Below are 144,179 nucleotides of genomic sequence, written 5' to 3'. Positions count from 1 at the left end.
CTTAGTTAATCCACATGAGTAACATACAAATTCCACAATAACTTAATGTAAATGCCCATAATACCCCTACATATTTGTGTTATGGAAAAAACAAAAATACCAATACCTATGTAAGTTAATCTAAAATGGCATATACTAACTTACCATACCATAAAACAACATAACATACATTATTTTGTTTATTGCAACACACATTCAATATAAATACCAAACCATTATCTAATCCAAATCCATGGCCGTTGCAGGACTGCTACCTTCACCTCCTACGTTTTTAGCAAGCTTCATTTTAATGATTCTCTCCAACTTCTTCCTTTTTGTTAGGTGGTCTTAAATGTTGAACTTGAAGAAAACGAGCATTGACCTTGACCCCTTCCACACGCCCACTGACTCCGACCATTTGCTCTTCCTGACCAGTCGTCTCTAATGTATCCCCTGCATCAACCATTACCTCATCATCCCCACCCCCTTTCGTAACGTTCACAGACTCCTGCGTAGGTATAATATTTTGTTTCTTTGTCCCATTTTGTTTGGATGGACCTGTAAATTGACTACAAGTAGCCTTGTTGTGACCTTTCTCTTTGCATATGCTACAAGAAACTTTCTTCCCTGATTTTGAAATGGTGTGTTTCCCATCCGTTCAGAAGCATCACTTCTTCTTTTTATGGTTGGCCTGCCTAGCATACGTCTTTTCAAGGAGGCAAAGGGGGTGTCAAGTCAGTAGAAGGCCACATGTTTTTTTCATTCATCCCATGGATTGGCTGTTTGTAAGTATTATGGAAGAATGCAACCAAGTACATTGGATCTAAATATGACCCATCAAGTGTAATATTTAAATATGCTAAGGTGACAACCAAATGTACTCAACCATATCCATTAAGTTGCAATAGCCTGCAACTGCATTCCTTTTTTTGAACATGAACAATAATATATGCCTCATCCATTTTCCTTGCCTCAAACTTCATTCCCCCACAAGATACGACTTTCCAATGCCTACATAGATGAAAACCCAAAATATTATGAGATGTGACCATTAAGGTATGGATGTTATTGGATAAGTGTACAAACCTTTGCTCAGTCTGAAGCATATTCAACCGTGTTCTAATATTTGGACAAACAGAATAACGATTCCATCCTTGTCCGGTTAGTTTCATAGTCACCATCCTTTGCATCACATATATACGAATGTCCTCTAACATGCTTATAATTGGTTTCTTCCGAGCATTGAAAAGCACACTATTAAAGCTCTCCGAACAACCATTCTCTACTGACTCACAAGAAGAATTGTGAACTCTGAAAAAAGCTAAAGACCAAGTCTTTGGATCTCTATCCATAAGATGCACAACTGCGGCCGGATTTAACTTTCAATCTCTTTCATAACTCCATTAAAATGTGATTCAGTTGTTTCCTTGCTCACTTTCCAAAACAAATTTTCAAACTTGGCTCCACTAAATCTCTTTCTAAAATTTGCATAGATATGTCTAGCACACTGCCTATGTTAAACTGCTGGAAATACTTCTTTTTATTGACTCAATCAAACTCTACATAAGTCACATGAATGATTGAAATTAGAATTGTAATTACTAATTTTAAAACATGAAATATTTATATACGATACCTTGTTTTGATCCGAAATTAGAACCAAACATTGTCCTTCATTCCAACATTGCAAATCTTCTGAAACAGTTTCTATGAGCCATTTCTAATTCTCCTTGTTTTCCACATAAACAATCGCCCAAGCAATCGTGAATATTCCATTGTTAGGATCCCTACCAACAACACAAAGCAACTCCCCTTGGCAATATTTTTTTTTCAGAAAACAACCATCTAGGTTAATGATCCTCCTACATCCTCCTCTCCATCCCTCTTTTACTGAAGAAAAACATATGTACATCTTGCTGAAGTAATTCTTACCATCATGCATTGCATCAACGTAAATTTTAACTGTGGATCCAGGATTTAATCTTCTAATCTCCTCACCATATGACCATATTCTTACATAATTTTCAGCTACTGTGCCTTCAGCTAGAGTCAATGCATACTCCGTGGATCTCTTACAGTGACTCATACTCACATCAATGCCAAAAGTGGTTTTTACCTCCATACGCCGGTGTAGCATATGGAGTTTCTGGTGAACATTCCTTTGAAGTGCACATCTACTTGTAAGAATACAGGTTCCATGTTTTGAGGTTTCTGAGGCAAAAAACAAGAAAGATCTTATCGATGAAGTGATGAATAATGGAGGTAAAAAGGCTCTTTTATAAAGCATATACCGACAGTAAGAAGGAAGCGACAAATTAATGACATGACATTACACGAAAGACACAGTCAACATCCGATGTGGTGTTACTAGAGGGAGGTGGACTAAAAATGACCGGCTGACCCCTTCACAAATGAAATAATGACTTAATCGACCCGACAATGTGTACTTCGTTTCCTTATAAAGCCAAAAAAATATGTTAAGTGACTAAATTGGTAAACCCTAATAACATAATAGGACATATATGTCATTTTCCCTTTATTTTTCTATTATATGCTCTTCAAATTAAATTTTAAATCATCATCAAAAAGTTGTTTGAATGATAAAATGTCATAACTCGTTATTAGTTGTGTGGTGATAATTAAAATTTCTTTGCACAACTTCTTTTAGTAATTTAAAATATATATTGTTTGATAGCTTTGATAAAAAATTTATAATTTAATTTATAAAAGAAAATCATATAGATGTTTACTCATTTATTTATTTAATGACATACATAATACATAAGGACAAACAAACTCTTCCATATAAAGTCAAACAATACATGTTGATAGGGTAGCTAGGTATTTGCTCCCATGTTATTCTAAAAGTTGCATTTACACTTAATGGTCTTCACTTTTCACAACCATCTCACTCTCTTACCTAATTAAGATTGTCATTATGGATGTTGATTCCCCATGCCCATTATATTGTTGGTAGTGTTGATTATGAACTTGACACTTTTGTTCATGTTGGTGCTACTATTATCAACATTCATGTTGTCTATATCGATAGTACAATCGTTGGGGTAACCACTGTTGTTGTTGGTGGCTCCATCGCCACGATTATTTATATTGTTTATGCTAGTGTAATTGCTAGAGCAATTGATAATGCAATTGTTATTGGAGTTATCGTTGCCTTCTCCATGGTTTGAGCGGTTGTCAATAGGATTATCATCACCAAGAATAATACCTCTCATGAGCATTTCTTTATGATTTTCCACGAGTGATTTTTTTATATAATCCCCTTTCTCTCTTCTCATATCACCCGTTAGAGTAGCCGCACGATGATTGTCTATATGTCCTCCTCGACGTGTTGCGTCAATAATACCCTGTACATGTCCATGTCCAGGGGATGTCTTTTCCACTCCAAGTTGCTTTATACTATAAACGGTGTCAATTGTGAATATCAAAAATTCCAAAATATACAACAAAAAAAGGTTAGGAACCATCACATAGTCTTTTCTTAATGTTCTACCGATGAATTACAATAAGTGATGAAAAATCATATGTATATATAGCTAGGGATTTAATTTGTGAATTGTCAATGTTGCGTCTAACATTATGCATATATATTAGTATTTCATATAATATACAACCTTTATGATTCGACAAAACCATCAAAAGTTTTTCCTTTTGTTTTAAATTTATAAAATGTTAAGTATACTTATTTTTTTTTTATAACAATAATTACATAATATAAAAAATCATGAAAAACTATACCATATTTTTGTTTTCACTACAAGAAATTATGTATTTTCGGGCGACACCTTTAACCGCAACAAAGACTTTTAGCGGCATCTCAAGCTTGAGTAGTAGCTAAAAGTCTTTATCACCGCTAAAGGGTTGCCGGTAATTTCTTGGGGACTAAATCCGTTTGAATCCTTTCTGGTAAACCCCAATCGTCCGCTTGAGTGTCTAATCTAATGGTTGGGGCCTCCTTTTCGCACAAACCCAATACCGACGACAAAAAGTTACCGCTAAAGGTCGAAAAAATGACGCGACATATGTTAAATGTTGGGAAATTCAGGGTTTGTAGTGGAGATCTGGATACCAACTTGGATCATGATATCACTTTCCGAACTGATATTTCTATCCTATGCATGAGTTACAGTAAATTCAGCCTAGGATAATCCAAGTGGACACTTGCAATTCTAGGCACAAAAATCGTAAGCCAATATGCTAGAGGATTCTGTGAAAATATGATCAAACGAGAGCTTAAGATCGTAACCTTCTTCTGAAAAGAAGAGTCGTTTATATAATAAACGATATTAGGGTTTTATTAGGTTGGGTCGTCATTAGTTGCTTTGGAAGCAAGTAATGTTAATCCGGATTTAATGAGGATTTTAGGGTTTTAGGGTTGGGCTGATATTAGAGTTTATCCAGCAAGGGGCTCTGCCCTTTGGACCCCGCTAGGGGAGCTGCCCCTTTGGAAACCCCTGACCCGAGGGCATTGCCCTCGGACCCCCAACTAGTCGTCGAACCGACTTCTAATTCGATCTTATACATGCATGCACTCCGCACAACCCCGTACATATATTAGAGTACAAACTATGAAACCCCTTAGCTCACATGTTAGTTCCAGTTACTTAAAATGACATGGTGATACTAAAATCACCAACATTCCATCCATAGTTGTCGCCACTATTGGTTATTTTCGTCGGTATTGGTTGTGTGTCGCCGCTATTGTTCTACGAACTTATACCCTTTTCCATCATAATTTTCTTTCCTGTTGTTTCCTCCTTTTCCAATCTTCCTTTTCTCGAGGCTGACGACATCGATGATCGACGAATGACCGTCCGTTTCTTTCTTCCTTCGCCTTCAACCACCGGCCAGCCACCTAAAATATCGGTTACCACTGGATTTCTTCGACAATTTGGTTGTTAACACTAACGACATTTGGAGCTTCACCGGTGACGGTTTGCATCTCCTTCCTCATCTCTCTCTCTCTCTCTCTCTCTCTCTCTCTCTCTCTTGTGTTGCCTTCATTTAAGGGATGTAGAGTTGACTAATCAGAGACCGTGAGTTAACTGCTGAAAACAATCAAGTATGATTCAGGTCACAATTCGTCTAGTATTACGTTTTGAATATTATTAGTATGGATATTATGTGAGTATATGACTACAGCAAGTTGTGTAAGTCACAGCCTACTTTTAAATTCTAGAATCAATTACAGTAGTTAACTTTTTTATATTTTCTTCTATTTCAGTCAACGAGGTCACAAAAATCATGGATGACTATTTTGTCAACACAAGTTAATTATTAACAAGAGTGGAAAGTATTATTAATTGTTGCATTCTTCTATAGGCTATGCAGTCACGTTTTGTCCATATACAAGTGGTGTAGTGGTTAAATATGAGAATCTATAAGAAACGGAAATGTCTGATATTATAAAAGTTAGGACATCACTTTCATTTTTAAACCCGAGAAAACAATATGGATGGTATTTTATTTTATAACCATCTATCTCAAAAAGAAGGATCTTAAGAACCATTCCACATGCTCCATTGCAGTTTGCTTATTTATTTATTGTGTTCAAGGAAAGATGTTGTAGTTTGTTTCTTTTAAAATGGATAGTAATAAAAAGATAGGTGGTGGTGGTGGAGGCGGGGGCGGGTGGGGGTTCGGTGGTAGTGATAGATGTTGGTGGTGGTCGTATGATGTAAAAAGAAACATCACATTAAAGTTAGAATTTATAGAAGATGTCTTAATTAACTACATAATAGATCTCAACACACAATTCACTTCACAAGTTGACATCATATATATATATATATTATCAATCAACATGGAGAAATGACACAAATGCCTTACAAAGTTTAAAGGGTTGGTCGATTCAGTTCCTAAAATTTTTGTCGGGTTTTATAGGGGTATAAACTATGATACGATATGCTTTTTTAGTCCCTTTTAACATGTAATAGCTTAGCCGGTTCACAATGTGACACTAGCCATTTAGACAAAAAAAAACTCACATTGGGTCCCTATAAAACCAAAAAAAATAAGTCCGGGGATCAAATGTTTATGCCACAATATCGAAGTGATTTGGGAGAAGAAGAAACTTGATATTTGATTGAGCCCTTATATAAAATATAAAACTATCACTTACATATATTATGCATAACATTATAACGATTAATGTTCATCTTGTATTGGAATTAGATACATCTATCTCTTCGTATCACTGTTAATAAAACATATATTATGTAAACTGAGTTGCTAGGGACCTAGCTAAGGTTACATGTTTCTGTTTGTAAACTGAGTTTTCTCGATGATAATGACAGTGAGTTTCCTCGTGTTCTTTAGGCAGGAAGGGATTCGTAAGTGTAAAGATACAAAACCACATTTTATAAGTAGTGGATTTTCTTGGTTCTTATTTGTGACCCACTAAGCAATTATCAATTACAACAATCGTTTTTCTTGCTGTGATAGCGGGAACCTTATTGTCAATATTGATAATGATCCTCCAATGGTGGCTGGTAGTCACCCGAAGAACACACAAAAAAAAAAAAAAAAAACATAAAAAAAATCCACCATATTACTTACTTACCTACTGTGGCTATGAAGGAGAAGTTAGAAAGAGGCCGGATACGTCGGTGGGAGGCTGAGGGTGGTGGAAGACGGTTGTGGAAGACGGTGGTGAAGCAAAACCTCTTCACCACCAATTGAAAGCTATAACACCAAAAAAAACCCCAAATTGAGGATAAAAATCTTTACAACACAACAATAAACAATAAATTATGAGTAGAAACGACGTTACCCGGAGCAAATCGTCGGTTGTGGAAGGCTGCAAACGATTTTCGTCGGAGAGAGGAGAGGGAGTAACACAGTGAGCGAATGAACCGACTGTCTGCTATCGCTTAGGGTAAACCCCTATGCCGACGATCTATCGTCGGGATAGGGTCCACGCAAACGTTGTCGTTTCGTTTATACTGAAACAAAAAAAAAATTAAAAATTAAAAATCTATGCAGACGACACGACAAGCCGTCGACATAGGTCTACAAAAACGGCGTCGTACTTTATTTCAGGAACATGTATTTAAAATAAATGGAAAAACTATTTTTCATAACCTATCCAGACGACATGTCGTCGATATAGGTTATATAAAATGACGGCGTTTTTTTATTTCTGGAACATATATTTAAAATAAATAGAAAAGCTATTTTTCGTTACCTATCCCGACGAAAAGTTGTCGGTACAAAGTTTCAAAATACCGCGAAGAATTTTGTCGTTCCTGCCAGACCTGTAGCGACGACATGTCGTCGGCACAGATGTCCTGATCAAAGCAATTTAGTCAAAGTTTACAAATGATGTGCCGACGACAAGTCGTCGACATAGGGGTTCTTTTAGCGACGACACCAGTCGTCGGCATAGGTCCGTATTCTTGTAGTGATATTAGCTTCGGATCATCATCGCTTTCATTTGATCCCCGAACTTATTTTTTTAGCTTTATAGAGGCATAATGTGAGTATTTTTTGGTCTAATTGGTCGTTGCCGTATGGTACCGGTTATTACAAGTTGAAAAATACTAAAAAAGTAGGTCGTATCCTAATTTATACCCCATAAAGCCCAACAACAACTTTAGGAATGATCCACCAACCCTAAAAACTTTATAACATTTTTGTCATTTCCCAATTAACATAAATGACTAAACCACAAAGTGTAAAAGATTATTTTTGTAGCTAGTGAAAAATGGATAAATTATTTATTTAAAACAAAATAATGTTGGTTTCACATTAATATGATTTTTAATCATTATATTCGGTTTTTCTTTAGATTAATCTTAATTTTTGTAAAGATACAAAAAATACTACAACTTGCATGAACAATAACCGATCAAAACTATTTGGAACGTGAAAAATATAAATATAAATATATAGTAGTATAATATGATGAAATAATATGCAAACCATAATGGTATTCAGTAAAAAAAATATTGTGTGCAAAGGATAAACATCCTAAAAGAGTTCATTTCATTTACTGTTGCATTGTTTGTTTTACTAAACAGTAAAACCAGCTTTTTTTTTTAATTATAAAATTTGTCTTTATCTTTGTTTCCATTCTCTAATTCAATTATATTTTATTTGTACCAAACACACATTTAGTTTGAGGTGCACAAAATAACCGGTTTACGATCCGAAACCGGTTTTCAAATAGATCCGAAAATTGATTAAGGAACCCATGTGGTTGAAACCAATCAGGGGATTATACTAGTTTGAAGATTTTACAAATGAAACCGTTTGGGTAAAACCGGGTTTCAAACCTATAAAACCGATTTTCATATAGTAAAAAAAACTTCGTTTTACTTCATTATTTCTTTAACTTGTTGTTTAGACAAGGTTTTACAGGTTTTCTAATACCATTTTTCACCTCTTATATTATCTTCAATGCATGAGAAATACATTTTACAAACATTAAAAGTGGAAAAATATGACGTTTTGAGCCCCCTAAACGGTCCTGAATGTTCGGGAAATACCTTAGCTCATGTACATAGCTATTAGCATTACTTAAATATTGGCCCTTTTTTTTATGAATTATTAATTAAAGTTTCGTTAAATTCTATCACCGAAAGCAAGTTTCGTAAAATATGAAAGATTAGGTTTTTTTCAAACCGGTTCTTCTAGGTTTGGAAACTTTTGCTCGAATCCTGTTTAAAATAATTCGGTTTTAAAGAAAAAAAACCAGTTTGGGCACCTCTATCTTTAGTTAAAATTTTATATGAACTTGAGCTTTAAAGTTGGCCATCCATTATAAAAAAAAAGGCCCTCATAACTTTTTAACAAGTCTCGATCACACTAAGGCTTGATTTGTCATAGAAAGGCATGAAAGAAATCGTGCTCTAAAGTTGCAGACAAGTAATGGCAGCTTATTAGGAAACTTCAGATCTTTCATATTTGTGTATTCATAGTACCACTACTACCCAAGAAAAAAAGAAAGAAAGCAGAGACAATCTTTTGCTAGAATAAGAAAAAAGGCATCCAATAAGTTCTTTATTGTTTCAAGGAAAAGAAAGAAAGAGAGTTCATTTATTTTCGTCAATATTGTTTCAAGGAAAAGAAAGAAAAATAGGCGACGCAGTTTGTTACTCGTTATATGTATTGAACTAAAATCAACTTTTGATTTTAGTATTTGAATATTTAAGAAAAGAATAAAAAATGATTGATAAGGAGAATGAAAAGACAATTCTGAAACAGACAAAAGAAATAGGAGAGACATGAATAGAAGAGATAGAACATGTTGTGTCCATTTAAGGTAACTACAGGCTACAGCAGAACATTTCAATTTTCACCCAACCTTTAACTTTCACGCAATAGCACTCACCTTGTTTACCCACCCGATTATCAGAATCAGAAGGATTCTTGTATGAAATACGACAAAAAAAAACATTATCCCAGAAACAAGATTTCATCAAAGATGCAACATATATAATTATTGTAACTCTTAATAACCAATTAATATGATCACGTTAAGTAATTTGTGGGTAGCTGAAAAGAGCTCAATTTTTTTTATTTAAAAATAAAAATTCTAATAAAGATAAGGGTCTTATTTTTCTTGTTCAATAGCAAATACATCAACCCGTTTTAGTCTTTTACAATATAGCCCGGTAAGTTATATCTTTAACAAGAATTTGTGCTTTAAAGGAATTTTGTGTGGGGGATGCAAAAAGAACATCTTGACAATATGCTACTTTGGGTTTCCTCTTCTTAATAATCGAAAGCCCGTCTAATAATTATATTCTGGATCGGTAGTTTGTCCATATAGATCTGTATAAAAGCTCTTTATGTTTAATTTTTTTGGGTGTCATAAACTTTAAGTTATGATGGAAGCAAACTTGTGACCGAATTAACCAAATTAATATCCGGTTGGTCGGTTTTCATAATTCGCCTTTTCTAGTATTGAGGCATTCAAAAAACACATTATTTTCATATTAACAAGTTTGAGATGTCTAGTTTAAATCCACAAATAATTAAAAAACAACTCTTATAAATTAATATAACCTTTTTAATTGAGCCATGTGTTCTAATTTAATATAGAAAACACCGACATATTGTTTTACAAAATAGTTAAACGATAATATATATATATATATATATATATATATATATATATATATATATATATATATATATATATATATATATATATATATATATAATAATTTGTTATTCAATTTTTTTCTTGGAGTATTCGGTTCAGTAATAGTAGTGCCTAAAACAAATTGAAATCTAAAATAGTAGTAATTCATTTTTGGTCCAAGCCAATCCAAAAACTGAAATATTTGAAGACAAAAGGGTCAATCAAAATCGTCTTACTGGACAATTTAGTTATATCAAAATGCTAAACTCATATCCACACCAATGAATTCCTTATCCAAAAAAGACAAGTCAGTTTTCCAATATCAAACAAATGTTGATTTATTTGCTCTCAAGCAATCGTATTAGTGAAATGCTTTTATCTGAATGAGATTAATCAAAGGTCAACAAACTTGGCGAAAATAAATAAAAAATAACTAGAGTTCGAGTGTCAATGATATTACCTTGCAATGGGTTGCTATATGGAGATGTTCCTTGTTAGTTAACTTATGCTAGGACTATTGGCCATATGAGAAGGTACTTCATTTTGGTCACCGAAAGCACTAAGGTTTGCTTAGGATTTCTCTAACCAACCTCTATTTCTTTTTACAAAAATAATATCCACTCTAATCAATCAATAAATTCATCACTTTTTGTATCATAGAATAGTGGACATATATGTCTTAAAAGCATATATTGGACATATATGTCTTAAAAGCATAAATTCAATCAATAAATTCATCACTTTTTGCATGAAAGTTGGATGCCTTTTTCTTCAACTTTTGACCCAAAGGAGTTCTATACATGTATTGGACATATATGTCTTAAAAGCATCGAATTTCAAGTGTATTAAGAAGTTATAAGACCCTCTGGAAAGTTTATGTTCAAGGCTTAAAGGATTAAGGAATTAAAAGTTGGACTTTTAGCTTCAGATTGTTCTCACGACGTGAGACATGGGGGTCTCACAGTGTGAGGGTTGAATGACCGCGTTTCTGGTTATCTTCTTGGAGTTCACGATGTGAGAGGAGGATACTCATGACGTGAGGTCAGATCCGATGACTTTTCTTGACTGAGCTGGATTGGGTGAGTCTAGATGAGTTGGAATCAGACAGAGTGAGATCTCACGACGTGACCAAGGGGTGGTCACGATGTGAGGGTGGGCAGTTTACAATATGGTATGTTGACTTTGACGTTGACCGTTGACTTTTGGCTTGTGTAACATTCTGTTTATTTAATAAATATATAGATAAAATTTGATGAGTGAATAGTCGCCCTAAATCTATATTATTTAGTGGATTGTTGGTTTTAGGGAGCCGAATGTTATAAATTGAATTATTTGGGGGTTAAAGTGTAATTTCGGGACTTGTTTCGCAAAGGATTTTAGAATTCAGGGCGGTATTTGGTATTATTGGGACTTAATATGTAAGGATTTATGGAGGCTGGGGCTGATTGGGAAGATTTTGGACTTGATTTGAAAGAGGTTTCAGAAGGCAGGGGCTAAATTGTAAATTTTAGAGTTGGTTTGCAAAGATATTATGGGGAGGGACCAATTCTGCCATTATGGCAATATGTTTATGGTGTCAGGTATATAACCCATAAGGGAACCCTAACCCTAGCGGCAAGAAGCAGTCGTCATCCTCTCCATCTCATATGCTCTACAGCCGCCACCCTACCCCCCCCCCCCCCCCTTTTTTTCTCCGACCACCAAGTCGTCCCTGTGGCTCTCCAATGAAGACAATGATCAATCACCATTCCGATTAGTGGATGACCGCTAGAAACCTCAAGTCTGCCGACGGACGTAAAGCGTTGCTGCTGTCGTTGGGGATCGTCCATACTGCCTTGACGGTGACGATGGGGACCGCTAGTAGGTCCGTTCTTCTGCCGCCGCGGTTGCTGCCGCACGAAGACGAGCCCATTGCTGGACACTGTGGCTTCTTTACCAGAGAAGCGAGCTAGGGAGTGGCCACCTGCTGTTGGTCAAAGTCCGCTGCCATCAGTCTTCTTCTTCTTCTTCTGTTCATCGGGTTCGCTTTCATTCAAGACTGAAGCTCTGTTATCGTCGACAACGCCGACTGTAGGCGTCGCTGATGCTGCCGAGCCGTTGTTCGCCACCAGGTGAGGTGGGTGAGCTCGTTTACGGTCAAGAGTATGTGTGTGTGTGTGTTGGTTGTTGTTGTTAGTCGAGTTTCATGTGTGTGTTTACGGCTGGCCAGGAAACCCCGAGAAGACCACCACGACTGCCAACCATGGTGGTTACCGCTAGGGGTGTGCGTGGTGCGGTTTGGTGTGGTTTAGAGTCAAAACCGCAAACCGCACCATATATGCGGTTTGAATATTTTAGAAACCGTAAACCGTACCACAGATGTTCAAAACCGCATTATGCAGCACGGTTTGATGCGGGCGGTTTATGCGGTTTGTGCGGTTTGATGAGTTGTTCAACATTAAATCTATCAAAAAACTGACCAGGTTAAAAAAATTGATTGCTTTCATTTTATAAAAACAAATACAATTTTCAAGTTAAATCGTTTTTAATAAATTGTTATTAATGCTACTATAGTTTTGTAAGTATCATTGTTATTGCTTTATATTGTCTTTATAGTTGCTATATTCTTGTAAAAGGTGTGATCTTGATCTAATAGTGATTTAATGTTACGTTACAGATATTTGGTTATTATAAGAAATATATTTATATACATCATTTCTAAATCATGATTTGAAGTTATAACAAAGTAAAGAAATATATATATATATATATATATATATATATATATATATATATATATATATATATATATATATATATATATATATATATATAAAACATGCAATGCGGTGCAATTTGAACCGCGGTTTTATAAATACAAAACGCAAACCACACCGCATAGTGTGGTTTGATAAAATGATGAACCGCAAACCGCTCCACGAAATTCTAAACCGCGTTATGTGGTGCGGTTTGGTGCGGTGCGGGCAGTTTGTGCGGTTTGTACAGTTTTTTTGCACACCCCTAGTTACCGCCTCTATTTCGGTTCTGCCTCCCTCCACCACCACCGACCACCAAAAGGGTGGTTGTGTGTGTGAGTGTGTGTTTAGCTTATTTGGGTGTGTGTTAATTAAGAATTGTTTTGTAAAATGTAATTAGGAAACAATGGAAAGAAACCCTAACCACCATCGTGAGGTGGTGGTTGCCGCCTCCTGCCACCACCGGCCGCCGTGTCGGGTGGCGGTGTGCTTTGCCTTGTCGTGTTTAATTCGGTTGGGATGCTTGAAACCCTAATGGGCCCAATAAATCCCTAATATAATGAACCCTAATCGATCAAAGGACCTAGCTATTGGGCCTATTGGGCTAAGATGGGTTGGAAACCCTAACTAGGGTTTGGAAAACCCTAATGTCATGAAACCCTAATTTGGGATTTATCGGGACCGCATCGGGATTATTTAATGAACTTAAAATATTAATTAATAATCATTGTAAATTAACCTAAGACCATGTGGGACTTAACGGATTAAGTCCTTATGGGGTTAAGCAGGGACACTTAACCATAATCATCGTTTTATGTGAAACCCTAATTTCACTTGGCCCTTAAGTTGGGCCTTTCTATTGGGCTTTAATGATTGGGATAATAATGGGCCATCCAAGAACAAGAAATTGGGCTAGAATAAATTAATAGGCCTAGGGCAAGGCCCATGTAAGGGGTTTGGGCCCAATTTGGAAAATTAGGCCATAAATGGGCCATAGTTTGGGCCTTAAAGGTTATTTGATATTGGGCCATTAGAATGTCAGTTCTTGGACTGGAATAAATGGTTGGGCCTTAAGGTAAGCCCATATAGAGGTTTGGGCCCAATTTGGAATATTAGGCCATATGGTGGGCTTTGGCCCATTACTTGTCTATTGGGCATTTGGAGTGTGATTTGGACCTTGGGCTTGGAACTCAATTATTAATTGGGTACTGTTTGATGTTGATAGTTCGGGAGCCTGTCAACCAGCAGCTAGAGTTTTATCCGCGGGACTTCAGCAGTGCGAGATGAGTCTTCTCACCATACCAATGGGTCTAAGGCACCAAGGCCGGCCTATTTTAGGATAGCTGATATGCTTGTTGTGTAGAGGTGTGTGGTATATTTATGCAGTGATATGTGCTAGAGATAGCTTCTACAGCTAATGGTAGAGATAGACTTTGGGGCTAACGGTAAAGATAGCCTTTGGGGCTAACGGTAGAGATAACCTTTGGGGCTAACGGTAGAGATAGCCTTTGGGGCTAACGGTAGAAATAGCCTTTATGGCTAATGGTAGAGATAGCTTTTAGGGCTAATTGCTAGGTGGTATGTTGTAGAGGTAGCTTTTATAGCTAAATGATATGTGATATGTGGTAGAGGTAGATTTTATAGCTAATTGATATGCGATATGTTGTAGAGGTAGCTTTTATAGCTAAATGATATGTGATATGTGGTAGAGGTAGATTTTATAGCTAATTGATATGCGATATGTGGTAGAGGTTGCTTTTATAGTTAAATGATCTGTAATATGTGGTAGAGGTAGCCTTTAAAGCTAATTGATATGTGATTTTTGGTAGAGGTAGCTTTTATAGCTAATTGATATGTATTATGTGGCAGAGGTAGCTTTTATAGCTAATTGATATATGATATGCGGTAGAGACAACGTTTTATGTGGTTTGTGTGTGGGGTATGCTCTGGGGGACTCACTAAGCTTTGTGCTTACGGTTTACAATTTTGGTTTCAGGTATCATCGATTCGGAAAAGGACGGATCAGATTGATCGCAGTGCACACACCTATGATTCCGCAATGAATGATTTTGGGATGAACTCTAATTAATGTTTTACGTAATGAGGATTTGACATGGTTGAAATAAATGGTATCAATGTTTTAGCTATAATAAAAATGAAATTTTTACCTCTGATTTTTGGGTCGTTATAGCTTGGTTGACTTTTGGGTCAAGATTCTATTTCTTTTAGAAGGTAGACTTAGGGTTTACCTTGTGTGGATTGATAGGAGGTGTTAAGCACCCTTCGTTTGGCGGGAGTGCAGTTAGCTGAGGCCAACCTTGTGATTCAGATGATTTTCCTCACTATACTATGGGTCGAAGACACCAATGACGAGCCATTAGCTTATGTTATATAGGAAGATCAGGGGGTGGCCCTTAGCATTTATATGAATGACCCAAAGGTGGCTCCCGACAGTTTGTATCTAAGGCCATGGATTGTACCTGGCAGTTATATATATATATATATATATATATATATATATATATATATATATATATATATATATATTAATATAGTATGCTAGTTGTCTATGTGATACTTGCATGGAAGACCAGGAGGTGGCTCTCGACCCTTGTATGTATGACCCAAGGTATTGGCTCCCGGCCTGGCAAGGAAAGACCATGATATGGCTCGTGGTATAATTGTTGGATTAGTGTCTAAGTCCATAACTATTTTGGTATGTACTTGACCTGATGGTGCATGGTCCTTTTGGCTTGCCTTCACCAAAGCAACTTGATAGGATGAATTATGGAGAGAAAGGATTAAATATGATTTGGTAATATATTATAGGAATAATATATTAAAGGAGAAATCATATTGTTTAATTAATATTACTCAAGAATTAATTGGTAATTAGTTTTGTGACTAAAAGAGATTAATTAAACTTAAGGGACTGGAATTGTAATTATATGATAATTGCAATTGGGCTATGGATTGCCTTATATTATAAGGTTGGACGAATTCTATGGGGAAACCCATTAGAAATCGTCCAAGGCCTTTAAGGAAAGGAGTCCATGGGTTGCTTAGGGCTTAAGCATACAAATTAGGGTTTCCTTGTTAGATAACCCTAATAGCCTCACTATATATAGAACCCTTATGCTCCAAAAACGTGGTGAACTAGTCTTCTAGGGTTTCCACACGTTTTGGGCAGCCTCCTTCTCTTCTTCTCTTCATCATCTTGCTCTTGGTGTTTGTGAACCATTAGAGGAGTAACATTTGTGACTCTAAGCTTTCTAAAGTCAATACAAGAAGGATTTGAGATTGTTATTGCTACATAACAATCAAGGTATGATCTAAACCCTAATTATATGTTATATTGATTATCATATGCTAGATCTAGGGTTTATAGTCTTGGATAAATTGCATGTACAATAGAGAAACCTAGATCCAAGCATTAGGGTTTGTATGAGCACATAGGATGTTCTTATAGCCAAAACCCATCAATAATGGCAAGACTAAGGTCAGCACATAGAAATCTCTATTGTATATATGGTATGTGGTATTTTAGAGGACTCGCTAAGCTTTGTGCTTATAGCTTATTGTTTACGGTTTCAGGCACTTCTGGTACAAAAGGGAAGGGCGCGACATGACTGCACTGTATCCACCCATGTTTCCGCAACTTTATGACTTTCAGATTATAGTCTGGTAACTGTTTTTACCTTGATATACTTTTAAATGATTGGAAATTGTAAATGGTATTTGTGGTTGAATTAAAAATGAAATTTTTACCTTAAAATTTTTGGGATGTTACATGTTGGTATCAGAGCCTTGGTTTGAGGGATTCAGGCATACTCTCGGGTGTGTCTGAACTCAAACTGGGGGTTTGGTAAATTTTTCATAAAATAAATGTTTTATTAAAGGATTGTCTAATAAAAAAATGATGTGGTGCATGTAATCATCCAAGCTCAAGTAAATGATTCCCAGAATACCCATACATGTTTGATATGCTATATGTTATGAGAATTGCATGCTATTATAGGGCTAAGGGTCTGCTCAAGTTTTTCTGCTATGAGAGATGCCTTTGTATGTCTGTTATTTGAGCTTTTGAGTTGCATGCTAGTATGGATTTCAGATGATTGTATGGATTGGCCTGATATGTGTTGCCTTGTAGCCTAAGAGGAATTGGATGTTATATTAGATTTGGAATCTTTCTTGGTAGAAAGTGAGCTTGAGATGTCCTCTGTTTGGTTGTGGTTTGGAGTGTTATTGCACTAATCCGGCCTTCTTTGTGCTTTTTGGGACTCTTGATGATGTGAATTAACTATTAATTGAATATATTAAGTCACATGTTGTATAGGTTAAATAATCTCATAATGATGGATTTAACCATATTGCACAACTCTTATCTGAGTCCAACCGTTCTAGGGTTGAGTCTTTTATTCAAAGGATTATTTAAGCTTTGTTGCATGTGACTGTATTCATGAAGTAGTTAGTTAACATTTGTAGGAGTTCTTCAGCAGTTAATGGCATTGTGAGGTCGAGAACCTAGGAGTGCCTAGGAAGTGTTTAATGGGTTCAAATGTGTTGTTTAGAGAGTACTTGGAGTACTAGCTTGAGAAGGTGATGTAAAGGATTCAGGATGATTCTTGAGGACAATATGGATAGGTGTGGAAGGTAGTATTGGGACCATACGACTGAAAGCACAGGATCCATACTTGAATCGAGGAGAGTCATTGAGAGTCTAGGAAGCTTGTTGGTTGAGAATTCTTAGGTATGTTTTGATCATTTGTATGATTGTTTTTCAGAATGGTGATGAGCATACATGTAGGAGGTTCAGGTTATGGTTCAGGTGATGAGCCGATTGATGAGAGGATGTGGGAGTTTATCTCGTCGGAGATCACCCGCGGTATTTTGTAGCAGACTCCTGTGATCTTTGGTACAGTCAAGGAGGGGATTATGGATATTTTGGATGAGCTTCTGGGTGCATTCCTCACTGAGATTATGGCGATTTTAGGACCTCGTACTCTTTCCTTCAGCGAGTTCCGTGCTTGTAGAGCTCCCGATTTCTTTGGGGAGAAGGACCCTATTGCTAGCAGGAGGTGGTTAGCGGGTATGGTAAACGCTTTCCTGATGCATTTCTGCCCTAAGGGGTCGAAGGTTAGATTTGCTTCTTGTGTTATGAAAGACAGAGGTCGAGATTGGTGGGAGGATGTAGACTTCACTTTGGGAGGAGAAGCCCTGGAGACGATGACTTGGGATGAGTTTGTGACCCGGTTTAGGGCAAAGTTTGCACCAGCTATTTAGGTGCAAAAGTTGGCGAGGGAGTTTCAGGACCTTTGTCAGACTACTGAGACTGTGGCAAAGACCACTGCCAAGTTTCGGGAGAGGGCTTTGTTGCGGGATGGCATTAAGGAGTTTGTGATTTTGTTAGGGTGCAAGACCTTGAATGATATGATTTTTAAAGCCCGAGAGTGGGAGATTGATTTGGAGCACTTGGGGAAGAGGAAGACAGAGCAGGTGCAAACAGTTGGGGGTTCTGCAAAGAGACCCAAGACTTCATATTAGCGGTTGAGAGGACAGCAGGGTTGGGGTCAGTACAACACGTGCAGAAAGCAAAACGATGGGATTTGTCGCTCTAGGGGTATGGGTTGCTACATGTGTGGCTGGGTTAGTCATGTCAGTAGAGATTGTCCCCAAAGGATGAGCCCGTTATGTTTTCACTGCAACTAGATGGACCACAAGAAGGTCGATTGTCAGGAGTTAATGAGAGGAGCGGTGATGGCGCCTGCTCCAACCACTTTGAGGATTATGGATGGTCGCGAGAGCAGAGTGGATGTTCTTGTGGTGAGGAGTCGAGCATTGTATTTACATGCCGAGGGGATCCGAGTTCCGTCAGTTGACATCGCAGGTATGTGTTGTATCCACTTCCTTCATGCTCTTAATAATTGTGTTTATGATTGTATGGTTGTTTGTGAAAAGCTATATGATTGTATCCACTTCCTTCATGCAGTTTCCAACTTACTATTAGAGATGTTTAAGCTTTCCCACCACAATCAAATTTGATCTCGTCACTACTACACCAAGGGAGTTTGTTCATTTTTCTCCCTTTTTATTTGCTTTGATGTGATTTTAATTGTTTTATGCATATAATTAGGACATTGTATGAACTAAGTGTGGGGGTAGGGGGTTGAAAAAGGATTTTCAAACATAAAGTTACAAATTGTAAAAAATAAATAAATGCTAGAAATTTAAAAAATTAATTATATATACATGTGAAAATAGTCTCGTTTTGAAGAATCTATTTGATGGGTTTTGGACATAAGAACTTTACCTATGTGCACATACAATCCCATAGCTTGGATCTAGGTTTCACTAAGTGAACATGCAACATATCCAAGACTCTCATGGCTAGATCTAATGTAGACAAACAATCAAAACATATGAAAACAGATCTAGAATGATACCTTCAGTTACTTGCTTGAAAACCTTTTTCTTCTTGGAGCTTAGAGTCATAAATGTCACTCCTTTAATGGCTTACAAACACCAACTAGTAAGAAGATGATTTGAGAGAGATGAGGAAGAGGGAAATCGGCTCTAGGGTTTCTCCAATCACAATGGTGGTCGATTTCCTCAACCCTATGGGTCTATTTATACTGTGAGCTCCTAGGGTTTTACCCTTAAACCCTAATTGGATAACTTAGCCTCAAAGCAATCCAAATCCCTTCCTAGATAAGCCCTTGGACGATTTCTAGGTGATCCATATCCATAAAATCGTCCAACCCTATATCCATAAGGATTATTAGCTCAAAATACAACTTTCACACATTTGACAGTTTATACCCCTTTATTCAATTAATATTTTTAAGTCACCAAATTAATTCCTAATTAACTTTTGACTTATATTAATCAAATAATATTATTATTCCTTTAACATATTATTCTTATAATGTATTAATAATAATATCTCTTCTCTCTAAATCACCTTATCAAGTTGCTATGGTGAAGGCAAACCAAAAGGACCATGCACAACCGGGTCAAGTACTTATCAAATATAGTTACACCCTTAGACACTAATCCAACAGTCTCCCACTTGGATAAGTCTAGTAACTATAAACGCAAACATAATCCGATTAGCAATCGTAGCTTTCAAAGACGCTGTCAACTCTGATCATATCAGTAACCTGTCCTTTAGATAAGGGATCGTATAGTCCTCTATTTTGATATCGTGCAGACGATTTCATAACACATTGTCATACTCATTGTCCAGCAACTATTTTCTCGATCTCATATTTATTCGACATAGAACTTAATTGAACACATCAATTCAGTCCTGACCGGGCCCGACACATAAGTCAAATCAAATCATCGAGCGGCCGTGATATCGCTTTTACTCTCTTAGAATAAAAGTAACAGATAAACTTTGACTTATATGCATTTACTTATCGATTAACCAACTATACACAACAATGTGTTTTATAACATCAATTTACTGATGTGGTTTCGCATTATCAATGTACAACCAATTAATAAATAATAAACCATATATCTAGGTTTTAAGACCATATGATATTATCGTCTTACGATCACTCCAAAGTGATTCCAGCAAGCGCGCGTTTATTCCAATGCTCAAAACTTGTTCATAAGAACTCATGAACGTTGCAGCAAACCTTTGCTATGTCTAATACCATTTAGACAATCTACACACCAATTCACAACAATCTTCATTCATACCTACTTCCAACATATGAACGATTGTGGATAGTTTGAATAATTCGATTATTCTTAGTAAACTCAATTATTCTGGAAGTCAAAACATGCAAAGTGAAACAATAGCTAAACAATTAACATAAGACAGTAACAATACTTATAAATAATACTCCTTTATTTAATCACCAAATATCAATTACATTTATCTATTACACGTTTCTAATACTATCTAATCTAAACTAATATCATCCTTCAGCCCAATACTCCTAGCATGCTGTAAGTACTTAACCCTGCTCAGTCCCTTCGTAAGCGGATCTGCTGGGTTATCTTCCGATGATATCCTCTTAACCACGAGGTGTCCTTCTTCTACTTGATGCTTAAGAAGGTGATATTTTCTATCGATATGCCGAGATCTACCATGATCCCTTGGTTCCTTGGTCAAGGCAACCGCTCCTTCATTATCACAGAAAATTTCCATGGGCTCCTTTATGGCAGGCATAACTCCAAGATTGCCAATCAAGTTCTTCAACCATATTGCCTCCTTTGACGCTTTGCTCGCTGCAATGTACTCTGATTTGCACGTTGAATCAGCTACAGTTTCCTGCTTGGAACTTTTCCAAGTTACTGCTCCTCCATTAAGGGTAAAGACCCATCCCGACTGCGAACGGTAATTGTCCCTGTCGGTCTGGAAACTGGCGTCACTATACGCTCGCACCCTCAAGTCATCACTCCCTCCGAGGACTAGAAACCATTCCTTGGTCCTCTGAAGGTACTTAAGGATGTTCTTGACCGCAATCCAATGCGCTCTACTAGGATTCCCTTGATATCTACTGACCATGCTCAAAGCGAAGGCCACATCGAGTTGAGTACAAGTCATAGCATACATGATCGAGCCAACTGCGGAAGCGTAAGGTACTCGGCTCATCTCAGCTATCTTGGCTTCGTTACTTGGACTTTGAGTCTTAATCAACTTGGTATTACTCTGTATCGGTAGTTCTCACTTCTTCGAGTTTTCCATACTAAAACGTTTTAGTACCTTATCTAAGTAAGTATTCTGACTAAGTCCTATTAGTCTCTTACTTCTTTCTCTCACTATCCTTATTCCCAAAATAGAGGAAGCCTCTCCGAGGTCCTTCATAGCGAAGCACTTCCCGAGCCAGGACTTTACCTCCTGTAGAGTCAGGATGTCGTTTCCTATGAGCAGTATGTCATCGACATACAAAACGAGAAAGCTAACTATGCTCCCACTGGCTTTGACATATACACATGATTCATCTTCGCTTCGTACAAATCCAAACTCTTTGACTTTCTCATCAAAGCAAAGATTCCATCTGCGAGACTCTTGCTTAAGTCCATAAATGGACTTCTCAAGCTTGCACACTCTATTTCGATGCTTCGGATCGACAAAACCCTCTAGCTGAGCCATGTAAACATCCTCAGCCAACTTCCCATTAAGGAAAGCGGTCTTGACATCCATTTGCCATATCTCATAATCATGAAATGCGGAAATAGCTAGCATCACTCTAATAGATTTTATCTTCGCAACTGGTGAGAAGGTCTCATCATAGTCAACTCCGGGAGTTTGAGTAAAGCCCTTCACAACCAATCGCGCCTTGTACGTGTGCACGTTTCCATCCATGTCGGTCTTCTTCTTGAAGATCCATTTGCACCCAACTGTGTTACGTCCGGGCATATTGTCAACCAAATTCCAAACTTGGTTATCATACATGGATTGAATCTCGCTGTCCATTGTCTCTTTCCATTTTGCAGACTCCGGGCCTGCCATGGCTTCCTTATAGCAATTAGGTTCATCTAGATTTATTAGTGTACTATCACTAATATACGTGTTCCCTTCGGTAGTAATATGAAAACCATACAACTGGGGTTGAACTCTAACTCTTTCGGAACGTCTAAGAGGTAATGACTCGTCAATTGGTTCAACCAGAGTTTCCTCCTCGAGTTGAGCGCCAGCGGTAGAGGTTCCTTCATCACTCGACTCTTGAATCTCTTCAAGATCGATTTGCCTCCCACTATCTCCTTGGCTTATGAGTTCTCTCTCTCTCGGAAAACCCCTCTCCTCGCAACGAAGAATACATTGTCACTCGGTCTATAGAAGAGATATCCAAAGGATTTTTGCGGGTAGCCGATGAAAATACATCGCTTACTACGAGGTTCGAGCTTGTCATGAGTTTCTCATCTTACGAAAACTTCACAACCCCAAACCTTGATATGTGCCAATGAGGGAGCTTTCCCTGTCCACATCTCGTGAGGTGTTTTGGCAACCTTCTTTTTAGGGACTCGGTTAAGGATATGGGCGGCAGTCTCTAAGGCATACCCCCAAAATGAGATAGGTAGTGAAGCACGACTCATCATAGAACGAACCATGTCCAACAGGGTTTGATTGCGCCTTTCTGCCACACCATTCAACTGCAGTGTCCTAGGTGGCATCAATTGTGAAACTGTTCCACATTCCTTGAGATAGTCGTGGAATTCAAGACTTAGGTACTCTCCTCCTCGATCGGATCGAAGCATCTTGATTTTCCTGCCCAATTGATTCTCCACTTTGTTCTTGAACTCTTTGAACTTTTCAAACATTTTAGACTTGTGCTTGATTAAGTAAATATACTGAAACAACTCAAATTTTCAAATAAAATTTTCATTTAAAATAAAACAATTTCACTTATCAATAGTATTTATTCCCAATTTCATTTCAAAATACAATTGTAACACCCAGGATTTTGAAAGCCAAGAAAGTAAAGGAAGCCCTAAATTTAAGAGGGACTCGACGAGTCAAAGGAAGGACTCGGCGAGTCGGAGCGGGATCCGGGTCGATAAGGAAGTGACCAACTCGACGAGTCGGCCTAGTGGACTCGGCGAGTCTGGTCTGGGCGAGGAAAACCCTAAATCCGGGGCTTGGAGCCTATTTAAGCATCTTAATCTTCTTCCTAGGGCTCCTTTACAGTCTCTTGCACCCAGAACGCCGCATGTTAAGCCCCCATTGTGTTCATTCAAGCTTTTAGCCATTTTTGAGTGGGTTAAGGAAGAAGAAGGTGTGGGAATCCTTGAAGCATCAGGGAGTGGCTTTGGATCTGAAGTTTGGGAAGCATTTCAGAGCATTAGAAGGTATCAATTTGTTTATCTCCTCCAGATTTTCCCTTGGTTATGAGTTTTGGGGCTTTTAAGCCATGCTTAAGTCCAATCTTGAGCTTGAGGTCCAGATCTGAGGTTGCTACCTCAGATCCATGTTTATTTCGGTTTGTAATCCCAGAAAGTATCAGCCATTGGGTGGAAATTGGAGTCTCTTGGTCCTAAACCCTAGCTATGGGTGTATTTTGCCTAGATCTCACTCTCTACACGTAAAGTTTGCAACTTTACGTGGGAAATAGGCTTGGGGAGGGTGGATCTATAGTTTGGAGCTCATGCATGACTCGGAAGTCCTCTGCATGTAAGTGGATCTTAGTGGACTCGACGAGTCCTTCGAGTGGACTCGGCGAGTAGCTTGAAGATGAGGAGGAACTCGACGAGTGGGATGAACAGCTCGTCGAGTCGGATGAAGATGGGCATGAACTCGGCGAGTTGGATGAACAACTCGTCGAGTTGGATGAAGTTTGTCGTGTGCTCGGCGAGTCTGTTCTTAGAACTCGGCGAGTCAGGTCGAGTGGTCCCAAACCCTTCGAGTTAAGACTCGAGTCAGCGGGTCGAGCCAGGACTCAGTGAGTTGGTCAGGACTGGAATCGAGAATCAGTAAACTCGGCGAGTCAGGGGCTGACTCGGCGAGTAGAGTCGCGAGTGGAAGGACTCTGGATTTATGGACTCGGCGAGTCAGTAGGGTGACTCGGCGAGTAGGGTTGACCTGGAAGGTTGACTTTGACCAGGACATCGACTTTGACCAGAGTTGACTTGGTCGACCTTTGAAGGTCAGTTAAACTAAGTGTTGGGTTGTTGTTGGTAGCTCGGGGAGCTAGCGGAGCAGCAATTCGGAGTTAGCGGTCAGGTAGCGGTCAAAGGGGTTAGCAGCAGCAGTTCAGCAATATCAGGTGAGTTTCCCTTTGTATGAATGGGTCTACGGCCACAATGCCGGCCCATGTAGTTATGAGTAGAAGACCCGGGGGTTAGCCCTAGGCACAGTATGCTAGTATGATTTTTGGACGAGGTCCAATGACAGAGGGCGGGTGCCCAAGGAGCGGTTTATGTGATAGTCTATACTTGTTGTCTGTGTGATACTTGTATGTGCCTGGTAGGGAGGTGAGAGAGGGCGAGGTTCCGTATCTCACCAATAGCAGAGTGTGGATGGTGTTCCACATCTCAGTAGCAGCAGAGCAGGGGCGAGGCCCAAGTTAGGAAAGGAGTGAGGGTGGGCTGGGCCCGAACCTCACTATTAGCAGGAGGATGGACGAGGTTCCATGACTCTTCAGTAGCAGAACTCGGGCGGGGCCCAGAGATAGGCGAGGCCTTAGAGCAAGAAATGTTAGTATAAGTTTAGTTTATGTAATGTTATGTGATATGCTTATGTGCTATTATATGTTAGAGGGCGAGGCCCTGTGACAGGCGAGGCCTAAACGAAACAGATCTGTATCCGAGCGAGGCTCGAAGCCAGGCGGGGCCTGGAGTGGCGAGGCCGCTGTATCGGGCGAGGCCCGAAGTAGAGGGCGAGGCCCAGGATAGCGGGCGTGGCCCAGTATGTGTTGTATGTGATTTTGCATGGTATGTGGTAGGGTGGGGAACTCACTAAGCTTCGTGCTTACGGTTTTCAGTTTTGTTTTCAGGTACTTCCGGTAGCGGAGGGAGGAGCTCGGGGTGATCGCATGGCACACACCATAGATTAGTCAACCTGGGAATGTTTACTCTGATAATAAACAAGTGTTTTGAAAACTTATACTCAGATGATGTTTTGGAATGATGTCTTTGTTTAAAGTAATGTTTTATTAAAAAAAAAAAAATTTTGGTCTGAAATTTTGGGATGTTACAAGTTGGTATCAGAGCCTTGGTTTGAGGGATTCGGGCACACTCTCGGGTGTGCCTGAACTCAAACTGAGGGGTCGGATAAAAGGTTTTCAAAAGTGAAAGGACAGTTCTGTAAAAAGAATTTTGAGAACGAAAAACAGTTTTAGAAAAGCAAAAAGAATCCAGAAAGAAAAGAACTTTGAAAAGAGAAAAGAGGTGTGGTGCATGCAATCAACCGAGCTCAAGTAAGTACCCCCCAAAATACCCATACAAATTTATGTTATGGTTATCAGTTGATAGAACAGCATGCTAGAATAGGACTAAGGATCTAGGAATGATACCTTATGTGCCTGTTATTTGTGCTTTTGAGTTGCATGATAGTGCTGATTAGACAGTAGTAGGATAGCCTGATTAGGTTATGCCTGAGTTTATGAGTTTGTGTTGCATGCTAGTTCAGATTCTTGCTATGTGGATATGATTGTTGAGTATGTTGTGGTTAGATTTTTCCCTTGTCCGAATGCTGCTTGCTTTGTGCATTATGGGATTTTAAGTGATGGGAGTTAGCCATTAGGTGGATACGTCACGTCACATGTGATCAGGGTTGAATAATCTCAGAGTGCTGGATTTGGCCCTATTGCGCAGCTCTCGTCTGAGTCCAACCGTTGTAGGGACGAGTCTTTTACTTGAAGGATTATCTAAGCCTCGTCGCATGTGATGGTATCCAGGTGATGGCTGATTGGCATCACGAGGAGACCTTCAGCAGCTGAGGACTGGTTGGAGTCGAGTCAGAGGTTTCCCTATGGTAAGCCTAGGATGAGATAGAGTGGGAGCAGTATGAGTGGTTAAGGGACCTGGTGGAGTCAAAGCAATTCCTGAGGAAAGTACGGATAGATGTGGAAGGTAGTATGGGCCCGTACTACTGAAAGCAGAGGATCCGTACTCGATTCAGGAAGGGCAGAGGCAAGACCGGGAACCTGGTAGGGCATGTTTGATCTTGTATCAATGTTGGGTATTCTGATTATGGTTGTGGTATATTTTCAGCATGGTGACATTGCGAGAGAGACCAGCGGGCGGATCAGGCGCCGGAGAGGGATCAGCCTCGGGTTCAGGGACCGAGCAGCTCGAGGAGCGGATGAGGGAGTTGATATCAGCTGAGGTTGCGCACAGTATTCTAGCTCAGACTCCTGTGATCTTTGGCACGGTCAAGGAGGGCATACTGGAGATCTTGGAGGAGAGGCTGGGAGCCTTCCGTACTGAGATGATGGCATTGATGGGAGCGCGCACCTTGACATTTCGAGAGTTCAGAGCCTGCGGGGCACCAGACTATCATGGGGCTAGGGACCCCATTACTAGCAGCAGATGGTTGGCTGATGTTGCCAATGCTTTTCGTACAAGCAAGTGTCCCGAGGGGGACAAGGTTAGACTCGCCTCCTGTCTTCTGAAGGACAGAGCGAGGGATTGGTGGGAGGAGATTGGTCATGCATTGGGGGATGATGCCGCGTTGGACGCGATGACTTGGAGCGATTTCTCGGCCAGGTTCAGGGCGGAGTTTTCGCCGATTATTGAGGTGCAGCAGCTGGCACGAGAGTTTCAGGATTTAACGCAGACTACTGAGACTGTGGCGGAGATCACCGCCAAGTTCAGGGAAAGGGCTCTTCTTGTTCCGCAGTATGTAGCGGATGAGGAGATGAAGAAGGCTCGGTACCATGAGATGTTGAGGGACGACATCAGGGAGTTCGTGAGCAGGTCCAGCTGTAAGACGCTGGAGGATATGATTTCTCGGGCTAGGGAAAGGGAAATTGATTTGGAGCAGATCCGGAAGAGGAAGCCGGATGAGGTTCAGGTATCAGCGGGTTCGGGCAAAAGGCCCAAGGGATCGGATTCGAGATCGAGGGATCGTCAGGACCGCAGTCGATGCGGAAAGTGTGGCAGGGCGCACGGGGGCGCGTGCAGGAGTGGTAGCGGTGGTGAGTCCGGCTGCTTCAAGTGCGGTCGGACTGGTCATTTTAGCAGGGATTGTACTGTTACCGCCGCGCAGGGATCGGACATGATATGTTTTCATTGCAACCAGCGGGGCCACAAGAAGGCCCAGTGCCCCAGCTTGTCTTCAGCGGGACGGGTGATGGCACCCGCCCCTGCAACTTTGAGGATCGCAGATGGCCGTCAGGGCCGGGTAGAGGCACCTGCAGCAGGGAGCAGGGCTTTTCAGATGACGACTTTGGAGACGCGAGCATCGCCGGATGTTGCAGGTATGCAATTTCCATTCTCAGTTCTTTTATTTTGTGCATGATTTCATTGTTATGGTTCTGCATCATTATCGGTATAAGTGTTTTATTTTGATTGGTTGATTGTGATCGAGTTATATGCCATTTGCATACCTTGGATAATTGTATGGGAGTTAGGGGGGGATGTGCTTTATTGAAGAAGGTTTCGAAGGATGCAGTAACTGTAGCATGCTTGGGAGGGATTTGGTTCATTTCGTTAGTTCGGAGTGGTGCAGTGATTGTGATGGATTGGTTAAATCCCTAGCTATGGCGGGCTTGGGTTCCTCAGTGGATGGGTTATGGAATGGTAGCAAGGATCGGGATTTCTTTGAGTGATGAGCAGCAAGGGATAAGCAGGATCGAAGTGGGGGAGAATCCTCCGGGTGTGCCCGGAGAAGAGCACGCAGACCCAGAACGAGTACGTGACCTCCGAGAGGGAAGAGAAGTAGTTCAACGTTTGATGGATTGAGGATTCCAGGGTTGGGAGCTTGAGAAACTCCATATCAGCTAGCGCGTGGGATGGTATGGTTGGTTATGATTGAGAATTCAGATTGTGGATCGCCTGTAGGACCCGCGGGAGTCGGAATAAGGATCTTGAGAAGTCGATGGCACGTGGGTGCCTTCGTATTAGCAGTCAGCGGTAGGGATGTAAGACTACGGGTAAGCCGTAGCATTCCTTAGTAGTTTCGTTAGCAGGAGTCGGGGCGAGGCCCTTATCTCCTAGTGATCAGGTAGGGATCAGGAATGGGTAGTGGACGAGAGTAGTAGGGAGTTGCCTGTATAGCTCTAGAGAGGTGAGACCTTGGGAGAGACCGCTCCAGGATATAGTTGGGTGAGACCCGTGGGCGAGGCCCGTATGAGATTAGCGGTGCAGGTGAGACCTGGGAGCAGGGTTGCTCAGTAGTATGGTTGGGTGAGACCCGAGGGCGAGGCCCGTGAGTTTAGCAGCGCAGGTGGGACCTGGTAAGGACCTTAGTGTCAAGTTAGGGGATCGGGAATCCCGAGTTTGTAGTGCCTGGATGGCAGGATTGTTTGAGCAGTTACAGATGGTCGAGGTTTCCTCGGTAGTCGCTGAGAGCGACCAGGGTTGGTGTTGGGACTAGCTATCGGTGGGAACCGGTAATTCAATCATTGATAGGCTGGTAGGGACCAGGGCGGTCCCGGTTTATCAGGAAGTCAGTCGAGGAATAATTGAATTGCCAGTCGGTGGCAGTGTGAGTATGCAGCGTATGGTGGAGTTCAGTTAGTTGAGTCGAGGGGTGCTCGACACCAAGTGTTGGCAGGAAGGAGTGTCAGTGAGTGCTGACGGCGATGACCGTCCTGGAAATAGCAGGGAGGTGATGGAGTTAGTGAAGGATAGGACCTTCGCAGTGTCAAGGGAAAAGTCGGTAATGAGACTTTGCCTTGGGAAGGCAAGGGATTTGCGCAAGGAAAGAAGTGGAGAACCCCTGTGGGTTCAGTGCAGTATTCGGTGGAAGACCAGCGCAGGTAGGCGGCCGGTGTTGGGTATTGGAGGCAGATCGCAGGCGGTGGGCCATGGTAAACTTCGAGGACGAAGTTCAGTTTAAGTGGGGGAGAGTTGTAACACCCAGGATTTTGAAAGCCAAGAAAGTAAAGGAAGCCCTAAATTTAAGAGGGACTCGACGAGTCAAAGGAAGGACTCGGCGAGTCGGAGCGGGATCCGGGTCGATAAGGAAGTGACCAACTCGACGAGTCGGCCTAGTGGACTCGGCGAGTCTGGTCTGGGCGAGGAAAACCCTAAATCCGGGGCTTGGAGCCTATTTAAGCATCTTAATCTTCTTCCTAGGGCTCCTTTACAGTCTCTTGCACCCAGAACGCCGCATGTTAAGCCCCCATTGTGTTCATTCAAGCTTTTAGCCATTTTTGAGTGGGTTAAGGAAGAAGAAGGTGTGGGAATCCTTGAAGCATCAGGGAGTGGCTTTGGATCTGAAGTTTGGGAAGCATTTCAGAGCATTAGAAGGTATCAATTCGTTTATCTCCTCCAGATTTTCCCTTGGTTATGAGTTTTGGGGCTTTTAAGCCATGCTTAAGTCCAATCTTGAGCTTGAGGTCCAGATCTGAGGTTGCTACCTCAGATCCATGTTTATTTCGGTTTGTAATCCCAGAAAGTATCAGCCATTGGGTGGAAATTGGAGTCTCTTGGTCCTAAACCCTAGCTATGGGTGTATTTTGCCTAGATCTCACTCTCTACACGTAAAGTTTGCAACTTTACGTGGGAAATAGGCTTGGGGAGGGTGGATCTATAGTTTGGAGCTCATGCATGACTCGGAAGTCCTCTGCATGTAAGTGGATCTTAGTGGACTCGACGAGTCCTTCGAGTGGACTCGGCGAGTAGCTTGAAGATGAGGAGGAACTCGACGAGTGGGATGAACAGCTCGTCGAGTCGGATGAAGATGGGCATGAACTCGGCGAGTTGGATGAACAACTCGTCGAGTTGGATGAAGTTTGTCGTGTGCTCGGCGAGTCTGTTCTTAGAACTCGGCGAGTCAGGTCGAGTGGTCCCAAACCCTTCGAGTTAAGACTCGAGTCAGCGGGTCGAGCCAGGACTCAGTGAGTTGGTCAGGACTGGAATCGAGAATCAGTAAACTCGGCGAGTCAGGGGCTGACTCGGCGAGTAGAGTCGCGAGTGGAAGGACTCTGGATTTATGGACTCGGCGAGTCAGTAGGGTGACTCGGCGAGTAGGGTTGACCTGGAAGGTTGACTTTGACCAGGACATCGACTTTGACCAGAGTTGACTTGGTCGACCTTTGAAGGTCAGTTAAACTAAGTGTTGGGTTGTTGTTGGTAGCTCGGGGAGCTAGCGGAGCAGCAATTCGGAGTTAGCGGTCAGGTAGCGGTCAAAGGGGTTAGCAGCAGCAGTTCAGCAATATCAGGTGAGTTTCCCTTTGTATGAATGGGTCTACGGCCACAATGCCGGCCCATGTAGTTATGAGTAGAAGACCCGGGGGTTAGCCCTAGGCACAGTATGCTAGTATGATTTTTGGACGAGGTCCAATGACAGAGGGCGGGTGCCCAAGGAGCGGTTTATGTGATAGTCTATACTTGTTGTCTGTGTGATACTTGTATGTGCCTGGTAGGGAGGTGAGAGAGGGCGAGGTTCCGTATCTCACCAATAGCAGAGTGTGGATGGTGTTCCACATCTCAGTAGCAGCAGAGCAGGGGCGAGGCCCAAGTTAGGAAAGGAGTGAGGGTGGGCTGGGCCCGAACCTCACTATTAGCAGGAGGATGGACGAGGTTCCATGACTCTTCAGTAGCAGAACTCGGGCGGGGCCCAGAGATAGGCGAGGCCTTAGAGCAAGAAATGTTAGTATAAGTTTAGTTTATGTAATGTTATGTGATATGCTTATGTGCTATTATATGTTAGAGGGCGAGGCCCTGTGACAGGCGAGGCCTAAACGAAACAGATCTGTATCCGAGCGAGGCTCGAAGCCAGGCGGGGCCTGGAGTGGCGAGGCCGCTGTATCGGGCGAGGCCCGAAGTAGAGGGCGAGGCCCAGGATAGCGGGCGTGGCCCAGTATGTGTTGTATGTGATTTTGCATGGTATGTGGTAGGGTGGGGAACTCACTAAGCTTCGTGCTTACGGTTTTCAGTTTTGTTTTCAGGTACTTCCGGTAGCGGAGGGAGGAGCTCGGGGTGATCGCATGGCACACACCATAGATTAGTCAACCTGGGAATGTTTACTCTGATAATAAACAAGTGTTTTGAAAACTTATACTCAGATGATGTTTTGGAATGATGTCTTTGTTTAAAGTAATGTTTTATTAAAAAAAAAAAATTTTTGGTCTGAAATTTTGGGATGTTACAACAATTTAAAGGATCCCCAAGATCTCCAACAATGGCAGTGTGTACGCGTCACGCCGGCGCCTTCCCACGGTTCTCGCTAGTACCTAAAACACATACATACAACTTGTAAGCATAAATGCTTAGTGAGTTCCCCAGTATACGACTTACACACATACGCCTTTCCAGGCCCTGACCTTCCGGTCCATAATACATTGCCTTCCGGCCCGTAACATAATTGCCTTCCGGCCCATGACATATCGCCTTCCGGCCCGTATCATATTGCCTTCTGGCCCACAGTATATTGCCTTCCGGCCCACAGTATATTGCCTTCCGGCCCATAACATTTACAACACATAATACATATAACTTAACACACATAGCACGTAGCACATACATCATACCTGACCTTTCTGCCACATAATATATCGCCTTCCGGCCCACATAAACATACATATCATGCATAGCATCTACCTTTCTATTTATAACATAAATAGCACATATCATATACGACCTTCCGGTCTCACAGTCAAACCCTTCCGGGTGGAGTATAGTGAGAAAACTCACCTCGTAGTATGTAGGCTAGAACTCTTGAAACTACTCGCACTCAATCCGCCAAACTGCAGACTCCCTATAATACCACATACCCTTATTAATAATCTTATCAAACAAGACAACTGACCCTACGAAATTACATGCAGGTCAACTCCGGCCAACGGTCAACTTGACCGGACTCGTCGAGTGCAAAGGCGACTCGGCGAGTCTAGACGTCCTCCCCAACTTCCCTGTTGTTCCCCTTCCTACCCGTCGAGTATCCCTCCTGACTCGACGAGATCCTCGTGGAAGAATCGCGGGGCCACCCCGACTCCACTCGCCGAGTCTAAAGAACAACTCGGCGAGTCCCAGTGAACCTTCAAGATACTCGCCGAGTCTGAAGAACAACTCGGCGAGTCCCAGTGAGCCTTCAAGCTACTCGCCGAGTCTGATCATTGGACTCGGCGAGTCCATGCCATGCAGTCGATCAACTGCCTCCTGTAATCCGCATGGTTCCGATATATATATATACATGGGACTTCCTGGACCTCTAAACATACTATTACTGGGATTTAAACGCTTAGTAACAACATTATAATCTATCTAATCACTAAATGGGTTTCATAAACCCTAGATTCGTGCTCACCATCAAAACAACAGAAATGGGCCGAGTATTACCTGAAGAACGTGATCTCTGTGTCCCCAACCTTCAGAACTCAATCCTCTTGATCTTCCTTTGACCAAAACCTTGCCTCTTCTTGCCTAACAATCTCCTCAAGGTCCCCAATAGCCTTCCCTTCTCCTCTAATCGTCCACAGATGCTAGGTGCTTCACAATCGGCCAAAAAAACGTACAGTGACGGCCTAAGAGGCATTATATATGTTCCAAACTAAACGGCTAGGGTTTCTGCTGAACAGCGTCGACTCGCCGAGTCCATACCTGGACTCGTCGAGTCCAGTCGCGCATCCGCGACCAAGCCTGTGGTCCTACTCGGCGAGTCAGGCACCAACTCGCCGAGTCCCTTCCTAAAATGTCCCCAAAAATAATTTTAAAACAATACCTGAAATACCGGGCTGTTACATATACCCATATCTACTATAATCATCGGTGAAAGTCACGTAGAAGCGGTTTCCATCCTTTGTGTTGGATCTAAAGAGTCCACATACATCGGTATGTATGAGATCCAATAAACCCTCACCCCTTTCACATGTGCCAGTGAAGGGTGACTTGGTCATCTTTCCAAGTAAACAAGATTCGCACGTTTCATCTTCCCTAAGGTCGAATGACTCCAACACTCCATCCTTTTGGAGTTGGGCTATGCGCTTCTTGTTGACATGTCCAAGACGAAAATGCCACAAAGACGCTTTATCCATACTATTGGAAGAATCTATACACAACACATCATTTCCTAGGTTATCTACAACCATAACAATTTCATAAATTCCATTACAAGGCATAGCTTCAAAGTATAAAACACCATTTAGATAAGCATAAATAGAACCATTCATATGATTAAACGAATATCTAAATCCTTGTCTAAATAAACCATGAAATGAAATGATGTTTCTTGCCATATCTGGCGAGTAGCAACAATTATTTAAATCTAGACCTAATCCATTACTTAGCACTAAAGAATACACTCCAATCTTGGTGAAAGGCGACGATCTTCTGTTTCCCATGATTAGATTTATTCTTCCTTGCTCCACATCTCTATCTCTTCTTAGTCCCTGCAAGTCAGAACAAATGTGGTAACCACATCCTGTGTCAAGAACCCAAGAAGTAGTGTGAGATGAATTGCTAGATTTAATTGTGTATATACCTGCAAAAGATGGCTTGATCTTTCCATCCTTGATGGCTTGCAGATATTCCAGGCAGCTTCTCTTCCAATGCCCTATCTTGTGGCAATGATGGCACTCTGCCTCCTTCGGGTTAGGGTTGGGCTTAGTGGGATCAACTTTGGTCCCACTAGAAGAAGAACCATCTTGGGACTTTCCCTTGCGGTGGCTCTTTGAAGGAGCCTTCCTCTTCTTGCCCCTTCCCTGCCCTATAGCCAAGACAGCAGCAGCGGTTGGTACGGGAGTTGGTGCAACAGACTTGTCCTTTAGGTTGCTCTCAGCAGTCCTTAGGAGTCCTTGGAGCTTGCTTAGGGTGACCTCTTCCTTGTTCATGTGGTAGGTCATCCTAAATTGGTTGTAGCATGAAGGAAAGGAATGAAGAACAATTTCAATGGCCAAATCCTCCCCAAAGCTAACATTTAACTTGCGAAGACGATCAACATATCGTTGCATCTTTTGCAAGTGCACAATCAACGATTCTCCATTTCCCATCTTAGTGGTGATCATGTTGGTGATGATCTCGTAGCGCTCTTGCCTCGCGCTTTGGTGGTACCTCTCCATCAAGTCTTGATGCATTTCATACGGATACATGTCCTCATAGGACTTTTGGAATTCTTGGTTCATAGTGGCTATCATGATGCAATGAACTTTCGTTGCATCAAGTTCGTGTGTCTCAAAGATAGCCATCTCTTCGGGAGTAGCGATTTCCGGGTTGACCTTCTCGATCTTTTCGTCGAGGACATACTCTTTGTCCTCATAGCGTGCAATGGTGCGAATGTATCTTATCCATTCGCTAAAGTTGGTACCATCGAAGGTCACCTTTTGGCAAATACTCATTAAGGTGAATGAGTTAGCAACAGCGTTGTTTGCGTTCGACATCTACATATAGAAAGGACAAAGTTTGGTTAGAATTTGGATCCCTAATTAAACACCCAAAATGAAAAATAAGGGCTAGGACCCAACAACATTATTTACATATTAGAAAAGGGATGTCGTAATCCAATCATGCAAATAATTTGGAGGTAAGTGAATGACGATTCACTAATTCTTCACCACGAAAAACATAACCTTAAGTTTTATTGAGAATTCCTAGATTTTAGAGATTCATTGAACTTTTCAATGGCATGTTTAAATCTCGATATGCCCCTCTAGTTTGTGACTGGGATACCGAGGATCACAAAGCGGGTGTGAATTACCATGCAAATCTACATGGTGCCTTCATTGTTACAATCATCTATTTGATGTGCCGGTAAACCACACACGCTCCATCGAACTATGATAAACAATGAATCACCCTTTGCTACCTTTGCTTAGAACCAATTAGTGTGCTGGTAAACCACACACGCTCCACTAACTTATTAGCAAGGGTGCAAAGTGCAATTTCATGGGATTGCATCAATTCACTTTTCCTTAAGTAACTAGGATTGGGAATTTTATAAAATAGTTTAGTTACTTCATAGTTTCATTATACTTATTAATGAGGAGAGAGAGTTGCCCTATCCTACCCGTTCGGCTAACGACCCTCCACCGGTCAAGCAAGCGGTGGGTGTGAGTGTACACCCATTAAGCGCCATTTTATAGGCAGCAACCTTATACCCACCTTATAGACCGGCTTCGTGAATGAGGACTACTAACGGTAAGACTAGCATTTTAATTTTACTTATATATTTATTAAGCTTTTAATAATATAATAGTATAGGGTTGAATTTTAAACTTGTAAAACTCTATGCACTTTTATGAACTAAAACTACAAAATGAATGCATGAAATGCACCTAACAAATCTCCCCAAGCTTGAACCTTTCTTGTCCTCAAGAAAGAACAAAAACATTTAAACTGGAGAAAATAAAATAGAATAGAAGAAAAGAAAATTAAAGTTAAAACTATTTGAAACTTAATGCATGAAATCAAAACAAAGAAGAAAAGATCCAACCCAATTACCCTGTTTTGTACCATAGTTGAGAATGTACCTGTCATGCCTTGAGTTAACTTGGCTTTAGTCTCAAAATATTATATGATAATAGAAACAAGACTTTGGCCACTCCCTAGTACAACTCAACAGAATCAACGATCACAACACTTATTCCTTTTCAATATCATCAAGTCAATTCTTGGAACAAATTATGGTCTTACTCTCGTGAAATTATATGTGACAAAACATGCTCAACCATCTTTGTTTCATAAAATATAACAATGTCCGATTCCAGCGATTTGTTGGTCAACAACAATCTTTTTCTGAAAAATATTTCCTAAAAATTCCCTAATATTTATCTAGATTGGTTACAAACTTCAAACCACTTACACCAGTCGAAGTAATTAACATTCAGTCCAATGTCATAAATTCAAATCCATGTCCAAGGGAATCTTTTGACAGCCAAGTATTTTTCCTAAACACAATATTCAATTAAACTATAAACACAATTATATACAAACTTCCTAATTACATTTTTTTTACAAATAAAGCTCATGACTTTCTTTGAAATCCGTGTAACAGACTTCCAACCAACACATCCAAATCAAATGACCTTAGTGTGCTAGATTTAAAGAGATCCCTCGGGTTTACTTGCCCGAACCTCAAAGGCTACAAATTAGCTTTATTTGCTATTATTAAGTTCATGACTTTCTATGGAACCCGTGTAACGAATTTTCAACTCAATCAGTCCCAAACAATTTAGCTTTAGGCGATTAGGTGTAAAGCACCCCTCAGAGTTTACTTGTTCGAATCCCAAAGGTCATAGATTAACTTAATAATAGTTTTTTTTTTTAATTTTTTAATTTTTTATTTTTTTAAAGATCATTATTATTATTATATAAATACAAATAACTAAGTTAACACATAACACTTAATTTATTTATTTGGCCGATTTCTTTATATTTTCATCATTGACTTTTCTATTATGGGATATCTCACGGTCTATTACCGTGAGGGACTACTAGACATTTTTCGGTGGACTAAATGTTAACATGCAAAGACCCGTAAGTATAGTTGAAAGTTATGTCCTCAAGCAGGGTATATAAAAGGGAATTAGTAGAAATGACTTTTAAGAGCGCTGGAAGGCGAGACATTGAGATTTTGCATTCTTTTTATGAATTATTGAATTTGGCATTTTAAGTTCAATTGAGCATTGCTACTCATAAGACCAGTCATATGTCTCAAAGAATCGACTCATACCTGCTGTTATGCTCTAGTGTTGACAATCTTTTCATTTTCTGCTTTGCACAAGTAGCTTCGGGAGATGTGCTCATGTGTGATTAACTTGCTTTTAGATTTTTCAATAAAAAGAGCAAGTAAAATCTCAAGGCAGACAACTCACTTACCATCTCAACTGTTTTGAGAAGATTTGGTTGCATGGGATTGGATCATTTTTTTTTCTGGAAATGATAATGCAAAAATTTAGATGCAAAATGCAAAAAGTATAATAAAAATAGAGTAGAAAGAAAATCTTTTTTGGTTTTTGAAAATTTTTCTAAAAAATGACAAAGAAAAATAATGCAATGCAATGCAATATGTACAACATTTACATGCAACCTACATGCAATGGGATAATGCATGGATGGATGCCCCTCCCCAAGCTTAAAATAAGCATCGTCCTCGATGCTTGGAGAGAGGCATAGCCGTCCTATTGAGGACCGGGTGGTGGATATGGAGGGAACTGTGAAGGATAATTTGCAGGATAATAGGGAGGCCATTGGGGTTGGGATGATGATGGCGGCTGCGGCTGTGTGGGGAGCACAAGAACTCTATGGATATCGCTCAGTAGATGATGAATGTTGCGGTTATGCTGCTCTTGAGCGGCCCATTTCTGATCCTGTTCAGCCCACCGCAGCTCTTGTTGGGCCCAATGCTCTTCTTGCAAGTTACGGTAGTCCTAAAAATCAAAAGTGATTTCAGCGACACTCGTATAAATTTCCCCGACTTCCTGTTGGATGCTGGTGTAATGGTGGTTCAAGCGTGCAAACTCACCCATATAAAGATTGTGTTCAGAAGAAGAAGTAGGGCGAGATGAGCTAGAGGCACCAACAGTAGGAGTAGGAGGAGGAGAGGGTAGAGGACTATGATCTACTGTAACACCTAAGTTGGATTTGAGTTTCTAAGTGGTTGATGGAATGTCATTGGCTAAATTGAGTATCTTCTTGTTTCTGTTGTCTATGCGTAGATACTTTTTCCCATCTACTGTCCAATGAACATCCCCAGTGGGAAGGCGGTGGAAAAGATGCATTGTTTCCATAACATCAATTGATAGACGAGTACGGCCCATGACTATATTTGTTGGGTTATTGGGAAGATGGAGGCCAAGATGCTCAGGAATAACAGAAACCATGCCTCCACAATGTAGCTGCCCACTATTACTCATAGCACTTCTGAGCATATTCTGAATCACCCAACACCCAAAATGAGGGACTTTAGCAGGCTTGTTAATCATACACCACAAGACTTCTAGCTCTTTCTTTTTAGCCTTGCTAATCTCTTCTTGAGGGAATAAGAGAAAAGCAATGATCCGGTGGGCGACTTTCAAGACTGGATGGATAATGCTAGAAGCTTTGGCTGTGCCTGACTGATAGTCATACTCACAAGAGATGCTTCTCCAAAAATTTGTACAGTATTTCTCAAAAATGACATTTTTTCTTCCCTTTGTTGTGTATACATCCCTTCTTGCTTTAGGAGAACCAATCATATCACAAAGAATGTCATCATTAAAAATTGATGGGTTTGATTTAGCAAACGGAAAGTCAAGAGATGAGTTTGATAGTCAAAGGTAATGGAGGATAAAAGCTCCAACATTGGTGTTTGATAACTAACTGCATGTAGATTCAACAGACCTTCCAATCCTATGTTTTTAAAGAGCTTGTGGACACCCTTGTAGATATGTAAATCTTTGAGGGCTTGGATGTCCACAAACTTTTGACACCCATTGTTCTTGTAACAAGATTTGCATACAAGATTTCTTGTCGATTGGTCTCAAAAATAGGACCAAATTCATAAGAATTGTCCATGGCGTGTGGGTGTTGTTCATCATGTGAAGTTCCAATTCTAGGTCTTTTACCCCGGGAATCCATTACCCAAATGAATCAACAAAGTATTGCACACAATTTAGGACAATTGAAGCACAAGAACTAGCAAGTTTCACCAAAAATCACCCAAAAAAGGAATGTGGTTCTATCTAAATGCACAAAGTAAGAGTTTGGAACAATTATAGCGCTTTGTGCTTGAAAATGGTGGTATGGTGATATTCAATGCTTCCCCAAGCTATCCCCAAGCTTATCCTACAAGAAATTTCAAGCATTAGGTCGAGATTTTGAAGTTAAAAAATTCTAGGGTTTTGCTCAAAAACCCCAAAATTGGCCATGAGAGGTTGAAATAGATGTGAAAGATAAAGAAAATGAAGAAAAGAGAAGAATTTCATACCTTGGAGCTTGAGTTTTGATGCAAAATTGAGGAAGATTGAATATTTGGAAGAGTTTTTTTTTCGAAGGGGGGCAGTAGGGAGAGAAGGAATCGCAGGTATGGAGAGAAGAATGAGTTAAAAAAATCGAGTTTTGACCTTAAAATCGTTCAAATCTGTTTTTACATTTACACGGCCTGTGTAAACTAAAGGGAAGCATTTACACAGCCGTGTAAATCCCTGAATCTTATATACTGTGTTTGGTCGTTTACATGACCCGTGTAAATTATAAGCATCAGTTTACACGGCCGTGTAAACTTCTGAGAAGGCTAAAAAAGTTGATTTTTTTTTTACTTTTTCAAATTGTAACCCGCTAAACCTCTACTGCCCGAAAAATTATTTTTAACCCTCTTTTATCATGAAAAACAACTTGGAAGTTTGAAAACAAAAAAAAAACAACGAAAATATACGAAATGACAAAAATACCCCCGGGTTGCCTCCCGGTTAGCCGCCCCTTTTTTAATGTCGTTGACTCGACTTGGACCCCAACTATTTATGCTTCAGTCTGGATACGTGGGCCTCTCTAACATATCATCACTCCTCACATGCTTCTTGTCATCAATAAACTCTAAAATTTCCAACACTTCATTATCCATATCAAACTTCTTTGCAAGCTCTTTGGCTTTGTCCCTGTCTAGTTTTCGTGACAAAACTAACTCTAGAAATTCATTGTTACACAAGTTCAAACCCTTTTTTGTTAAGGGATGGATCAAATTGATAAAATTAATAGATTGAACATCAAAAGGAGTCTTTTTTGCTTCATGCACATTGAATTTGATAACTTCACCATCAAATTTCATACTCAAAGTTCCATTGTAGACATCGATTTTTGTTTTAGAAGTTTTAAGAAAAGGTCTACCCAAAAGTATGGAACTTGAACTTGGAGAGTCATCATCTCCTATATCTAAGACATAAAAATAAGTCGGGAAGACAAATTTATCGACTTGCACTAACACGTCCTCTAATACTCCCTTCGGGTGTACCAAAGACTGGTCATCAAGTTGGATGATCACACCGGTTTTGCTCAATGTTCCTACACCAATTGATTTGAAAAGAGAATATGGTAGGACATTTATGGATGCACCTAGATCAAGCATAGCTCGGGGTACATAAAGATTCCCCAACTTGCAAGGCACGGTAAAGACACCGGGATCCTTACACTTCGGGGGCATCCTCTTTTGCAAAACCGCGGATACATGCTCCCCAACTGTTACGACTTGATTTCCTTTTAATTTCTTTTTAGATACACAAAGATCCTTAAGGAACCTTGCGTATCTAGGTACCTGCTTGATGACCTCGAGGAGTGGAATGTTGATTTGAACTCTCTTGAACATTTGCATGATCTCATTCTCCTCCCGTTCTTTCTTCGTTCTCTTTAATCTTTCGGGAAATGGAGCAGGTGCGGCTTTAGACTCAGTGATGAAGGGCTTCTTTTCGATTGTTTTCTCTTCCCCCTTCTCTTCTTTGGTTGCCTCTTCAACCACTATTTCTTCTTTCTTTTGATCAACCGACAATTTTGGACCACCATAGCTCTTCCCGCCTCTCAATGTGATGGCACACACATTGTGCCTTGGGTTTGCTTCAGTTTGGGCATGCAACTTTCCTTGAGATTCTAGTTTGCTTACGGAAATAGCAAGTTGTGAAACTTGTTTCTCTAAGTTCTTTATGCTTGCTTTTGTCTCTTGTTGGAAAGCTTGTGTACTAGTTGCCAAATTTTTCACTATGTCCTCTAAAGACATACTTGATGAACCCGCTTGTTGAGGAAGGTGTTGTGGTTGCCTTGGCTGAAAGTTTTGTGGTGGAAAAGGTGGTCTTTGTTGGTATGGATGTGGTTGACTTGGTTGGTAGTTCCCTTGTTGATTTCCTCCCTAACCTTGATTGTTGTTCCATCTTTGATCACCTCGTGGCTGCTCATATCCCCTTTGACTAGACCCAAGAAAACCTCCCATGGCTTTTGCTACTTCATAATCTTCCTCTTGAAGTTGAGGGCACATGTCGGTTGGATGCCCCACTTGAGTACAAATACCGCATGGACGTGGTGTGGGTTGCACACCTTTGTCTTTGGCTAGCATCATAACCACTTTCGTAAGCTCGGACAATTGAGCTTCAATTTGAGGAGTTTGGACCTCCTTTACACCTCGGGGTGCATCCATGTACCATTCTTCTTCTTGGACTGTATGCTTGGACTCTTCTGCCATATTCTTGTAAGAACTCTGATTTCTGTTGGAGTCTTATCAGCTATAGATCCACCACTTGATGCATTGAGTAATCTCCTATCCCAAGATGACATTCCTTCACAAAAATATTGCAACAACTGATATTCTGTAATTCCATGTTGTGGACATCTTGAGCACAATTTCTTGAACCTTTCCCAATAAGTATGCAAGGCTTCTCTCTTTTGTTGCTTGATACCAATTATCTCTCTGCGTAAAGCTGAAGCTCTCATTTCTGGAAAATATTTATCCAGAAACATCCTTGCAAGTTCATTCCATGATGTGACTGACCCCGGTGGTAAGTCATATAACCACTCCTTGGCTGAATCTTGTAAAGCAAAGGGGAATGCCCTTAACTTGATTTGATCTTCTGTAACTTCATGTGGCTTCATACCCACACAAACAACATGAAATTCCTTAAGGAATTTATGTGGGTCTTCATTCTCAAGACCACAGAATGAGGGTAACAAATGGATGAGTCCAGACTTGAGTTCAACGTTGATTGCGGCAAGGTAATTTATGCACAAAGGTTGTTGGGTGACATCTTGAGTGGCCCATTGTCTAAAGGTTTGTTCAGGTGGTGGATGTGGAGGATTTTGATTTCCTCCATGGTTGTCTGCCATGGTAGGAGTAGGTGAAGATGGTGGGGTGATACTTTTAGATGTTGGAGAGGATGTGGTTGATGGATTTGATGAAGAAGCTCCGAATTGTTGTTGTTTCTTTAAAGGTCTGGCTTGCTTCCTTCTCTGTTTAGCAGATTTCTCTATCTCCAAATCAACCGGTATAGGTGTACCTGTGCGAAAAGATCTTGGCATAAACAATTAGTACTACTGTATCCCCGACAACGGCACCAATTTGTTTGGCTGTCAAACCAACAAATAATGGGATAAAATAATATTAATAAAGCTCAAATCACTGCTATTTCATATACTAAAGATAGTATAGAGTAAGCAGGGTCGGTCCACAGGAATACATGACTTCTTATCTTGCCATATTTTCACACAATATACAAATAATATTAAAATGGGGAATTGTGTTTAAACTTGAATTAAACTTCATAAATAAAACAAGATTGATAATAAAACGCAGTAAAAGAAGTACATTTCCGATTCTGATTCTTATACATGTATTATGTTGAAAAATGTAATATGATTATAACTCATGTTCAATCTAGGTTGGTAAGTTGGATATTAATAAACTCTAATATCCAAATTGGCAAAAGTATTTTATTCAAAACAAGCTCTACAAATAAAAATTCATTTAATTGATTCAATTCAAATAAGCTCTTGCATCAAATCATTAAATGACATTAAGTTCTTGCACTAATTACCAACAATGTTTAACATTCCCCTTAAGCTTGGGAATATAAACATTTAATCTTTGACTACACTAATTTTGATCTAATTACAACCAAGTAAGTGTGTGTTACTAACATCAAATCATAAAACATATACAAATTTCATAATTTGATTAACTAGATTGACTAGAACCTTAATTCATTGATAAAGTGAAAAAGAGAACCAACCAAACACATGATTAAGATCAAATCAAAGATTACTAGATTTTAAACACAAGTCAAATTCAAGTTACAACCTAACAACACATACTTAAGAATTCAAATTCGGAAATGATAGTGAAATCAACCACACATGTCTAGGTTGAACTACAAATTAAACAAGTTTAAACTTCAAATTGACTTACAAAAAGGAAATTAAAGTGTTTCCAAGTGTTAATCTACTTGCAAAAGCTCTGAAAATCGCCTTCTCTCTGCCCAAAATCCGACCTAACTTCCCACTCAACTGATTGTATGAATTAAATGAGAGTAAAACTTCTTTAAAAACTGTCGAGACGTTTACACGGCCCGTGTAAACTAAAGGGTGCCATTTACACGGCCGTGTAAACAAGAAAAGTAGATTGCTCAATCCTTCCAGGTCTTCGAAGTAGAATGCCCTTGTATATACGTTTATACGGCCTGTGTAAACTATAAGCTATCATTTACACGGTCATGTAAACTCCTGTAAAGCCAAATTCTTTGTTTCTTCATTCTCTCTCTCTCTCTCTCTCTCTCTCTCTCTCTCTCTCTTCAATGCTCCAAAACTTCTGAAACTTTGTCTCCAACTCTTTATAACTTCCTCCATCAAGATCCAACCTTCAAAAATCCCTGAAATATCATAAAAGTGTGTGAATGGAATTGCATCATGAAAAATCCCGAAAAATATGCAAAACGCATGGGTTTAAACCTAAATGCTATGCACTTTTATGAACTAAAACTACAAAATGAATGCATGAAATGCACCTAACAATAAACATATAAGCAAACAACATGCATAATGAGCCATCAGTCTGACTGGACTGACTCCCGATCCTCAGTCTATCTGGACCGCTCTCTAAGCCCTTAGTGAGTCTGGACCGCCCTCCTCGGGGCCTTCAGCCTATCCGGACCGCTCGCTAGGCCTTCGGCCTGACTAGATTTTCCCGGCCCGGGCCTACAGTCTACCCGATCCGCCCAGGGTGTCTTGACCTACTGCACACAGCAGGACCTCCCTCAACCTTTTCCCTAAACCAACAAACATGTGCACATACATATAAACAAGTAAACATGCAGATAGAAAAGATCACAAATCGTGGCAACCATCCTATGACCAGGATACCGATCTAACTGATCACTAACATAGCAACCATCCTATAACTAGGATACTGATCTAATCGATCTCTAACATAACAACCATCGGATAACCAGGATACTGATCTAACCAATCTCTAACATAGCAACCATCCTATAACCAGTATACTATATATCATAAAGCATAACGTGTAATAAACCCGAATACAAATCCAAAAAAGGGTCGGCATTGGTGCCTTAGACCCTGTTGATATAGTGAGAATAACTCACCTCGCAATGCCGATCCAAACTGAAGAAAAGTACTCCTTAACCGCTATCTCACCGGAAATCCTGAACTAACACGTAATAAATACCAAGTTATTACAACATAACAATCTTGACTAAGGGTGTCCACACAATCCACCTTATCCATTCTCTTTATTGAGCCAAGGCCCAATGCCAATTCCATAACCTTGAGAGTCCTTATGCAAAACCCATTCTTGGCCCAATTTACTAAATTGGGCCCAACTCCCTAATTGGGCCAAATTCCAAGATCCATTATCAACACTTGGCCCAAATCATAATATTCATAAAGTCCAACAAAAGCCCAAATCCAACTAGTCCACAAACAGCCTAAAACCCGAAGCCCAAATGCCAAGAGGCCCAACAGAGGATGTACACAGGGCGTACTCCTCTGGTACGCGGGGCGTACTCGTCCTGATGTTGACCACCATTGGGGTGGTTGACCCAATATGCTGGGCGTACTGGATTTACGATGGGCATACACTGGGTTTCACCAAAACCCTAATAAGTGCTTAATGGCTTAAGCACTTAATCCCTAACTCCAAATCCATCGACCAAATGTACCATAAGACTATAAAGTCTCGAACTTTATCACTTTGGATGTCCAGAGAGTTCTTAACACATGGTCTTAATCCATTAAGACCTTCCTAATTCATGCATGAGACAAATCTAGTTATTGGGACACCATTTTTATCACTTAGGACCTCTTCTAGGGTCTGAAAGGACAACTCATTTCGTCCAAATCATAACTCGCACCATTTTAGGACTTTTGGGACAAGAATATGCTTCCATAAAGCTAAAATGACTAGATCTATCTCGTACAACTATAAAGTTCCAAGCTTTTTTACCTTCTGGAGCTTCTAGGGCAAAAACCAACTTTAGATCTACAAGCTTGATCTTCTTCTCCAACTCCTTGATGCAACCCCTTGATGTGCACAAATTATACCTATCTAGTTTTGAATTTATAACCTAACGAACTAAACTAGCAAGAATGCACCTAGACAGTGTACCAAGTAGAATTATAGAATAGTTTAGATAAGTCGGGTGTCGATCACAAGGAACGGTATTTAATTAATAAAATAACTACTGAAAGCTAAAATAAGAAAAACAACTAAAAGTGGGGGCTTTATCTGATTTTACAAGTTCAGATAATTGAAGTACTCAAATAAAAACGATTGTAATCAATATACTAAAACACTTTCGTTTAGTTTTGAATCCACCTTTTTCCTATGGTTAGTTCTTATTTATGGATTAATAAAGTTGGTTAGCAATTTATATGTAATTAGTGATATTAGTCAAATCTACTAATCTTTTCACGAATTGATGAACTACTATGTATGGATACACATTAGCAAACACAGAATTAGTTATTAATGATAATTGGGCTATGTAAGATATATCTAGATAATTATCTATGGTCAAGACAATTAATCAAACACAATTGTGGTCACAATTTATGTTCTCCAACACAGCTAAAGTCTTTACCTTTATTACTTATCTAAGATTTTGATTATCCTAGCTCTAGCAATTTAACGGTCACTAAATTACTAGGTAAACAAGTTCATGTAGTTTAATGGTCACTAAGCTACACTTAACTTGATTTAAAGCAACAAAGATGAATACTTTAACATGCTAGGTAATCATAATCAAACACATGCATAAACCAAATTCATATAATCCATAAAGTAAAAAACTAACTCATAGTTTTAAGGTTTCATCTAACTAAACAAAAGTCTACTATATTAGCTACTCATTACAGAATGTAAACACACAAGTTCGTAAGAAATTGACATGATTAAATTAACACAAACCGAATGTAGTGTTTTAATCTTCAAATTCTCGATCTTCAAACAATCTCTCCTTCTAAAAGGTGTTTTTCGCACTTTTCTGACCTCTAAACTCGATTATAACTCAAGGAAATCAGATCCAACCTTCCTAAAGTCGATATGCTAATGGATATTTATATTTATCAAAAATCGCGTCTCACGTCGTGAGAATTAAGCTCTGACGCTGTGATCTCAGTAAGATTCATGTTAGGTAAAGAAACTGCACTAAGCGTAGCTATCTTCTAGAAGAATCAATCTCATGTTGTGAGATTATAATCCTCAGGTCGTGAGAACTAGGAATTAGCATTTGGCACAAAAACAGAAGTCGTCCGAAATTTTGTCTTGTTTTCAGATCATTTCGAATCTCATCAATCGGAGTTATGGTTCATGAAATATGGCCAAAACATTGACGATGGGTCAAGCTGTCCAACAACATCCTTCTTTCTTCAAAATCCAAGATCCAAGCTTCCAATTGCTAAATCTGTTTCCTTTTCCATCCGAGCATGTCATTGTTGCTGAAAAATGAAATTCTAAACTAATTAAGCGCCTTTTTTTTTCATTAAATGAGATAAAATCAACAAAAAGTATTAAGATAATATATAAATTATATGACTAAATATGCCCATATCAAAATACCCCACACTTGACCTTTGCTTGCCCCAAGCAAAACTGAATTTTAGCACACCAATATCACATAATACATTCCCAATTGAACCTATCCATTATGCTAATACCGCAACGCATGCATTTGTGTCTAAATTTTTCCTAAGGACCCCCCTAATGCTAAATACTAACAATCCTCATAAACACCTGCCCACTTCTTTTGAACAACACTCATTTTATGCATCCCTCCGAATCCATCTCCAGAAAACTTTCTTAACCTCAAGTCATTTTTGGTTAAACCCCCAAGCACACATACGATAATATAACGTAGAAAAGAAAAATACTTGATACTTTGAATCTTCAATAATTTTTAGCTTTTCTTCTTGATATTTTTTTTCTTCATAGCTTTGTAGATTCTTTCTTTCAAACATTGCATCACTCTTTTTTTTTCCTTTTCAATTTTATTTCTTTTTTTTTTCTGATTTTTTCAACACTCGCTTTTTTTTTTCTCTTAAAACTAAAAACCTAAAAAAACATATGCTTACGCAGGGGGATTTAACTTTATCCTTTATTGGTTAAAGGAATTAGTCTCATGTGGAATGACTACTTAAGTTTTCCTGGATACATTTATGGTACATGATGCTAAACATGTTGCGTCCATCAAACTAAGCAAGGTTGCGTTTTTGTTCCATGATTTCATTAGAATAAAGGGGGCTACAAATGCACTAGAACGTATATAGGCTCAACTAAACATTTAGGTCCTCAAGGAATCATCAAACACAATACTAGCATGGAATCCTAATTTCTTTTACCAAAATTTTCTAAATTAACCCTAGCAATTTTATTCAATTTTTTAAAAAAAAAATTATACCAAAATTAGGATTCTAATGTTACTAATTTAACTCATATAACCAACCCCCTACCCCACACTTAATTCATACAATGTCCCCCATTGCATGTTATGCATGATAAAGAAAACATAAAAGTAAAGAAGGAATTGGTACAAACTCCCCTAGGATAGTAGTTATGAGGTCGATCTTCTTCTTGTTAAGCTTTATCTTCAATTGACTTTAGGCATGGGAACAACTCATCTGTGCCTTGGGTGTCAAAATCTCGTGTGGTACAGCTCCTAATGTAGTGGAAAAAGCATCTTGGAATCGCCTAGAATTGGACTTCAAAATATAAACAATGCCCGCTTCGTATGGTATCTAATCGAAGACTCAAAAATAAAATGACGAGCAACACACCAAGTTGATAGTGGAGAACTCGTCGTGTTGGATCATAACTTGGGCAAAAAATCGCGTTTTTCCTCTGGAACTCTTCGAGTTGTATGTTTGCACTCGAAGAGTTTTTGGCTCTGATCAGCCAAACTCTTCTTTTTTGCTTCAGTTCCGATTTGGCGTTCAAGAAGGGTATTAGTGTAATACACCACCTTATAATCTTCAGTGACGAGACTCCTTTTAGAAAATATAAACATCAGACTCAACATATCATGCAAAGTCTTATAATCTTCTCGCCTACGACTCGACCCCTCACTTTATTTCCCTCACGCTTTAAGAAATCGCTCTAATCTCACCCTAACTTCTGCAAAGATCAAAGACAAAAAACTACATAATAATAGGAAAACAAACATCAAATTAACATTCCTAAATTACCCTAATAGACTAGAAGTTTAGAAACAAACCAAACCAAACAAAAAAAAAGCAAACTCTAATGACAGGTTGCCTCCCGCAAGTGCTTCTTTTTGTGCGAGTCTTGAACTGGACTCCCAACTTAATAAACTTTCATTAAACTCAATGTCAATCCATCTGTTACATTGAATATTTTCTTTGGAGCAATTTGTAAAATTTAGCTCTTTGCTTCAAAAATTGGCCAAACGAGCTTGAATTCATGTAACCCAAGAATCTTGACAAGGGTGGGAGCCGGTCGGGTACTAATCAGAAATGGGTCGTGCCTCAGAACTACCTCTAAAGTTGGAAATGTCACCCCATGCTTCGAAACACAAACTGGAAAAACAGGGGGCCACGTCGTGGTAATGGTCAATCCACAGCTTGGTTCCTGCAACTCAGCTTGTTTTTGTTCTTCGTCTGACCCTTCTGCCAACAATCTTTCCAGCTCCTCCAAGTCTATTTCTGGATTAAATTCTTCATATTGTAAATCTAGCTCTTGTAACTCAGATTGCTCTGGTTTATTAGGCAAGATGTTATCTAACCATCTTCCAAATTTTTTCAAATCATCATCTGAGTCATACTCCTCTTCTTCTTGCTCAATTTCCCGTACTACTTCCTCAAGAAGAGCATCAAGAGCATCGAGATTTGGAAAATACATAATAAATAAAAACTAAAATTAAAATAAAAATTAAACTAAATATAAAAAAATCAATAAATTAAAAATGATAACAACTAGCAAATAAAATGAACTATTTGAACTGTTCCCCGACAACGGCGCCAAAAACTTGATGTGCAAAAATTATACCTATCTAGTTTTAAATTTATAACCTAACGAACTTAACTACCTAGAATACACATAGGCAGTGTACCTAGTCGAATTATATAATAGTTTAGGTAAGTCGGGTGTCGATCACAGGGAACGGTATTTAATTAATAAAATAACTACTAAAAGCTAAACTAATAAAAACAACTAAAAGTGGGGGTATTATCTGATTTTACAAGTTCAGAAAAACTGAAGTACTCAAATAAAAACGATTGTAATCAAAATACTAAAACACTTTCGTTTATTTTTTAATCCACCTATTTCCTATCGTTAGTTCTTATTTATGGATTAATAAAGTTGGTTACCAATTTATATGTAATTAGTGATATTGGTTAAATCTACTAATCTTTTCGCCAGTTCATGAACTACTATGTATGGTTACGCAATTAGCAAACACAAAATTTGTTATTAATGATAATTGGGCTATGTAAGATATATCTAGATAATTATCTATGGTCAAGACAATTAATCAAACACAATTATGGTCACAATTTATGTTCTCCAACACAGCTAAAGTCTTTACCTTTATTACTTACCTAAGATTTTGTCTATCCTAGCTCTAGCAATTTAATAGTCACTAAATTACTAGGTAAACAAGTTCATGTAGTTTAATGGTCACTAAGCTACACTTAACTTGAATTAAAGCAACAAAGATGAATACTTTAACATGCTAGGTAATGATAATAAAACACATGCATAAACCAAATTCATATAATCCATAAAGTAAGAAACTAACTCATAGTTTTAAGGTTTCATCTAACTAAACAAAAGTCTACTATATTAGCTACTCATTACAGAAAGTAAACACACAAGTTCGTAAGAAATTGACATGATTAAATTAACACAAACCGAATGTAGTGTTTTAATCTTCAAATTCCCGATCTTCAAACAATCTCTCCTTCTAAAAGGTGTTTTTCGCACTTTTCTGACATCTAAACTCGATTATAACTCAAGGAAATCAGATCCAATCTTCCCAAAGTCGATATGCTAATGGATATTTATATTTATCAAAAATCGTGTCTCACATCGTGAGAATTAAGGTCTCACGTCGTGATCTTAGTAGAATTCGTGTTCGGCAAGGAAATTGCACTCAGCATAGCTATCTTCTAGAAGAATCAATCTCATGTCGTGAGATTATAATCTTCACGTCGTGAGAACTAGGAATTAGCATTTGGCACAAAAACAGAAGTCGTCCAAAAAAATTTCTTGTTTTCGGATCATTTTGAATCTCATCAATCGAAGTTATGGTTCATGAGATATGGCCAAAACACTGACGAGGGGTCAAGCTATCCAACAACATCCGTCTTTCTTCAAAATCCAAGATCCAAGCTTCCAATTGCTAAATCTGCTTCCTTTTCCATCCGAGCATATCATTGTTGCTGAGAAATGAAATTCTAAACTAATTAAGCACCTTTTTTTCATTAAATGAGATAAAATCAACATAAAGTATTAAGATAATATATAAATTATATGACTAAATATGCCCATATCACCCCTTCTTCCTAAAACACTAAAGAAACACTCAAAGAGCTCAAACACTCAAGGAAATGTAAAGGGTTTGGGGAAAACGACTCTGAGTAGTGGAGGCTAGGGTAAGGGAGAGTCGTGTTCTCATAATGTTGCTTATATAGTCCCTAAACCCTAAATATTGGGGTTTCCTTCTGCCATGAGTACGCCCAACGTACACAAGTGTACGCCCAGCGTACTAGGGCACGCCTAGTACGCTCAGCGTACTCCTCCTAATCCCAATAATTGCAATTTAGCCGTTAGACTTTCATGGCTTCACCTTTCCATCCCCAGGTACTATAAATGACAAATCTTGGGATGTTACAATTCTCCCCCACTTAAACTAGGCTTCGTCCTCGAAACCTGCTACGGCGAACCATACATGATAATGCTCCCGCATCTTGGACTCTGGTTCCCAAGTCTACTCGGATCCATTCTGATGCTGCCACTGGTTTCCCTACATAGTTCAAGTGCTCTCCGACCTGAACATCCCATAGCGTTACAACCACCTACTCATCCAATCTGAACGCGATCCTACCAAAGACATAACGAACACAATCTCTATGCCCACAGCCTATGACTGGAAAACCCTTACATGGTCCTCAGCATAGGTCTGGATTTCCTCTGAGCCCACAACATGTGTCTGGTATGCCCTCTCTGGCCCTCAGCTCATGACTGGAATGTTCCCGATAACCTATCGACACCGTTGTTGTCACTTCTGATGTCCAACACTCCATCCTGGAGGTACTTATCTCCTCCATTGCCCAAGAAGGCCTAATCAATGTCCTTCACAACACCAACAAGTGTCACAGTGCTGAAACCTCACCCTACACTATCCACTTGCAGGACAAGTTGCTACCCCACAACACATATATACTCAGAACCTGATTATATAACTAACAAAACCCATATAAAGTCTTCAGCATATTCAATACTTAGAGATAGACCTACTGATTGCTATATCATAGCAACATACTCAATACCTACACATAGATCTACAATCACATACAGAGTCTTCAGCATCACTTGACCGCCTCACCAGGCCTTTAGTCTATCTGGACCACTCTGAGAACCTTCAGCATGTCTGGACCGCCTCTCTGGGCCTTCAGCCAGTCTAGATCGTTCTCTGAGCCTTCGGCCTGACTGGTACGCTCCACCGGCCTTTAGTTTATCCGGACCGCTCTAAATTATTGACTATCTCCCTGGACCACCCCTCGGAACTCTGTGGTCTGCTCCCTGACCCACGTGCCCACCACATACGCTAAATAACCCACACACCCATGCTGAAAGTACTGCCGAGCCCTGGCAGCTAACAAAACCCCCAATCTATCAATCCAAAAACCCTCAGAGTCGAGCACACCCTCGAACGAATACTCGAACTGAACACAATTTATGACTAGGACTCCAACCTGGTTCCCAACTTCTGCTATCATGCACCAAGAAGACATGTTTCTTATGCTGGGGAGTTTTACCGAACTCCCAACCAACACAACCCTCAAACCAAGCAGCCACTAGGGCCTCCATCCTCCCCGGCGGGTTGTGAAACTCATCCTCGTTTCAAAACCTTTCGTGCTTCTGCATCCTGGGGTAACTCTCCCCCACTTAGATTCGACTAAGCCTCCACAATACATGAAATTTGGAGGATTCCCAATCCTTCTCACTTCCAAATGATCGAATTGATGACAACCAACTCTTTCTAACTAGCGCTCCATACTAGCCAATCCCAATTGATCACACAATTATAAGAACCAAATGAACACTTCCTAAATCCTAGAGAACCCGACAATCACTAATGCTTGAATGACCCCACACTCACGACCTAAAGACCAAAAGATAGATGCCCTAACTAATACCTCGGTGATGAGCTACATCCATTGGTTCTTTCGTCCGTCAATCACGAACGATTGCTAAAACCACTGAATGTTGATAATTTAGAATAACCCTTCTGTGGGACCCTATCCGCAGACCTCTTACATAATACACCTTTTTCCAAAGGTGTTCCAAACAAGTTTCCCGCTCTCGGGCTCTAGAAATCATTCTATTCAGGGTTCGCACCCTGACTCACTTACCCGCTCAAACGTCCACAGCTGAACCACAGTAGCTGAAGCAATCTCTCCTCTAAACCGGGCTAAAAACTACTCCCAAGGCATAGTTTACAATCCCAAAAGTGCAATAGGCCGCACAATCAATCCTTACCGCCTGATACAAGAGATCCAAGGAAAACCGAACCTCACAAAATACTTATGCCACATCGACCCACCTGCGCTCACCGATGCTAAAATAATGTCGCCAATCCCTGCAACCAACTGACCCCGAGATGGAATACATCCTGATCCTGGGGTCACAAGCCTGCTTACTCCTTCGAGCACAAGAAAACTGAAAGGGCACAAACCCTTGCCATAGATGATAAAATTCTAATCAACCACTCTACTTCCCATCCTCTAATGAATCCCTGAACTCTAATCACCTACAATCCTTTGATAATAAATTTTCTCCTGACACCTCCAATGGCCTAACAACTCATGAAACTCCGCAAAACATAGATCAAACAGAACAGGAAACTAACCTGAAATTACTGCTTATCCATACTCAACAATATTCCAGGACAAAATAAATACCGATCACGGACGATTTGGCCATAATATTATTACAGAATGGGGTTTTCCAATTACATACCAGAGACTTCTTACGGCTCGACCTTGACCTCCTGAAGAACGATAACCGTTGGAGTCTGAATTCTTTCCGTCCTCAACGCAGGACAGCTGGACCTAAAATGACCTGGCTGGTGACAGTGAAAGCATATCTGATCCTTATTGCAATCCCGTTTCACATGCCCTCTCTCCCCGCATTTGTAGCACATGAATTTTTGACAAGCAAATCTGTGGGTTCCCCCACACTTGCCACACACCTCCTGGCCCTCCTGACTTCCAGTACTTAGGTTAGATGTCTCCAACTCATAGTGCTCTGCTGAAAAGTCCCTTATCCTCTTTCCTAGTCGTGACCCCACCACCAGCACTCCCCTAGTAGTCATCCCGGTAGCAACATCTCTAACAGACTGCAATGCTGCAACTTGCTCCTTGAATTTGGCGATCACCCTGGCGGTGACCCGGTCCATCACACAGAACAATTCTTCTCGCAAAATTTGAGAAACCTCCACGCAAATCATCTTCTGTAACTGATCGACGGACAATACTAACCTATCTTGGCCACTCGCTCCCGATCCTGATTCGGATCCCGCCTCAAATCAATTCGCCATCACCATACAGAACATATACCAGGAAGATATCAGATAATACGCATACACGACGAGGAACCTACTCCCAACCAACCCTAGGGATTGTGACTTCCTTGATATGCGTATGGGTCCTATGCTTTTAGTAGTACGAGCCCATACTACCTTCCACACCTACCCATACTTGTCTCAAGTATCACCACAACACCCCACAATATACATATACATAGCGAGCGCTAAATCCTCACTCCTAGAGGAATGCTAAATATTTCATAACTGGCCTCTCGGCCTCTCACTACCCACCCATCCACCAACTGCCACACGACCCTCCATTGGTTCAGTTAAATATTGCATGAATACAATCACATACCGCACGGCTTAAGCAATCTTAGACTAAAAGATTTAATCCTACAATGGTTGGACTCAGACAAGAGCTGCGCAGCAGGACCAAATCCCTTACCCTAAGACCATTTAACCCATGTAGCATGTAACTTAGAGTATTCAACCAATAGTTAGTTCACACGCGAAAGAGATACAAACAATCAATGAGGTACTCTGCATAAGATAAGGCATCAAAGATCAGGCAATTCTATCATATGATTCCTAAGGATCCCTATCTTATTACTAGCATGCTATTCTAACATATCACATAATATCAAATAACTTGTATGGTATTTTGAGGTCTACTTACTGTCTCCGGCTGATCGTACACTTGCATCCTCCTTTATTATTTTGAAAACCATTTGAAAATTGTTTTGAGAACATTTTCCTTAGTTTGAGACTGGATTCACACGAGTGTTCCTCCAATTCACTCAAACCAAGGCTATGATACCAACTTGTAACATCCATAAAATTCAAGCCAATTTAAAACTTTTTAAATCATTTAAAAGCATTCAGTCATTACAATTTGTTTTCAAAATAGTTTAAACATCAGAGTTCCTAGAAATCATAATCATCAATCGAGGAAGTGTACGGTCACGCATTCGCCTTCCCGCGGCCATCCGCTGAACCTGAAACAATAAACTAAAACCGTAAGCCCGAAATCTTAGTGAGTTACCCCCAAAATACCAGTGTTATACCGATACAACCATATCATATAAACATATAAGCAAACAACATGCATAATGAACCATCAGTCTGACTGGACCGACTCCTGGTTTGCAGTCTATCTGGACCGCTCTCCGAGCCCTCGGTGCATCTAGACCGCCCTCCTCGGGGCCTTCAGCCTATCCGGAGTTCTCGTTGGGCCTTCGGCATGACTAGATTTTCCCGGCCTGGGCTTGTAGTCTACCCGATCCGCCTAAGGTGTCTTGGCCTACTGCACACAACAGGACGTGCCTTAACCCTTTCCCCAAACAACCAAACATGTGCACATACATATAAATAAGTAAACATGCAGATCTAACAGATCACTAATCGTGGCAACCATCCTATGACCATGATACCGATCTAACCGATCACTAACATATCAACCATCCTATAACAAGGATATTGATCTAATCGATCTCTAACATAGCAACCATCCTATAACCAGGATACGATCTAACTAATCTCTAACATAGCAACCATCCTATAACCAGGATACTATATATCATAAAGCATAACGTGTAATAAAACCAAATACAAATCCGAAAAGGGCCGCCATTGGGTCCACACAATCCATCTTGTCCATTCTCTTTCTTGGGCCAAGCCCCAATGCAATTTCCATAACCTTGAAAGTCCTTATGTAAAACCCATTCTTGGCCTAATTTACTAAATTGGGCCTAACTCCCTAATTGGGCCAAATTCGAAAATCCATTATCAACACTTGGCCCAAATCATAATATTCATAAAGTCCAACAAAGGCCCAAATACAACTAGTCCACAAACAGCGCAAAACCTGAAGCCCAAATGCCAAAAGGCCCAACAGAGGACGTACACGGGGCGTCTCCTCTGGTATGCGGGGCGTACTTGTCCTGATGTTGATCACCATCGGGGTGGTTGACCCAGTACGCTGGGCATACTAGATTTATGCTGGGTTTCACCAAAACCCTAATAAGTGCTTATAGGCTTAAAAACTTAAGCCCAAACTCCAGATCCATCAACCAAATGTGCCATAGGACTATAAAGTCTCGAACTTTATCACTTTTTTCACACCCCAAAACCGAGAACGGCGGAATACGTTCTGGGGTGGAGGACGTCATGTACAGTATCATAACAATGCATAATAGTAAAGACAAGCAACAACATCCATTGCATTAATATAATAATTGTAATACAAGCGTGTTCTATACAGTTTGTTAGACACCAAAAGTATAATCAAAATAAAAGATGAGTCTTGTATGTGCTCCATCTTCTCAAAAGCTGCATTTGTACCTGTCTACTGATGACCTGAGAATACAAGTTATTTTGAAAACGAGTATCAGCATAAAGCTGGTGATTTCATAAGTATTTAGTGTCATTTCTTGTATAAAAGTGTTTACAATCATGTAATATAATAACTGTCATCAATGTTTGAAAATAGTATAATCCCTAGAAAAATCCTATATTTTCTAGTAAAAGTAGTCTTCTACCAAGACCCGGTTATCTATATGTTTGTTCCTTTGAAAATGTAAAAGTTTTCCCAGTGAAACTATCAGTTTGAAAATATAGTTTTAGACTTCATTCATATAAAGTAATTGGGAAAATAATGATTTACCCCAGCAGTGTCACTGCCAGCTGAATGTAATAAAATTGCAGACTCCAGGTAGTATTAAATGTACAATACACCTCGGGGAGTCTGTTTCGCCTTTAATTCTTAATGTGTTGATTAAAGTTCCGAATGTGAACTCGTATGTAACCATGCTGATTGACGATCGAATAACTGATGACCCTCCAGGTCACACGTAGTATGGTAACATTTGTCACCCTTGGGCCTAGTTGGCTCGGACTGTAGCTAGCAGTCGGAATGTGGGAGTGTCTGTCCCGTATAGATCTATACACATAATTCCCGCTCTCCCTCCAGGAAGTGGTTAGGGTTCGAAATGGCACCCCTTTGGAGTTTGCGGCATTTGGACCACTCCATGGGAGTTTACGGTCGTAAACCCATGGGTTGACGGCCGTAAACTCTTGGCAACTTCATCCTTTTCGTGTTTTGTGGTTCTTAGATCATGCATGCAAGTTTCTAGCCCCTTGTCCAAGTATTAGAAGGTGTTAGGGGCATCAAAACACCCTTTGGGGGTGTTTACGGTTTTGGGAGATCCCTAAACCATAAACACATGTTCTTGGGGTTTTTGGTGTTCAATCCATGGATTTATAAGCATACTAAGCAATAACTAGTTACGAAGAGTATAATTACTTATAGGAAGCTTGTAAGAGTGTTTAGGACCCAAAAACACTAGTGTGTTCTTGGTGTTTTGAAGATCACTTGAAGATCTATGTAAAAATCGAAAATCCAAGGATGAAATGATGTAAAAACACTAGATTAAGTGTTGTATGAAAGAATCTAGGAAGAAAAACTTACATTTTTGGCGGATTTAGAAGGAGTGTGTGATGATACTTGAGAGAAAAATCTTGTGTTCTTGAGGTGGGAAGTGGGAAATAAGAGAAAAGGGGTGTAAACTCATGCTATATGCATGAGTCCTCGGGGAGCATGGTGTTTACGGCCCAAACTCCCCTTGTTTGGCCGCAAACACCTAGTTAAGGTGGTGGTTGTTTTGTTTGCTACACCTCATTAATAACGACACTTCCTTTTATTTAGTCTCTTGACGAAAAATAAAATAAAACACCAAACAGACTTAAATCCGACCAAAAATGTACTGAAATGTTTTTGACTAATATCTGAAGCGTTTGACTATGGAAATTATACAAATGAAAATTTCGGGTTGTCACAACTTTGGATGTCCATAAAGTTCTTAACACATGGTCTTAATCCATTAAGAACTTCCTACTTCATGCATGAGACAAATCTAGTTATTGGGACACCATTTTTATCACTTAGGACCTCTTCTAAGGTCTGAAAGGACAACTCATTTCATCCAAATCATAACATACACTATTTTAGGACAAGAATGCTTCCATAAAGCTAAAATGACTAGATCTATCTCATACAAGTATAAAGTTCCAAGCTTTTTACTTTCTGGAGCTTCTAGGGCACAAACCAACTTCAGATCTACAAGCTTGATCTTCTTCTCCAACTCCTTGATGCAACCTTTTCTTCCTAAAACACTTAAGAAACACTCAAAGAGCTCAAACACTCAAGGAAATGGCTAGTGTTTGGGGAAAATGACTCTAAGCAGTGGAGGCTGGGGTAAGGGAGGGTCTTGTGCTCATAATGTTGCTTATATAGTCCCCAAACCCTAAATATTGGGGTTTCCTTCTGCCATGAGTACGCCCAGTGTACACAAGTGTACGCCCCGCGTACTAGGGCACGCCTAGTACACTCAGCGTACCCTTATGTACGCGCAACGTACTCCTCTTGATCCCAATAATTGCAATTTAGCCCTTAGACTTTCATGGCTTCACCCTTCTATCCCCAGGGACTATAAATGACAAATCTTGGGATGTTACAAAAAGTTTTTCCTTTTGTTTTAAATTTATAAAATGTTAAGTATATTCATTTTTATTTTATAACAATAATTACATAATACAAGATAATCATGAAAAACTATACTATATATATTTTTTCTTTACAGGAAATTATGCCATTGCCAGCGACAACTTTAGTGGCGACAAAGACTTTTAGCAGCGTCTCAAGCTTGAGTCGCCGCTAAAGGTCTTTGTCATTACTAAAGGGTCATCGATAATTCCTTAGGGACTGAATTTGCATGAATCCTTTCTTGTAAATCCCAATCGTCTGATCGAGTGTCTAATCTAACGGTTGGGGCCTCCTTTTCGCACAAACCCAATTCCAATGAGAAAAAGGTCAAAAAATGATGCAACATATTTTCCCTCCAAAGTTGTTGCAACTATTGGTTATTTTCGTCGGTATTGGTTGTGTGTCACCGCTATTGGTCTATGAACTTTACCCATTTCCATCACACTTTTCTTTCCTGTTGTTGCCTCCTTTTCAATATTCTTCTTCTCGAGCTTGACGACATCAACGATTGACGAATGCCCGCCTGTTTCTTTCCTCTTTTTCCTTCGACCACCGACCAACCACCTCAACCATTGGATTTCGGCGACGATCTGGCTATTAACATTGATGACATTTTGAGCTTCACCGACGATAATTTGCATCTTTCTGCTCATCTCTCTCTCTCTCTCTCTCTCTCTCTCTCTCTCTCTCTCTCTCTCTCTTTTCCTATGACCTTCATTTGCAGTTTATATTCAAGATTAGTTACAGAAAATGTTGATTTTCAGTTTTTTTTCTAAATGTTGTTGTTCACCGGCCGACTATTGTTGTCACTGATGACGACTACCACCACCACTGCACCATCTGCTAATTTCCGACCACCAGAGGTTCTATTTACTGTTAATTTCGAGATTATATGCAAAATATGCGTGTTTGTATATATTATGTGAAATTTGGCATATGTGTGTATATTTGATATTTGTTTGTGAATGTAGGTGTATTTTGTGTATGTATGAGAAAGTATGTGTATTTAGTGTTTGTATGTGTGTATAATATGTATCTGAAAGTATGCGTATTTAGTATAAGTAGCATGTTATTATGTATGTATGTGAAAGTTTGTATATTTGGTATAAGTAGGATGTCATTGTGTATTTGATATATATATATATATATATATATATATATATATATATATATATATATATATATACACATGTGTGTGTGTGTGAAAGTATGTATTTAGTATAAGTAGGATGCTATTATGTATTTGATATATATATATATATATGTGAATATATGTGTATTTGGTTTATATATGGTATATATATGTGAAAGTATGTGTATTTGGTATAAGTAGGATGCTATTGTGTATTATATATATATATATATATATATATATATATATATATATATATATATATATATGTGTGTGTGTGTGTGTGTGTTTGTGTTTGTGTGTGAATGTATACGTACTTTCTATAAGTACGATGCTATTATTTGACAATGTTATTTAAAGTAAAGCACTATAACGACGTTGATATGGATCTTTTTTCTATACACCATGGCTATTGTTACGGGCTAGGGACATATGGGTGATGGAGCTCGGGACCCACCATGCCTAGGAGGTAGAGGTCCTGATCAGTATGAGCAAGATGGTAAGTCTTACTGTGAATTTTGATTCCTTATTTTTATATAGTTATTATAGAATGCAATTTCTAATAATTTTTAATTATACTTGTAGTTGTGCCACAGAGGAAAGTCAGAGGAAAAAGCAAAAATATTAAGCTAGAAATGGTGCTCTGAAATAATAAGGGAAAACCAAATGACTTTGACTATGATAGGGATATGAAATTTGATCCTGTATGAGAACCAAAATATGTGTTTGCACGTAAAATTAGGAAAATAATGTGACGGATAATCCCTTTTGATACAAGAAGTTGGAAAAAAGTCCCCCTGTAATAAAGGATACAGTAAAACAATATACAAGGGTAAATTATTTATATAAGAATATTTCATATGTTTTATTATGAATGGTTTTTATTTAGCTACTCTTTTGTTGACAAAGTTTGATTTTGATCAGCCCTGGATCCAGAGGCTGTTAGGCTATTAGAGAGTTTTGAAGCGGTTTTATTAAAAGGTTTTAGAGAGTGTAAAGTTTATGCAAAATAATATTTTTGAGCATTGGAGGGTATGAGGATATCCTGAGAGCATTAGCCACCCCTGGATGATATGGATGTTGATAATTTGAGGAAAGAAGTCGAGTATTTCCAAACGGATAAACACATAACTACTTCGACAAGAAACAAAAAAGTCTGTGAATTGCAAAAGTACGCAAACCGTGAGGGGTCGAGATCGTATAGAAGTACTTGCTCTAAAAATGTAACGTACAACATATGTAATTATTTATTTAAAATATAATCTAAGTTTTAATGTTAAAATAAAACTGGAAGAGAGTTGATACATTCCACACTACTCATACCGATAAGAATGGTGTATTTGTTAGTGACATAGCCAAGAAACAATATGCAAGTATTAAATTATAATTTTATCATATAAATAAGTGTTTATTTATACTTAATTGTTAATCACATTAGGGAAACACGGAATCAGTTAATACGAGAGCTCTTAGAACAAACACAAGGGTTAAATGAAGAAAGAGATTTATCACTTGCTAAAGAAAGAGCATGTTTCGAGAAAGTATTACATATCAGAGTCATCAACCGAAAACCTTTTTCTATCCTGCTGATTACACAACCATCGCAACCACCACTACAGTCACAACCATCCTATGTAAAACTTGACTATTTAATTTCAAAGTCTCGTATGTCTATATAATGATGAATAAATGCATGTTGATTTCGTAATTATGTTTGTAATTGTGTTTATGTTCCAAGTGCAAGAAATAGCAATGTACTTTGGCTTTTTTTGTCCTAAGTGCAAGAAATAGCAATGCAAGTTGGTATCATTAAATGCATGTTGATTTGGTAATTGTTCTTGTAATTGTATTTTTGTTCCAAGTGCAAGAAACAATAATGTACTTTAGTATTACTTGTATTTAAGGTTCTTTAGCATAAACTAAGTAGAAAGTAAGCTACCATTTCTTGTAAAAGAAGGCTATTTAATATCAAAGTCTTATATATCTATATAATGATCAATAGATGCATGTTGATTTGGTAAGTGTGTTTATGTTCCAAGTGCAAGAAATAGTAATGTACTTTGGTTTTATGTCCCTAATTTAAAAATAGCAATGTACTTTGGTATCAATAAATGCATGTTGATTTGGTAATTGTGTTTTTGTTCTAAGGGCAAGAAATAGCAATGTACTTTGGTATTTCTTATATTTAAGGTTCTTTAGCACAAAATAAGTAGAAAATAAGCTACCATTTTTTTTATAAAACTACACTATGTAGTTTCAAAGTCTCATATATCTATATAATGATCAATAAATGCATGTTGATTTGGTCATTGTGTTTGTAATTGTGTTTATGTTCCAAGTGCAAAAAATATCAATGTATTTTGATTTTTTTTCCCTAGTTTAAAAATAACAATATCCTTTGGCATCAATAAATGCACGTTGATTTGGTAATTGTCTTTATGTCCCTAGTACAAAAAATAGAAATGTACTTTTGGAATTTCTTGTATTTAAGTTCAAGAAGTAGCAATGTATTTTGGTAGTTTTTGTTTATGCTTGATAGTTAAACTTATAAGTTTATATATGTTGTTATTTATTATGTAGTTGAAAAATCTTCATTCAATTCTAAATGACCCAACGTGTAGGGAGAAACTTTATACTTTTTTTTTCAATCTGGAAAACCAAAAAGTGACGATCAATGAGGAAACGGGAGGAGCGGAGATGATGGTTCATCGGAATATTAGTTTGTGTTTTGTATGTTAGACTTGTTGTGACATAAATTTATAACACTTTTGTTTATTTTGGTATTTGTATATGAAATTATAACACTTTGACGACGATTTTTGTTGTCACTAATGCCTCTCTTTCTTGTAGTGGTTAGCTTTTTATAGGAACATTTATTTTATATGAGATGAAAGGTTTTAAAATACTAATTGGGATGGTATTTTTGTAGGATTGTCAAAAGAGTGCTTTGGCAAGAAAAAAATTGAAAATGGTTGTATATACATACATAGGATATTATGCAATTTTAAAAAGAAAAAAAAAATAGATGGTGAAAAATTAAAAATGCAACAAAGACCATTTTACTAGGTATGCGATAACCTTTCACAATAATACAAAAGAATTTCTTGTTTCTTCTGGTTTATATTTCAGGGAGCAAAGTAAAATATAATATTAAAAAAGAAAAAAAAAACAACGTATATTCGTATTGTTTATTTGTTTCTTTTCGTACATTGATTTCCCAATAAATAAGACAATTCTGAATACTCGTTCACAACAAAACTTATTTGCAAGGTCATGAAGGTATGTCTTCTTCATCTCTCCCTCTCCTTCTCCAACCATCGTCCCCCCTCTCTCATCTTCTGTTACCGGTCCACCGCCGTCCGCTGTCACTCACTCTTCCCTCCTCTAACAATAAACCCTCACAGCCACACCTCGCCGCTGATAACCCACCGTACACTACCACCGTAAAGTCATAAACACAACCATCAGCTTTGCATATACCACCACTCACTCCGCCTCACTCCATTTCCTCCCTTTCTGTCATGCACCACAATCCCATCGGACACCCCTACCCCGCTGCAGACAAGCTATACCACCCTCCCATTCACAAAACCAAATTCCAGCTCATCCTGCCTTTTACCCACCACAACCCTACCTGCCGGAAAATCCGATTTATCTCACCTTAATTTCTGTTCGAACCCTCCCCTCGTCCCCTTTCTCGCCGGAGAACACCAGCTGCTTTCTCTCACCTGCACCACCACCACCTCAATCTGTGTGTGTGTCCGTCCTACTTTGCTAAAAAAATTCCGAAAATCAAATCCCTGATTTACATTTCGTCTCATTTTTTTACAAATCCCTCGCTAGATTAACGTTTTAATCCTACATTTTTTTTTCTTTCACAACTCCTGCAGGTTTGACTCTCACCGGAGCATCATATTGAACAAAGTCTTTTGGGCATCAAAACAGGTACAGTTTCATCCTTCCGATTCCATGCTGTTAGATTAACTTCATTAGCGATAACTTTGATTCATGAAATTCCCCACAAGTTTTTGTTGAGGATGTTTAATTTACTTTGTTGACTTTTCCTTTCATCTAACACTAAGTTATATGATATAGTAAGTAGTAATAGTTGATTAATGGCTTAAGCTGCAGAACAGGATGGATAAACGTAATGCTTTGGTGATGATAGCTGGATGCATAGCGTTCAACAGTGGGATGTGTCTGCTACGATTCCCAGTAGGACCTGCAAACATTGGGAAGACAGATGGCGATTGGGTGTTCATCTATGCGGACCTGATAGCTCTATGCATCTCCATGAATGTGCTTGTTGTTGAAATGAGTGTGGGAGCCACAATCTGGAAAAAGATGGAGGAGCTTGCAAGGAAAGCCATTCTTATTGCAATCATTGCTATGGCGATTGCTTTTCATCAAATTTTTGTTATGGATGACTTCTGCTCGAGGTTTATGAGTAATGGGTCGTTCATTTTGTTCATGGTTCTCGCTTCTGGATTAATCTTCATTCAGTTGATGTCTGCAGGCTATGTAACCAAGTAGAGATGCGACCAAATTAGTATTATATTGAATGATGTCGTCTTTTCTTTTATATTATCTATTGAATATTATTAGTTTGGATATGTGACCAAATTAGTATTATATTCTGTTTAAGTTTTAGGGCAATGTTATGGAATCAACAAGTGAACTTTTTATTTTCTTCCATTTTAGTCAACCAATTACCAAGAAGACCTAGTTTACCAAAATTATGGATAGCTATGTTTATGTTCGCTACAAGTTACCATCAAGAGTTGAATATTATATATTATCCGTTGTGTTGAATTCTACCTACATGGTTTAAAAGGTGATTTTAATTTTGTCCGCTAACTATATAATCATATGGTTGTCTCAACGGGACAACCATCTTTTGTGCCTATATAGAAGTGGCATCTTTTGTTCCTATAAATATAATACCCTCTTAATTATTTTACACACCACTATGTTGAAATATATAAATTTAGTAAACATAACATTTCATACAAAGTGCAAGGTTGTATTGGTAAGTATATATATAGGTGAGTATTGTGTTATATTTGTGTATTAGGTAGTTTGTCTAACTGATACAAGAACTATTGAGTTTTTCGCTTAGTTAGTTCAACACACACAAAACGTGAGCTCATACTCTCTCAAAGTTCTCTGTAAAATTAGGGTGTCAAGCTATATGTAGTTCTTGTTCATGAGTTCTTAATGAGTGTTAATATTTGTTATAAAAGAGCATAATAGGATATTTGTAGTGAGGATTTTTGTTTGTAAGTACATGAAAATAATCTGGTTCTTTGATTCAAGAAGAACCGATTATGTTAGAAGTGTGTTATTGAGTTTCTTTATATGGTATCAGAAGCTTAGCTTTTCAGCCCAAAAAGTCCTTTTTAGAAAAGAACTTTTTGATTCATATCTTTTTCCAAAAGATGGTTTTAAAATGTGTTTGTTTAAACTTTTGAAGGGGAAAAGGGAAAGAAGGCAAAAGTTGCCAAAAGTCACACATACGTGACTTCTTAAAAGCATCCTTTTTCTTCTTTTCAAAAAACTATTTTAAAAGATATTTTTCAATTGCCAAACAACTTTTTAAACTTTTGACTTTTTAGAAAAGCCAAAAGTTTCAAAAGTCATTTTAAAAGCAAAGCCTAACTGAATATCAAGGTAGAGTTTGATCTCTTCCTTCCTTTTCTATTTTCTTGTTTGATCGTGATTCCTTGTAGATCTGATCTCTTCCTTCCTTTTCTATTTTTTTTGTTTGACCGTGATTCCTTGTAGATCTGACTCTTTTGAGTCGATCTAGATTTCTTGTGTATATTTCGCAAAAGATCTGACATTTGTCCAGATCTAGGGTTCAGTTGTTGTAAATTTGCTAGATTGACTTCTGTGAGCCCTTTCTTTGCTCCTTGGTTTCTTCTTAAGTTCTTGTTATTGCGAGCAGATTATGGTTTTTTTTAGGACTGAAGATTCCACCATTAAGAATCCGTCTTCTTGTTACAAAACAATGCTTCCTTAAGACTAATTAATCTCGTAGAATTTCGATTAACTCTATTAGGGAACATACCTTAGTCTCATTAACTATAATAGGGAAATGGACAAGAGCGTCGATCTGCTCCTTAGTTTTGCGTCTAAAAGCCCTAAATGAGATGGTATCTTCAATAGTTTCTAAAAGATATCTATGAGGATTTCTAGTTCCCTTCTTTCTCTTTCTTAGATTTAGTCCTAGGAAAACCTAGTTTTCTTGAGTACACCACTTATTTTTTGTTTGTGTAACGTCCCAAAATATTAGGTAAAAATTTCATTTCTATAATAAACCAAATCACAAATTCATTACTTCCAAAGGATAATCAGAGTGACAAAGGTGTTTTAAAATAACATCAAAGTGAATAAAATCATAAGTGCAAAATCTGCGGTAGATGCAATGCAATCATGCATGGCCCTTTCCCTTGGAACCAGAAGTGCCTGAAACATTTAAAAATGAAACTGTAAGCACAAAGCTTAGTGAGTTTCCCTAAAATACCACATATCATACATAACAAATATAACGTGTGAATGTTGTGGTCCTCCCACAATATTACAATCACTCTCTGTTGTAATTCTCCTATAGTCTTTCGTACAACTACAATGGTCCTCCCATGGTATCTCATACAAGTGTCGTGGCACTACAAGAAAAACAGCCTTTAACGACGCGCAATCAATGACACGCGCTAATAGAGGATACGCATTTGTGTGTGCCCTAAAAATCGATGTCAATTTTCCAAAATTTGAAGGATAGAGGACACGCATTTGTGCGTGCCCTACGCTTAGTGTTAAACAAAACAAAATTAAAAACACGGAGGGCGCTTATTTTAAGTGTGTGTCGTCTACAAATGTCGCTTTATATTTTTTTAACAAAACGTGCGTTTTAAAGAGGGATCTAAAATTCTAAAATTTTGAATACCCCGCTTCTCACTCTGATCCTATGGGTCGCCTTATCTCTCGCACAGAGCCATTCTCTCCATCCTCTCTCTCTCTCTCTCTCTCTCTCTCTCTAACCCTAGACACAACCACTGGCCATTCACGTTCCTTCTTCCTTGCTCCATATTTTTTACCTTCGTCGGATCTATCTTCTTCTCCCCCGACGCTATCTTCTTCTTGCTCCATAAAATAAAATCAGTGACCAAAGAATCAGGCTCGCTTCTTATTTTGCTTTTCCGTCTCCCACAAAAACCCTAGTTTCTATCACCGCTTCTTGTCCCTCACAAAATCTTCCATAGAACCGGTGATTGGGGGTCTGCGACTCTTCACGTTGACAACGCCCTGCTGCAACTCACGATGGGGCCCAACGGTGAAGCAATTACATAACATGGTTGACTGCTCTGGCATATTTACTTTCGTATTCATCTTCTTCCTCTCTATCTTCCCCTAAATACAAAATTAATCCCACTGTTGAATTAGTGAATTAGGGGTTAGGGTTTTGAGTGATTTGGGGAGAAGATGGTTGGCTCTAATGACCAAAAACTTCCCGGAATTGGGATTGAGAAAAGAAGATTGTGTGGAAGGAAGTTGGATTGACTACGTACTTTACTGGGCCTACTTCAACAACACAACCGAAGACACAGTGAGGTAAAGTTTACGGGTTGCAGCTACTCTTCCCCTTCATTTCTCTCTTTCTCTCTCATCTCTCATCTCTCTCGCTCTAATAAACTCCCATGTTTATTCCTTTTGAATGCTCTCTCTCTCTCTCTTACAATTTTTAGATCGAGGTGCTCTCTTGTCGTCGATGTTTCTGGATGTAGTCCTTCGCATACAGGTATGATTTAGTACAAGCTTACTTTGCATCTCATAATACATCATATGAGTTAAACTCAAATTTCATCCTTAATTCAAGAAATTAGCTATGATTTAGTACTCAATAATCTTGAAATCACGTTATTGTAGCTTCCATTCATTGCTATACACCATAAATTCGACACATGTACAATCTAAGTTCATATTAACAAGAGTCAAGAGTTTAAGTATCCTCAAAACTGATTCAGTTAGAAGTCAACTTCTGGCCTCTTGAATGCATATCCTGATTAGATCCTAAAAAATCAACCCCTTCAGCTTTATTCAATTCTTTTCGAGGTCAACACATGTATGAATCACCCGTACAAGTCAACCAAGAGACTGTAGGTGCAATGCTACCAAAACTTGGTAAGTTTCATCCATCTCTTGTGCATGTGATGGGTATTTACTATTTTTTTTAATCATGTTGCATATCATGTTGGATATTTCACGGAGGTATAATGTAAACACAGATTTCTGAGGCGATGGACATTAGAACAAGATAAGGGCTACTCAATGCAATGGCTGGAAAAGTGGGGAAAAGAATGGATGCTCTTTTGATTCCTCTCGAGTTATTATCATGTGTTTCTCGAACCGAATTTTCTGACAAAAAAGCTTACATAAGATGGCAAAAGAGACAAGTCAGTCCCTTCTCTCTCTGTTTTGTTTCATAGCCTTATCGTATTATTCATGGGCATGTATAAGTAAATTTTCAACTTTAACTAATATTGATGTAAGATGTTTGATCCAATGTTGTGTTAGTTCAGTTGAATATGTTGGAGGAAGGACTTGTGAATCACCCAGTTGTGGGATTTGGAGAATCTCGTCGCAAAGCAAGTGAAATGAGGATTCTATTGGCAAGAATTGAAGAATCTGAGGTTAAAATGAGATCTTTTTAGTTTTTACATATGCTATGCTCTATTGCTCTTACTTTATCATTTTTTAAATTTGTCTTATTTCAGTCATTTGCACCTTCTGTGGGTGAACTTCAATGCATAGAATGTTTGAGATCTCTAAGGGAGATTGCCATTGCACTTGCAGAGAGGCCAGCTCGTGGTGACTTAACTGGTGAAGTATGTCATTGGGCAGATGGGTATCATTTGAATGTCAGATTATATGAGAAACTTCTTTCCAGCATTTTTGATGTTCTAGATGAGGGGAAACTAACTGAGGTATGTAAATTTTATATCCAATGTTAAGCATGATGTTGTTATAAATTGATTAAATTCCCTCCCTCCACCTGTACCCTTACAAACCATGGTAGCATGATTAACATTAAACTTCTAATGTTGTATTTACTAGTGGAGTTAAATGCAAGAAGTGGCTACATTTTTGGGTAGATTTAACAAGCCTTAAGAAAGAAATGGAAGTAGCATATGATGATGATGCATAACAAACAACTATATTTTATGAATGTATGCAGGAAGTGGAAGAAATACTTGAACTTCTAAAGTCAACGCGGCGTATCTTGGGAATAACAGAGACTATTCATCACACCTGTTATGCATGGGCGCTATTCCGCCAGGTAATAACAAATCATAAATTAGTTTATTATAGTAATTTCAAGAGCTATAAATTTAAGGTTTTTTTTTTCTTTTTGCAGTTTGTGAAAGCAAAATTGCTGGTAATAATGTACTTTATTTAATTAAAGTCCTCTTGCTTATTATTTGTCTATTTTAAATTCTTCTGTTGGTTGGTTATTCCTAGCAACCGGTTATGTTTAATAATCTTTAAAATTTTAATCCGACTCACTCAGAAACATTTGATTTCATTCCATTGTTTCAATACATACATAGAGTTATCGAAGGAGATAAATGAATGAATCTTTCAAGAAATTATCTCAGGTTCCATCTTTTTCTACAAATCACCCAATACTTCTACATATGACGATAATACCCCTATATAAATATAACATATTTATCTTTTTTTTCTTCTTATAGAGAACAACTTGGTTGGGAATATTTTACATGTGCATACCTACAGGAATTGCCCTTGGTTATGTTTATGGTGGATGGGTAAATTTGGCAAGAGAACAGGTTGGTTTATGAAATCCTTCATTTATTTTCATGATATTATCCAAACAATTTAATTTCCAATTCCAAAAATTTATTTATTGCTAACTTATTTACAAATTTTTCTTCCTCATTCTCAAGGAATTGGGCCCACACAAGGTTGGAGCACTTATATAGGAAGGTTAATTCATGTAAATTTTAAGTTTTGTTTTATGATTTTCAAGGTTCTGTTCGTTACATTTTTATTTTTGATTTAAATATTGTGTCTGATATGGTGTTTGTTTGGTTTTGGGTTTTGGTTAGGAAGTTTGAGCTCGGTAAGTTCGAGCAACATCTATGGTGGCCTGAGCAGCATCTATTTCAATATTGATTGTGTGAAAGTCGTCTACTAAAGCAAGGTTGGTGTAAGAGTTGATGATGCGAACATTGTTCCAAGACCTTTAGTGAGTTATGATGATGTCCCTTAATAGCAACGTAGTATTAGGTTATGTAGTTAGCCATGATTATTTGTATTTGCATTTTAGTGCAATGAATTATCTTTCTTATTTATTGTATTTTATTATTTATTTTGTATGACATTAACTTTTATGCAATGGAATGTATTTTTTGTATATGGTATTTTATTTTCTATTATGAGACATGAAATGCAAATTTAATTTGAAAATTAGTAAGCCTATAAATAATTTTTTTTTAAAAAAAATAAAAATAAAAATTACGATATGCAAAAATGTGTGTCATCTTCATTTATGACATGGCCTTTCTTGACAGCGGCTTTAATGATACGCATTGCGTGTCATAAATGTGTGTCGTAAATGCGCGTCGTCTCTCGTTATGACAGGGCCTTCCTTGACGCGCATTTGCGCGTCGTCTGAGCGTTTTACGACGCGCAATGAGCGTCGTAAAAGGCCTTTTTTCTAGTAGTGTGGTCCTCTCGTGGTCTTTCATGCTAAAGTCACAAAGAGAGTCTAGCAACTTACATAGTATACTCAGAAGACTCGCCTCGCAAATACAGTCGACAACTAAACAGCTCATACATTCAAGAAGCGGGTTCTACACAACTCCTAACAAATCATACACAAGAACTCTCAGTCTACCTAATGAAATTAGCCATTTGACTAAAATTCAAACCATTCCCAAAGTCAATGGCGAAGATCAATGGTCAAAGTCAACTCTAACTGCCTTCCACATCGTAGCTAACCAAAGGCCATGTCGTGGCTACCTTACTTTATCCTGATCAAAATGCTTTACCATTTCATGGTATAGTCTAGACAAAATGGCCGCGACCCAAACCAGAAATCATTAACATGTCGTGGTACAGTCCATACAAAACGGTCACGAACCAAACCAGACTCCATGCCTTGGCAGGCAAATCGCTTGACCGTGGAAACAATAAAAAGAAAACTTAACAGATTCAACTCTAAATCTTCTAAGCCTTCAATTCCAACCTTCTAGAATGCTTCTTGGGATCTTAAGGGAATATCAAAATACATGCTTTATGGACATGCATGACCCATGAATGTTCGTCATCCAACTAGGTCAAAATATGAGGAAATGACACAAAACTTCATCAACCTCCTTCGTCCCAAAGCAATTCCCACAAAAACCTAGCCCCTTTTTAGAGAGTATTGAGCCTTTTTGTGTGTTTTGCTGTGTTTTTGGTACAGATTGAAGAAAAAAGAACCCTTTAGAGTAGCACTTGTTGATTTGAAGCTTGTGGATCAAGAATCTATTCACCTTAATCATCCTCTTGGAGGTATAAAGTCTCAACCTTATTGAATCATCTCTTAGATCTAGTTAGTTAGGGTTTTTGGAATATTTTGGTCTCTTAAGTTGATTCATGTGAGTATAAGCTACTCCAGAAGATTAGGATAGTAGATCTTGATGTTTTATGCAAAAAAATGGCATCTTGATGGCTTTAACTCAACCATGCAAGAATTGATGTTATGTTATGGAGTTAGAAGGTTAGAAATTAGTATTGGGCCTCCTTGGGCCATGCAAAGGCATCAAGTTGACGAATTTATCATTTAAGACGTTTCCCAAGAGCAAGATCTGTGATTTGGACTTTTGGACGTAATACAGTAAGTGTTGAATGTGATTTTTGGCCATCAGGAGAGTATGCAGGGAGTATAAATGAGTATGCCCAACGTACTTTTTCAACCCCGTTTTCCCCTTGCTTTTAGAGCTTGTACGCGGTGCATAACAGGGGTGGTACGCTTAATGTACTCATTGAAGGACCTCTGGGTCATTATTTGGGTCTTGGGGTTAGTTTGGTCCATTTTGGACCTTGGGGATGGTTTGGGCCATGACTTGTTTGGCCTAAGTTAGGAAGGGTAAGGTCTTTTACCCTTTGTGAAAGGGATTATGATTTGGGATTTTAGTTGTGGTTTATTACCCTAAATATTGATTAAGGTTGGTTTGAATGTGTTCGGTGTGAGGAGTCGTTGTAGCAGTATCTTGTGTGTGATTGCTTTTCATCAGATTGAGGTGAGTCTTCTCACGGTGTTTTGGTAGGTTGAAGGCACCAATATCGGCCTATTTATTATTTTTATTAGAATGATAATTGTATATGTGACTCTTGCATTTGTTGTGTGTGTTTGTATGTATACCGGGTGTGGCCCGATGCTAAGCGAGGCTTGATGAGTGTGTTGGGCGGGCCCCATCACATGATAAAGACAGATTTGTACCGGGCAAGGCCTAATGTTGGGCGACGCCCGATGGATGACGGGAAAGGCCCATTGCATGTATGGTATGTGGTATTTTGGTGAAACTCACTAAGCTGTGTGCTTACGGTTGAAGTTTATGTTTCAGGTACTTCCATCTCGAAGAGCAAGGGCCATGCCTGATCATAGTGCATCCACACATTTTTAGCATATTTAGTATTTTGGGATAGTACTCTGATAACTATTTTCACATTATCATACATTTCTATTGTTGTTATGAATATTTGATGGATTTGGTTAACTTAAAAATGAAAATTGTTATTCATGATTTTTGGTATGTTACAAATGGGGCCATAATTAATTGAGAGCACCAGTTGGTGAGAGTTCGAACCCCAAGTAGGGGAGAACTAGTAATTCATGGAGAGGGTGCTTAGCATGGATTGACTCTCTATTCAGCTGCGAGAGCTAGGAGATATCTTCATTAGTACGAGAGTTAGTAGAAATCTTCGTCAGGGATGTTCTTGATTTCTGGCGTATGTGATGGATACTTGGGTTGAGGGGGTAACAACCATGAGTGATGTGTCCATTATACGAGACTTTCCCGATGTATTTCCTGCATGGAGTGCCTCCGAGAGGCAGCTGGTTGAGTTTTGGATTGATTTGGTTCCCAGTGCGGCCCCGATTTACAAGGCAGCATATCATTTAGCACCTCCAGAGATGTAGGAGTTGTCTACGCAGTTGCAAGAGCTGCTAGACAAGGGATTTATCAGTTCGAGTAGTTTGCCATGAGGAGCACCAATCTTGTTCATGAAGAAGAAGGATAGGTCACACCGGATGTATATTGATTACCGGGAGTTGAACAAGCCAATGGTGAAGAACGAATATCCACTCCTGAGGATCAACGATTTATTTGACCAACATCAAGGTGGTAAAGGATTTTCATTGTGAGATATTGTATCACCGTCGGAAGGCTAATGTTGTGGCCGACGCTTTGAGTCTCAAGGTCGCAAGTACACCCATCGGAGATCTGTGTTTGAGGATGGTTATAGTTACTCAACTGTTATATATGATCAAGACGGCTCAAGCAGTCAAGTGGAATGGTTGAAAAGGGAAAATTGGAAAAATGAAAGGATCAGGGGTCAGACTTCGTTATTTGTCCAAGATAGTCGTGGGTTACTGACTTAGTGTAGCAAGGTATGGGTTCCAGTTACTAGTGGGGTTAGAGGAGGCTCATAAATTGAAGTTTTCGATATTTGTCCACAAGTATATCATGTGCTAATAACAATTTATGTGATTAGTTTTCGTTATCTAAGAAATAATCAATAACACATATGTAGTGTTTAGTGAAATAGGGAAAATTAAGTTGTTATAATCAACTGAATTGTCCAATAAAAGGCGGCTTTGAAAGATTAAGAAAATATTAATTAATGAATATGTACCAACTCATACCGTAGTAATACATTAATACAATTCTTAATTATGCTCTAGCGGTATCATGTATTTGAAAAACTGTTCCCTAAGAGTTAAGGTTCAAGTCTCATGGTGGGCAAATATGTAGTGTAGGAGTAGGATTTAATTATAGAGTGTGTTAAGTGTTCTAAAAAATTAATTATGAGTTTATTTATCATATCAAATAAATAAAAAAAATATTTTAGAAACCTTCTTCAATGCATAAGCTTTTATGATAATTAAACATTTACACTGCGTGCCTATTTGAAATATTTTATAAAAACACATTTTATAACCATCACCTTTGCAGCTCACTACTTTATAAACAAAACCAAAACCATAATCCCCAAGTTTATTTGAATTTGAAAAGTTATATGTGTTATCTTTGATTTTTCTAAAGGCGAATACAGTCACCTGCCAATCAAATCCTCTCAAATCTAATGGGAAACAATCAATGTTATCTTACAAACTACGTACTTATCTATCTGGCTGTGCATTTTGGGGTGGAGGGGTGATGTGTATACTAGATTTATATTTATAAGTTCTATTAAATCTCAACTAGTTTAAAATACAAATAGACAGTATACCTAGTCGCGAAATAATATTGTTTAGGTAAGAAAGAGTTGTCGAACACTTGGAGAACGAGTATGATTCAAATAAACATATATACTACTACTTAAACTAGAAAAATAGTAAAATACTATAAAAGGTGAGGTTTTCTGATTTTAAAGTTGATAAACATCTAACGGTAACTTTTAATAATCTTATGGCAAACAATTATTAATTCAAACTAAACAGAACGACACAAATAACAAATTAAAGTAGCATATAATTAATATTTCCGTTTAGATTTGATTAACATCTCCCCTATGATTGATTTCGTTATAGTGCAATGATTTATAAGTTGGTTGCCAAATTTGATAATGACTAGTTATCTTGATCGGATTTCTTAGTGTTAAACTGCTAATAGTTAATGAATATCTAACACAATGATCATACAATTAGTTAACACCCATACAATTAGTTATCAATAAAAATCATTACTCTAACATGAAAAGTGAATGATCAATCAAACATAAATAATAACCAAACTAAATTAGATCCAATATCATTGAAATCAACACATAATCTTGAGGTTTATCTACTCTAAACAAAAGTAAAGAGTTCTTTAGCCCATAACTAAAGTAGAAAAATAGATAAAAAAAAAAAAAACAAAGTAAACGCTATTAAACATGATTAACCAAAGCAAAACCGAATGATTAAATGCATTTTGACTCTCAATCTCTTTAAATCTTGCTCCAATATCGATCTCTTCGAATCTTGATCCAATATCAATCCCCCGTCTCCAAAGGGTTAGGGTTCTTTGGTCTTCAAAGTTTGAATGATAATCGTTGTATCCTTCGGTTAATGAATGAGGTCCGTATTTATAGAGTTTCCAAAATACACACCAATGCGTCGTGGTGAGGTGAGTATCATATCATGGCGGCGACTCCTTTGCGTACCTTCGAAGTAATCAGTATTGGACTCTATCTGGTATTCATATCGATCATGACAGACCGCGCCTGTCAAAGGTGTTATTGTGCCTTGGTGTTCTCTTTAGTTGACTTTTTTTCTTTGATGAATGTATCCTGTTCTCCAGTTTCCATCACAACATTTCAGTTCATTTTCTCCCGAGCATGTCTTCGCTACTATGAAATAAAATTTAGACATTATAAGTAACAAAATCCACAATTATGACTCAAATATAACTAAAAATACTAAGATATCGCGTAAATTATAGGGAAAACCTTAGAGAAACCAAATACATTTTCATCAAATCCATAAAAAAACCATTTATTATTCTTTGGTACGTTAAAACCCTTATATTTTTAAAATGTCTAATTTAAGACTTTGAGTTCAAGTAAGCCCTGGATAGCAAAAAATGCTAGGTAATCGATTCTCAACGGTTTGATGTATACAATTCACTAGAATAAAAATTTTCAAAAAATATAAGAGTTTTGATATACTAAAAAAATAATATAGTGGTTTTTTTAGTGCTTAGATGAAAATAAATTGGGTTTTTCTAAGGTCAAAAAGACTTAAATAAGACATGCAGAAAATATAAGGGTTTTAGTGCATTAAAATATATTATAGTGGTTTTTTAAAAAACAGATGAAAATATGTGCAGTTTTTATAAGGTTTTCCCTAAATTATATGACTATATATAATGATATCAAAGGGTTGCCACAAAATTTCAAAATTGTATAATTTATATGATAACCATATTTTTGAATGGGATAGTTTTTCTTATACCGAGTAATAATCAAATTAAACCTCTTTCCCACTTCATGTGCTCTCGTGTATATAATAAAACCCCAGCCGTGCAACACCAAGAATTATGAGAATGAGGAACACATTTCCAGCCACCACAACAATGACAATAGTTTTCTTGCTTTTGTCACCAATTGGAGGATTCAGGTCTAAATAGTAAATAACAACAGTGTCATTATAAACTTAATTAGCAGTAAAACGGAAGATTAAAGTAGGAACAATAACATACCAGACACCATAGAAATAGATGATATTAAAGGGCCATATGATCCTCTACTTGGGACTGCTGTTGTAGCTTTTCGAGCATATTGAAAACGAATTTCTAATGTTACGTTGTTGACAAAGACGTATTTTATTTCTTTTTTTAGTCCCTTGTCAACCCTACCTGCTTCAACTGTGATGTCAAAATTCCTCAATATACTTACCCCCTACAAAAATGGAAAAAAGAAAAGGAAAATCTAATTAACTACAAGCATTCTGCATATGGCTGTGCTAGAAGCGCATTGTTATTTTATTTCCATTTTAAAGTTAAAATGGAGTCCTTTACATGAATATATATTTTAAAGTCAAACCTTGTACATAGACATCAAAAGCACATCATCCAAGATTCAGAAACTGAGAAGTATTTCCATTTAAATCACTTATGTAATGTAACTTTGCTAGAGACGATGGAAGAACACTCTCAAGATCCTGTCCTTTGAGAGATCTGTTTATATATAAAGCAAGTTTTGATCACTTCAATTTTATCTTTATACAAAAATTACACGTTTGCTAATTAATAGCCACTACAAAATTAAATAAAAAATGAAATCATAGAACTTACATGGCAACGACATGACAAACACCACCAGGGTATGAGCAAACATAGACAAGAGTGTTGTTATACTTATACAGATGCATTTCACTAGTCCAGTTGGGATTTCCATCGCATGGGTTTAGGCTAAAATCAAAGTCATGTTTCCCCATTTGTTTGGCTATTTCCCCAAGACTATTCACTGCAGGATAAGATCAAACAATCTCGTTGAGTTATTCTTCGCAAATACATATCGAATAACTCAGAATCTTGAAAAAGAAAAGAAACGAAACATACAACAAAAGAATTGCCTTCGCCATTCATCAAGAGGAAGTTCTTCAGCTTCATCAACTCTGTTTATTCCGTTAACAGCACATATAAAGCATGCGGCATATGCACAATCTTCAGTCTATTTAAAAGAAAGGTAAGGTCAAATTAATGCATCATTAATTAATAACTCACCAGCACAAGAGAAGATTGCAGGAAATTCAAATCCAAAGTACACTGCCGCAAATTTATTGTAGAAACATAAAAAAACTGCTGCGTGCCATCTTCCATTCACCTAAAAGATCGTCCCAATAAATGTATTATACTATGAAGGAAACAAAGACAAGATGGAGGATATAGGTGGCTACGATTACCGATTACATTCACAAATTAAAAATAAGGCAGCATCAATGTAGGTCTTAACTCTATTTTTCAAAAAATTTGATAACCTCCAAATTTTAGTAAAAAAAAAAGTTTAAAATCTTTCAAAAAATCGAAACCCCTTTCAAAGTGTTACCGTTCGAACTTTCCTTCATTTCTCCCATGAGTCTACTCTCCAATCTCACAGTCTCCTCCACCTCCTCTTGGCCCTTCGTTGACTTGTTCAGTCGTTTAATCGCTGTGTTCGATCACATGTTGCCGGTCTCCGTCGCCTCTGCAGCTCTACCTCTTGCTGGTCGTGGATAGGTAATATGGCTGTGTTTCTCACTCAATCGTATGTCTCTACTATATTTGTGAATAATTGAAACTAGGGAAGGATGGAGTAAAAGTAAAAGTAATAGATTTCTGACAAAAAATAAATGTACTTAGAACCTGTTTATACCATCTCTTATTGTCTATTGCTTTTATAAATTCTACCTTGTATTTATTTATATATTTAAATCTTACGTTTGTATCTATTTGAGAACTAAGACCATATGGTATCTCTCAACGAGATCATCCGTGATCCATGTGGCCACGAGAAAAATTCGTGCACACCACCCCGACAAATCGTGGTCGGGTGTGGTCGTTATGATTTGTGTTGCCTACGACGATTTTAAACGCGAAAGTTGATTGGTGATTGCTTTCTCGACCGTTGAACGACCATTTGGCCTTTTTTTTCAAACTCAATTCAGTACATATAAAATCTTCATTCTCATTCTCTAAAACCTTTTATTTTCGAAACTTACACGTTCATTCTCATTCTCTAAAACCACAAAACACATGCACATTGATTCCACAAAACACATGGAATTCTTAAAAACTTTTGACTCGGATGACGACGTAGAATTCGTCGAGACATTCTTCAACGTTGTACAACACATTCATGACGAATAAAGTTCGAATGTTGCTCGTATAAGGGCGGTCGTCAATCGTGATCACCAAGCCGCACACGACTTATTGGCACGTGCTTACTTTGTCGATAATTGTCTTTATAATGACGACTCGTTCGAACGTCATTGCCGTCTGAATAAGGCTATATTTTTACGTATTAGTAATGCTTTAGAATCTCGTTATGATTTTTTCAAACAAAAACCCGACGCTAGAGGAAGAATTTGTTTTAGTAGTATACAAAAATGTGCAGCTGCTCTTAGATATTTGGGATACGGTATGGCATTTGATGCATCTAACGAATACTTGAAATTATCCGAGAGTTGAATGTGTAGATTGGTTTTCTGCATTTGTGTATGAGGTTTTTCACGAACAATATTTGCCCAAACTTACTCAACGTGATATTGAGATATTATATTCGGCTCATGAAGAGAGGCATGGGTTTTCGGGTATGCTTGGCAGTCTAAATTGTACGCATGTGGCTTGGGAAAAATGTCTAAATGCATAGCGTGGTCAGTTCACTCGAGGAGATATAGGTGAACCAACTATCATCCTAGAAGCTGTTGCATCTCAAGATTTGTGGATATGGCATGCATTTTTCAGAGTAGCGGAGTATAACAACGACACTAGTGTTCTTGGTCAGTCTCCTTTTTTCAACGATATTTGGACCGGCAAAACACCTGATATGATGTTCACGGTGAACGGGCACACGTACAAATACGATTACTACCTTGGTGATGGGATACACCCGGATTATTCTACATTGATGAAGGCATACTCGGTTCCTCGAAGTGAAAAGGCAAAGTTGTTTACAAAAAAACAGGAATCGGCGAGAAAGGATATCGAGAGGGCATTTGGAGTCTTTAAGCAGACAGGGCATGTAGTGAAATATCTTACACTACTACGGGATAAAGAAAGAATTAAACGAGAGCTAGAGATTTGTTTGGAGCACTTTGGGAAGAAGGGTATTATGTGGGAGATTTGCGGACAGGGCCCCACAGGATGGTTATTCAGTATTGTCAGGATTCAGTGGTTTTAGTAATCGTTATTGATTGGCGGATGAAAGCGCCAAGGGAAATAGCTCGTTGTTGAGGTATTAGTTGGAGCATCAATATTTTGATCTTTAAAATTTGAGTGTGGGATCATTCAAGCATCAGGGGCTGTTGGTTAAGTTACGTTTGGGTTTCACACCAGTGAGTAGTGGTCAGTGTTCTAAGTGGGGGAGAATTAGAAATTTTCGGGTTGAGCGTCAGCCATTGATGGTTTTGTCTCTTGATGTTCAGATTATGGTATCCAGAATGGTTTCGAGTAGATCCTAATTGAATTTCAAGCAAATCAAGCTATACTGCTAGACACATTCGGTATATCTAAAAAAGTAGACCGCGTAATAAAAAATAAATAAATGAAAAGGTATTAATTTTTTTTTTGAAATGGTTAACACACACCATCAAAATTTTACACCTAAATTATTCCTTTGTCCACGATTATATCATGCGCTAATAACACTTTATGTCATTAGTTTTCGTTATCTACGAATAATCAATAACAAATAAGTTGTGTTTGGTGAAATGGGGAAATTAAGTTGTTATAATTAACCCAATTGTCCAATAAAAGGCGTAAATGAAAAATTAAGAAAATATGATGAATTAATATGTACCAACATATACCGTAATAATATATTAATATAGTTCTTAATTGTGCTCTACCTTTATCATGTGTTTGAAAAATGTTTCCTTATTGGCAAATGTTGGCGATTTTAATGTAACCATGTCATTTTGTGTAACTGGAACTAATATGTGAGCTAAGGGGCTTCATAATTTATACTCTAATATATGGACGGGGTTTGTGCGGAGTGCACACATGTATAATATCGAATTAGAAGTCGGTTCAACAACAATTCGGGATCCGGGGGCAGCGCCCCTTTGGCGGGGTCTAGGGGTAGTGCCCCTAGTGGGGTCCAAGGGACAGTGCCCTGGCTAGTAAAACTAATGAAACTCGTTAGTTTTGGAAACCCTAAATCCTCATTAAAAACCGAATTACCTTGAATTGCTTCAAAAGCAACTCATGACAGTCCAACCCTAATGAAACCCTAATCTCGTTTATTATATAAACGGCTCTTCCTTTTGAGAAGGCGCACACGAAAATTAGCTCTCGTTTTCTTTAGACACTTGCAGAATCTTTCTAGCAATTTGGCCTATGTTTTCTGTGCCTAGAATCGTAAGTGTCCTCTTGGATTATCCTAGAATGAATTTATTGGAACCCAGACATTGGGTAGATATATCAGTTCGGAAAGTGTTCACACGATCCAAGTTGGTATCCAGATCTCCACTACAAACCCTACTTTTTCCTATAGCAAATATATAGTGTAGGAGCAGGATTTAATTAGAGAGTGTGTTAAGTGTTCTAAAAAATTAATTGTGAGTTTATTTATCATATCAAATCAATAAAAAATTATTTTAGAAATCTTCTTCAATGCATAAGATTTTCTTAGAATTAAACATTTACAACACCTGCCTATTTTAAATATTTTCTAAAATCACATTTTATAACCATCACCTCCGTGGCTCACTAGGTATAGCTTGGGCAACCCAAGTTTACTTTATAACAAAACGAAAACCGTCATTCCATGATTATTTTGAATCTAAAAAGTTGTATGTGTCGGTTCTTGTTTTTTTCTATAGGTGAATAGATTCATCTGCCAATCGAATCCTCTCAAATCTACAGGGATACAATCAATGTTATCTTACAAACTACATACTTATCTATCGAGCTGTGCATTTTTGGGTGGAGGGGTGATGTGTAGTTTTTTATATACTAGATTTATATTTATAAGTCCTATTGAATCTTAACTAGTTGTAAAATATTGATAGATTGACCACACATCTAATCGTGTATGTTGATATTGTATATATTGGAAGATTACAATAATGAGATCCTATAATGTAGGATCTATAATATACAAATATACATTAAATAATAAATGACATAATTATCTAATATCCCCCCTCAAGCGAATGGGTAGTGGACCAAGACGAAGCATTGCTCGAAAATGTTCAAATTGAGCACGCGAAAGACTTTTGGTGAAGATATCTGCCACTTGAAGCTTGGTTGAAACGAACTTGGTATAGAGCTTGCCAGAAGTAACAAGTTCTCTAATAAAGTGGTAGTCAAGATCGATGTGTTTGGCACGCTTGTGAGCAACCGGGTTCTGTGTCATAAAAAATGCACTTTTGTTGTCACAAAGAGAGGTGGGACGATCAAAAAGTAGCACATGAAGCTCACGAAGTATATGAGTGATCCAAACAATTTCAGCTGTTGTGTTTGCGATTGCCCGATACTCTGATTCACAACTTGATCGAGAAACGGTTGCTTATTTCTTAGCACTCCATGAAACTATGTTACCACCGAGGAAGATTGAATAAGCCCATACGATATTGTGCCTTTAACATATCGGAGTATCCGCTTGACGGATTGAAAATAAGCATCAGTAGGGGCATGGAGGTATTGACTTATTTGATTGACAGCATATGAGAGATCAGGTCTAGTAATGGTTAAGTACTAAAGAGCAACTACAAGAGAGCGATAGAGTGTTGGATCAGAGAACGATGGCCAGGCAGGTGTAAAGGCTTCATGGGTAGCCAAAGGAGTTGAGACTGGTTTACACTCAAGTAAGTCGGAACGAGTCAAGGTGTCTTTGGTATATTTAGATTGACTGAGAAAAAGTCCATCGTTAGTATAGCTCACTTCTAAGTCGAGGAAGTAACTAGGATCACCAAGATCTTTGATAGCAAATTCATTGTGTAACCAGGTGGTAAAGGAAGTAATGACTGACTCCTTATTACCAGTAAGAATGAGATCGTCCACATACACCAGGAGATACATGATGCATGAATCCTGAGCTAACAAAAATAAGGAGGTGTCTACACGACTGCAAGTAAAACCATTTGAAAGTAAGAATGAGCAGAGGTGTTGAAACCAAGCACGTGGTTCTTGTTTCAAACCGTAAAGGGCCTTAGAGAGCCTGCAAACATGTCTGGGAAAATTAGAATATGCGGAGACAGGTGGTTGTTCCATGTAGACCGTTTCGGTCAGATGTCCATGGTGAAAAGCATTATTTACATCTAATTAATGCAGCCGCCATCGATGCAAGACAACAAGAGAAAGAATTATACGGACGGTTGGGGCTTTAACAACAGGGGTGAACGTATGCAAGTAATCAAGGTCAGGTATTTGATTGAAACCTTGAGCAACAAGGCGAGCCTTGAAACGTTCAATAGAGCCATCCGTGTTGTATTTGGTGCGATAAACCCATTTAGAGCCAACAAACATTGGAGTTAGTTGGACGAGGAACTAGAAACCAAGTGTTGTTTGTGCGTAACGCCTCCATTTCTTCATGCATAGCAGCCATCCAACGAGGATCTTTTGCAATAGAATTATAACCTTTTGGTTAAGTGGAGGACAGGAGAGCTACATGTAAGGCATGATGCTCAAGAGAGGAAAATTTTGCTATGTGTCGTGGTTTAAAAATCCTGTCCTTGGAGCGAGTTTGCATTAGATGAGTAGATGGTAAGGGGATGAGTGGATCGTTAGAATGATCGTTGGTAGGAGAAGGGTGGGGGTTGTTCACTGGACCCTCAGTTGAAGAGTCATGCATATATATAATTGTCGGAATGAACATGATGATCATGATCATCATGAGAAGTACCGGTAGGCATAAATGGTTGTTGTGGCAAACATGGATCAGGTACACATAGTCGACAAGAAGTTGGACTACTGGTAGTGGGCTTAAAAAACCCAATGGACTCCGTAGGCTGTGAAATGGGAGAAGTGTGATCAGACTTTTCTAATGATGAAGTAGAAGTACCAGGTCCATCTTCTAGAAATGAAGATAATTCCAACTTTGAAAAATCTTGATCGGTGATAGAAGTCCTAAAATGGTAAACAACCTCGTTAAAGTGAGCATGTCGATTAATGTAGATACGAGAGGTGGCTAGATCGAGACACTTGTAGCCCTTATATTTGTAACGACCGAAAAATTCCAACCAATTTAAACTTTTCAAAAACACCCCGATTTCATTAATTTATTACAAAAAGGTTTTCATTACAGTTAAATTAAAGTATTCCCAGAATCTCATCACAACATAAACATGAGGAGCGGTACGATCACGCCTTTGCCTTGCCACGGTCTCCTGAAGAACCTGAAAAACATAAAACCACAACTGTAAGCCCGAAAGCTTAGTGAGATATCCCCAAAATACCAACCACATATACCATACACGCATAACATGTCATATCATATCCGATCACAGAACAACCATGCACTTCGGGTCTACTGTGTGACTGGTCCGCCGCACCGGCCAACAGTCCACCTGGCCCATCCTCCGAGTCTAGCCATATACATCGAGTCTACAGTGTGATTGGTCCCCCCGCACCAGGCCTTCAATCCACCCGGTCCACTCTCTGAGTCTACAGTATGACTGGTCCACCCGTGCTGAGCCTTCAGTCGGCCTGGTCCACTCTCCGAGCCTCAGCACGTCTGGTCCGCCCTCTTGGGGCCTACAGCCTATCCGGACCGCTCGCTGGGCCTTCGGGACAACCGGTCTGCCCTGGGTATCTTGGCCTACAGCACAAAGCAGGACCCGCCTCAACCCAACTCCAATCCAAACAACCATGTGCACATAAACATACAATCATATAACAATTCACAGTCAACGAACCGATCAAACATATCACATAACATATCATCTTCCTAACCAGGATACCGACCTAACCGGTCACTAGCATAGCAACAACCTACATCTCAGGATACCGACCTCAACCAGGTCTCTAACATATACCATCCTAGCTACCAGGATGCAACATATCAAAGCAATAACATACAACAAATACCCGGATCTAAATCCAATAAAGGGCCGGCCTTGGTGCCTTAGACCCTATTGATATAGTGAGGATAACTCACCTCGAAACTGCCGGCTGAAAAGGTAAGATCCCGCTGCTCCAAACTCCGACACGAACTCCTTCACTAAACAACACCAAGGCACTAAACTCAATAATTACCAAAATACCCCTAGAAGACAACTAGTCAACCCTTGGTCAAAGTCAAAGTCAACCCCTGACTGACTCTACTCGTCGAGTCAACCCGATGACTCGCCGAGTCCCCATGCCCAACATTTCCTTCAATCCGCGACCTAACTCGCCGAGTCACCCCGAGACTCGCCGAGTCCAACAATTCTGAGTCCACTCGCACACAACTCACCGAGTCATCCCTTGACTCACCGATTCTCGGCTCAACCAGAAAAGATTGGGACTTCTCGACAAGACTCGCCGAGTCCAAGAACAGACTCGTCGAGTTTAAGGCTATATTCAACCTACTCGTCAAGTTGTTCTTCCAACTCGTCGAGTTCCAGGCCATCTTCATCCAACTCGCCGAGTTCCAGCCTATCTTCAAGCAACTCGCCGAGTCTACCCATGTGACTCGCAGAGTACCACCGGGTCTGAATCCATACGAGGCTTTCCAAGCCATGCAGATGATCCAAACCATAGATCTACCCTTCCTAAGGCCATCCATCACGTAAAGTGGCAAAATTTACGTGAATCCAAGGAGATCTAGGCATTTTCACTCTAGGGTTTGGGTTTGGGACAAGATAGCTCCTTCAATCACTCAAAAACAGGGACTTTTATGCATTCTAACCCTTTTCCATTCCAGATCTGAGGTAGCGACCTCAGATCTAACCTCTAAACTCCAATACATCAAAAGATATGATCTCTAACACCTCCAAAATGATGAATCTAGATAATAGCAGCTCAAACAATGAAATAATACCTCAAAAGGAAGCTCCAAGAGAAGATTAATCCAAATCCTTGCAAAGCCCTTTGACCCAAGTCTCTTCTCCTTCAAGATTCCTTCAACAATCACTTCTTCAAGCTCCAAATGCACTCTAATCCCTCAAAATTGCGCCTCAGGGCTTTCTGGACTTCAACAGAGGGTAAAGAGGCTGGGGAGAGGCTATAATGTTCTTTATATAGGGCTCTTCCTCCGGATTTAGGGTTTTCTCCACTCAGCGCCTACTCGCCGAGTCCATCCGCTGACTCGGCGAGTTGGCCACTTAACACGCGACCAAAGTCACGACCCTACTCGCCGAGTCCACCCATGGACTCGCCGAGTTCCCCTTCCCAATTTACTCTTTTAGCCCTTCAAATTTACTCTTGATATTCTAGGATGTTACAATATTGGGAGTGGTAACCAATAAAAATACACGGAATACTTCGAGGAGCAAGTTTGTGCGTCGAATAATCTCGAATATATGGATAAACAAGGCAACCAAAAGTGCGAAAATTGCCATAATTTGGTGCTCTTGAGCGAAGTAACTCAAAAGGAGACTGATTGTCAATGACTTTGGTAGGCATACGATTGATAATAAATGTCGCTGAACTGAAAGCATGAACCCAATAAGAAGCTGGGGCACGAGTGTTGGGTTGAAGATTTGTTTAAGTATTGCGTCATTGGGCTCGGCTATTAGTCCAATTATTTTGTACTCCGGTTTGGGCTTGTCCAACCGTGAGCCTGTTAGGTTTATTATATAACAATATGCTTGCATGCATATTAGGTTAACGATCTAGAATACAAGATAGAGAATTACGATAACTTTGATTTTCTTTATCGTTCCTGTAAACCTTCTAACCCTCTACAGTTGATGTTCTTGATCGAGCTCTTCTGAGGGTTGTTTTATAATCATTCGACACGTTTGATTCATTCTTGAGTTGTTTATTGCTTTCGTGTTCTTGCTGTTTAATCTTTATTTTACCTGTTTGAGATTTAATCGATCTTCAAGATTAAGTTTTAATCTCATCAATTGGTATCAGAGCAGGAGGCTGTGTAATCGATACACTTCTTTTCTGTGAAAAGGTTTCAATTAGGGTTTTTCCGCAATTACTGATATTTATTGAGCCGTCATCTCATTATTGACGTATCTTGATATTTATTGTTTTGCGCTAATATGATTTATTACAAGTCTGATCTTTGAACAGGTTATTCGATCATTATGGACGAGTCGCAATCGAATCCCATCAATATTTCCAACAGCATTGGATCAACCACGAAGATTACCATCCTATACACCCATGATTATGAAGTCTGGGCGCATCACTTTGAAGACTATGTTATAGGATCTGAGGATAATGGATACCTCATCTGGGAAGCAATTATTAATGGACCATTTTCTCACTCTGCAACGTCAAGGATTATTAAAACTCAAAAGGAGTATAATGATCTACTGAAGGATGTTAAAGATATTGCGCAAGATGAAAAGGATAAATTCCAGTGCAATATCAAGGCGTTAAGATTGATCAGATTCGCCCTTCAGTCCGACACTTTCAGGTTAGTAAGTTCATGCACGACGGCAAAGGAAGTTTGGGATAGACTTCGTAAACTGTACTCTACAGACGAGGATCTTGAACACTCTATCCAAACCTTACTCTTATCTGAGTTTGGAGAATTCAGGCAAGGAGCCGAAGAAACTGTGACCCAAACGTTCAATCACTTCAATCATCTTCTCAGCAAGATGATCAAACATGACATCGAAAGGAAGCTTATCGAGCAGAAGGTTACGTTTTTAAATGGTCTAAGATCAGAGTGGAGAGCAGTGGTGTCTACAGTTAAAGCCCATGAGCAGTTTAAATCTTATTCTTTGGCGAAACTGGTGGGTATTCTCAAGTCTCAGGAGAAAATTGTGCTGCAGGAAAAGAATGTTGTCTCAAGCCTAGGTTCGCTGGCCCTCCTGTCAAAAAGTAAAGCTGTGATGGAGGACGAAGACCTCAACTTGGAGGAGTATGACCTCACGGCTGAGGCTTATGCTATGATGGTGTCTAACCCCAAGAGGTTCATTAAGAAGAGATTCCCCAGCAACAAAAACCGAAACTGGCAGGGGAGTTATAGTTCAGAAAAGGTTAAAGATGAACCGAAGGTTGATGAGTCTAAGAAGGAACCGAAGGCAGAGGGTGATTCTGGAGTTAGCTGTTACTACTGTGGAGGGAAAAACCACTATGCTAAGGATTGTGTCCTCAAAAAGATGGCTGAAAAGGATGAGGAAAAGGATGAGGAAGCTTTGCTGCAGAAAAAGCTTGATAAGATGAGGAAGAAGAAATCTACCGCTAACCCTTCCATGAATGCTCTAATTGTGCAGGGTTCGGTTGCTGATGACGAGTTCGGTGGCGTGGAAGTTTGGTCAACCGACTCTGAAGACGATGAAGTGAGGAAGCCTTCTCATGGAAAGGCTTGTGTGGCAAAAGAGGAGAGCAGTGGAGGAAGGTGCTTGATGGTGTCCGAAGTATCTCAGATGAGGGGATACAACACTGATGGTGGAAGCAATGAACCGAAGGAGCATCAGGATATGTGCTTTACAGCCAAACCGCTCAGCGTGCAGTTCAACGAACTCGATGAACTGATCAAGAAGGTACAATCGGTTTTTGTTTCATTTAAAGTACCACAATGCTCATATGAAAAAGAACTAAAAAGTGTTAATTCTCGAATCTCCCATCTAGATAGTAGTTTAACTCAAACTCGAGTCACCAATTCTAACCTAACTGATCAATTAAGCAGGGTGTCTTCGAAGAGTGAGGAACGGCGCATGTGGATCGAGCTGAAGGAGTCAGAATTAGTTAAAATAAAAGATGAAAACATTTATTTACAAAGAGACAATTTAAAGCTGTTAAAACAGCGAAATGTTTTTTGTTTGATTGCAAAACGTCTTTACACTAATATTACTCAGCTTCACTTGGACTGTGAAATAGGACAAAAGATTCATCGCATGATTTTGCCCTTCCTTGAGTTTAAGGAGGATGAAATTGATGCTGAAGCTTATAATTGTGAGAGTGTGATATCATCTGATGACGTCAATCCGACCTATATGTATGGACTGGACAAAACAGAATCTTTCATTAAATCCAAGGACCATAAGGACATGCTTAAAAACCTTTTGAATGAAAATGATAGACTTAAACTGAGAACCGAAACCATACAAAAATTTGACTCTTTAAACGCCAACTTGAGCTCAGAAAACAAAATTGATGTTGAAAATGCATCTGAGCTTAATGAGGATGACAATATGAGTGAAATTTTTGTAGAGGACACGGTTGACTGCTCAGAATTTGTGAAAAGCGAACCTGAAAACCACAAGAATCTAATTTCAGAAAATTCAGTGGAGTTCGCTCGATTGTCCCAACAAAGGTCCCCGATCTTAGCAGAGAAAGCGGTTGTATATCAAAAGGTCAGGACCACTCCAAATCAAGTGTACAAGGTCACAGAAGTAACCGAACATCAGACTGCTAAACTCATAACAATTGTAAACGAAGACAATGCTGATGACTGTGATGAGTTCTTCTGGTCAGCTCCAATCGATAATGCAGATGAAACGGTAGGCTTATCAAAAAGGACCTCATGGATAAGTAAAGGTAGATACATACCAGAACCCTTGAACAAGCCAGATAATTTTGATGTGCCAAGTACTAGTGGTACGAAAGACATTCCTCAAGAAAATGGAAGTCCGGCAAAAGAAGACATTCCCTCTAGTTCCTCAGTTCAGTGTGAAACTTCCACAGTTCAAAGTGAACCAGCCAAAGAGAAACCGAAAATGAAAGCCAATATCCATCATCAACCGAAGCAGATGAGGAATCAGAAACGTCAAAGGAATCAGAGATATAGGAAGAATCTCTCTGAAAGGAAACAATTCTGGCAATCACAGAATGCATATTTCTCACATCAAGACAAGAATCTGAAATTTGAGAATAATCCTGTTAAAAAGCACGAGAGCCACAACAACCGAAAGCCAAGGTTCGGTTCGGAAAAGAATACCAACCGAAAGCAAAGGTTCGGTTCAGAAGACGACTCCAACCGAAAGCAAAGGTTCGGTTCCGAAATCAAAAGAGATCAAAACTCTAAGGTCAGTCCCACCAATGATCAACAGCAAAAGGGTCACCTAGAGTCTCCAGACAAGAAGTCATCTAAGCCCGCTCCTTCTCACTCATCTAATTCATCTAATTCTTCTAATTCTTCCAATTCATCTCTATCTCACTCAAAAGTTCATTCTGTTCGTTCTAAAAAATCCCAATCTTCAGCTGAACAAAAAGGGAAACAAAAGGTTTCTGCATCCAAACCAGAGTCTAAACCGAACGCATCTAATCCTAATAAAATCAAAGTTTTTACCATCAAAAAGAAAGATGAAACAACTCTAATAAAACGAACATATCTTGTTGACATCTCTCTTACTATTCCTGTACCTGTGAAAGGCTCACGTGGACCCAAGAAACTTTGGGTTCCTAAATCTGCTTGATTTTTGCAGGTTATAAGTGACGAGCAGTTTGACAAAGAATGGTACATTGACAGTGGCTGCTCGCGTCACATGACAGGGAGGAAAGAAGAACTCAGGGAATACAGGTCTCTTACAAATGGTGGCAACGTCAAGTTTAGAAATAACTCCTTCGGCACCATAAAGGGATACGGAATGATTACCAATGGTGATTTCACTATAAGGAAGGTGGCATACGTGGAAGGACTACAACACAACCTCATCAGTGTATCTCAGCTTGTTGGAGGTACAGGTCTCAAAGTCTCATTCAACGATGAAGGTTCTGAAATTATTGAGAAGAAGACGAAGAAAGTAATTCTCAAATCAAAGCATAAGGGTGAAATGTTTCCTCTAAACCTCAAACCCATCAAACGAAACCCAGCTATATGCCTGTTGTCAAAAGCACAATCTGACGAAAGTTGGTTGTGGCACCGAAGGCTCTCTCATCTCAACTTTAAAGACATCAACAAACTTGTCACTGGAGGTCATGTTCGAGGTCTTCCACTGCTCAAGTATGATAGAGATCATCTGTGTGCTGCATGCGAAATGGGGAAGCAGAGTCATCAAAGTCATCCATCCATTATTAACACTAAAGTTGTTGAACCACTCGAATTACTTCATATTGATTTATGTGGTCCATCATCTATCGAAAGCATCGGTGGTAGCAAGTATATTCTTGTTATTGTTGATGACTTTTCGCGATTTACATGGGTGTTCTTTCTAAAGCTCAAATCTGAAGCGACTCATAAGCTGAAAGTGTTCATCAAGCAGATTGAAGTACAGCTCAAGAAGGTCGTTCGCAACATCAGGAGCGACAATGGTCTGGAATTCAAAAACAGAGAATTTGAAGAATTTCTGGCAGAAAAGGGAATAAGTCACAACTTCTCAGCTCCCTACACACCTCAACAAAACGGAATTGTCGAAAGACGAAACCGATCTTTGTGTGAAGCTGCCCGAACAATGCTAAGTTTCGCTTCCTTACCTCTTTATTTTTGGGCTGATGCTATTTCTGCTGCTTGTTTTACACAGAACAGGTCTTATCTCAACAAACGATTCACGCTCACACCTTATGAGATTCTCAACAACAGAAAGCCCAATGTGAAATTTTTCCACATGTTCGGTTCAAGGTGTTTCATCTTTAACTCCAAGGAACACCGCAACAAGTTCGATGTCAAAGCCGACGAGGGAATCTTTCTGGGCTACTCTCTCACTTCCAAAGCATACAGAGTTCTGAACAAGCGTTCGAGAAAAATCGAAGAGACTTATTACGTGACTTTCGACGATAGCTATGTCAAAAAGCTACAGGCAAAAGAAGACACAGCTGGGGAAATCTTTCCTCAAACTAGCCAAGTCACAGTCTCGATCGCTAATCTATTCGAGAAGTTTCTGGAGCTATTCGACGAACCAGAGAAAGCCACTCTCTCAGAAGCAGGCGCAACAGATAATAAAGTTGATCACATGAGGCAAATTGTTGAAGAAGCTGCAAGGAGAATAAATGAAGGAGGATCAATCTCTGACGAACCTCCGTCACCCAATGCTTCAGTCGAGGGGGAGAATCAACCATCATCATCCCAGCCAAGCTCACAAGTTGAGGGGGAGCCAAGCACTTTGCCAACCGAAAGCACTATGCTAACCGAGAGTGCTTCACCATCTGAAGGTGCATCAACGCCTGAAAGACCAGCACCACAAGAAACCTATGAAGCTCAAGATTCTCAAAGTATTCCTGAAAGCTCATGCATCGAGGGGGAGCAAGCTGATATGTCATTCGACTACGAAAGCCAATCCGAGCCAGAAGAAATGATCAATGCTGAACTGGACCCAACCTTTGATCCAAACTACCCTCCCCTCACCAAATGGACCAGAGATCATCCTATCTCTCAAGTGGTTGGGGATGTCTCTGAAAAGGTTCTAACCCGATCGCAACTCAAGGCAAAACAAACATCCTTATTTTCCAAAGTTGAATTTTGCATGTTTAACTCATTCGTATCAAAAGTTGAACCGAAGACAGTTAACACTGCTCTTGATCACTCCGATTGGGTTCAAGCGATGCAAGACGAACTGAAGAATTTGAAAGGAACAAAGTCTGGCGCCTCATTCCAACTCCTCCAGAAGCCTCTGTTGTTGGTCCCAAGTGGGTCTTTAGGAACAAAATGGACAAGGAAGGAAACGTTATAAGGAACAAAGCTCGTCTAGTAGTGAAAGGATATTGTCAAGAGGAAGGGATTGATTATGAAGAGACTTTCGCTCCTGTAGCTAGGCTGGAATCCGTCAGAATATTCCTTGCCTATGCTGCCCACAAAAACTTTGAAGTTTTCCAAATGGACGTCAAGTGTGCATTTCTTAATGGAGAACTCAAGAAACAGTGTATGTGGAGCAACCTCCTGGGTTCGTGAACGAAAAATATCCTAATCATTGCTACATTCTGGATAAAGCTATATACGGATTGAAACAAGCTCCGAGAGCCTGGTATGAAACGCTAACTAAATTCTTAAAGATGTCTAAATTCAAACAAGGTTCGGTTGACCCAACCTTCTTTCGCAAAAAGGAAGGTAACCACCATATGATCGTTCAAATTTATGTCGACGATATCATCTTTGGCTCAACGAATCCCAGCCTAACAGCTGAATTCAGAAAGCTGATGGAGACTAAATTTGAAATGAGCTCAATGGGTCCTATTAACTTTTTCCTTGGCTTAAATATTAGACAGGGACGCGAAGGCATCTTTATCAATCAGGAAGCTTACACGAAGACTCTTCTAGCAAAGTTTGGTATGATGGGAGATTCCAAAGTCAAAGTCCCAATGGCATTCGGCACCAAGGTCACCCCATCCCTGGACAAACCGGCTGTTGATATCACGCTCTATCGACAAATGATAGGCTCACTGATGTATCTCACTGCTAGCAGGCCTGACATTATGTTTTCTGTGTGTTATTGTGCTCGATTTCAGGCAAACCCACGCGAACCTCACATGCTTGCAGTGAAGAACATTCTACGATATCTCAAGCGAACTGCCTCCTTAGGTCTATGGTATCCTTCCAACTCAGGCTTCTTCGTTCAAGCCTACTCAGATGTAGACCTTGGAGGATGTGGACTCGACAGAAAAAGCACCACTGGCGGCTGTCAATTCCTTGACGGGAAGTTGGTTAGCTGGCAATCAAAGAAACAAACGTGCGTGTCGTTGTCCACTGCCGAAGCTGAATACATATCCGCTGCATCCTGCACCTCCCAAGTGATTTGGATCCAAAGTCAACTTCGCGACTACGGACTCAATATGAAGAAGATCCCACTATATTGTGACTCTGAAAGTGCAATTAGGATCTGTCATAACCCAGTGCAACACTCTAAAACCAAACACATAGCACTGAGGTATCACTTCATCAAAGATCATGTGGAAGATGGAAACGTTGAAGTACACTTTGTTCGAACCACTGATCAACTGGCTGACGTTTTTACCAAAGCTCTTCCTGAAGCATCATTCAACAGAATTTTACAAGGGCTAGGTATGATGGAATCAGAGTCAGTACCTCAAACTACCTCTCAACCTCAAACGTAAGAAGCGAAATTGACCGATCGTTCAGGTTCGGTTGAATCATCTCACTCGCTCATCACTTCAAAGGTAGATTTCTTGGTTGTATATTTCATGTACAAAGTTGTTTCTCTTATTGTCAAAGGTATTTTCTTATTACAAGCCTAAATTCCTTGGTTTTCTAAAATTTTTCAAAACCGAAACCTACCGAAGGTTCGGGTTCGGTTTCTCAAAATTTTCCAAAACCGAAACCTACCGAAGGTTCGGGTTCGGTTTTTCAAAATTTTCTTTAACCGAAACCAACCGAACGCTCGGGTTCGGTTTTTCAAAATTTTCTTAAACCGAATCCAACCGAACGCTCGGGTTCGGTTTTTCAAAATTTTCCAAAACCGAAACCAACCGAACGCTCGGGTTCGGTTTTTCAAAACTTTTCTCAACCGAAACCAACCGAACGTTCGGGTTCGGTTACCAACTTTTCCAAAGTTTTTTTTTTAATCTTTCTAAATTTTTTTTCTTGCTTATTTTTTTCTTTTAATTTAATTTATTTTCTTTTAATTTTTTTTATATATATCAAAAACTCCAAAAATATTTTTTTTATTTGTGTGTTCGTTCGTCTATGGGGATAAAAGTTGCTGAATTAGTTAAGTGTCCCTAGAAGCATGCTGCTGTATGTGTCCCAAGCCTCATAAGATTCTAAATAATAGCCTTAATGACTTGGTATAAACAAACCTTGTCTTCCCAATTAGGCTATCACATTTATTCTAATCGTGAGCTACCTCACTCTCTTCTCACATGAGATAAGAGTTTTCTGATTGGTCCTTATTTTCGCAGCAGAGGTACTTTAATTTCTTACACCATCTCCATTACATTCGTTTCATCAACGTAACCCTTGAGACTCTCAGAAATTACCACTGAGGTTTATGGTTACACAACAACTGTGTTTATGATCTTAGTTTCGTGCCACTACGAGCTGAGTGAAACCCAAAATTCAACACTAAATTTGAATTGACGGTGAACAATTAATTTGCTCAAGTTTTCACCAAAGAATTGACGGATGTATCTTGATGAAATCTCAAAATTTTATTTTGTGTGATTCCTATGAAATTGTTAAACACCATAACATTTCTTCCCTTGGGATCCAGTTTTTAATTTTTTTGTTGAGATTTTATATTTTCCAAGCCAATTTAAAATTAATTCCTACCTACTTGTTCAACAGACTACACCGGTCTCACAAGTACTTTGTTCACTTTCTATCTTATTTCAAGATTAGGACTGTTGAATCAAAGATAAAGCCACCTTATGTAGCCTAATTAAAAGAAGCCTTTCAACATTTCTTAATAAGTGTTTGATCGTCATTCAACGGGAAACCAAATTAACATTTTAAGGTCTCTCTTGACCTTGAAGGAAGAGATTCGTGCCCGGGATCATTTGTTTCGTGTCATTATTGACATCACATTTATTCATAAAAAGAGTTGCTTTATTTCTTTTCTTTTTACACTCTTAGCACGAAAATCTTTGATTTTCCAAAAATCTGGTACTAATAATTACAGGTTGTTTTACTGAATTGGAGGTTATTTACAAGTCGTGGTCAAAAATCATCCACGTGGGAAATTAATTCAAAAGATGCCATTTAAAAGATAAGATTAAGGGTTGCTGACTCAGGCGGGAGATTAAAGGATGAAATTTCAAACGACGGTTAAAAAGGGACGCGAGCGAATTTGAAACGCCCATTCTTTTACTGACATAATGGACGCGTGTGCGAATTTCAAGCGATTTCTCTCTGGCACTTAAAGGCGCGTGTGGATTTGAAACGGTTTCTTCTGAAACGGCGCTTGTTGGAAGGCGTGTTCCTAGGAATCTGACACTCTCTCTCCTACGTGATCATCGCATGCCTTAACTATCACGCATCTGTCATTCCGGAAAACCTTTTCGTGTTTCCATAGAAGATTTGAACAGATTTTTCTCTCTCTTTACACCCATTATAAAAGGCAGTCTCCACTCCCATTTACCTCTTTACTGCATCCGAATTTCTAAGAGAGCAAAAATTCCCTAAAGCTTTTACTGTTCATCTTCTTCTTCCTACCTTCAACAATGGCAGAATCATCCTCAGTCCATGCCACCTCACACATCCTTCCCATTCGCCCTCAACAGTGTTTGGTGATTGACCTAACCCCTCAGGCGTATGATTCCTACATGTTTCCGATCATGGAGTGCCTGAAGTATTCACAAATTGCTCCTGCACTTTCTAGGGTTGAGACTGTGCCCATGGAGCTCCTATTGCAGGTGTATGCGACTGCACATTACGATAAAGCAGTCGATAGGGTGTTCTTCGAGGTTTCTGATCACAAGACCTCGATTTCAAGGCAACGATTTGGTATACTGCTAGGGTTTGCTACTGACCCTTCAAGGATTAATCCGGAGACGATTCCGATTGGGCATCTTTACAACATGTTTTACAATATGGGGTACACAGAGGTGCTCACCTCCGTCGCGAAGTTTAAAAAATCCTGCTTGCCGCCACAGTGGAACGGCATGTTCACAGTCCTCTTCAAGGGCTTATCTGAACGGAGCTCAGGATCCGATGGTTCTAGTCGACTCTTCTTGTCGATAATGTATGGCATCTACAACGGTGTCAATCTTGACTATGGGTTTGTTCTCTGGCAACAACTCATCCAGAGCCTCTCTTCTTCTTCACGACATTCTGAGGTGTTGTATGCCCGGTTCTGGACTCTCATCACAAAGTGGGCGATGGATAAGTTCGATGTCCCCACTGCTGCCGGTGCATCGATGTCTTCGATCGGTACTTTTCATACCACGAAGATTATCGTCTCCGATGCATCAAATTTCTCCTTCATTGGCTCTATTCCGGAGACCATGTACGACGATGTTCCATCTGACAGCAGGATCATCCGGACTATCAAGGAGTTCAAGCAGTCTGGACCAAGGGAGCTCACACAGGAGATGCTCAAGTCTATACACGATGCTGACAAGCCTGTTAATAGGGGCAAAAAGGCGGATAAAGGGAAGCAAGTGACCAAAGCTGCTAAAGGTCCTTCTCCCAGGAAGAGGAAACCAACCAAAGTTGCACAATCCCCGCAGCCGAAGAGGCGAAAGACTCAACCGAAGCGAAAGCTTGTCATCTCTTCGAGTGACTCAGAAGGCGAGAGTTCGGGTTCGGACGGCTCTCAAAGAGGCGAAACCCCTCCAAGAGGCAACACCCCACCCCGATCACCTACCCCAGACATGGAAATTCATGTCTCACCCATTCCCTCTCCTACTCAAACAATCCCTACTTCCATTCCCACCATAACCCCCACTACCACCATTCCTCCAACCTCTTTCCCTATACCACCACCCATTTTCACAGATACCACTACAACAACTGCAAAGGTTACAACCAACGTATCTGATACGGGGGTTCATACCGATTCAACCGAACCACCACCTCATACCGAAACTACCCATACTCAACCACCACCCGAAACTACCCCCACCAACACTCAACCTGAACCTACACATACCACCACACCCCCAGCTTCACCACCCCCAACATCTCCAGATCATGCCTCTGATGGAGATAACCCTTTCCTTGGAGGGGAAAATATGACCTTCGATTCGGTCTACTTTAGTCCGTTTCAAGTTCAAAGCAACGAAGAGGACGATGCTCCAGTAACAAAGAAGCATCTTAAGGAGCTAAATGAGAAGGTTGAATTGCTTCTTGCTTTATCCTCCAACACTCAGTCCTCTCTCTCTGAAGCTGCTCTTCAGAAGATTGTTGATGCCTTCTCCAGGGCTCAGCATGATTCCGTCGCCTCTGCCACTGCAGCAATAGACGCCTCCACAAAAGCATGTAAGGTAGCGACCGCAAAAGTTGATAAACTATTCTCTGAAGCCTCTTCCCTGTTGAAGTCCTTACAGGAGAGCGCTGATGCTACAAAGACAACTTTGGAACCAATCGTTCAACAATTGGCCAGTTTTGTCTCAACGGAGTTGCAGTCGTTCGCTACCCTTCGCCAATCCATCAGCGACGACAACTCGGCCCTTCGTGCCTCCATTGACGAGCGCCTCGCTAAACTTCAAGAGGATCTCGCTGCCGAAAACTCGTTAATGGATGTTCTTGCTAATAAAACCACCGCCCTCAAGGTCAAGAGCGCTCAGCTTTCAAACTCTCAGCAACAGATTGAAGCTCTTCGATCCGAACGGGAGGTTATCAAAACATGTGTTTCGGATGTACACTCTGCCCTATCCAACATCCTGGAAGCACACGATCTGATTCTCAATCATTCGGTGAGGCGAACCCTTGCTGAAAAACTTGCTCCTGCCCTGGACCTCCTCAGCAAAATAGAAGGGCTACCTAGTTTCGTGTCCACTCCGAAACAAGGGGGAGAAGTGAAGTCCAGATCGAACCCACCTCCTTCCTCAAAAGCTGCTCACACAACCGAACCACCTCCTACTGGTCAAACTTCGGGTTCGGGTGTGAAGGATAAAGGAAAGAAAATAGCTGAGGAAGATGATAAAGAAACCATTGCTAACTTGCTTAAATGCAAAAATAGTCGCAATGTTGAAAATGATAATATTCGTGTGGCGCGAGAAGCTGAAGAAGCCGAACGCAAGAAGAAAGAAGCCCACGATCTCCTCGAGAGGAGGAAGACTCTTTTCCCTGCGTGGACTCGGGAGAGAATGATAAAGGAGGCCATAGATACTCCTAGCATCCTATGGCTCGAACCGGTGATCTCCTTCGACTGCTATAATTCTGTCGATTCGCAGTTCGATATGCCCTTGACCCGAAAGGCGTTTATCTTCCACGCCTTCTCCAACATTTTTGAAGTCCCTCATCCTAATCCTGAGGTTGATAGGGAGTTAATCGATTTCTATCTGAAGGCTGCTCAACCACAGTACCAAACATGGAGTGCTCAGAAGATCGTTAATGTTTGGGTTTTAAAGCCATATTCCGAAGGGAGATTCATCAATGTTCGGTTCAGGGTGATTCGAGGGTCTGCAAGAACCGAACATCTTATATCCTTAGCAGATCTACCAAACCTCAACCCCCATGATTGGATTGTTCTGCATAACATCCTCTTGACGAATGAAGCTGAATATGGTCTGATTATAGACCATCTCAAAAGGATGTTAGTATGTTATATCATGGAGGTAGCCTTGATGGATCAGGAGGTAGCCACTGTCTTCAAGAAGAAACCGAAGATAGCTCCTGTTGGATCGGCCAGTGATCTCAATCAAATGAAGATGGGCAAGGTCGACACAAGGCGTAATTCGGTCATGTTCACTAGGGCAGAAGGACAGAAATGTCTCTTTGCTTTAGCGGATAAACATCTTTATACCACTGCTTGTCTAGAGCATGTGCTGTCGATCATCCGTCGGTGTAAAGAGAATGCAGTGGACGATATCAAATACTTCAACGATATGATTCAATGGTACATCAGATTCAGACAAACGATACTTGCTCTTATCTCTCGTCTGTTTCAGACTGTAAAGAAAAAGGTACCTGCCGCTACTGCTGGCCCAAGTAACAAGTAAAGATCTCGCTCCAATTGACGCAAAGGGGGAGATTGTTGGGTTGAAGATTTGTTTAAGTATTGCGTCATTGGGCTCGGCTATTAGTCCAATTATTTTGTACTCCGGTTTGGGCCTGTCCAACCGTGAGCCTGTTAGGTTTATTATATAACAATATGCTTGCATGCATATTAGGTTAACGATCTAGAATACAAGATAGAGAATTACAATAACTTTGATTTTCTTTATCGTTCCTGTAAACCTTCTAACCCTCTACAGTTGATGTTCTTGATCGAGCTCTTCTGAGGGTTGTTTTATAATCATTCGACACGTTTGATTCATTCTTGAGTTGTTTATTGCTTTCGTGTTCTTGCTGTTTAATCTTTATTTTACCTGTTTGAGATCTAATCGATCTTCAAGATTAAGTTTTAATCTCATCAACGAGCATCAAAAAGCATAGCAAGACCGGTTTCAATAATGTGGCGGTGCTTACGTTCTGCACGTCCGTTTTGTTGGGGAGTGTAAGGACAAGATAATTGATGGAAAGTACCATTTTCTGCGAATATTTGACGAACTGTATTATTAACAAATTCAGTACCTCCATCACTCTAAAATACTTTAATTTTCTGGAGAATTGAGTTTGCACAAGCTTGATAAATGTAGGTAAAACAACATATGTAACATTCGGTTTCCCAGGTATTATATTTTGCTCTTTTATTTTTGGGTGTTGAGGGGAGACTCAGCGAGTTGGCGTCTAGACTCGCCGAGTATGGTCGCGAATTCGTATGCGAGTTCATAGCTGGACTCGGCGAGTTCATGAGTGGACTCAGCGAGTCCACGCTGTTTAATGAAACCCTAATTTCCAGGGTTTTAGACCTATTTAAAGGGTCTTAGGCCCGTCATTTGCGGCCACCAACCCCCAGAGAGAAACCCTAAGAGATCTAGAGCGTTTGTGAGGAAGAAAAGGCCATTCTTGATCCTTTTGTGGGTGTTATTGCAAGAAGGAAGTGACCAAGGCAAGGGGAGGCTAAAGGAGGTGCGATTTTGGTGGTTTTGAGCTCATAGAGATTGTATTGAGGTATTATTCTCAGACCTTCTTCAGTTTTTGGTGCTGATTCTTAGTGTTAGGGTTTTCTAACCCTTTTAGAGGTTGATTAAGTGGAACATTTTGTCCCTTCTCGAGTTTGTGTTCTGGATCTGGACCCAAAGAGGTCCAGAGGCCATAACCCTTGGAGCTTTACGAGTCTTTTTGGGAGCCATGAGTTTGGGATGTCATTTTTGGAGCTAAATCACCATTTTGAACCATTTAGATGTTATATGAATGCCAAGGCCAGATCTATGATTGTATGGAACAGATCTGACCTCAGGAGTTGTATAGAGTTTGTGCATGGCATGAACTCGCCGAGTCCGAAGAACAGACTCGGCGAGTAGTATGCAGGTTGCCCATTAATCACTCAGTGAGTGGACTTACCGAGTTGGGGAATAACTCGGTGAGTTAGGGAGAGTCAGGGGAGTCTGAGTTCAAAGTGGAACTCGCCGAGTTGCTCTTGAGACTCGGCGAGTTGAGTCGGGGTGGCCCCGCGATTCATGCTAGGTGGAACTCGTCGAGTCAGGGGAAGTACTCGACGTGCCAAGAGAAGGTCTAAGAGAGAGTCAGTGGACACGTGTAGACTCGCCGAGTCGCCCTAGTGCACTCGATGAGTCGGGTTAAAGTTGGACCGTTGACCTTGTTGAATTTTAGTGTTGAGTACAGTTGTATTTATGAGAGTATTTACTTTATGTGATTAGGCGGAGGCTAGATCACATTTCTACCGAGTCAGACACTTACCGAGACATCGAGGTGAGTCTTCTCACTATACGTTACCTAGAGTGGTATATTGTGTAGACCAGAGGGTCTTATGTGTTATGTATAAGATTATGTGCTATGTGTTATATGTATTCTGTATGATGTTATAGACCGGACCGAAGGGTCCAATGATATAGACCGGGTCGGAGGGCCCAACGAGCTATGACCGGACCAGAGGGTCCAACGAGCTATGGGACTGGAGGGTCCCGCTGAGACACATCGACCGAAAGGTCGTATTATAGCCTCGAGTGGCGTATATGTTGTATGCGGTATTTTGGGGAAACTCACTAAGCATTTATGCTTACAGTTGTTGTGTTATGTGTTTCAGGTACTAGTGATGAGCGCGGGAAGGCGCCGACATGATTCATACACACTTATGGAGATTATGTTTGAGATTCTGGGGAGATGTTTTGTGATGATAACAATTTATACAATATGTTTTGACAATATTTATGAGTAAATGTATGTTTTAAAAATGAAAAATTGTTTTGAAAATTTACGTTGTTACAACATAGAAACCAGATTTTGCCTTTAAAGGATAGAACCATGTGAACCGTGAATGGTCATCTACAAAAATGACATAATATCGATAGCCATCAGATAAAGCCGGAGCTGGTCCCCATAATTCACAATGTATTAAATCTAAAGGATGCGATGAACGTTTAGGATTTAATTCAAAAGATAATCTTTGACTTTTAGAAAGTTGACAAGGTTCGCACACAATAGGTTTTGGTAACAAAGAAGTAACATGTAAAAAACCTCGTTTATGTAAACTAGAAATAATGTCAAAAGAAATATGTCCTAAACGACTATGTCATAGTTCAAAAGAAGCTTTATTAGAAACACCGGAAACTGCCACCAACGTTGTGGGACCATCTCTAAGAACGTAGAATCCATCTTCACATTGTCCTTGAGCTATCACCTGCTTGCTTTTCATGTCCTGAATATGAAAGAAAGGTTGAGAAAAAAGGACATCAACCGGGTGATCCATGGTGAGTTTACTGATGGATACCAGGTTCTTGGTTAAACTAGGAATAACCAAGACATCTTGTAATGAAAAAAATTTAGCAACCATAGAAGTACCCATATGAGAAACAGGAAGTTTATTTCCATTACCAAAAACAACGTGCATATTACTGGAATATGGAGCCGATGGATTGACATTATTGATGGAAGGAGTCATGTGTGCAGTTGCTCCCGAATCAACATACCAATCTGGATGACCTTGGTTCACATGACACTGGGAATGAAAAGCCTGGGCCAGGTTTGCATCTGATGGGATGGCAGAGTTGGTTGCATAAGTGTGAAGACTTGGACAAGAGGAGGCATAATGCCTATTTATACGACACGGTTGACAATGAGGAGGACGTCTGCCCCCCAAGTCCTCTTCCTCCACCACGAGAATAGTTTGATGACCTTCCTTTATTATTATTATAACGAGACTCAGGGATAAACGCAACAGTAGGGGCAGCGAAACCATGCATAGATTGTAGGAAAATCTCATGATTTTCTGCCTAGGACAATAAATCTCGAAAAAATGGAGATGGCTTGGAAGTTCGAATGGCTATAGAGAAGGTCTCAAACGAAATAATATAGTCACGAAAAGATGCAGATGGCCTGGAAGTTCGAATGGCTATTAGATAATTATGTCATTTATTACCAGTTTTAAGTAGAAATAAGCAGTGTACCTAGTCACTAAATAATATAGTTTAAGGTAAGAAAAGGTTGTCGAAAACTTGGAGAACAAGTATGATTCCACAATAAAAACATATACTACTAATTAAACTAGAAAAATACTATAAAATATGGGGTTTTCTGATATTAAAGTTCATAAACTTCTAACATCAACTTTTAACACTATTAGAAAAACAGCCTTTTACGATGCTCATTGCACGTCATAAAAGGCTCAGACGACGCGCAAATGCGCGTCAAGGAAGGCCCTGTCACAAAGAGAGACGACGCGCATTTACGACGCGCAATTACGACGCACGTTTACAACACGCAATGTGTATCAAAAAAGGCCCTGTCATAAAGGAAGACGATACACATTCGCGTGTCGTAACCTTACGACGCGCGTGTTAATGACACGCATTGCGTATCAAGAATGCCCCTGTCAAGAAAGGCCATGTCATAAATGAAGATGACACACATTTTTGCGTATCATAATTTTAAATGTTTAAAAAAAATATTATTTATAGATTTACTTATTTTCAAATTAAATTTGTATTTGATGTTTCATAATAGAAAATAAAATATCATATACAAAAAATAGAATCCATTGAATAAGTTTAATGTCATACAAATAATCGTTCGAATGACTAAGGGGATATGATTGTACGTTGTTGTTAAGAAAATGGAAGTATATTGTTATAGTTAGAAAATAAATGAGAGTATAATGCGCTACGTTTGGTTCCTCTCATATAGTTTCCATCTTCAAGATTGCTATCCAATAAGCTTTTAGTATTCGCATGTATAAATTCCATTGCAAAATGCACACTTGAGAGCTCACGTCCAGGAACAGGAAGGTCTCGTGGCTTTGTTGCCCCCACTACTAAAATAACCGCATCATTCTCTTCACGAAGGAGTTCAATTGAGTACACCGGATCGCTTCCTATTTCCAGGACAGAGGAACTGCAAAATAGATAAGAGGGTATTTATGTCTTTTTGCAAGTTTCTTGATATAATGAAGAAACAATCTAATATTTTTATAAACTAAGGAAATGCTCAAAATAGACAAGACTGAATAAGCCTTTTAAGGCAATTTTCAACGATGAAAGTGAAGAGGGTATTTACGTGTTTTTGGGTGGAATAAAATATTGCAACTAGATATTTGAAACTTTCCTTACACAAATCATTCAAAGATGGTCACCTGAAATTGGAGCCACTCCAATATTTGAATACAAGAGAGGTGTCAATTACTCTTGTGTGAACTGTCTTCAATACTGCATACAAAAGTTACACAAGGGCAAATTCGTAAAAAGTCCAACTTTCTCAATTAAGTCAAAAAGAAACACTCATATTATGGAATGATACTATGCCCAATCAAAATTGTTCCTCTTGATAGCAACTTCTTCATGGAATCCTAATGAAAACACATCACGTTTAGGGACAAAATTGTAAACTACCAAATAGTTTCCAATTTTAATACAAGTGACTCGGGCTCATCAATGGTGAAAGATTCTATCATAAAAAAATAAATAAATAAATAAAATAAATAAAGAAAACTTGTTTTCTACATTTTGTTGATAACAGTCAGGGACAAAATCGTAAACTACTAAAACAATCAATCCGATTCATTTCAGAACTTTGTTGGCTTATCTGTTCTTGATGGATATATAGCATGTGGATCTGAATCCAATGAGGTATTATTATTCTTCATCCTTAAGGTCATGTCTTGGATGCAAATACTAAATACTTATTTTATCATGCTGTATTAAAAAAATAAAAAGACACAGGTACATTTGTACAAAAGAGAAAAAATCCTTTGAGCCATTACAATCACTATGTTCCAGTTCGTATAAGTTGCGATTTGATGACATTGGTAGTTGCTTCAATGTGAGTGCATTATAACAGATACTTGGAAGATCGAGTGAACCATCATATTCCGAAACTGCCCCTGTTTGCCCAGGTCTTATTTCTTTTCCATTCTGTCATTTCTGTTACATTGTAATTTCTACCAATATATATAAAAATGTTTCTTTGGTTGCCATTTATACCCTTATAAGAGAAGATGGAACAAAAGGATGTCCAGTTTCTGCTTCAACTGAACCAATAACTATTGGTAAGCCAAATTAATTTTATGAATTTTTAGTGGTGATCTTTTCCTAAATTTATTTTACACCATATCTACGTGCAGAACCTGATGTTCTTAAATAAGGTATCTGGTAGGGAATTTCAATATGTAAAAAAAACGTGAAGTCGCTAGTTTATTTGTATCCTTTCACATGATGTTATTCTCTGCTATCAAAATGATTTAGGAAGTTACCTTTACAGCTGAGAGAACAAGTTTATCATGTATTTCTGGCCACTTTGTAAGATCCCGCCGAACATTTGAGATCGTAGGAATATTAGATATTTGTGAGTCATCTGCACATCATATACACAAACTACTCCAGTTATAACCATCAAACAAATTAGAACTTTGAACAGGTTTTGAAATATACATAAGCATGAAAAATATCATAAATCCGTAACATGTCTATATAAGCACAATTTTGTTAATTTGTATAATTTAGTTCCAAATTTCTAGAACATTTCCTACCTAGCATTTGACAAGATCACATATTCCACGTACTACACCACGATGCCTTGCCAAGAATAAAAAGAGATATAGAATATTCAGAGTTAAATTAAACAACAACAACAACCACAACAACAACAAAAATAATAATAATAATAATAAAATAATGGACTTAGTGCTCTCTCTATTGCTAATTTTTAGCATTTAAACCAGTTAAACATGACTAGTTCCATGTGCATATCGCTTACGAACCACAAAATATATTTTCACATGAAAAAATAAAAACAGCAGCCTTAGTAGGAGAAAAGATATTGAAATACAATTAGATGTATGTTAGAAGACCATAATAAACTAGCCCAACACAAAAGAAGTTAATGTACATGCATCAAGTAGAGTAAAGATTAAATCAGATATAGTGACACAAAGCAAAAGATGAATCACCTTTTCGAACTTGATTGTAACATCCCTCAAACATTTCCATCCACTAACTTTAAATGCCACTGATGCTTTCATAACCCGACTCAAAGTCCAATCCACAAACTTGGAAGCAGATCTGTAATAAGAGGTTTAGTTAAGTTCTCTGGAACTTGTAGTTACATTGATGCATTATAATGAATGCCTTTCTAAACAAAGCATAATTAAACATAAGACTATGAGATCCAGTTACAGCGCATTCCACCATTAAAGAGGTCTGGTTTTGCAAGCTAACCAGTTTACCGTACACTCAAACTTGATTATTGCGACTTCCTATCGCACTAATCAGTTTATATGCACCTCCACATACCAATAACATGAGAAAAAAAAAATCTAAGGAGAGAACGGGTTACATGATATGTGGTTCTATTTGTAAGAGTAATCTCCCAATATATCCAAAATATCAAAAAATAAAGTACCCGCACCCCCACTTAAAAAGTTAGAGACTAAAACTGCAATGATCTGAATTTTTCCATTCGTAAACCACCAACTGATAAATATAGTATTTTTTGGAATGTAAGGGTAAATTGGTCATTTAGACTCATTCAGACGGTTTATTCAGTCTAGAAAAAAGAAACACACCTTGTGTATACATCGGTTTATCAATATAAGCATCATTACAGATTCAGCTACTTTACCCATACAGGACTTGATGAAAAATAAAACAAGAAACAACCCCTATGATGACAGTGGTAAAATACATAGAAAATACCTTAAATTGAAGGGCGCGTTCCTCTTTGTTTGGTCCAATGTCCACATCTGCTGAAGTTGAAGCACTTGGTTTCTTTGATCAGATGGTAGCTTATTAACTTGATCTGGTGTCAGACTCATTACTTGCTGAAGTAATGCCTTCTCCATATCTAGAATTAACTGCACACATGCAAAAGGTAAAGGTGTTTGATGGTAAAAAAAAAAAAAGTCAAACACGTTATCATCTTTAAACAGGGTTAAATGCTTGCATTCATTTCTCATATTCTTCTTTTTATTAACAAATGTTTCAGGTTACATATTTTTTTATTATCAGTAAAGAAAGAAAAACATGTTATTATAAAATAAAAAATAAAGCACATTGTGTATATACTAGTAGCCAGAGTAAGGCATGTTGCTATTTTTGGCAAACTTGTAATTAAATATATGACTTATGAGACCACATCAAACAAAATTAAACATACCTGAATCGCAAAACAGATAATGGGGGCATGAGACCTTGTTGTAAATCTAGAATACACATCAATATTGAGCTGAAATAAAAGTCCATTAACAAAATTCAAAACCAAACTAGGTTCTAGCTAGATGCAATTGCCAAGGATAATTTTAGCCAGACTTCTGAAACATCTATTAGACTGTAAAAAAAGAAAAAGATGGTGTTACCGTTTTGTTTGCACAGCCACAACTAACCTAATATTACATGTATTGTTACAATAAGTCATTATAGATGATTTATTACTTGACACGGATCTCTGGATCAACAAAATTTTGTCAGTTACCTACAATAATATTAACAGCAAAACTTTATTATGTATCAGAACTACCTTCCATATATATAGGGAAGTTTAAACACAACAAGGGACTCGCTGATTACCCGTATGTAGACGTATGGGTAGACCTGGATACCATTAGGGGTCTCATTATATGTTGTAATTGTCATTTTGAAAACAGGGTGATTCATATCAGAGGCTTCTTCGGGTGCCAAAAGCACACACATATATGTCAAAGGAAGTTAGTTGTCAAGCTTCAGATGGTCGAGTATCAACTTGAACCTGCTTGTGGTCCCACTATCATAACCAGTTGAATAAGATACAAAAACCCTCTCCAGGTAAAAGTACGCAAGCTCTTTTGGTCTATGGTCCACAAGAGAAACCCCAACGACTCCCAGTTCAACGATGATCTACAAAGGAGCTGTTGTTTTACAAATAACGCAGAAGAAATGTGGAATAAAATACAAGTAGGCTTCTTGAATTATTCTTCATGTTCATAAATATACAAAGTTATGTGATGTGTGTACCTAATAGGGAAATCCCAGTCTCATAACTCCCATTGAGTTTGATTCTTGAAAGAAACCCCCAAATATATTGCCTTAGTTGTTGTACATTTGGAGATAGGATACAGTCAGGAACAAGATCTCATTATTAAAGTAGCCTGGAACAGAAACACCACAGAAGCATTTCGTCGAACACTTTAGAGGCAGCAAAAAAATAAAGTTAGGAGCGAAGCATACCTTTAACTTTCCTCTTCCCCAGCTCCATTCCAACCTTTTCCAAACCACCTTCATATTGCTCCTCGATCATCTTATTCATCGCCTCCTCCAACCACCATCCTTCACCGCCTCCTCCGATTTTCATGGACCTGATCCGCTACTCCAGCCTCCGAGCGGAGCCCTCGAGTCGATCAAACCACTCGGTGGTCTCAAATCTCACATGATGCACGTCAGCAAGGACTTGAGCCTGAAGAGGGCTCTATAAGAACCTTGATATCTTCTTCTCGACCTTCTCCATCTTCCGCAACAACTATACGTGTTGGGGTTAACTCCATGTCGGAGTAGTTGATCTGAGATACCAGCTTGGTTGTTTTATTCCTTAAGGATAAAGTAGTGGTGGAGGCGGATTAGGGTTTACAGAGAAAAGGAGAAGGAGAGAGTGAGAAGCGGGGTTTTAATTTTATTGGGTTTTAACTTTTTTTGGGGATTTCATGCCTGAGTAGTTGATCTGAGATACCAGCTTGGTTGTGTTATTCCTTAAGGATAAAGTAGTGGTGGAGGCGGATTAGGGTTTGTAGAGAAAAGGAGAAGGAGAGAGTGAGAAGCGGGATTTTTTTGGGTTTTAATTCCCCCCCCCCCCTCCCCTTACTAAACGCGCGTTCATTAAAATTATAAAGCGACATGCATAGAGGTCACGCATTTAAGATGTAGCGCCCTCCGTGTTTTTAATTTTTTTATTATGACAATAATTTAAGGGCACTTAATAATGCGCCCCCTAAATCCTTAAATTTTTTGAAGAGATGACACTTTTTTAATGTCACTCTCATTTGCGTAACATAAATCAATGAGTGTTGTGGTTTGCGCGTCGTAAAAGGGTCTTTTTCTTGTAGTGTAATAATCTTGTAGCAAACAATTATTTAAACTAAACAGAACAAAACAGATAATGAATTAAAGTAGAATATAAATAGTACTTCCGTTTAGATTCGATTCACATTTCCCCTATGGTTGATTTCGTTACAGTGAAATTGATTTATAAGTTGGTTCCCGAATTTTATAATGACTAGTTATCTTGATTGGATTATCTAGTACTAATAATTAATTAATAACTAGCACAATGATCATAGAATTAGTTAACACCCATACTAAAAAGTAAATGATCAATCAAATATAAATAATAACCAAACTATATTAGATCCGAAATCATTGAAATCAACACATGGTCTTGAGGTTTATCTACTATAAACAAATGTAAAGAGTTTTGAGCGCATAACTAAAGTAGAAACATAGATAAAAACGAAGTAAACTCTGTTAAACACGATTAAATGCAATTAACTCTCGATCTCTTCGAATCTTGCTCCAATATTGATCTCTTTGAATCTTGATCCAATATCGATCTCTAGTCTCCAAAGGGTTTTTGAGGGTTCTTTGGTCTTCAAAGTTCGAATAATAATCGTTGTATATCCTTCAGATAATGAATGAGGTTATTATCACGTCGTGGTGAGGTGATTATCACGTCGTGGTGGCGACTGCTTCGCATACCTTCCAAGTAATCATTATTGGACTCTATCCGGTATTCATATCGATCATGACACATCATCGTGCCATGGCAAAGGTGTTATCGTGCCGTGGTGTTCTCTGTAGTTGATTTTTTCTCTTTGATGAATGTATTCGGTTCTCCAACTTCCAGCATAACATTTCAGCTCATTTTCTTCCATGCATGTCTTTGCTACTATAAAATAAGATTTAGACATTATAAGTATCCAATATCTTCGGTTATGACTAAAATATCACTAAAAATACTAAGATATCACATAAATTATATGACTATATATGGTGATATCAAGGAGTTACCACAAAATTTCAAAATTGTACGTAACTTATATCATAACCATATTTTTGAATGGGATAGTTTTTCTTATACCGAGTAATAATCAAATTAAACCTCTTTCCCACTTCATGTGCTCTCGTGTATATAATAAAACCCCAGCCGTGCAACACCAAGAATTATGAGAATGAGGAACACATTTCCAGCCACCACAACAATGACAATAGTTTTCTTGCTTTTGTCATCAATTGGAGGATTCAGGTCTAAATAGTAAATAACAACAATGTCATTATAAACTTAATTAGCAGTAAAACGGAAGATTAAAGTAGGAACAATAACATACCACACACCATAGAAATAGATGATATTAAAGGGCCATATGATCCTCTACTTGGGACTGCTGTTGTAGCTTTTCGAGCATATTGGAAACGAATTTCTAATGTTATGTTACTGACATTGACGTTTTTATTTCTTTTTTTAGGGCCTTATCAACCCTACCCACTTCAACCGTTATGTCAAAATTCCTCAATATACTTGCCCCCTACAAAAAGGGAAAAAAGGAAACGAAAAACTAGCTAAGGCACTTGCTAAGGTCTCTACATTGAATCAAAGATCGGAATTAACTTGGTGCTTATGCGATGGAAAAAAAAATTCAATCTAAACAACACATGTGGGTATAAGATTACATTTTCTCCAGATCTAGTCCTTTTAGATATGGTATATCACCTTCCAAATTGTTGAAACTGAGATCTCTTTGAGTGAATATAGATGGAGAAAGAGTATATCAGAATGTTTGAACAACCACTGAAGATAATCACAAAGAAATGCTCAAGATGATGCTAATGGATATAGTCTAAAATAGGCTTCATTTAATCAAGAAACGGAAGAGGGAGAATTATTACAGATGCCTTAATTTGGACATTTCTGATATAGAATCAGAAATCCTCCAGCATCTCAATATCCTGCAATTTCGCCCAAATTTCTTGAAGATATAAAAATCCAATCTTGAAATTTATCAACTTTTTAATAGATTTCTAAACCGTATGATGACTTACAATATTTCCATGTTTGTCATGCTACTTAGGTTCAGAAACTGAGAAGTATTTCCATTTAAATCACTGATGTAATGTAACTTTGCTAGAGACGATGGAAGAACACTCTCAAGATCCTGTCCTTTGAGAGATCTGTTCATATATAAAGCAAGTTTTGATCCCTTCAATTTTATCTTTATACAAAAATTACACGTTTGCTAATTAATAGCCACTACAAAATTAAATAAAAAATGAAATCATAGAACTTACATGGCAACGACATGACAAACACCGCCAGGGTATGAGCAAACATAGACAACAGTGATGTTATACTTATACAGATGCATTTCACTATTCCAGTTGGGATTCCCATCGCATGGGTTTAGCCTAAAATCAAAGTCATTTTTCCCCATTTGTTTGGCTATTTCCTCAAGTGTCCTATTCACTGCAGGATAAGATCAAACAATCTCGTTGAGTTATTCTTCGCAAATACATATCGAATAACTCAGAATCTTGAAAAAGAAAAGAAACGAAACATACAACAAAAGAATTGCCTTTGCCATTCATCAAAAGGAACTTCTTCCGCTTCATCAACTCTGTTTATTCCGTTAACCAGCCGTGACATATAAAACATGCTGCATATGCACAATCTTCTGTCTATTTAAAAGCAAGGTATGATCTAATTGATGCATCATTAATTATAACTCACCAGCACAAGACAAAAGATGGCAGGAAATTCAAATCCAAAGTACACTGCCGCAAATTTATTGTAGAAACATAAAAAACAGATGGTCTGCCATGCTGCGTGCTATCTTCCTTTCACCTAAAACATCATCCCAATAAATGTATTATAATAGTACTATGAAGGAAACAAAGACAAGATGAAGGATATAGCTAAGCTGCCTACGATTACCGATTACATTCACAAATTAAAAATAAGGTGGCATCAATGTAGGTCTTAACTCTATCAATACCCAAAATAACACTTAGACCACAATACCCTCAAAAGTCAACCCAGGTCAAACTTGTTCAAAGTCAACGCTCCGAGTTGACTCAACTCGCCGAGTTGACTCACCAACTCGTCGAGTCCCACAATCCACACGTAACTCTGGACTTCAATCCTACTCATCGAGTCTTCCTTGAGCTCGCCGAGTTCACCTTTAAACACGTCAGGATCCATTTACAACCGACTCGCCGAGTTCACCTTTGAACTCGTCGAGTCCATCTTCATAAGTTAGGGATATTGCCTTAGACTTGCCGAGTTCATTCCTTGAACTCGTCGAGTACGATGATCTTCAAGTCCATAATGAACCCAACTGGCTGAGTCCTCTACCAACTCAACACACACCCGCTAACATAAGGGTTTTGGACAAGAAAACGGTCTGACTCGCCGAGTCCTAATAGCAACTCATCTAGTCCTCCAAAGTCCAATTCTATTCAGACGATTTAGTCGAGCACAAAGCATTCAAAACATAGATCTGGACCCAACCACTTCATAACCATGCAAAGCTCTTGCCTTTTTCCTCCACTCGTGGCCTTTTCAGCTAAAAAGACCAAAAGAACACTTCTTATTTTTGCATGGGGATTCCTATGGCATAAAGCTTGCACCTTTATGCCATAACAGCCCTTAATGGTGCTAGATCTGAAAGCATGAGCCCATGGGACGTCCATTCCTCTCATTCTATGGTTCTTGGACCAAAAACCCCCAAAAGTGACAAAGGAGAGATCTATGTGCATAATGGTTATGATTGAAACTTTCTTACCAGACAATGGAGGAGGATGCAAGAGGTTTCTGGATCTACTAGTCTCTTCTTGTATCACAAAGGCATCACCTTCTTCTTCAAGCTCCAAAACACTCAAGGATGCTCACAAATGGCTCACAAGCTCATGGAAGGCACTAGGGTTTCGCTCTGAACTTAAGAGAGCATTAAGGAGGCTGAAGGGGTGTTATAATGTTCTTTAAATAAGGTAAAAGGCACGAATTTAGGGTTTTCCAAACCCAGACCAACTCGCCGAGTCGGTCCCCCGACTCGTCGAGTAGGTTACTTAACCCGCGGCCCACTACGCGCTCACAGCTGGGGAATGTTGTGACTATCCCGCAGTCTTAAATCCTGCCTAAACCCGTGCCTTGCCGGAATTCTCCAACCTGGTTCCCAACCCAGTCATCAACTAATCGTGAGAACACGAACTCAATGTGGGGAAGTTTCCCAAACTCCCAACTCACGTGCCCCTCAATCCAAATAGCCACTTGAGCTGCTTCTTCCTTACCAAGAATGTGATCTCATCCCATTCTTGCACTTACTTCTGCCCTTGGCCACTCGGGTGGCCCTCCCCCACTTCGATTCAGCTAGTTTCTTACAATTCACAGCTTGGAAGAATTTCCCAATTCTTCCCATCATCCTCTGGCCACTCTGCTGATAATCCACGCTACCACAACTGGTGATCTAACCGACCTATTCCCAAACGATACCTCCCCTGAAAACTAGCAAGACACACCTGAGTCTCACACATGCATGCTACAGTTACTACATCCTAAGTAACCTGCTCTAACAGTTGTGGATTTAAAATTTTCAAGTATTTCAAAGGATTTGGGGAAGGCGAATGTGTGATCGTACACATCCTCCTGTTGATTTATGTTTAAGAGATGTTATTGACACTATGATTTTTATGGTTTTGTTTTGAAACAATGGTTTGAATACTTTATGGATTTCATGGAAATATCTTTAAAATGAAAAAAAAATTACTATGGTTTTTGGGATGTTTCACACTTAAAATTAAAACATAGGAAACCTAAAAACATGAAAATAACACAACTTCATTCTACATATTGATACCACTTTTCGCACCGCCTCATAACTTGTCAATGCTCTATATACAAGAAATGCTTGTTATTTTCTCGGATGAAATTTTTCAAGAGCATTGATTAAAACTATTTATCATTTTCATCATTTGCTAAAGCACATCTCACTATATTAAAGAAAGTGTGAAATTGTATAACCACTTTGTTTGTGATTATCCATTTGTTGAATATTTGATCTTTACTTTGTTGGTGACCTTGATCTATTTTGTTGTTGAATCGTTGGCTGATTCTATTTTTTTTTTTTAAAAAAAAAAGAAGACGAAGTTACGTAGTAGTTGCTATTTGGTCCTTATTTACATCGACTCATGCACCAACAAAACTACCTCTTTGTCGTAGTCCAATGATGAGCCATTTTGAGAGATGAATTTTGAGAAAGGTTTATAAATGTTTCGGAGAGATGAATGTTGGAGGTTTGAAAGTGATGAAAAATAAAGAATGTTATTGGTATTTATTTTAGTTGAAAATGAGTTTAAAATTTGAAATTTTGAAAAACTAATTGTTAGTTTTTTTTTTTTTTTTTTTTTTTTTTTTTTTTTTTTTGAAAAATAGGGTATTTTTTGAGTGGTAAAAAAAAAGAAAAAATAAATAATGAATTTTTTCTCTCATATTTAGCCATGTACCGAACTTCATCTGCTGAGCTCAACATGTCGAGTTGTGGGTGAGTTCAACGGGCACTATTTGATGAGCCTAGTGGTGAATCTAGAACCAAAAACCACGTAGTTTTTTATTTAAATAAAACTAAAAAATATGAAAGTGTAAAAAATAATAGTGGTGGCGGGTCGGGTTATATGACTAAAATATTTAAACATCACTTCAATAGTTATAATATTTTTTTGCAATTGAACCTTATGAGGTCTTATATCTTGAAACATTTTCACAATTGTGTCGTTACCGATACCTTTTAAAACATGTTTTTCAATATACGACACTAAACTATCACTCAAAAATTGATCACGTGTTTTGTTGCGTATATCAGTCTCTATCAACTTCATTGATGAAAATGTGTGGTCCACACTTGTTGCTACGGGTAAGATCAATGAACGTTTCACAAGAAGATAAATCTTAGGAAATATTATATGCTTCTTTTCATTGACCATCTTTTTGGCAAGGTTTCCAATGCTCTTCAAATCATTAAATCGTTCATCTTCTGGCACATCTTTAATATAATTTCCATGTTCCACTTCAAGAAGTCGAAGATCGTATTTTGTTGGAAACTCTTCTGAATAAAGTGTAGCCATTTTCATTGTTTTATCTAAATCAAAGGCTTTGAAAGATTCACTTGGGCAAAAACCAACAATACAAAGAAGTAAATTAGAGTGAAGATGATGAAAAAAAATACTATTTTTATCATAAACATACTTAAGGATACCTGGGTTAAGATGGGAAGTAGCCCGGTGCCCATGTACCAATCTGTGTGACCCGGATCATTTAACAACATTGTGTTGAACATTTGAGGGAGTGTAGGTGGCTCGTGATTTTGCTGTTGGACCTGGTATGCTTGCTGAGAAGAATATGGGTTGCTGTTGTTGGGCTGAGGAGAAGTAAAAAAACTGGTGTTGCTATTGGGACAAATTGTGCTGAGTTTGCTGCTATTTGGGCCCAGTTACATTTGGAGTTGGAAACAACCCATGCTGGGAAGGCCCATTAGTGGGATGAGGCACTTGAAACCAGCCGTAGGCCTAGGTAGCCTCTTCTCCTTGTCGTTGCATTCCACTACCAGGTAAGAATCCGCTGCGAAGAGAAAAATTGCCGCCATAATTATTGTGGAACCGGCCATCGAAGCGACCTCCTCCTCGGCCACCACGGTGATTGCCACGACCACCGCGGTAGCTTCCTCTTCCACTGCCATGGCTATTGTTATTGGTAGATGACTGAACAGAAAAGAGCATTCGGTGAGGAGGTATGATCGGTATGCGTGATTGACGAGTCACATTGTTCATCATGAAGCATTTGCTGCTCCTCACAGATAAGAATGGATCAAGCATCCCAAAACGAGAGAGGAGGTTCACGATGACGGATGTTAATGGCAATGTATCAGGACTTTTGAGACAAACCATTTATCATATATGCAACAAGGTTAGCTTCTGAAGACCTTAGCATCCATATGCTCCAAACGATCAGCAATGGATTTTATTTTGTTGCAGTTCTTTGTAATAGATAAGTTACCAAGGGAGATGTTCTGAAGATCTTTATCAAGCTGAATAATTTTGGAGGCTTTATTATCACGAAAAACCTTCTCTAGATTTTCCCAAACTTCAAAGGCAGTGGCTTTCTTCTTGAAAATCATGTTAAGAAGAGGAATAGAGAGAGTACCGTATAACCAGGATTTTACAATTGAGTCTGTGCGCAACCCTTTGGTTAAAGCTTCAGCAGACTCGGCAGTAGCCTTGTCTTTCTCTTTTTTTGCAGGAGGAGATTGAGGTTGAAGCTTGAGATGATCATCAACTCCATAACCGATGCAATGGATTTCAAAAAGCTCTCTCCATATATCATAATTCATCTGGTCTAGATCCAAGACGAACGGGACAACATGTTTTATGTTAATGGTGGAGGAGGGCTTTTCAGTCAAAGAGCCTCACATGATGAAGAAGATGAGAGGGAACGATTGAGATAAAAAAGAACGGAGTTGTCGACTAGGGTTTAGAAACGATCCAAGAAAATATGGTGCTCTGATACCATGAAGTCGTTTATATTTCCCATAAAAAAATTATATTGCATACCCTCAAAATATATATATATATATATATATATATATATATATATATATATATATATATATATATATAATACATCATAAAAGGGCCAAATACATGGGTCACACAATAAACGAATACATATACATACTATATATCATACGCTAACATTGTTTACTTCATTAAAGCGATGGTTCAGCTCTTGAAGTGGCATATCAGTCAGCTCCTTAAATACATCAACTTATAGTGATCCAAGTTGTTAACCTTAATGTATATATATATATATATATATATATATATATATATATATATATATATATATATATATATATATATATATATATATAAGTATTGATAAAACACAATAAATTTATAAATCAATGTGGTAGTTGGTAACAACAAACATTACTAACCTGTGAACCTCATAGACGACTATATCCATTAAAATATTCATCTTCCAAATCCACGACTTTAACTTTGTTTGTAGCACAAAACAAAGTAACTTTCTCTAAAAGTGGTTCCCATCCTACATCCTTAATTTCTTAAAGTGCTTTTTTTGAGCTACTTACTTGATTCATGGCATTTACAATATCTTGGTCTTTTCTTTGTAGTATTGTATTCAAATGGTCTGTCACTCCCAAGATATCAACCATCAAATGTAGACAAAACATAAAATCAAACGATTTTAAGCACTTTAAGATGTGAATTGCTTCAACTCTACGATCACGGTCACTATCAAATTTACCAAGGTCTTCAAGTACATCACAAATGGAAGCATATATGATCTGAATATTTAATAAAGATGCAAAATGAGAACCCCATCGAGTATCAGACGGTTGTTTAATACCGACTTCTTGATTCAAATCGGTATGACTCTCAAGCTCACGCAAAATAAACCACATATGAAATGAATTAGTGGATAATTAGCATAAACAAATGAAAATAAACCACATAAAGCATACCTTCATCCAATGTTGCCATAACTTATTTTTCTTGTTTTTTTCTTAACTTATCATTTGTAAGAAGATCCAATAATATTTAACAATCGAGAAACCACATCAACAAATTCATTAACCGTCGTGTGATTCTTTGCAACAAACACTAGGGCTAACTGTAATTGGTGAGCAAAACAATGACTAAAGTGTTCAGATTTTGTTTCATTCATAATCAAAGTCTACAACCCATTGAATGCACCACTCATATTACTATCACCATCATACCCTTGTCCTCTAATCCTACTAGGACTCAAATTCCATTTTGAAAGCATATCATAAATGGTAGCCTTTAGTGACAAAGTCGAAATGTCACTAACATTTCTAAGGCCAACAAACATTTCAACAACTTCGCCTTTTCTATTTACATACCGTAAAACCAATGTCATTTGTTCTTTACATGACACATCACGTGACTCGTCTACTAAAAATGCAAAAAAAAATCATTTCCAAGATCTCCCATAATAACATTTAAAATACATCTGAACATGCTTGCACAATATCTTTATGGCTTTCACCACATTTCATTTGTGCATTTTTGGGGCATTCTTTAACACAACGCGATCTACAACATCACATCGATCGGTTAACCACTATAGTAGTTTAAGAAAGTTACCTTTATTATCCGAGTCTTCTTTTTTTATTATGACCACAAAATGCTAACCCTTGTCGGAGTAGGAACCTAACACAATCAATTGAAGCATTCAAGCGAGAACGATATTCTTTTTCTTGTAAAGTAGTTTGTTTCTCAAAAGCAAACGTGATGGATTGTCTTTGGTTCATCAAACTTTGGCACTTTTGGACAGCAATAGTGTGTGGAATTCCTTCTTTGTGTTTAACTATTCCCGATTTCCTATTCCAAGCCTTGAATCCAAATTTCACAAAATGATATGATCCACCTTGATTTGGTATACTTGATTTGAATAGATAGCAACTGAATGCAACATCCTCTTTTATACTATATTATAACCAATATTTATTATCATCAAACCATAATTGAATAAGTCTTCGAGATTTACCTCCAAAATTACGTGGTGTGAATTTATGATTTAAAGGTTGGAAAGACCCTTTTTGCAAGTATGTTCTTCTAATTTCATCTCTTTGGTTCACATGATAAAATTATATATTTGGTCATTCAAACGGATCAACGGGTAGTGAATTTAAACCTGCATTCGTATACTTATGTTGTTGTTCGCTATCTTCTTTCTTTTTATAAAACTTATGCAAAGACATTCTTGATTCTTGATTCTGAAATTGAATTATGAAACTAAATGTTACAGAAGTATCAAACTAATAACCATCATCAATATTTTGTTATCAAATACACAAATCATAAAATAAAGAATGTTCTCAAATTTCAAGTCTAAATAAATTTTGAAATTGAATTGATATTAAACAAATGTTAAGAATGTAACTCAACTAATCAAGACAATAAGTCAATAATTTTGATTGATTTAATTGTGTCATTTAATTACACCTTAATCAAATTAAATTATACAAATCAATGAATAATACAATCATAATTCATACAAATTACAAGGTTACAAGTTACAATTACAAACATGATGATCACTTCGCTGCTACCGGTGGAGTATACTTGGAGTCTTGGCTCATTGGCTATTGTGATGTTATCGCTGGAGTTTAGATGGCTGGAGGGAGACGGCGGCCGACGGTGGGCGGACGGGTGACGGCCTGGCCGGACGGCGAATGGAGCAGGGGAACAACGGCTTCGTCTGCCCTTTGCGACGATCAATTTCGATTTTCGAATAGGAATTTAGGAAACGATGCAACGAGGGACGACGCCACGAGGGTACGTGCAAATGCGATTCAGAGTTTCTAACATTATGTTTCTATTTCGTCTTTTTTTTAAATTGGATTGGGCTATTTGTTATTGAAAATGGATTAAGATTTTGGGTTATTAATTATAAAATATATAAGCCGATGATAATTTTTCTTTTGCCAAAAATAGTTAGGTAGGTCCATTGATAACAATTAGGTGGTTCCTTATTTTTTTTTTTTTATATATCCTTGTTCTATTAAAAAAAAAAAAAAATAGGTCCTATGACCTACCTTGATATATGTTGCATAAGTACGCCGTATCTCAAGCCAAGACAATGTAGAACCCATTCCTTCCGGCTTAGTGAATATATATTATAAAATTTGTAATCAAGAAGAAACAATTTTGAACTTATTACACTGAAAATTGGAAGTCTCGACTAGATTCTTGTAAGGGTTACGATAGCCTGAAAATAAAGTATGCCTAAACCTCAAGGACTAGAGTCTTGTAAGAGCGAATAAATTAATAATTATACCTAATGACGACATCAATAATCAAAATAATAACGAAACAGTTTCGAAAATCATGAAAGAACCACAAAGTTCGAAATTTGACATTTTCAAAGACCAAATATTATTTAGTTACACCTTTTTCTTCATTTTTCAAAATATTTTTCTGAAATAATCTGTAGTGAAAAGATGTTTTTTCAAAAAGTATATTTACTTTGAAATTTTGAAAAACTTTCTTACTATTTACTATCTCATTTATCAAACACAAAGTAGGTAGAGAAGTTAGGAAACTTAGTAAAATCAGACAATGGATTTGGCTTGCCAATTTTTTAGATGTTATGCATTAATAGCTACGTGACAAAGAATAAATGGTGTTATACAATTACATGGATTTGGCATGCCAATTTTTTTTTTTTTTAGAGATGTTATGCATTAAGAACATCTTCATCCCATTTTTATTTTTTTTTTCTTAAAAATAAAGTAAAAAATAGGATAAATAGTGTTTTATCTTCAATTCTATTCTATTTTTACCCTAAAAGTATATTTCTAGTATATTTCATTCTTACAATTTATATAGATCGTCAAACACATCCCTTTTACTAATTTTGTTTTAACAAATATATAAATTATATTTTTTTTTCATTACAATAATATTAAATAAATAAGATTATATTTATAACATATTTATAAACTTTTGTAAACACGTTATCGTTTTTAAAAAAAAAATTAATATGCATTTAACTTTTTTATATGAATTTGATGAACAAAGAACAAACTTTATATTTATAACTAATTAATATAATATTATATTATATGTATTAAATATTAAAATTAAATTATATTTAGTAGGTAAAATAAACTAAAAATGTATAAATATATAAACAGAGGGACTAAAACTGACAATGCAAAGTTCATGCTCATATTGGGAAAAATGAATAGTATAACACCATATTTGGTGTAATACTATTCATATCCTCCAAAATGGGTGAAGAAATGGGAGAGGGTTAGAGAAGAATATAGAAAAAAAATAAAAACTAGAAGTGGATTGGAGATGCTCTAAAAACCACGTGATAAAGAATAACGGTGTTATGCAATTACACATCACTTGGGAGTATGACAGAGATTTTTCCACTAATATGAAGTATTAGATGAATGTTCGCACATTGTGCAAGTTAAAATTTGGGTTAATGACGAAAAAATATTATATTTTTCAAAATATTCGATTTAACCACCAAATTTTCATTTATGTTTAAAATTCACTCATTTATAGATAAAAGTTCTATCATAATCACTATCACTTGCATTTGTGCTAAAAAAACCAGCCATTTTTATTTTTTCCAAAAACAAATACCTATAAATTGATGGTTAAATAGAACTTTTGAAAAGATATAGTGATTTTTTCATAATTAACATACCATTTTTATTTTTTCCAAAAACAAATACCTATAAATTGGTGGTTAAACAGAACTTTTGAAAAGATATAGTGATTTTTTCATAATTAACATACCATATTACAGGTAACAGTGGTTGCATTGAATTTTTTTTTTTATCAAAAATTTGTGGTTGTTTGGTAACTTAGTAAAAATTGGTGCTTAAATTGAATATTTGAAAAAATATAGTGTTTTTTCACCATTAACCCTTAAAATTTTGTTGCAACTATTTTGAACAATATGATACACTAATGTTAAAGATGGCAAAAATCGATCCGCCAACCCAACCCAAAATTAGTGGGTTGGGTTTGGCTTTTCAACTCGTTTAAATTAAATAGGTTAACCAATCTAACATATCTAATTAAATATGTTGGGTTGGATAAAAATTGTCAACTCATTTTTAATCCACCAACCTATTTAACTTTTATATATATATATATATATATATATATATATATATATATATATATATATATATATATGATTTATTAATTATTTGAATATTATCACGTATTAATCAAAGTATTAATTTCAAAATTATAATGTTGTATTAATATTTATGTTTTATAAAAATTCGTAATTCTCATCATTTTTTAACAACAATAATACTAGTCACTCTTCAAAATCACTTTGAAATTAAATATTTTTAATGTTATTTGAACAATTTATTTGTATTTATGAATTGAGATTGCGATTTTGTTATACTTATAAAGTTTTATTTACATGTGAAACTAATTGAAGTTGTATAATATTTTGTTAATTTATTTATTTGACTTTTAATGGGTTAACCTAAGTTTAACATATTTATATAATAGCTTGGGTCGAAAACTACATAAATAGGTCAACCTGGTGACAACTCGGTTATCTAAAAGGTTTGGTTGGGTTGGAAATATCAACTCATTTAAATAAACAGGTTGGATTGGGTTGAAATTTTCAACCCAATTATTAAATGGGTTGAACCAAAACCAAATCCAGGTCGACCCATTGTCAGCTCTAACTAATTTCATATATATAATTGTTTTAAACAATAATGTACAAAACATATGTTATCCATTAATAAACATAAACATAATTAATAGAAACTTGTATACTTAACGTTTTAAATGTAAAGACTTGAAAGTCCAATCTTGTGGTTAATTACTTAGTTACCAAGTAATTATTCAATAAGAATTCCTAAATCTCCCCTAAAGGACATATGAGCAGATTTTACAAGAGAATTTGATGTAAGAAAACCATGGTGACCATCTTTCCTCTCAAACAAATCCACACTTCATCGTCTACGCATCGGGTAGACTGGTCCAACATGCCACGTCGCTTGAAGAAAGCCATAATCATTTAGGGTTTAGTGCTTGTTGTCTGGTGTTGGTCAAGGTTGTTGATTTGTCTCCCTTGGTATGACTACAAAATAGGAATCCCCGTTGGGTTCTAAAAACCTATAGAATTGGCCAGACGAAAACAAAAGATTACAAGGGTATGTTTCATTTCATTCTATGATTGTTTTATAGTTGCTTAATATTTCTTTCGACTTGTGATCTTGCTGGTTTGGGATTTGGTTTTATGCCTCCATTGCGTGCCTTTTGGCCTTGTTTGAATCCCTCCAAACTCATCACTTACATGGCAACAAAAATAATATGACAATAAAAGTATTACTACCTTTTGCCTAATGAGTTTCACAATTGACAAAATTATGAACTTATGATATTTTTGTTGTTTTTAGAAAAATATGATAATCATATGTTAAATGTAATTAGCAATATTAATATATTATACCAGAATACCAAGTTAATTGACATACACTTATTAGAATGATATTATCTTAAATATATATAGAGCACATTCAAGAATCGTATTAGAAGGTATTAATGAAGATATTTTATGTAATTCAATTTTTTTTGAATGGTTGGTTAGTGGTTAGATATTAAATTCACAAAGTTAGTTAAATCGTTTATGCCCACGTTGAACCCGTAACATCCAATCTAAAAGGTTTTCATGTAAAACTATCCTACATTGGCATGTAATCCAAAATTAAATAACTTATAACAAATCACCCAAATGTTTACATTTTATATATTACCTTATGCAAACTACAAAGAGTTTTTAATTTTTTATTAAACATACATAATAACATGATATAACCGATATTAAAATTTTAGACTCTCACAATTATTGAAATTTGCTCAATTCTTTTGCTGTCAAGATATTCCAACTCTTTTAGAGCCAAAGCCCTCCATTTCTCTACTAATTCTAGTTTACCCCTTTCCTTTCTACCAATTTCACTTAAAAGTCCTTGTATTTTGCCAGCATAGACTCCATATCTTCTCAACCTTTCAATCTCATCGTCGCTCCCACCACCTAATATGGCTCCGCAGGCGGCCCCACAACCATGAAGACTCCGTCGTGTTTGACCACCCGATTGGTCAAATTCAACGTCAGAATCTTGACCGTTGACGATTCCTTGAAGACCGGCGGCTCGGGTAATCTCTATGATCACCCTCAGTATTTTGTCGGAGTTATCTCCGGCTGGATCCATGGACGCCGCGAGTAACTCGAACCCAAACGGAAAAATACCATCTCCGGTGAGAAGCTCGATATTGGGACCAAACCTGTGAGGAGTTTTCTGGTCGGAGTCCGTTAACATGAGGTGGTCATGGGTGTATATAGCCGCATGCATGAGGTGAATTGCCGACGCTGCTACAATTGCATCTTCCCGGTTGCCACCGACAAGCTCACACGCAGCGACGCACAACGCCGATGCGGTGGTTTTGGGTGGCGCAAATACCAAGTGGTGCATCGGCTCGAAAACGGAGATGGGTTCACGGATGGGGAGGGCTTTTTTCAGGTGGAAGTCGATATCGGAATGTATGGAATCCCAGTACGATAGGTTTTGGGCCACTCCGGCGGAGACGATCGTCGGTTTAATGTAAGCTGACCGTGCCGGTGATGTGGATGGACATCTTAGATTTATTCCGGAGAATGAAAGACGAACACTGGCCATTGTTAACAGACACTGGAGTTTCAGAGGAAGAAAAAGCATGAAAAGTGGAGGTCCATGGAAGAGATATATAAACAGTATTTTTTACTATCTCAGATGAGTAAGGTACAAGCTTCTAAAGCATTATTATTCTGGATTTTACGACTTTCGGTTTGGAAAAAGTAGCTTCGTATTTAACTAAATACCCACCAGGAACACGCTAGTATTAATCTGGGCTGTCCAAAGTTAAAATAATTGTAGATCAACGGTGTGGAATAGTTTAATCGATCTTTCAAATTGAGGAAGCTATATATAGATCAGCAATAGTGTTATTTATTATTATTATTTTGTTTCTACTAAAAATTCATAATTTTATTAAGCAACACTTTAAATAATTCAAAAAAGTCTCATATTTGACTAATAAATTTTATCATTTCTTTACTTTTATAAGAAAGTCACCACAATTTTACTATTTCTTTATTTTCATGTGCTTATACTCATTAATTATTATTAGATAAACTGCAAATTTGATGTCTATGTGGTTTGCTTTTGTGCCAATGGTCTTTTGCTCATTTTCAAATACAAAATATTTTTTTACCCTTTTAATTACTTTTTTTCTATTATCTTTCGTTTTTACTTTTATTGCACATTTAAAAGAAAAAAAAATAAAAGAAAATACCTTAACCCTCTATGCGTTCTCTTCACGACTTATTCTCTTCACCACCGATGTGTTCCTAAACCCGTTCGTAGGTGGAGACGGGGGTGTTAAAGGACTTGCTACCGATGATGGCAGCAGTAGAGGCGACGACGTCGCTACTTTGATTTGCGGAACAACAACTGCGACTGTTCGAGCGATTGGTCGGTAGACGTGCGACGACTAAATCGTCCTGGAATCCTAAACTGAGCATGAGCACGAAGAATTGTCTCGTCTTCCTCCAACGTAAACACACAATGTTCCACCTTCCACCTGTGGCAATAACTGCTTACACCATCGTAACCTACACGAATTCCCATATCCACTAGGTATAAATTTACCAATAATCAACCAATTTCAAGCACCATGTTTCTCAATAAGCTGTTGAAGCAACTCGTTATTGTCAGGGCTCCATGGGCCTTTGATCTAATCCATATCATTTTTGGAGTATCACAACCCATAAACATGTTAGAATTGAAATCAAAACCGGATGATTTTAGGAATTTATGACTTAGGAGCCTCCGAGAGGTTCTCATAGCAGATGGAAAAGGAAAAGTTCTTCTCTTTTGTGTGGAATTTGTATGTAGCTAGTAACTGATTTTGTTGTTTATATGATCATGAGAGTTGTATGATGCTGATTTATTTTAAAAATAGGTGGGAGATAACTATTACATGCTAGATTTGAAGAAAGTTGGACTTGTAATGGTTGAGTGTTGTGAGCATGAGTCTTAGGGATTGTTTGTTTGTTTGTTTGTTTGTTTAATAAAAAAATCATTTCTATCTACTTTTGGTTGCGTCACGCAACACACGATCAACATTTGGCATTTCACAATTATTTGCTTTTCAGAAGATTTTTTACTTAAAATTGTTGTGTGTGTGTGACATTCCCAAATTTAGAGCCATTTTAAAACTTTTTCTTTATGATTATTTTAAATAAGAGTTATCTTTATAAATGCGGAATTCATCCCATTAAAAGTATTTTTGAAGAAAATGTTTTTCATTGATTAGTAAAACCTTGGGATGAAATAATTGATACAGAAACATAAGCATAAACAGTCCTTACATCAATATTCTAGTAGCTTACGAACTCCTTAAATCTCTTAGATGATAATTACATTATCTATCAGTGCCTTCGTATCGTTACCTGTGATACAAAGAAACTAAGTGGGTCAGATTAGGAAATATGGTGAGTATATATGGTTTTCAATCCACAATATTATAATATTTAATTATATAATCTTCAACATTTAAACCCAGTTACCTCATTTTCGTAATTCTCATTTCTTAATCCTAGAATGATGATCTTAAGAGATCTTTTCTAAAGGATCTTCGACAACACTCATCTATTTTTCCTAAATGATTACGAACAGAAGTATGATAATACTTTGGACGCAGCACGACAGTACGAATAGTACTTTGGGTAAGCACGACAGTACAATAGTGTTTTGGATAAGCAAGGCAGTAGAATAGTACTTTAGACGGGCACGAAAGTACAATAGTACTTTTGTTAGGCAGGACAAGTCACACCTTATTATTTTGCACAACTCTCATTAACCTATCACAACAACTATCTCACACAACCCTATCACAGACTCTCATTTATTATTTCACACAACCACTTTTACTATCTAATCTTATTATTAAATATAATATACAATTAGATTAAGTAATAATCATATTATATTGTACAAATATGTTACACACAACAAAGATAGCGCATATGACATTTAAGCACTTAGAATGCTTGTATATATGTGTAAGTTAAAAGTAACTATGCATTCAGTTGCCTTAGGTGAATGACTTGTGATTTCACGAGAGCTTTGCCTAACATCTTTAGCTTTTCTTTGGACGCAAACTAAGTATGTGATATTGTCATATTCATACATATTTTGGGCATTATTTTTATACCTTTTAAGTTATAATTTGGTTAAAAGAAAATAAATTTGGTACTTACTGAGTTAAATTACATTTTGTAACTAAAAATGACATTCTTGAGGAAAAATGACAAAAAAATGATAAAAGTTGGAACCTGAAAGGACTGGAGCTAAGATGGGAGCTTAATGGAGCTTAAAGTAAGAGAAAGTTGAGTCAAGAAAACTCCCCACAACGTGGGTAAAGAGTACCACAGTGTGACTCTTGGAAAAATCACGATTATACGCGTAATAATGAAGCTCACGACATGAGCACTATATATTCACGTCGTGAGAATGGAAGTTCCAGAAGATAACAATGCGGAGAACAAGTTTCCTTGCTGAATAAGGATTCGTACTGATTTCACGACGTGAGACTTTAAAGCTCGTGGCGCGAAAAGAGAAATTAAGGAACTATAAATATCCTTAGACATGTCGACTTTTGGAGGATGGGAAGTAATACTCTGGAGATCTAATCGATTTCGGAAACCAGAAAAGTGTGAAATCAACCCTTTAGAAGATAAGAAGATTGAAGATTAAGAGTTTGAAGATTACACAATACATTCCGTTTGCATTAGATTAATCATGTCTAAATCTTATGTGTTTTTATGTTTACTTTCTGCCATGAGTAGTTAAATCTTAAGCTTTCGTTTAGTGTAGATGAACCCTAATACTATGTGTTATTTTCTTGTTTTTCATGGATTTTATGAAGTTGGTCTAAGCTTGTGTTTGATTATAAATACCTAACATGTTAAAGTTCCAATCTTTGTTGCTTTGCTTCAAGTTAAGTGTAGTTGAATGACCATTTTAGTTGCATGAACTTGATTACCTGGTAGTTTATGATCATTAAATTGATAGAGCTAGTATTAACCAAATCTTAGAATAAGTAATAAAGGTAACACTTTAGTTGTGTTAGAGAACATAATTTGATCATAATTGTGTTTAATTAATTGTCTTGATCATATATAATTATCTTCTCTTACATAGCCCAATTATCCTTAATAATCAATTTTCTGTTTGTTTGTGTATGATCCTTACATAGTAGTTCATGAATTGGTAAAAATATTGGCAGATTGGATCAAGACTGCTATATATATATATATATATATATATATATATATATATATATATATATATATATATATATATATATATATATATATATATTAAATTGGTAACCAACTGAATAAATCCATGTTCAAAAACTATCCATAGGAAAAAGGGGAATTCAAAGCTAAACGAAAATGTTTTCATAATCTTGATTTCAATCGTTCTTAGTTAAGTTGTTGCTTAGTTTTTAGTTAATTGAATAGTTTAAGTTAATCTGAACTTGTAAACTCAAATAAAACCCCAATTTTAGTTATTTTTAGGTCAATTTTTTAGTAATTATGCTATTAGCTAAATCTTGTTTCCTATGTTTGATACCTAACTTACTTTACTATACTAAAAACTGACTAGATATAATGCCTATAGGTTCATTAGTAGATAACTAGTTAATTAGGTTTATAAATTTAAAAGTTGATAGGTAAATCTATTGCGCATCAAGTTTTTGGAACCGTTGTCGTGGAATGGCTATATCAGTTGTTAATTTAATTGCTTTAGGTTAATCTTTCTTTTTTGTGGGGCAAATGCCGCAAAATTTCAATTTTCTGCAAAAAATAAATTTTCTGCTTTTCCTGTTCTCACGACGTGAGATTTACCTCTCGCAATGTGAGTTCAGCTTTTTCAATATTTATTTATTTTTCTTTTTAGTTTGTTTTTATGCGTTTGTGTTTTGTTTTGTTTCGGTGATTTATGACCCAAGGATCCATAACTCCATTAGTTCCACAACTTACAGATCTTGAATTAGCTTTCCATAAAAAAGACAAAAGGCTAACGAATCGAGTAGCACCTTCCAATTCGATAAATTTGAAAGCTTTGAGAAGACTCTCTAAAATAAGCGCATTAATTACCAGCCAGAAACTGAAGACGATTCATAGGACTACGTACAAAGCGAGGTCGAAGAGATGGCGGACATAATCACAATGACGAGGGAGGAGTATAAGAAGAGGATGTGTAATGACAATAGTCCAGGTCTAGTTCCACCCACGATTCCAGCTGCAACTAATTTTGAGCTCAAGGGTCATATCCTCTCGATGCTTGAAAAAATACCATTTGTCGGGAAAGATTATGAAGATGCTTTCAAGTACATCGATGAAGTTTTGGACATTTCTAATTATTTCAATGTTCCAAATGTTTCAAGAGATGCGATTTTACTGAGAAAGCTTCCTGTGACATTTACTGGAGATGCAAAAATATGGTTGAAGTCATTAGCTCCTAGAACAATTAGAACTTGGGACAACCTTCGTGAAGCTTTCATGGAACAATTTAATAATCCGTAGAAGATTGCCAAACTTAAAAAGAAGATTGCTAACTTCCAATAAGAAGTCAACGAGTCCTTATGCAAAACTTGGGAGAGATACAAAGGTCTTCTAAGAAATTGTCCTCAACATGACTTAAACGTGCAACAAGAGGTTTCTATCTTCTATTATTGGGGTAAATGTAACAACAAGGAAACTTCTTGATTCTCAAGAACCAATGACTAAGAAGAATCCCGTGAAGACAAAAGAATTAATTGAAGAATTAGTGAAGCACTCAAAAAAATACCATAACCCGCTAGAGGATGCTACAAGAAGTAAAGGAAGTGGAGATGGTGAAAGATCTAGTATGCGCAAGAGTCCTATTAAAATGATATTGCTAAATAACATATGATCCTAAGGGTCATACTAACAACAACTTGATACAAATGATTATTTATTAGAAATTTATTTTAAAAAATATTCATAAACTCTTATAATAAATTGGGAAAAATATTTATTTCAAGGAAATAATTATTTTACAATACAAGTAACACATTATTTCATAATGTATGAATTAATAAGTCATGTACAACATTTTGGACAAGGCAAGTCTTGTCTTTTAGCAAAAAGACAAAGTTTATATCTTATAAACTTTGAGTTTATAAAATATAAACTCAATCTTCTCTTTTCCATAGGCATGGCTGGCCATGCATGGGGAAAGGAATAAGCGAGGATTTCTTATTTGTTTAATCAAAAGTATTCTAGGTATGGTGCATGCTAGGGGACAAGGTTGTCTAAAGTGCTTAATGGTTAAGGACTCATTGATTAACATTCTACTTTAAATAGTGGAGAGTGGATTCATTTTGGTTCGCTCCTTCCTTGCAATTGCCGAGAGCACTCCCTCCCTTCTCCATATTCTCTCAAGTCTTTCACTTTGAAGATATTTGTTGCTTGCATCCTCTCTTTAAGTAATAATCTTGTTTTGACTTTAAAGCTTAAGAGTTGTAACTAGCATTACATCAAGTTGGAACATTGTTGGTGTCTCAAGGGTTCATCCTCACTCCATCAACTTCCAAGCCTTCCCTAGAGGACTCAAAGTGCTTCAAAGGTTGTTACCACTTCTTTCTTTTATGGTTGTGTTTTAAATCTTTCTTTTACTTGCAAGATGATACTTGGTGGGTGATAAAATGTTTATGTTATTTATAAAACTCAAGTCGTCTGTTTGCCATTATTTGTAGTTTTTGAAAATAAGTTTTAAATAAAACCCAACAATTGGTATCAGAGCAAGGTTGCAAGTTTGGTTAGTTTTTTTATGGAAATCTTGGTTTTTTGAGAATATGGATAACTTGTTTTTGTATAAAAACAACTTCATACATATTTTCTTTGATAACTTTGTTGTTGTTATTTTATGTAACAAAAACTTACATGCATTTTTTGTCACTTAAAGTTGTCTTAGAAAAACAAAGGTTGTTTTATGTTTATATGTATTTTAGAGTGCATAAACAAGCCTTGGATCATTTGTGTTGTTGTTTGTGTGATTTGGTTGAAAATGGTTTGTAATATTCTTTTATTCATAAAGTATGTAATAAAAGTAGCTAATTTTATTCTTGTTATTTTTATGTAATAGATTAGTTTTAGACTATATTTATTTTATAAAAAAATGTAACAAGATAAAGATGGAGGCCATTTCTTGAAGAAGCATTGATTACTTTTATAAAGTTTTTATAAAATTACAACAAAGTTGGTTGTCATTGCAAGTGGGAGCTTGAAGATCACATGAAGAACAAGTTGTAATACTTGGTCCCTTTTTCCCTTAGGAAGGACTTAACACTTTTGTGTTGACTCAGAAAAGTGTTATATAGTTTAAGGCTTGTTTATGTCAAATGCATGCTTGTGTTGTTTATTTTTCAAGTAAATATTTAGTGTGGTTGATAATTTAGTTTTTCACATACCCAAACTATTTTTTGGACAAAATAAACATCACATGGAGTTTGGATTTTAAAATATAAATATGAACATTGGATGTAACATACTATAAAATTGTTAATTACGGAAATTTTCTAAATATTGAATTATAAGTGTAAAAATCATCTTTTTATGACTTATTCAAACTCCATAGTATGATTTAATAAAATTAAGTTTTATTAAACAATATTAAAAGGTTCTTAATGGCTCAAACACAAACTTAGTACTATGTATTAATTTAAAATTGAACGAAGCCGAAATATAAAAACTGAGTTTTTTTATAAGAACCTTAAAAGTGATTTTTTAGAAAATTGATACCATGATATATTGTATGCATGCAATTGTCATGATATCACATGTTTTATATAGAATAATAAAACATTCAAATCCCTTTTTCAAAATGCAAGTCTATGCCATCCAATTTTAGAAACATTTGCACATCACTTGTATAATGCTAGTGGGATAGAGGATACCTAACCATTAGTATCATCTTTTGATGTCCAAAGTACTTTTGTGATTTTTATAACCAAGTTATAGGCCAATTATACAAGTTTCTCTAATTGGATGACTTGATTGGAAACCCCTTGTGATAAAGGTCACCTAAGCAAGAGTGTTCCAAGGACCAAACATGTCAAATTAACAAATGGATTGTTAAGGGTCTCATACATCTAGGAATTACAAATGGTGTAATTAATACAAGTTATTTACCTTGTTAAAATTGAGTAAATGGGATAGAGGATACCTAACCATTTATTTGATTTGTAACTTGGATCCTAGACATTAAATAAATAATGTTTTTGGAAACAAAAAAGGGTATTGTTATTTAAAGAATTAAATACTAAATGAAAACTTTGTTAAACTTTTGTTGATGGATCCACCAACCACTGTAACACACCACCCAATGAACATTCAGTCAATTCTTGACAAAGAAAAACTCAACCACTCCAACTTTTTGGATTGGCACAGAAATTTAAGAATCGTTTTGAAACTAGAATAGAAAGACTGTGTCCTTGAAAAACAAACCCATGATGAACCACCTGCTCTCCCAAAGGCTGCACATGATGCATAGCTAAAGCATATAGATGATCCACTTGATGTTTCGTGTCTTATGCTTGCCTCTATTGTTCCCGATCTTCAGCGGGATCTGGAACACTACACTGCCTTTGACATGATTGAACATCTCAAGGAGATGTTTGGTAAACAAGCTAGAACCAAAAGGTTCAACACTATGAGAGCACTCCATGCCATGATAATGGAGGAGAGTGGGAATGTGATCACATATGTTCTTAAGATGAAAAGTTACATGGATCAATTGGAGAGATTGGGCTCTCCATATCCACAAGACTTGGCTACATATATCATTCTAAACTCTTTGCCAAAGTCTTACGATTCTTTCATCATGAACTATAACGTGAATGGGTGGGAGAAACCTATCTCTGAGTTGCACGGGATGCTAAAAACTGCAGAAAAGAATATCCCAAGTAAAACCCCCCAAGTGCTCACGATTAGGGAAGGAAAGGTTAAAAAGAACAAAGGCAAGAATTTCAAGGGAAAGCCCCAAGTTAGCAAAAGAAAAGGGAAGAAATCTCCCCAAAACCCACCGCCCAAGAAGAAGGAAAAGGTTGCCAAAGATGACACATGCTTTGAGTGCGGAGTTGTTAGGCATTGGAAAAGGAATTTTCCTAAGTACCTTGCTAAGTTGAAAAACAAGAAGGTCAGGGAAGGACCTTCAGGTATATGCATTTTCATGATTGAAATAGGATTATTTACTTTTTAATCTAACACTTAGGTATTAGATATTGGTTGTGGAACTCATATTTGTAATTTGTTGTAGGGGTTCAGAAAAGAGTAAGGAACTGAAAGCAGAAGAGATGGTATTACATGTCGGCAATAGAGCACGTGTTGCGCTCCAAGCTTTAGGACAAGTTAATTTATGTTTACCATCTAGTCTGTAGATGACATTATACAATGTGTGTTTAATTACTTCTATTACTAGAAATATCATTTCGGTTTCACGTTTGAGAAAATTTGGTTATGATTTCAAATTTTTTGATTATAACATTCACTCCTTCTTGAAAGGAATCTTCTATTTTGAAGCTAGACCAATAAATAAAATTTATGAATTAAACATAGATGACACCTCAAACAATAAGTCCCTTTATCATGTTAACACCAAAAGGCTCAAACCAGATATGAACCAAACATATATATGGCGCCATTGTTGCCTTGGAAATATAAACAAGAAATTTGCATATCCTAACCCCAAAAGAGTGGACTTTTGAGGGCAAATGACATTGAGTCATTTGACATATGTGAATCTTGTTTATGTGGCAAGATGACAAAATCCGCTTTCTTTGGAACAAGTGAAAGGGCAAGTGTTTTATTAGGCATCATACACAACGATGTATGTGGACCTTTCAAAACAATGTGTAGATATGGTGAGAGATATTATATCACCTTCACCGACGACTTCAGTCGTTTTGGTTATGTGTATTTGATGAAACATAAACATGAATCAATTGAAAAGTTTAAACTGTTTCAGAGTGAAGTTGAAAATCAACTCGAGAAAACAATCAAAATCCTTTGTTTGAATAGAGGAGGTGAGTACTTGAGCCAAGAGTTCCAAGACCATCTAAGGAGTCATGGGATTATCTCATAACTCACTCCACCTAGAACACCACAACTTAATGGTGTTTCTGAAAGGAGAAATTGGACCTTACTTGATATGGTTCGATTTATGATGAGTCGAAGTACACTTCCTTTATCATTTTGGAGTTATGCTTTACTCACCGCAACACGTATCTTGAATATGGCACCAAAAAAGAAGGTAGATAAAACACCTTATGAGATGTGGTATGGAAAACCTCCATCCTTATCTTATATGAAAGTTTGGGGATGTGAAGCTTATGTTAGACAAGAGACTTCCATCAAACTTGAGCCTTGATCTACCAAATGCATCTATGTAGGATATCCTAAAGATTGTTTAGGATATTACTTCTACATCCCTAGTGAGAATAAGATCTTTAATTCATGAAAAGTTGAATTCTTAGAAAGCAAGTTTCTAATGGATGAGGCTAGTGGGAGGTGTGTGGAACTTGAAGAAGATCAAGAACCTCAACTCGATGCATCTTTAGTTGGAACTAGTACCGAACAAGAGGTTATTGAAGATGAAGAGATCATTATCCTTCAACCTACTAAAACACAAGGCGTTTGCAGATCCGGTAGAACTCGTTGTGAACCTGAGAGATATGGATTTCTCATTGACGAGTGCTTTGTAATGACGAATGTTGATGAGCTGGTCAGCTACCAATATGTAGTGTCAGATCCCGGATCTGACAAATGGCTTGAAGCCATGAATGTTGAGATGCAATTATGAGAGAAAATCAAGTTTGAGACCTGGTTGATCTTCCTCTCAATAGCAAGACTGTTAGAAGTAAGTGGGTCTTCAAGAAGAAGACTGACATGGATGGAAACTTACACACATTCAAAGCAAGATTGGTTGCTAAAGGATTCACTCAAACTCATGAGGTTGATTATGATGAAACCTTTTCACCAGTCGCTATGGTTAAATCAATTAGGATACTACTTGCCATAGCTGCATGTTATGACTATGAGATATGGCAAATGGATGCCAAAACTACTTTTCTAAATGGACACTTCGAAGAAAATGTCTATATGGTTCAGCCTAAAGGTTTTGTCGACCAAAAGCATCCTAATAAAGTGTGTAAGATCAAGAGATGCATTTGTGGGTTAAAGCAAGCATCTTGTAACTGGAATCATCGTTTAGATGATGAAATCACAAAGTATGCTTTTATTAGAAATGAAGATGAATCTTGTGTATACATGAAAACTAGTGGGAGCTCGATGACATTCTTGGTCCTATATGTGGATGACATATTAGTCATGGGAAATCAAATTCCAACATTACAAGGTGTAAAAGACTTGGCTTGGAAAGTATTTCTCAATGAAGGACCTAGGTGAGGCACAATACATTCTTGGAATCAAAATCTATAGAGATAGATCAAAACGATTAATAGGTCTAAGCAAAGGTAAATATATTGAGAAAGTATTGAAACGTTTCAATATGGAAAACTCTAAGAGAGGATTTGTACCCATGGCACATGGCATTGTACTAAGTTCATCTCAACGTCCTAGCACAAAGGCTGAGGTATACAAGATGAAAGATATTCCATATGCTTCTGCAATTGGATCCATCATGTATGTCAGGAATTGTACAAGACCTGATATTGCTTATGCTATGAGGATGGCAATAAAGTTCCAACAAAATCCATGGGAGATTCATTGGAGAGCTGTGAAGAACATTCTAAAGTACTTATGAAGAACTAAGGATTTGTTCCTCGTTTATGGAGGCGTGGAAGATAGCTTAAGTGTAATGTGCTGCACTATGCTTCCTTCACAAATGATCGAGATGATTGCAAACCACAATCAGGATATGTGTTCATTATCAATGAGGGTTCTGTGTCTTGGAAAAGCTTCAAGCAAAGTGTTGTGGAACAATCCACTACAGAGTCAGAATACATTGCTGCTTATGAAGATGCACAAGAGGCTGCTTGGATGAAGAAATTCATTGGGGATCTAAGGGTAGTACCTACCATTCAGGACCCCCTAAATGTTTTATGTTACAATAAGGGTGCTGCTTTGGCAAAAGAACCCCAATCACACAAGAAGACCATGCATATTAGCCGCAGATTCAACTTTATCCGGTATAAAATTGAAGAAGGTGAAATTAGTATTCGCAAAGTTCACACTGATCAAAATTTAGCGGACCCTTTAATGAAGCCTCTTCCTCAAGCAAAATTTGGACATGCTCGAGGAATAGGACTTCACTATTCTAGTGATTGGATTTGATCTATATATTAGTATTGAATATTGGAACATTATGTAACACCATCTATTGTAATGACTATGATATATATGCTATATGATCTTTTCATTAAATATTTGTTGTGTTCTTTATTAACATGTGTAATCCTTGAGTAAATTTATTCACTCTAAAACTCCATAGCCAGTTATTATTGTGGGAGCAATAATGAAATAAGACTAATATGAAATGGGATGGTTGACAAAGCGTTGTAACCAGCTTCATAGATACTTACTTGAGAGTAAGTATTGGAGTGAACCGTTTAAGATCATTTCATGGATCACTGTCATGAATGATACTTGATAAAAGGTAATATCTATATATCCTTAACACCTGAGATACATATATGGGACTTAAGTGTAGGGAATGTTATGCTTTGATGTAGTTAAAAGTTGTTCTTTTATTAGGCAGTTATAAAAACTATTATCAGGCGTGATGTAAACCATGCAAGAGGCGTATGTATCAAGATGAGATTTTTTCCTCTTATTCATTATGAGTTACACATCTAAGGCCTGATGTAAAGTTGAACACTTATATGAGATTGACTGTGATCCATATCTCATGTTCTACCTTACTCACCAATTGTAGCCTTGGGGCTTCTGGGGAATTAGGCGTTGATGGAATGACACTATGTCATATGTTGTTGGGGGCAATGAAATGGTTCTAGACGTTCACCACTGTCTATATCAATTTGATATGAGTCTTGTGCAAGTGGGAGATTGAAAGATCTAGTATGCTCAAGAGTCATATTAAAATGATATTGCTACATAACATATGAACCTAAGGGTCACACTAACAACAACTTGATACAAATGATTATTTATTAGAAATTGATTTTAATAAATATTCATAAACTCTCATAATAAATTAGAGAAAATATTTATTTCAAGGAAATAATTATTCTACATTACAAGTAACATATTATTTAGTAATGTATGAATTAGTAAGTCATGTACAATATTTTGGACAAGGTAAGCCTTTTGTATTTTAGCAAAAAGACAAAGTTTATATCTTATAAACTTTGAGTTTATAAAATATAAACTCAATCTTCTCTTTTCCATAAGCATGGCCGACCATGCATGGGGAAAGGAAGAAGCATGACTTTCTTATTTGTTTAATCAAAAGTATTCAAGGTATGGTGCATGCTAGGGGACATGGTTGTCTAAAGTGCTTAATGGTTAAGGACTCATTGATTAACATTCTACTTTAAATAGTGGATAGTGGATTCATTTTGGTACGCTCCTTCCTTGCAATTGCCGAGAGCACTCCCTCCCCTCTCCATGTTCTCTCAAGTCTTGTAATTTGAAGATATTTGTTGCTTGCATCCTCTCTTTAAGTCATAATCTTGTTTTGACTTTAAAGCTTAAGATTTGTAACTAGAATTACATCAAGTTGGAACATTGTTGGTGTCTCAAGGGTTCATCCTCACTCCATCAACTTCCAAGCCGCCTCTAGAGGACTCAAAGTGCTTCAAAGGTTGTTCCACTTCTTCCTTCTATGGTTGTGTTTTAAATATTTCTTTACTTCAAGATGATACTTGGTGGGTGATAAAATGTTTATGTTATTTATAAAACTCAAGTCTTCTCTTTGCCAGTATTTGTAGTTTTTGAAACTAAGTTTTAAATAAACAGCCTTATCATAATCTTATATTTTGGCGAGGAAACGAATCCTTGACCCACTGGCATTAACCAATGAAGAATAACCATCACTACTCAGTCCGAAACCCATAAATCAAATACCTTGTGTGACTTCTAAACAGGCAGAACAATTCCATCACAACTATAATGATTCCATTCTACAACCTGAACCGAACAAACCTCTCTGACCATGAATTATTCCATTAATACCGTAGAAACATAATCTTGAGCATTTGTCGACGTCTATAACCTCACACCCGAAAACAAAGGCAACTCACAACATGATTCTCAATCATTGGTGCCAAACCAACGCATATCACATCCTTCTAACCAAACATTCACATTTTCAATTTACCCGAGATCACCTGCACCCATGCAAACCCTCAACTAATTTGGGTCGTAAAACCTCTAACCGCCTGCTGAGACCGACAATCTTACGCATGGTCGCACCATGAGACTCCGCCCAAGATTCTAACTGATATATGCTATCCTAACTTGTTTTCCAACATGGATCCAACAACCTTTTTGTTCCAACCAAGGACAACATAACCAACGACCACAAAAACCTAGATAACCCACTTCGTTCCAGGTGAATGCTACTGACCCAACGATAGTCTTACATCACAACTGACCCCAAATCGGCCTATAACCTACCTCAATCCCATGGATGTTGTTTCCCTACCATAGTCTCGTAACCAACCCCGTGTTGGTCGAACTCAACCTAATGAAGGCTACTAGCCATATTGTAAGCCTTTAACATCTCCTTAATATCTTACAACCTAGTGAATGCTACAGACCACCCCCACAGTCTTATAACACTTCTATAACAACCTACCAATTTAGTGAATGCAACGGGGTACCCCGCAGTCTTACAACACTCTTACCATTGCCTACCAATCTAGTGACCGCTATGAGCCACTACACAATCTTACAACACTTCTACCACTGCCTACCAATCTAGTGAATGCTATGGCCACCCTGCAATCTTACAACACTTCCACAACATCCTATAAACCTGGTGAATGCTACGGCTACCACGTAGTCTTACAACTCTTCTACAACAACCATGGAACCAACTCGTGGTCTTACCATCCATCTACCATACCATACCATAATCAATCATGAGTCAAAACCTCATCTGACTATACCTCAATCAGGTGTTCGGGTCATGCTTCAAACCCTAAAGCCTTTATTAAACAAGAACAAGTAGATATGCTCTAACGCAACCCTCAACCTAATCCTAATCACATATACGACATGCGCCTATGTTGATGCAGCACGAAATCAACAAGGTAACCGGAATCCTCATTCCTTGTGCAAACCTCAGTACAAACCGCGACTAGTATTGGCTCTCCACTTGCTTAAGGTATGGAAATCATCTTTGTTCCATGCTTGGAATCATTCCCTTTAACTCAAACGAATCTCCCCACCTGAATTTAACCAAACTCTACCAAGCACGAAATGATGGATCTCCAAACCACTTCGCAACCTTACTACTCAAAGTTGTCGACAACCCGAGCTTGCAAGAGCTAGCATTCCATGATCAGCGAAACCTAGCGTACACACAATCCAAACTTAGATGAATATACCCCAAAATTTAAACGAACTCAAAATTCCCAAAGCACCTTCTACTGGTTCCACTACAAAGTCCTCAAGCGACCCTAATGGATGACAAAGAAAAAATAACTCAATTATCGATACGGGTAGATAGCTAATCTAACGACCCGCTTACAATGGAGAAATTACATGCAAACATACACAATCACCTAAAAGGTATGAAATTGATGACCACCGATCTTACACCCACGATCATACCAATCCTTCTTGCCTCGCAACCACGAAAGATCCCTACGAGTCCTGCACTCAAATCCATCATGCCCACCTTGCAGATTCCTTAGATTCCTAGTTGGAACCATCATAATCGAACAGGTTGTTGGTCTTTCTCCACTTAAGGCTTGTTCTGTTGTTAGTCGATGTCTCCCATATCGAAGTCCTAAAATCGGCTCACCCAAATATCCTCTAAGCATAGCTCTCGGTATGCAAAATAGCATATTATGTGACATCCCCATTTTCACAGCCAAAAAAGACCGGTTTTATTTATGCTTGTTTGAAAATCAGAGTAACATTTTACATAAAAGTGTTGCGGAATTTGTTCCTAGAAAAACATGATTAATACGTTATCAAATCACATCCGAAGAAAGTATTTTTATTCATTTTAAAACATTTGGGATGTCATCGTCAATACATAAACATAAGCAAAAACAGAACTTACATTCATTATCACTAGTGATTTATATCTCCTTAATCTCTCAGTGTAACGTGACTTCATATCAACACCTGTGATATCAATAAACTGAGTGGGTCAGATTGGGAAACCTGGTGAGTACATAGGGATTTCAATCCCGCAATGTTATAACATATATATATATATATATATATATATATATATATATATATATATATATATATATAAACTCACACAATATACGATTTCCCTATATATATAATCAACTCTTACCCCACCCCGTCAATCCTCACAACGAGACTATCCATACTCACGGACCTTAAATTTTACCTCTTACTCCGGATCTAATCCATGCTCTCGAGTCCATGATTGTACTCATTCCATACTCTCGGATGAGGGACGATTGGTCTGTGTCTAAATCCATACTCCCGGATTAATGACAGATGACTATGTCCTGTCCATACTCCCGGACTAAGGACAACTGACTATGTCTTCATCTATACTCTCGGATTAAGGACAGTTGACTAAGTCCAATCCATACTCTCAGACTAGGGACGAATGACTATGTCTAATCCGTGCTTCTAGATCAATGATATGTTTAAGGGTTCTATTCCCCGTATATATCTCGCTCGTACCCATAAGGAGATACTTGATGGGTTTTGGTCATAAGACATCCTATGTGCTTATACAAACCCTAATGCTTGGATCTAGGTTTCTCTATTGTACATGCTTTGAATCCAAGACTATAAACCCTAATTCTAGCATATGGAATTCGATATTAACATATAATTAGGTTTATGATATTACCTTGATTGTTATGTAGCAATAACAATCCCAATTCCTCCTCTAATGGTTCACAAACACCATAAGCAAGAGGAAGGCTTAGAGTCACAAGTGTCACTCCTCTAATGGTTCACAAACACCATAAGCAAGAGGATGAAGAGGAGAGAGGATGGAGGCTGCCAAAACCGTGTGAAAACCCTAGCAAGAAGCTTGTCCACATTTTTGGTCCTTAAGGGATCTATATATAGTGAGGCAATTAGGGTTATCTAACAAGGAAACCCTAATTTGGATGCTTAAGCCCTAAGCAACCCATGGAGCCCTTTCCATAAGGCCTTGGACGATTTCATATGGGCTTCCCCCATAGAATTCGTCCACCTTATAATAAAAGGCAATCCATGGCCCAAATTGCAATTATCTTATAATTACAATTCCAGTCCCTTAAGTTTAATTAATCTCTTTTAGTCACAAAACTAATTACCAATTAATTATTGACTAATATTAATTAAACAATATGATTTCTCCTTTAATATATTATTCCCATAATATATTAATAAATCATATTTAATCTTTTCTCTCCATAATTCATCCTATCAAGTTGCTTTGGTGAAGGCAACCCAAAAGGACCATGCACCATCGGGTCAAGTACATAACAAAATAGTTATGGACTTAGACACTAATCCAACAGTCTCCCACTTGGATAAGTCTAACAACTATTCTGCGTATGACTTCAGATCCTGATCTACAATCGTAGCTTTCCAAAGCCGTTGTCAACTCTGATCCTATCAGATACGCATGTCCTTAGATAAGGGATCATATATTCCTCCATTCTAGATATCATAAGACATGATTTCTAATCATTCTCTTTGTACTATATCTCGATTTCCGATTTATGACGACTGACTAATTGAACAAATCAAATTAGCCCTAGCCCGGCCGAGCATTTACGTTTGTCATCACTAAACCATCGAGGGGCCCAAAAGATATCGCTTTTATCCTACTTTGGATAAAAGGAACGGATAAACTTTGATACAATGCTTGCTTGCACTCACTAACCAAATCACACACAACAATATGTTTTATAACACCAAGTTACTAGTGCGTTTACATATTATCAATGTGCAACCGATTTTCAATATACAACTCACACATCTCGGTTTCAAGAAAATAAGATGTTATCGTCTCACCAATCACTCGTGATACAATCCATGGAGTGATCCAAGTGAGCGTGGGTTTAATCCAATGCTCAAATCATATTCGTAAGCACTCATGAACGTTGCAACAAACATTTGCTTATGTCTAATACTTTTCTAGACAATCCACACACCTATTCACGACAGTCTTCATTCATATCTACTTCCAACATATGAATGACTGTGGCCCGTTCGAATAATTCGATTATTCTTAATAAACTCAATTATTCTGGAAGTCAAAACATGCAAGGTGAAACACAAGAATAATACTAATCCCATATGGCCTCTAACCTTTGAGTATAAATAAAACACCTTTTATTTATCACCATATCGATTACTCATTATTTGTCGTTTCGGGTAATCAACTTCTTACTTGAATTATTACACTTGTCCCATGCTCCTAGCATGCACACAATGTTTACCTATGGTTCTTACTTTGTGAAATAGATCACATTGGACACATTTCCAATCATTCTCATTTCACAACTCCAAATCCATTTTTCATAAGTTTAAGAATATCAAATTCTTGCCACTTATAGAACATGCTAGATTCTAACATTTTATGCAATGATCCTTTCGTAATGTCACTGCACCAAAGTCACAAAGACTATTGCCAATGATATTACAAAGTCCTCTATCGGAGATTGTTACAAGACAATTCCTTAGATATGATGCCTCTCACTCAAAGTACATTCCTTTGAACATCCTTTTGCATAAAAGTTTCTAATCTAGTCATAGATTATCAACATTCAATTCCCAATATGGATACATTTCCATATTTTCCATATGACAACTTATTCTTAATAGAATTTTATCTATTCCTAATAATGTCGCTATGGTCCATCCAATATGGAAACATTTCCATATTTTCCAATACTATACTTCCAACTACTCACAAGCGACCAATCCTCGTCGAACTTTGGATTGTCCTTTGATAGTTGTTTAATTATTTTAGTCAAAACCAATTCAAGTCCCTTTTCCCTCTAAATACGCTCGACATTTGGAAAATTTTAGAATGGTTAAATATCAAAGCATTTGCAATCGATCCTATACATGAAGCGTATGGGACACGACGCATAATGTTTTATTTGCTACGTTCTCAAAATTCGAATTGTGAAGAGGAATGCCGTAATCATAATCGAAATTTTAAGAACACACTATGTACCATTGACTAAATTTATTAACATTTCTCAACCTAAACCTTTATATTTGAAATGAAGCATAATATTCTCTCCCTTAATTGTAGCAAAACAACTTTACAACCCTTACGACTTTTCAAGGTATAACTCTTGTTTTCTATAATTAATATTGCCAACTTGCAATACGTGTCTTAGTAATCATACAATCATAACATTTATGCTCCCACTATCATGATGATTATTATAAAACATAACACTTATGCTCCCACTAGCTTCGACATGTATTCATAAACATCTTAACTTTCAGAAAAACAATGCTTATTGAATTTCTTAAGTTCATGTTTCTCATACTTAGTGCTTTGATAATCTTTTATCAAGGCTTCTTGAACTTATACACCTTTGCCTTCGATAGTTCATATGTGTGTCTAAACACTTAAGACTAATTGCCAAACCTCACAATTCAAATTATGGAAAGGGATACCGTAACCATAATCGAATTCGAGAATGCAATTTTACAATCAATATCTTCTTAAAATCTCTCTTAGTGAAAGCATTTCCTCACAATCATTTTCATGAAGGAGGAAATCTTATGACACTTAGATTTAAACGGTGTATGTGTTCCTATCCATGTGAATTTGTTAAAACTAAAGTTTACGACAAATTCAAACTCATATGGACCGAACTTTCTTAATCTTGATTTCTTGCCTTATGGTAGCACAACTGCCCACCATGTCTTCCAAGTAGTTAAGCAGCTCACCCTTTCCTATCAATGTACCTTTCATTGATTAAGGTGCTTTGCCTTTTATGAGTTCAAAATGATGACTCATAGAACTCACATGCATAATTAACTTGATTGGATTGGCACAGAAACAAAATGATGTCAACACGATAGGTTGTAAACCTCAACTCGTGTGCTAGTGATGATCAATAAGGTTTATTTGATTTGTTCTTGAAATCTTTCAAGACCAGTAAGACTCCCACTGACTCCTTGACATATAATATTCTCTTGTCAAAACATTTCTTGACAAATAAATATTCAAGAGTTAGTGTAGCTTTTATCAAGACAAAACACTTCATAACTTTGGTCCTGGTTGGTCTTTGTCTTATCTAAGACATCACAACTTTCCACAATTGATGAATGTTATAAACTTTCTTAATACTTGTCACTCATTGTCACAATCTTAACTCTAAGACTTGTTTTGGAACGAAGTATGATTGACCTTTTGATTTAACCATTTCTTCAATTCTTGATTCCTCTTCTTAAACATACAATTGTACTAAGATTCACTTAGAGGATCAATTGAGATATGGTTCTTAATCATTAAGACCTATCATAAAGCATAAAAGGTACTCTCCCTTCTTCTTAGAATGGAGAAACTTTTATCTTTCTGCCTACTTGATTCTTCTTATTCATTCTACTATTGATTTAAACCTTTTCAATCAATTCAGAATTACACTTAATATTATAAGTATAATCATATTTAATAAACCTTTAGTAAATCATGACGAATATCATTGTTACTTTTATGGTGGACTTGATTAGCACGCAACTTTGTGTGCTCGATCTCCTAGTCCTTCACTTGACACTTTGTCAATGAATTAGTCTTATTTACAAATATGAAATTTCTCATTCATCGTGCAACCAAGTTGTATGATTCCAAGTTTCCATCCAATTGAAACTCTCCCTATTTGGTAAATTCTCGACATTTTCATAAACAACATAATTAAGAATCAACTTCATAGAAACATTCAAACATCAA

The 144,179-nt window shown here is 37.9% G+C and overlaps 7 protein-coding genes, 1 long non-coding RNA gene and 1 other non-coding gene across 11 annotated transcripts; 3 read left to right on the top strand and 6 right to left on the bottom strand.

The window, feature by feature from the left end:
• Window positions 1–39,832: 39,832 nt before the first annotated feature.
• Window positions 39,833–41,071, bottom strand: LOC145076243 (uncharacterized). The gene has a single exon (XM_079022190.1). It carries the CDS (start codon window positions 41,069–41,071, stop codon window positions 39,833–39,835), a length of 1,239 nt encoding a protein of 412 aa, XP_078878316.1.
• A 21,959-nt stretch (window positions 41,072–63,030) lies between these two features.
• On the top strand, window positions 63,031–64,618 carry LOC145073939 (uncharacterized). The gene is made up of 3 exons (XR_013691607.1): window positions 63,031–63,076; window positions 63,688–63,742; window positions 63,929–64,618. It is a non-coding gene; the product is annotated as an uncharacterized LOC145073939 (long non-coding RNA).
• Window positions 64,619–68,087: 3,469 nt separating this feature from the next.
• Window positions 68,088–71,801, top strand: LOC145076242 (protein unc-13 homolog). The gene is made up of 9 exons (XM_079022189.1): window positions 68,088–68,250; window positions 68,377–68,487; window positions 68,572–68,781; window positions 69,033–69,134; window positions 69,213–69,233; window positions 69,550–69,645; window positions 69,846–69,850; window positions 71,286–71,374; window positions 71,731–71,801. Exons 1-9 carry the CDS (start codon window positions 68,131–68,133, stop codon window positions 71,799–71,801), a joined length of 825 nt encoding a protein of 274 aa, XP_078878315.1. The 5' UTR covers window positions 68,088–68,130.
• Window positions 71,802–74,822: 3,021 nt separating this feature from the next.
• Window positions 74,823–77,029, bottom strand: LOC145073895 (putative LRR receptor-like serine/threonine-protein kinase At1g53440). 3 transcript variants are annotated; one of them, XM_079020368.1, is made up of 5 exons: window positions 76,864–77,029; window positions 76,613–76,746; window positions 76,270–76,468; window positions 76,023–76,189; window positions 74,823–75,418 (listed from the first exon to the last, which is right to left on the bottom strand). In XM_079020368.1, exons 2-4 carry the CDS (start codon window positions 76,625–76,627, stop codon window positions 76,056–76,058), a joined length of 348 nt encoding a protein of 115 aa, XP_078876494.1. In that variant the 5' UTR covers window positions 76,628–76,746; window positions 76,864–77,029; the 3' UTR covers window positions 74,823–75,418; window positions 76,023–76,055. The 3 variants fall into 3 exon arrangements, with proteins under 3 accessions (XP_078876494.1, XP_078876493.1, XP_078876495.1); XM_079020367.1 differs by having other exon boundaries at window positions 74,823–76,189; XM_079020369.1 differs by lacking the exon at window positions 76,864–77,029 and having other exon boundaries at window positions 74,823–76,189; window positions 76,613–76,838.
• A 418-nt stretch (window positions 77,030–77,447) lies between these two features.
• On the top strand, window positions 77,448–79,450 carry LOC145076240 (uncharacterized). The gene is made up of 2 exons (XM_079022188.1): window positions 77,448–77,512; window positions 79,015–79,450. The coding sequence occupies exons 1-2, from the start codon at window positions 77,448–77,450 to the stop codon at window positions 79,448–79,450; spliced, it is 501 nt and encodes a 166-aa protein (XP_078878314.1).
• Window positions 79,451–108,733: 29,283 nt separating this feature from the next.
• Window positions 108,734–114,501, bottom strand: LOC145076239 (uncharacterized). Its single transcript, XM_079022187.1, has 6 exons — window positions 114,109–114,501; window positions 111,113–111,156; window positions 110,944–111,038; window positions 110,674–110,848; window positions 110,428–110,556; window positions 108,734–110,334 (listed from the first exon to the last, which is right to left on the bottom strand). Exons 1-6 carry the CDS (start codon window positions 114,499–114,501, stop codon window positions 110,271–110,273), a joined length of 900 nt encoding a protein of 299 aa, XP_078878313.1. The 3' UTR covers window positions 108,734–110,270.
• Window positions 114,502–115,340: 839 nt separating this feature from the next.
• On the bottom strand, window positions 115,341–115,763 carry LOC145076238 (uncharacterized). The gene has a single exon (XM_079022186.1). It carries the CDS (start codon window positions 115,761–115,763, stop codon window positions 115,341–115,343), a length of 423 nt encoding a protein of 140 aa, XP_078878312.1.
• Window positions 115,764–122,739: 6,976 nt separating this feature from the next.
• On the bottom strand, window positions 122,740–123,717 carry LOC145076636 (heterodimeric geranylgeranyl pyrophosphate synthase small subunit 2, chloroplastic-like). Its single transcript, XM_079022447.1, has one exon. The coding sequence runs from the start codon at window positions 123,696–123,698 to the stop codon at window positions 122,814–122,816; it is 885 nt and encodes a 294-aa protein (XP_078878573.1). The 5' UTR covers window positions 123,699–123,717; the 3' UTR covers window positions 122,740–122,813.
• Window positions 123,718–128,629: 4,912 nt separating this feature from the next.
• Window positions 128,630–128,736, bottom strand: LOC145077529 (small nucleolar RNA R71). The gene has a single exon (XR_013693272.1). It is a non-coding gene; the product is annotated as a small nucleolar RNA R71 (small nucleolar RNA).
• Between the last annotated feature and the right edge of the window lie 15,443 nt (window positions 128,737–144,179).

This window comes from Lactuca serriola, chromosome 9 (assembly GCF_051521515.1).
Source record: "Lactuca serriola cultivar US96UC23 chromosome 9, Lser_US96UC23_V15, whole genome shotgun sequence".
NCBI classification, from domain to species: Eukaryota; Viridiplantae; Streptophyta; class Magnoliopsida; order Asterales; family Asteraceae; genus Lactuca; species Lactuca serriola.
The sequence above is the reverse complement of the archived record's forward strand: the minus strand, read 5'-3'. Positions and strand labels throughout refer to the sequence as shown.

What these genes read in the sequence shown, in the direction of transcription:
- LOC145076242 (XM_079022189.1), top strand. Translation starts at nt 68,131, where the DNA reads ATGGCTGGAAAAGTGGGGAAAAGAATGGATGCTCTTTTGATTCCTCTC. An exon ending in ATGAGGGGAAACTAACTGAG is followed by an intron (nt 68,782 to 69,032) that starts GTATGTAAATTT and finishes GAATGTATGCAG; the next exon opens with GAAGTGGAAGAAATACTTGA. An exon ending in CATGGGCGCTATTCCGCCAG is followed by an intron (nt 69,135 to 69,212) that starts GTAATAACAAAT and finishes TTCTTTTTGCAG; the next exon opens with TTTGTGAAAGCAAAATTGCT.
- LOC145076238 (XM_079022186.1), bottom strand. Translation starts at nt 115,763, where the DNA reads ATGAATTATGATATATGGAGAGAGCTTTTTGAAATCCATTGCATCGGT.
- LOC145076636 (XM_079022447.1), bottom strand. Translation starts at nt 123,698, where the DNA reads ATGCTTTTTCTTCCTCTGAAACTCCAGTGTCTGTTAACAATGGCCAGT.
- LOC145073895 (XM_079020367.1), bottom strand. An exon ending in ATCTATTTCTATGGTGTCTG is followed by an intron (nt 76,190 to 76,269) that starts GTATGTTATTGT and finishes TTTACTATTTAG; the next exon opens with ACCTGAATCCTCCAATTGGT.
- LOC145076240 (XM_079022188.1), top strand. Translation starts at nt 77,448, where the DNA reads ATGGAGGATATAGGTGGCTACGATTACCGATTACATTCACAAATTAAA. An exon ending in AAAAATAAGGCAGCATCAAT is followed by an intron (nt 77,513 to 79,014) that starts GTAGGTCTTAAC and finishes TGCATTTTTCAG; the next exon opens with AGTAGCGGAGTATAACAACG.
- LOC145076239 (XM_079022187.1), bottom strand. Translation starts at nt 114,501, where the DNA reads ATGGCTACACTTTATTCAGAAGAGTTTCCAACAAAATACGATCTTCGA. An exon ending in CCATCTTTTGTCTTGTGCTG is followed by an intron (nt 111,039 to 111,112) that starts GTGAGTTATAAT and finishes GTGCATATGCAG; the next exon opens with CATGTTTTATATGTCACGGC. An exon ending in GCAAAGGCAATTCTTTTGTT is followed by an intron (nt 110,849 to 110,943) that starts GTATGTTTCGTT and finishes CTTATCCTGCAG; the next exon opens with TGAATAGGACACTTGAGGAA.
- LOC145076243 (XM_079022190.1), bottom strand. Translation starts at nt 41,071, where the DNA reads ATGTCTTTAGAGGACATAGTGAAAAATTTGGCAACTAGTACACAAGCT.